The sequence below is a fragment of the Lacerta agilis genome, chromosome 11 (genome assembly GCF_009819535.1).
Source record: "Lacerta agilis isolate rLacAgi1 chromosome 11, rLacAgi1.pri, whole genome shotgun sequence".
NCBI lineage: Eukaryota > Metazoa > Chordata > Lepidosauria > Squamata > Lacertidae > Lacerta > Lacerta agilis.
This window is the reverse complement of record NC_046322.1, coordinates 12,319,557-12,461,604: the sequence shown is the minus strand read 5'-3', so window position 1 is coordinate 12,461,604 and position 142,048 is coordinate 12,319,557. Positions and strand designations below refer to the sequence as shown.

At 45.1% G+C, this 142,048-nt stretch overlaps 5 protein-coding genes across 10 annotated transcripts; 2 read left to right on the top strand and 3 right to left on the bottom strand.

Annotated features, from left to right (window-relative positions):
* Window positions 1–4,907: 4,907 nt before the first annotated feature.
* LOC117055295 lies at window positions 4,908–18,669 on the bottom strand. Its single transcript, XM_033164756.1, has 9 exons — window positions 18,333–18,669; window positions 14,582–14,824; window positions 12,960–13,166; window positions 11,676–11,909; window positions 10,181–10,334; window positions 8,489–8,598; window positions 8,015–8,128; window positions 5,872–6,021; window positions 4,908–5,159 (listed from the first exon to the last, which is right to left on the bottom strand). The coding sequence occupies exons 1-9, from the start codon at window positions 18,414–18,416 to the stop codon at window positions 5,025–5,027; spliced, it is 1,431 nt and encodes a 476-aa protein (XP_033020647.1). The 5' UTR covers window positions 18,417–18,669; the 3' UTR covers window positions 4,908–5,024.
* A 2,382-nt stretch (window positions 18,670–21,051) lies between these two features.
* C11H18orf54 (chromosome 11 C18orf54 homolog) lies at window positions 21,052–35,349 on the bottom strand. Of its 3 annotated transcripts, none has more exons than XM_033164275.1 (8): window positions 35,305–35,349; window positions 32,992–33,322; window positions 30,865–31,623; window positions 29,078–29,228; window positions 27,071–27,176; window positions 26,605–26,742; window positions 24,092–24,165; window positions 21,052–22,096 (listed from the first exon to the last, which is right to left on the bottom strand). In XM_033164275.1, the coding sequence occupies exons 2-8, from the start codon at window positions 33,275–33,277 to the stop codon at window positions 22,036–22,038; spliced, it is 1,575 nt and encodes a 524-aa protein (XP_033020166.1). In that variant the 5' UTR covers window positions 33,278–33,322; window positions 35,305–35,349; the 3' UTR covers window positions 21,052–22,035. The 3 variants fall into 3 exon arrangements, with proteins under 3 accessions (XP_033020166.1, XP_033020167.1, XP_033020168.1); XM_033164276.1 differs by having other exon boundaries at window positions 26,605–26,736; XM_033164277.1 differs by lacking the exon at window positions 24,092–24,165.
* A 105-nt stretch (window positions 35,350–35,454) lies between these two features.
* STARD6 (StAR related lipid transfer domain containing 6) lies at window positions 35,455–45,390 on the top strand. The gene is made up of 7 exons (XM_033164281.1): window positions 35,455–35,639; window positions 37,812–37,905; window positions 38,238–38,287; window positions 39,413–39,539; window positions 41,440–41,557; window positions 42,810–42,903; window positions 45,220–45,390. Exons 2-7 carry the CDS (start codon window positions 37,816–37,818, stop codon window positions 45,374–45,376), a joined length of 636 nt encoding a protein of 211 aa, XP_033020172.1. The 5' UTR covers window positions 35,455–35,639; window positions 37,812–37,815; the 3' UTR covers window positions 45,377–45,390.
* A 1,719-nt stretch (window positions 45,391–47,109) lies between these two features.
* On the bottom strand, window positions 47,110–65,441 carry POLI (DNA polymerase iota). 4 transcript variants are annotated; one of them, XM_033164449.1, is made up of 11 exons: window positions 65,231–65,441; window positions 63,064–63,189; window positions 60,782–60,946; window positions 55,223–55,375; window positions 54,905–55,141; window positions 53,708–53,886; window positions 52,438–52,529; window positions 51,130–51,263; window positions 49,087–49,289; window positions 47,224–48,055; window positions 47,110–47,187 (listed from the first exon to the last, which is right to left on the bottom strand). In XM_033164449.1, exons 1-10 carry the CDS (start codon window positions 65,328–65,330, stop codon window positions 47,246–47,248), a joined length of 2,199 nt encoding a protein of 732 aa, XP_033020340.1. In that variant the 5' UTR covers window positions 65,331–65,441; the 3' UTR covers window positions 47,110–47,187; window positions 47,224–47,245. The 4 variants fall into 4 exon arrangements, with proteins under 4 accessions (XP_033020340.1, XP_033020342.1, XP_033020341.1 ...); XM_033164451.1 differs by lacking the exon at window positions 65,231–65,441 and having other exon boundaries at window positions 63,017–63,076; XM_033164450.1 differs by having other exon boundaries at window positions 47,186–48,055.
* A 4,624-nt stretch (window positions 65,442–70,065) lies between these two features.
* Window positions 70,066–123,812, top strand: MBD2 (methyl-CpG binding domain protein 2). Its single transcript, XM_033164230.1, has 7 exons — window positions 70,066–70,301; window positions 97,087–97,246; window positions 100,312–100,449; window positions 108,371–108,461; window positions 109,906–110,083; window positions 122,280–122,425; window positions 123,659–123,812. The coding sequence occupies exons 1-6, from the start codon at window positions 70,186–70,188 to the stop codon at window positions 122,407–122,409; spliced, it is 813 nt and encodes a 270-aa protein (XP_033020121.1). The 5' UTR covers window positions 70,066–70,185; the 3' UTR covers window positions 122,410–122,425; window positions 123,659–123,812.
* The last annotated feature ends 18,236 nt before the right edge of the window (window positions 123,813–142,048 follow it).

The window sequence follows — 142,048 nt, the reverse complement described above, 5'->3', positions numbered from 1 at the left end:
ACTGATGTACGATGCCACCTGCTGGCTAAACCCCTATAAAATTACCCTGAATTATGGGGATCTGCTGCCTTCTAAGAAACTTGGTCTATCGGTAATAATTCTTGCCTGTCAAGTGAAACCCTTGAATTGCATTGTTCTTGGGAACAGCTGGCTTCTGCAAACACTTAGAATCATAGAATCATAGAGTTGGAAGAGACCACAAGGGCCATCCAGTCCAACCCCCTGCCAAGCAGGAAACACCATCAAAGCATTCCTGACAGATGGCTGTCAAACCTCCGCTTAAAGACCTCCAAAGAAGGAGACTCCACCACACTCCTTGGCAGCAAATTCCACTGCCGAACAGCTCTTACTGTCAGGAAGTTCTTCCTAATGTTTAGGTGGAATCTTCTTTCTTGTAGTTTGAATCCATTGCCCCGACAATGCCCCGTGTCCGCTTCTCTGGAGCAGCAGAAAACAACCTTTCTCCCTCCTCTACATGACATCCTTTTATATATTTGAACATGGCTATCATATCACCCCTTAACCTTCTCTTCTCCAGGCTAAACATACCCAGCTCCCTAAGCCGTTCCTCATAAGGCATCGTTTCCAGGCCTTTGACCATTTTGGTTGCCCTCCTCTGGACACGTTCCAGCTTGTCAGTATCCTTCTTGAAAAACAATATTCTGTGCATGTTACATAAAGTGAAAGAGTTTACTTTTAAGGTCTTAGCCTTCAATATGTTTTGCTGGTGCAAGCTTCATTAAATATGATGATTGGCATATCGGAGGTCAAAATATCAAATTTCAGGAAGGACTTGCTACAGCCCATGCCAGGAAATGCTCCGTGTTCTAAATGTTTGTGTGCTGCAATGCTGCTCATGGCGCAGAGTGCAATCCAGCCAACAGAAAAGAATTGCTAACATCCTATTCCATAGTTTTCAATGGGGAGCAAGGCTCCATCTACACATGCAACACAAAACAAACTAAAGCGGCTTGGAAAGAGACAAGGTCTATTCCAGGTGTGCTGGTTTTCGTTATCTGCAATGAGCTTTCACTACAAAAGCACATTCAAAAATGGGACCTTCCCACCTGGAATCTAAAATGGTACGTTCTGCCTCCTGACCTCCCTACATGTATAGATCGGGTCTAAGCCCAGTGAGGCTGTGACAAACTATATTCTTATGTAGACCGACAGCCCCCTGTTGAGGAACTGCAATTTGGCACCTGTGTGGTGAATCCTGAATAGACAAATATCCCTCTTTATCTTCATTCCACATTCTTGGCTTTAATCCCCCTTTTTACAATAACTTGTCTGGTCGGAAGTGTCTGGCCCTTTTGCAATGTACATGTTCAGAAGCATTAAGAGAAGAAGAAGAGTTTGGATTTGATATCCCGCTTTTCACTACCCGAAGGAGTCTCAAAGCGGCTAACATTCTCCTTTCCCTTCCTCCCCCATAACAAACACTCTGTGAGGTGAGTGGGGCTGAGAGACTTCAAAGAAGTGTGACTAGCCCAAGGTCGCCCAGCAGCTGCATGTGGAGGAGCGGAGACACGAACCCCGTTCCCCAGATTACGAGTCTGCCGCTCTTAACCACTACACCACACTGGCTCTCACTAAGGAGTTTGGAGCAGCCCCTAAGTAAATTTCTGACAGGCCACTTTTACCACTTACATCAGAGAGGAAGTTTTTCTTGCTGTTGGCCCCATTCATCCCTTTAAAAAGGCCTGTTTTTACTGGTCTCAGATTCCTATACACAAGTGAGGCATCACCCTCAGTCTCGGTCTCCTCAAATCTATCCCGGTGAGGTGTCCAAAGGTGTGCTTACGTTCTCTCAGAACCTCTCTTCTGCAAGGAACTCTGCACATGCTCTGAAACCCAGGACTCTGCTCAAGCTTTCTAGCTAAGGTAGGAAAAAAACACAATTATTTTTGTGCGTGCGTGTGAGAGAGAGTGTGTTTATTCCTTTCGCCCACAAATAAAATTCTATAAGCTTTGACACTTGGCTTGATTGGTTTTACTAGGTGTTTCTCGGGGATTTATCTCTAAAGTCTGCATCCACTTGGCTTTGGGAAAGAAAACCGAAAGCCCCGCTTGTTTTACTTTCTTCCAGAGCTGGGCTTGAGAGAGGATACCTTAGAAGCTCCTCAAACACCAGGAGATTCCCAACAAAGACAGAACATTTTTTATGTATGCCACAACAGCTGCTAGGATTTTAATTGCTAAGAGATGGAAAACTGATGAGCTACCAACAGTTGAAGAATGGCAAATGAAGCTGATTGACTATATGGAACTCACAGAACTGACCGCGAAACTCCAAGACCAGAGGGAAGAGAAAGTGCAAGAAGACTGGAAGAAATTTAAAGACTATTTGAAAAAACGTGAAAAGATAGAGATCTGAATTGAAATCAGCTGATATAATAGGCGATAGCAATAAAATGTTAGTTTAAAATAGGATATAAGAAGGTAGAATTGTATTTAAGGATATTTTTGGGTTTAGAATGAATTAATAAATATAAGATAATAGATAAGAAGTAAGATTAGTTGTTAAAGAAGAATTTAAAGTTGTTACAAAGCTACTACAGTACATTCGAAATGAACGCAGAAGAGGGGATGTGAGGAAGTCCACTAAATAAGAGTTGAATAAGTTAAGAATAATTCTTGTTTTAGTTTTTGTTTAGGTAAGTTGTAGTTTTGTAGTTTTGTATTTTTCTTTTTCTTTTCTTTTTTTGCTTTGTTGCTTTGTTTTTGTATTTTTGTATGGTGTATGTTTGTAGTGTTTGTATTTCTTATGTTTTTATTCTAAAATTTATTAGAAGCTCCTCAAACAGGCAGGGCTGTTTCAAGAGGTTCAACCTGGCTGGTGGCAAACTATCATTATTCTTTGGTTTGGCGCTAGACCTTATACAAAAAGGGGTCCTACTAGTGGTGAAAATTCTTCTGCTCCCATGATAAGTCAGAGGCTTATTCCCAAGTAAGGGTGAACTGGGCTGCAGGCTTAGAGCCAAATTTTGTAGTGTCACGCCCCCAGGGCATGAGGAAAAACCCTAATGAGTGACTACTATGTGATCACATCCCACAAATACATTTCGCCATCTGTTAATTCCACATCCCTAAATGAAAACTAATCACCACCTAATTGCAATGTAGTAGAAAGCTACAGTGTTGTTCAAATTACAATAATTGCAGTGCTGTTTCCAAAGTTTGCTTACAGCATTCACTTGAGGATCTGAAAGTGGGGAAAGGACTATATATATTTGAGGGACCCAGGTGGCACTGTGGGTTAAACCACAGAGTCTAGGGCTTGCTGATCAGAAGGTCGGCGGTTCGAATCCCTGCCACGGGGTGAGCTCCCATTGCTCGGTCCCAGCTCCTGCCCACCTAGCAGTTCGAAAGCACATTAAAGTGCAAGTAGATAAATAGGGACCGCTCCAGCGGGAAGGTAAACGGCGTTTCCATGCGCTGCTCTGGTTCGCCAGAAGCAGCTTTGTCATGCTGGCCACATGACCTGGAAGCTGTCTGTGGACAAACGCCGGCTCCCTTGGCCTATAGAGCGAGATGAGCGCCGCAACCCCAGAGTCGGACACGACTGGACCTGATGGTCAGGGGTCCCTTTACCTTTACCTTTATCGCCTCAACACAGGAATGAGCAAATATGTGTCAGTTTCGATTTCTCTCAGTTCTCGTTTTTTCCAATCATAAGTTCAGCTCACCACATTTCCACATCAGTTCAGTTCATGTGTTTTGGGGGGGAAGGGTGCGGATGAGGTAAATTCTCAATTAAATGCAAACAGTTGGATTTCTCCCCCATCCCAACCCCATTATTGAGGAACTTCAGTAGGGAATGATGAAAACAATACGCTGGCTTAGATGCAGAGTTTCTATGATTGGGACTTAACTCATGGAAGGCTCCCAAGGACAGAAGGGGATGGGGCTGAGGCAGATTCTTAAAATGATCCCTACTTCCTCCTATAGTTCCCTGAAAATTTGCTCTGGAGTATAGAGAAGACCCTCCAGGACAGTGTTGGAGGTGGCCCAGCAGGGGGGCGGGAAGCAAAATTTCTCATTCCTCTTCTTTCTACCAACAGGAGTCTCTGCTGGCTTGCAGTCCTTTCTGCAGACGAAATAAGCCCTTTCATGAAAGGAAGGACCATGTAGGATCCAACCTGCTCCCTCACCACAAAAACTTCTCATTTTGTTTTATTTCTGTGATTATTACATTGCATTTGGAACGGATCATAAGTCAAAACACTTCCATTTAGTGCTCTCGTTCATGCTCGCTAAGTTCTAGAAATGTGGTTTTCCTTCACATCTGGCTGAGTACACACTATAATCCTGGTAATGCCAAGACAGTGCCAATGGGTACAAAGTACAGGCGCTTCCTCCACTCTTCTGCCTCAAGATGTGGCCCATGAATCCAAAAATGTTGGCAACCCTTGTGTATGAGATAGGGTCCAGTTAACCATGACAACAGGGTAATGTGTGCACATCTTCTTATAAGTTCCTTTGCCTTACATTGTAGCCTGTCATGTAGAGAATAAGCTGACATTATGAAGGAGCGTCTCCACCCACATCGTTCAACCCGGACACTGAGGTCCAGCGCCAAGGGCGTTCTGGTGGTTCCCTCACTGCGAGAAGTCAGGTTACAGGGAACCAGGAAGAGGGCCTTCTTGGTGGTGGCGCCCGCCTTGTGGAACACCCTCCCATCTGATGTCAAGTAAGTAAACAACTACCTGAATTTTAGAAGACATCTGAAGGTAGCCCTGTTCAGGGAAGTTTTTAATAACTGATGTTTTAATGTATTTTTAATCTTTTGTTGGAAGCCGCCCAGAGTGGCTGGGGAAACCCAGCTGGATGGGCAGGGTATAAATAATAATAATAATAATAATTTTCATCATCATCATCATCAAGAAAATGTGATGTAAGCCCTGACTCCTTTTACTTTATGAAGAAGTAGATAACAACTCGAAAAATTCTTCCAAGGCAGCATAAACATTATTAATAACAAGTGGTTTCATGCGGACTTCTTCGTTGCTGTAGTGAAGCTGCTATGGTAGATTAATTGCCTGATCCTCGTTAAAATGTGGAATCTTCTTAAATTCGTCCTGCTTTTTGAAGAAAAGCTGGGCTAGTATATGGTCTGGCGTGCGGTGGAAATAGTCATCCATGTCAAGGGTTTGCAGCTACAAAAACAAAAACAAACCCACAACAGCATTTGAATTAGGAAGGGGGAGTTTACGCTTGTTTCACAGTAACACACACACATTTTTCATGGAAAACTTTTTAAATTACCATCTTATGTAATATGTACAATCATGTATAATACAGATGGGCAAATTTCAGTTGGTTTCTCTCCTTTTCAATTTTTTCCAGTCTTACGCTCAGTTCTCTACATTTCCACATTGCTTTGCAAATAAATAGATACTGTAAATAAATTGTAAGCATTTTCGTGATAATTTCACCGAATACTCACATCTTTGTATATGCACTTTTACCTTAGATATGTGCTTTTGCAAAGCAGTGTACCTAATATAATGCACTTTCCCATGTTATTTTCATTAATATGTGCATTTTTACATCTACTTTAGTATATGCACATTACTTGGCTGGAGAACTGCATTGCAAAATTCAGAAAAATTCAAATTTTGAAGGATAGATGTTTGGGTTTTTGGTGTATTGCTTCAGAAAGCACAAATTAGGCAGATCTGCCTTTAAATGCAAACTGAGTTAAATTTATTCCCCATCGCTAATGTATGGTATTTTTTTTCTCCCCAATCCCACAAAAGCTTTATAATATTGATTGTGGTTCACAATAACTCACCCCACTGACTTAACTCTGGCTTAACTGTAGCTAGCCCGGCAGTTTACCTAGGAAGTCAAGCACAGATTTCCTACCTGGTTCGCAGTGCTGAATGCCAAAATGAAAAGCAACTCTTCGTCGCATGTGCTCTTGATGTAGTGTTGGGTTCCAACGGGGAAAAACACGACATCTCCAACGCCAATGGTGAAGTCAGTGGTGAGTGATGGTGAAACGATAATGCCCACCTGGAGAGAGAATGCACCAAACAAGGAAATACACCCCAACATCCATCCAACTGAATCTGTGGTTTTCAATGGACTTCATGAAAAATGTCACAAATCCAGGCATCTGTAATGTCTCCCAGAGCCGAAGGTTCAGAAAAGGGAAAAATAGAATGATCCAGAAGCAATTCCCCTATGAAGAAATGCGACCACATCTGGGGCTTTTTAGTTTAGAGAAAAGGTGAGCAAGGGAGGGGCATGATGGAGGACATAATATTCGTGGTGTAGAGCGGGGATGTCAAACCGGACGGCCGCGATCGACAGGTAGATCCCCCGTTGATAATGGTTGATTGCACGACCCTTATCAATCACGGGAATAAAAGAACTGTGGAATGAATTTCTCTGCCCCCTTGCTCTGTCCCTCTGGGCAGAGTTTGGCGCTATCTCTTTGCGATGTTGAATACGTTGTACGGCTTTAGCGCTGTGTGCGGTTTTCCAGGTTAGCAATTTATGTCATACCCCTGTATAGAAGCTGTCCCCCCCAAAAAAAGCTCAACAACTCTTCTCTCCCTCAATGACAATGGGTAGATCACTGGCAGTTTTTTTTATACTGGGAGTAGATTACAGGCTCTTGGTAGGTGGATGGGCCTGGTGTAGAGAAAGCAGATGTAATTATTTTTTCTCCCTCATATACTGTTATAAAGCTGTGTAAGGGGACAGGAGGAACCAGGAGGAGCAATACAATGGATACAGGAGAGTGACCTCCCTTGTAGGACAGGACTTGTAGACAACCTGATGTGCAAGGCTATGAAGCTCCAAGATTTCTTTCCCAACTCTGCCTTTCCCAACTGGAAGGAAGCAGAGCTAAGGACAGTTTGATTCTCCTAGCCCAGCAACAGTCACTGGGTGCCTACCAGATATTGGACTACAACTCCCATCATCCTAGTCATGTTTTCTGTGGCTGATGGGAGTTGTAGTTCACTATCTTGAAGGCAACAAGTTGGCTAACCCTGCTGGTCTCCTTGCCACCAGCCCCAAATGCTGGCATTTCTCCTTTGAAAATATTCATAACCTTTTTTTAAAAAAATAGAAAAGCTTATAGACAGCATACCGTATTTTTCGCTCCATAAGACGCACTTTTTCCCTCCTAAAAAGTAAGGGAAAATATCTGTGCGTCTTATGGAGCGAATGGTGGTCCCTGGAGCTGAATTGTCCAGGGGCCAAAAGCAGATTGTGCTTTTTATTTTACAAAAAGAAAAGGGAGTGTTGAAAGGACCCCGCTCAGCAGCTGATCAGCAAGAGATCGGGAGAGAGATAAGAGTCCCGGCTCCCTTTCAGCCCCGCCCTCTTGCCACGCCCTCCTTTGTTGAATGTGCTGCAGAGGGAGGTTGTTTGTTTCCCCAGGACATGTGACTGGCTGATTAGATTATCTGACTGGAAACAGTAGAAACAGCTCCCTTAAGATTTTTCAGAAATGTGAGTTAAACCCCATAAAAATGGGGCTTTTCCTCTTTGTTTTTCCCCCTTTGCAAAAGGAGCTTTGCTTTTCCCCCTTTGCAAAAAAAAAGCTGCAAAACCTTTAACTGATCCTTTTTAAAAAAAGGCCTTTTGCCTTTGCAAAAACAGCTGCAAAACCTTTAGCTAGTCCTCAAAAAAGCCAGGGCTTTTCCCCTTGCAAAAAAGCTGCAAAACTTTTAGCTGATCCTCAAAAACACACACACACACACACACAAACCCAGGGCTTTTAGAGGAGGAAAACCAGAAAAATATTTTTCTTGTTTCCTCCTCTAAAAATGAGGTGCGCCCTATGGTCCGGTGCGTCCTATGGAGCGAAAAATACGGTAAGCAGAAAAATCCATAACTGACGTACATAATAACATTACCAATAAAACATGATTAAATCAGCAAAACTGTTAAAAAAGCAAATATACATAAAGTAATCACCAATAAAACTCAGATAAAAAGCAGCAAAACTGGGGGGGGGGTTACATCACAGTGGTTTAAGTTAAATAGCTACCTTTCCACACCCACTGATGACGTATCCCATCTCGTTGGCATTGAAATGAAAGTGGGGCTGCCGTAGGCCATTGCTATAGATCCTGAGTGTCCCCAAAGTAAGGGCATCTTCCTTCTGAAAGCAAGGAGAGCAAACAAAAAGCACGTGAGCATGTGAGGTTGTGCAAAATAACAACAGGGTGTCTCAAAATTTGCAAATTTGTTGGACTCCAACTCCCATCATCCCTGACCACTGGCCATGTTGGCTGGGGCTGATGGGAGTTGGAGCATCAGGTGGCTCCATGGGTCAGTGCAACTGGCTGTTAACCAGAAGGTTGGTGGTTTGAGCCTATGCAGAGATGGCTGTGGCCAGGGTTTCTGTACTGCTCCCCAAATGGAACATTTGACTCGGGTCTCCATGGTCTCATCCACTATAACAGGCAGTGCTTTTTATCTCAATACTTAATGAGTGGAGTATTTTTATCTCAATACTTACTGAATGGAGAAACTCGCTGTAAATTCTTTCATTCGTACTCAAGCCTTTTCCATCTTTCACATACCGAGCAAACTGGATTATTCCCCCGGGGAAACGGAACTCAGTTGACCCTGAATGGAGGGCAAACGCAGCATCCTCAACAATCAGAAAAAGCTTGGGAGACCTAGTTTGCGATCATCACAGAATATTTATTAGTTTACATTGCTTGCTAAGCCATCCTTGCTGTTCTGAGAGATTTGCCATTGCTTAGCGGCAGACCGCATGTTCTGGATTCAGAAGTGCCAGGCATACTGTACCTCTGCGGGGGCAGAACTCCATAGCTTAGGGAGAAAGAGAATACACTTTCCCAGCCTTCTTCCACTCCTTCCCAAGTTCCAAGGGTGATGGAACTACTAAGAGAGTCCGGAGTTAGGGTTGCCATTTTTCAAAAAGTGAAAACCTGGACACATAAAAATTGACTATCTGAGGTATTTTTAAGGAAAGTCAGCAAAAACAACACTGGGTTACCATACATCCAGATTTCCCTGGACATTTTGCCAGTTTCCGCCCAGACACTGCTTCCGACTGCAGTATTCCGGGTATGTTCAGATGTATGATAAACCCTACCTGAGTGCCAATCTTACCACTCAAGAGGGTTTCTTTAAAAAAATCAAGGCTTTAAAAAGAAAATATTTGATTCCTCCATAGGCATTTAATTAGGAATACGCTCAGCTGCTTGGTTTTGCAGACAGCAGAGTTTCTGTATCCAGCTTTGCCTATGCTCTGGAATAAACTGTGGAACCAGAAATAGATTTCACCATTGATTCTGGGCAATCCTTTCTTGGCTGGGTCTCTGAGAATGTCTGCAAACATCTAGGGGCTACCTTTGAAGGTGATCTGGAAACTACAACTAATCCAGAATGCGGCAGCTAGACTGGTGACTGGGAGCGGCCGCCGAGACCACATAACACCGGTCTTGAAAGACCTACATTGGCTCCCAGTACGTTTCCGAGCACAATTCAACGTGTTGGTGCTGACCTTTAAAGCCTCGGTCCACTATACCTGAAGGAGCGTCTCCACCCCCATCATTCTGCCTGGACACTGGGGTCCAGCGCCGAGGGCCTTCTGGCGGTTCCCTCGCTGCAAGAAGCCGTTACAGGGAACCATTTGGCCATAGTGTAGTAAACGTTGGAGTAAACGTATGCTTTTTGGTTAAAACTTTAGGCCAGAGTTCTTATTTGGATTCGTTACAGGGAACCAGGCAGAGGGCCTTCTTGGTAGTAGCACCCGCCCTGTGGAACACCCTCCCACCAGATGTCAAAGAGAAAACCAACTACCAGACTTTTAGGAGACATCTGAAAGCAGCCCTGTTTAGGGAAGCTTTTAATGTTTAATATATTATTGTATTTTAACATTCTGTTGGAAGCCGCCCAGAGTTGCTGGGGAAACCCAGCCAGATGGGCGGGGTATAAATAATAAAGTGTTGTTGTTGTTGTTGTTGTTGTTGTTGTTGTTGTTGTTGTTGTTATCTTGGGTAGCAAATGAATGCCACTGGCTCCTTGCTGCATCTGAAGCCCAGGAGAATGTTCCTAAGGTGGTGGTGGGGGTGGTGGTCCTCTATTGCCTCTGCTCCCTTTGCTGAAGTGACCCACATTGCTAACTGTCTGGAAACAAAGGTCCCTGTTAACGCCATCTCAGCTTTCTCTGAAATACCTTTGAGGTCAAAGAAGTACCGCCACACAAACGGGTCTGTGGACTGCTGGTAGTTGGGATTCTGAATGAGCTCTGCTAGGTTTGGAGGAAGGTTGACGGCTTGGTCTTCTGCTTGCTTCTGGAAAGACCTGATGAAGGCCACTCCACCTTGAGGCTAGAAAACATGCACCAAATTTTTAAGAAGAAGTGAAATACTTTAAAGGCATGCATATATATATATTATATATATTATATATATATATATTTTATATATATATATATATATATATATATATATATATATATATATATATATATATATATAATATGATATAATATACACATCCTGCTGTATGGACATGGAGGAAGTCAGTTGTCAGTTTCTTCTAAAGGTGGCTTGGGATCATTCTGGAATGAAAAACACAGTGTTTGCTGTTGCTCTTCACTTATTTAGGGTGCAATGCAAATTCTAGTCCTCTGCTGGCAGGTCTTTTGCAGTGCCGTGGGGCCAAAGCTGCATGTTCAGCCCTGCTGCTTGCAATAGATGGTGAGGGGGATGGATGTAGGAGGTTTGGAGCTCAATCAGGAATAAATTGTTGCATATCCTCCCCATAGTGGTGGTCTTTGGGGTCTCAAACTTCAGTGGAGTCCCGTGCAATGCCAAAAATAGGCATCTCCCGCCTCTCACCTTCCATTCTACAACATAGTTGGGGCACTTCCTGCAGCATCCCTGAGGCTCTGCACCCAGTAAAACCTCTGCTCTCCGCCTTCAGAACTCTGCCTTCAGCAGCTGTCAGGAGACTTGCTCATCCAGGAGACCTGGGCGGAGAGACACCTCTTCCTCTTCCAATCCACCCACCCACCTCGCTTAGCACAAGGAGTGTTTGCACGGCTTGTGGAACCTCTCCAGGCTGGTTCGTTTTATAATTACAGGTGTATTCTGCAACATGTTCTCGACAAAAATAACTGTGCATTAGTGGTGGGTGTATTCTGCTTTATTAGTTGTTCTGAGAAGCTTCCCCAATGATGCCACATAATTGCTTTCTAGAGGGGCTGTAGCACAACAAAAATGGGGCCGGAGAAGAACACCCACACCCCCTGAACAATTTGTGGTAAGAAAAGTTGTAGGATTTCAGTAGGGAATGAACTTTGCTGCTTGGAAATAAAGAGGGGTGCTGCCCAAAAACCTCTGCAGGTGCAATTAGTATGGAAAGTGGAATCTTGTGTGACCACCCCAATAGCACTGTGTATACAAACAATCTTAAATGCATAATTAAAAGGCTATCTGGAGGGCCCCCACCCTACGTCATAGCCCCAACAGGCGCTTAAAGCAACTTACAAAGATTTGCACAATACAGCTGCATTCAAGTGTAGCATCAGGAACAGAAAGAACTCAGGGCTTGTCTGACCACTTTCCCCTGGGAAAACCTGCAGTTTAGTGCTGAATAGGAATGATCAGCAATCAGTGCCCCCCATTTGTTTTGAACTAGCACTAAAGAGTTTATGTTGTACAGACCTTTAGTGACCTTGCTGCTATGTCTTCAGGTGTTAAGAAAAACGTATCATCCAGATCCAGAGTTTGAAGCTCTTCATGGGTTGTGAAGAACAGCAAGAACAGACAGTCTTCTGTACCGACGTTCTTGAGCCAATGCACCGTGTTTCGAGGGAAGAAAATGACCTGGCCCGCTGTGACGTTGTACGTGGTTACGGTATCTCCACCAGCATCGACAACCCCAATCCATGCAGTGCCCTGAAAAACACAGGTGGGGGGAGGACTAGTCATTGCAAATCAAGTTAAGAAGGCAGAAATCCAATGCCATCACTACAACACTACTATGGGCCATTGTAGCAGTGCAGAGAATTAAGCCCCGGTGTTTTATTATGTTTTATGAGTGTTGGAAGCCACCCAGAATGGCTGGGGTAATTATAGACTATTAAAATGTATTGATCAGTCTTCTGCATCAGAATTCTTGATCTGGGACACTGACAATCTATTCACCACCCTGGACTCCTCCTCCTGCCTCCTTCCCAAAGCTGAGTTAGCACTTTCCCCAGCTTTGGGAAGGATGTGGGAAGGCTCTAGGACTCTGCCAGAGCCCTTGTGCCTCCTTACCCTGCCACTGCCGTTGGCTACATTTTATACAGCTATGCATAATCCCTGACCAGTGAGAGATTGCAGGGTTGCTGACACATAATAATGATAATTTTATTATTTATATGCTGCACCAATCTGACTGGGTTGCCCCAGCCATACCTCAGGTTTGGTTTCCTTCAAATGGAGGTCATCGGAGATGGCAATGTCTTTGTGATGTGTGATTTTATTTATATGCCTATACATTACAAGCTCACAGCACCACAACCAAACTGAGTTTGCTTTCCCCGTTAATTTTCTAGTGGGTTTCCCAAAGTCATAGCTCTGGATTCAGCACACAGAGAGCAAGTTAAGCCTCTGTGTTTACTCCACATACGACTCACCCTGGTCTATTATCTCTTAAACCCACCAATGACATAACCTCCAACCAGAGGGAGGAGGGAGGCCTGTCCCGCTTCTGGAAGCATTTAGTAATTTCCATGGCAACTAGTCTCCTTTACTCCTTGGTCATACAAAGAGATACTTAACAGACATGACTTGGGCCATTAACTTAGCGAAAAGACTCTTCTGCAGAATGCAATTTTAGAGATATAAAACCATAAATTTGGAGGGCACCCAAAGACGACATCCTAATCCTATAGCCATTCTCAGGTTCTTTCCACTAGAAAGGTGGAGTAAAAACAATTTTAAGATAACCCCAAAAAGTACCTTTAAGAGGTAGCCATGCTCATTGGCATTGAAATGCCAGTGTGGTGCACGTAGTCCTTTGCTCTTAATCCGTAAAGTTCCAAACGTCATCTTGGAGCGCTGAGCATTGATGCTTCTTCCAAACTCCATCTCTTCCTTGTTTTGGTACTCATTGGCATTTTTCCGGAATCTCGACCACTGAATCGTACCACCCGGGAACTCATGCTTCTGCAAAGCCGTATAAGCTGGGTAATACTTGGGATATCAAGCACTGCATAAAAAGTCTAATATCCTGTGAAGTTATTTGTGGCCCATCCTGCTTCTAGCTATGTGTAAGAATTTGCGTGAAAGAGTGTACACTTGTTACAGGCTCAGGTTCTTATGCTACGTCCCTCCACAGTCCAGGAACACATAATGTGGCTCCTTCTTTCCTTATACAGTAATATAATAATAATAATAATAATAATAATAATAATAATAATAATAATAATTTATACCCCACCCATCTGGTTGAGTTTCCCCAGTCACTCTGGGCAGCTCCCAACAGAATATTAAAAACACAATAAAACATCAAACATTAAAAACTTCCCTAAACAGGACTGCCTTCAGATGTCTTCTAAAAGTCAGATAGTTTTTTATTTCCTTGACATCTGATGGGAGGGTGTTCCACAGGGTGGGCGACACTACCAAGAAGGCCCTCTACCTGGTTCCCTGTAGCTTCACTTCTCGCAGTGAGGGAACCACCAGAAGGCCCTCGGAGCTGGACCTCAGTAGAGCAACAATAGCCAACTTTGTGTCCTCCTTCGGGTAGTGAAAAGCGGGATAGCAAATCCAAACTCTTCTTCTCTAGCTGCTGTTGAACTTCAACACCCCAAAGCCTCAGCCAGTATGGACATTGGTGAGGGATGATGGGAGCTGGAGGCTACTACTTCTTAGCAACCCCAGGGACAAAATAATCATTAAGGCCCTTATTCATAGAATCATAGAGTTGGAAAGGACCCTCAAGGGTCATGCAAGAATCTCAACTAAAGCATCCATAACAGATGACCATCCAACTTCTCCAATGAAGGAGAGTCCACAGCCTCTCATGTGAAATATGTACCGGCTGGGCTTTTAGTATTGTGGTCCCAAGCCTGTGGAGCACATGCCTGATTGAGATCAGAACGGCACCCTACTGGCTGAACTTCAGGCACATGACAAAAAAGACTTTCCCACTCCAGCAGTTATTTGAAGGCAGTGTTCAAGTTTTGCGCAGCTTTTTCATTTTTTCTCTGTGTGGCTCCTTGTTTCTTGTACGCCGCTTAAAAATACTAATGATTAAGAAGAAGAAGAGTTTGGATTTGATATCCCGCTTTATCACTACCTGAAGGAGTCTCAAAGCGGCTAGCATTCTCCTTTCCCTTCCTCCCCCACAACAAACACACTGTGAGGTGTGTGAGGCTGAGAGACTTCAAAGAAGTGTGAGTAGCCCAAGGTCACCCAGCAGCTGCATGTGGAGGAGCAGAGACGCAAACCCGTTTCACCAGATTACAAGTCTACCACTCTTAACCACTACACCACACTGGTTCTCACACTTAAGCAGCGTATAAACACCTTAAATAAATAAATAAATAAAAATAAAACAGGATATGGTCAAATTCTACCTTGGCTTTAGCAAGCTGGTGGAGAAACTGGAACTTGGGGTCCACCTGGGCGGATGTTACTCTTGAAGTTCCCAGGGAAGCAGCTCTATGCTTTGCTGCATTGGCATCGTATTTTGGTTTGAAGCTGGTGTTGGCAGTATAGACCAGAGACAAAACCAGCACCCCTAAGACAGTGGTGATGGCGCAGGCCAAGAGGCAGACCAGAAAGATGTTGAGCAGGGACCAGCGGCTCTTTTTCTCCCCCGATAAACAAAGAAACAAAGAGGAATAATTAGTAGTCATTTTTATAGAACTGGCAAAACAGAACATTGCCTCTCCAGGCCTATGCAAGTTGCTGTACTAGCAACCTTTGGGAGCACGTGACAAGCTTGTGGATAAACACCGTAACTTCAAAATGTAGAAGGTCTGTAGCTCAGTAGTAGAGCAACTGGCTTGCATTCAGAAGACTCCAGATTCAATCCCTGGCTTCTCCAGGTAGGGTCGAGATTGGCTCATGAAGGCTTCTCCAGGGCAGCAAAAACATTGACTATCAATTCTGAAAATTCTCAGTGTTTGGGACATAGATGACCTCCTTGGTCAGTTTTGAGATGAGGCCATTCGGCGAAGCCCTAAAGACGTGTCTCACATCTCGGAGTTGTCAGAAACAATCACTTTGGCTATGAACTACAGTATTAGCTGTTACTGGTCGCTTCATATGGGTCTCAACACATCGCGTGCCTGGCTGCTACATATCTCATAACTCTTGGAGCTATTTCACACACGGTTCAGCACAATCTAAGGTTTCCCACTGGGTGTACAAACAGTAGGGACTTGCCTCCAATGCTGTTTTCCTGGTGGTTGTCAGTGGGGAATGGGGTGGGGGGTCATGCCTCCAAGGTATGTTTGTGTATATGTGTAAAGAGAAGAGATTATATGTGTGTGCATGAAGGGATTATCTGTCTAGTGCAATACACAGAACATCCAACTCCCCATCAGTTCTAAAAGCAACTACTATAGAGACTACGTGTGTTGTGGTCTCTAAAGGCCCACCTCCTCCATTTTTTTTTTTAAGTCTTATGTAACTCTGGGAAATGACAAAGAGTAAGGGAGCTCCTGAGCTGGGGAGGAACCTCCCATAATACCCCATCATTTGCCATTTTCATCTGAGCTTGGTATCTTATCACACGCATACATGATCAATTTATACCTATCTTAGAACAGGTTGCACTAGGGTTGCCACCTTTTTTGTAGCTAGGAACCTGTACCTTTACTAGCTACCTGACTGGTAGAAATTCAGCTTTCCTCTCTCACTGCATTTCCATGCAAGTAAAAGTCTCATCAGTTGAACTTTAGGTTGCTATTTCAGCTCTGGCTATTTTCAAAGCAGAATAGCTCCAACTAGGGGAAAAAGCAATTGATAACTTCAGAAGTGACACAGCTTGTTAATATTGTCATTGTAGCAACTGGCAGTTTTTGCCTTTGATTACTGCAATGCTGAAAGGCTCCGGGGCTTTTTTAGAAGTTTGTGGAGAATAATTTGCTGGTTTTTATATGGTCAGCCAGGAAAACTTCCTCTTTCAACTATTCTTCCCTTACTTCTGCTTAAAAAAAGTTGCCCTAACCAAAGTTGCTTAAGCCATCCGGGAAAATGCCTGAGGAAGTTAAAAAAAACCAATATTGATTAATTCATAATTGTGTAGTAGTTTTGCACAGAGCACCCTGGTTACCTTGGGGGGAGTCACTATTATCCAGCACAACATAACGCAAACACAATTATCACTGCCATATCTAAAAACCAAGAAGTGCTTGTCCTTTTTGTCACATTCCAGCATGAGAAAGACAGATTCAAGGAAGGGGCTATGCAGAAACGGATGAGCTCAGTTCTTGATGCCTCTCTGGGGCAAAGCAAATGTAATGTGGCCTAACCTGACCCCACACAGAGACCTTCAGTAACTAGAGGCATGGCAAATATTATTCCTAAGCATCTCCTTAACAGAGCCTGGAAAGTTCTTTCTTTTTAAAAAAGTTCTAGTTTTTAATTTGTTCTTGTTTTATCACTTGTTTGCTGCCCTGGGCTCGTTTGGGAGGAGAGTTGAGATATAAATTAATAAATAAGTCCTGTTAGGGGGAAAGAGGGATATAAATATGGAATAATCATCATTAAATGGTGAATTGCTTAATTATTTTTTCCAACAATCGTGATATTTAAGCTTAAAGGTCTGAAGACTCTAGGGCAGAGGTTTTCAAGCTTTTTGAGTCCCTTAATCAACTACAATATTTCTGTGGCACCGCTGTGGGGCTCAGGGCCAGTTTTGTCACCCCTTGCCTGCAGAGCTAGCAACCTCTCACCCTTTTTGGAACACCCTCCCTTGTGGAGTGTTCCTTCAGCCTCCTCTCCTCTCCCTTCTTCCTTGGGAGTCCTCCGGGCAGCTGCTGCTGCCGTCACTGGTCTGAGCTGCCCCCCCCCAACAGAGGTGCCTCCCAGAGGCACCATTCACTTGCGGAGCTCATAGCCAGGGCTGCTAAAATAAACAGATGTACAAGCCTTTGGGAGGCAGAGACATGAGAGGGCATCAAAGGAGGGAAGGAAGGAAAGAGGGACAGAAGACAGTGTTGCCTGTTGCACCCCTGACCATCATTCAAGGCGCCTCAGGGTGCCACAGCACACTGGTTGAAAACTACTGCTCTAAGGGTTAAAAAAATGAATGAACTTGAAGAACTTGAAATCATTCAATGTTCTACCCCAAAACAAACTTAATTCTCATTCTGTTCACCCAACAATTATGGGAACTACTTGCAGGTGTAGTTCAGAGATTTTTGAACTAATTCAGTGAAGTTTGTTGAACCAAACTAGTTCATTCCGAGCACTGGTCTTTAATTTCTATCCTTTTCCCCACTTTGAAATAACTAGCAGCCATTTACAAAATGGGCATGTCACTTCTTGTGGACAGATAAGACAACTGTACACATTGTACACTGAAGAGAGCTATAAATCTCCTTGCAATTATTTATTTGTCTTTGCTGTTGGAATGGTCAGTAGCGGACAAAGAGATTGTTACTTAAAGGATAAAAGCACCACTTCTTTTGCTCTCGGCATACTCGACCTGACATATTCCCCCAACGGTCCTCCTTCTGCATGTACCAAATTTGTACCAGATCATATGACCAGGCTTTTTCTTGTTTCTGCACCCAAAGATAGCAACCCTCCACAATGGTCTGACTCGGGATAAGACTGCTTCCTTTGTTCGTATAAGACTGTCCATTCTGACAATGCTGAAAAAGGCACAGAGACAACACGGATTGTTTCTTCTGCCTGCCCCAGAGGCTACAACACAGTGAGAACCCCAAACCATTTTAAGAGCTCATTTTAAGAAACAAAAATCTCCTGCTCTGTGTTTTTAACTCAGCTGTTGTTGCTTTTTAAAAAAACTTTGTTATTAGCAGATTTTTAAAAATGCAGTTCAGGTCCTAGGCAACCTGCTAATACTTACTTGCTTATAGCGAGAGGTGCTGAAGTATGGAAGCACATTCTTAAGATTTTCTATACATTTTCTATACATTTTTTTTTAATTTTATAACTTTATTTAGATTTAACAATTTCACAACAAATTTAAAAACCTTTCGTAGGTACAAATACAAAGGAATAACAACAACCACAAAAGATAAAAACAAACAAACAAACAAAAACAAAAACAACATTTTGTAACAAGTTTCCAGATCTGAGCATATAGCTTCAGATCAGCTCTCTCGTTATTTCACAACAGCAACTTACTGGGTGTTCTTGTTTTTTCCTCTCCATTTTGACTGAGGGACTTTGAGGTGTTTCTTCATGTAGTTCAAATCCTGAGTTATCCATTTCAAGTGAGCGAAGTAGAATTTTGCATGCACCAAAAGTGAAATCCGAAGTTACCGTGGATTTGTGGCCTGAACTTCAGTAGCAGGAGAAAGCATCTGTTTTCCTTTGAATATATACACCGTTATGGACAACTTGAGGAACAGGTTGCAATTCAGGATATCCCCTTTCTTAAACCAAACTTTCTTTACCAGGAAGGCTGTCACCATGACTAATCTACTTCTAATTTCGGTCATAACACTATTCAGTTCCTCAGCATCATATGAACCAAGCAATGTAATATGCCAATGAGAAACAACAGGCTTCTTGGAAATAAAGGCATTAAATTAAGTTTTTTGTCCAGGCAACTGATAATAGAATCAGAGTTGGAAGGAATGCTGGGGATCATCTAGGACCCACTTATAAAGTCTATGGTCCTGATAAATCAAGAGCCTAATTTGTGCTGTCAACTAACAGAGTATAGAGCAAGCCTGTTTAATTTGTGCGGTTTCAGGTACTATTTTATTTATTCATCTAATAAAATATATACACCGCTTGATTGTAAAAAAACAACCCTCAAAGCGGTTTACAAAAAGATGAAAACAAGAAAATATTGGGGAGAGAAAATTGGATACTTTAAAACTTACAAAAATTTAAGATACCAAAGCAGATTAAAATTCACATCACCATTTCTAAGCTTCTGGCTTATTTAATTTGAATGCGTGTGTCTACAGAACAAATAAAAACACAACACATGTCCAAAGTTAGGAACTGGTTCCAGTTACACACTTTCAAATCCATTTCTTCCTTCTGCTTTAAATCATAGCTAATGCAACTTGCCTGACTGACGCTCATGAATCCTCATTTTATGTTAATGGGGCAAAGGGTGTTTCCCATGATTACCACAGGAGGGGGTCCATGCTACTGGCCTGGTCCGGTTTGGTCACATTGAAGGAACTACCCCTGGGGATGTCCACACCTATGTTGAAACCTACACTAATAAAACTAGCATGTGACCAGCTGCAGGAATGTGGGCTGAGCACAAGATCTTGATTCCTGAGCACATGGGCATGCTTGCTGAAATCAAGCTTATCTTGATACTGGCGTCAGCCTAACTGGACATGCAGCTTTTGTTAAATTGCATGCTCTCTCAAAACAATGAAGATTTGGTAATATGCTAATCAAACTGAAGCAAGATGGGTGAAAAGTACATGTACAGGATGGGGGAAACCCTGCAGAAAAAAGTCCCAAGACACTAATGGCCTTTAAATGCAGTGTTGGCCAAACTTGGGTCTCCAGCTGTTTTGGGACTACAATTCCCATCATCCCTGACCACTGGTCCTGTTAGCTAGGGATCATGGGAGTTGTGGTCCAAAAACAGCTGGAGACCCAAGTTTGGCCAACGCTGCTGTAGGGAATGCTGCAGACAGAAACCCAGACAGAAGATTTCTGTTGACACATGGAAACCTCACACTATGCTGCCTGTGGACTGGATCATTGCTTTATGAGTTAGTTTGGTTAATTTGGTATAAGGATTGTTTACACAAATAAAACAAATAAATAAGTACATGTCTGCTGCCATGAATTCCTAATGATTCAGAATTTGAAAAGCACTAACAATTTTTCTGTTTAGACACAGCCTGCATTCTTAATTCATTGCAGAGGGGGAGGTGAAGCAGGGGCACTCCATTGACTATCCTGAGAAACTAACTCCAGCTGGCTCCCGGCTCCCTCTGCTGCCAACAGCCATTCCATCAGGCTGCTGAAGAGGGAGAGATAGGAAGTGAAGCCCACACTATCAGTTCTGTTGAGAGGCCAACTCCATTCATCCATAATGGATTTTAAGATTGCAAACTCGGAGGCAGCAACTGTCTGGGTTTTGCTGAATTTATGTAAATCACTATATGAGCCTTTGTGGCTGAAGGACAAGGTAAAAATACTTTGGCTATATGAATTATATAATTAATATGCTGGCTATGAAAATTAAGACAAAAGGAACTCACTGCATGTAGATTCCCTGTAGATTTTGTGGAAAAACCTTTCCCCCTTGCCTAGTGCTCTATTGGATTAGAGAAAGGATCCATTAATGCAACATACCAGGAAGGCTTCTAAGCCAAGCCTGGTGGTGGAAAAGCAAAACTTTTATTTACCATGTTGAACATCTTACCCATGTGTCTTGTTTTCTCAAAGCCCGCCCGCCCCAGATTTGAAAAAGCACACAAAATATTGTTCAGCTGATGCTCAGGTGTCTGATCCAACTTAAGGAAAATTCATATGCTACTTCAGCATATCAAAGAGCACAGGTTTTTTTTTACTTTCTTTATAAACAGTGAACATTTTTTGTTTGGGAAGCACCTCTTGGCTGCAACCCATAGTATCCATCACCCAAGTATCTCAAAAGTTAGATGAAGAATGTTCTTCATTCATGAGACCAAGAGCTAGAAATTTGGGCATCAGAATTTCAGCACAGGCTAAACTCCACAAGCCCAACAGACCAAGTTCATGATGGTAGACCCTCAGTTAGACAGCAGAACAGGCATGCTTAGGGTTGCACTGAAAGAGAGGCTGAACATTTTTTATTCAAGACTAAGGCTGAACATTTTTTATTCAAGACTAACGATTAGGATGGTAACATTAGCTGAAAATATAGCCAAGTGCCTGACACCAGCAGCATCAATCGTTATATATTTTTAAAAAATATTCCAACAGTCTTGGAGCAACAAATGATATTCCAACCTATGTGGGAAAAGGCACTTTTAAAGATATTTGAGCTACATCATATGGGTATATTTTGTGAGAACTTACATTTTTAACTGCCCTCATTCTCAAGAACAAGAGCTGTAATACACATTTCTATGAAAACTCCTGGATTCCACCATAGTTCCCCAAGCCTATAGCATAGTACTTCCAGGCAGAAAGCGGGAGACATCACAGCTTGACTATTATGGTTTCCCAGAATGTGCCACCCTAGAAACCTCCGGTATATTTTTCACTATGCTGAAATTTAATCCTATGATGCAAAGCATGATTAGAAGTGCAAGGAAAGCAGCTTGTATTCTGAAGATCACCCTCCCACCCTTGTAAACACAGTAAATCGACAAACAAAAAGCAATTTCTGCAATAAGGCTGTTGTGACTTTCTCGTTTGATGATCTTGATTTCCTGCATTCCCAAGGTTAGCTTTGATAGCCTGTGGGTGACACTTAATCCTTTGGATCCTTGTCTCTGTTGTGCTAGAGAACGGTGAAACCTGAGAATTCAAGCAGGGTTTTAGAGTTGGCTTTCGCCAAGCAGCTCATGCTGCACGGAACGCAGGGGGCTTGCAAAGGCTTCTTATGGCGTACAGCATGGATGAAGTCAGTTGCTTGTGGGAGTGGAGAAGAAGAGGGAGCCCCAAGTTCCACTCAGTGCCACCAGCCCATTCAATGAGCTTGTGCAAGTTTTTGAAAAGTCAAAAAAAAAAAAAATCAATAGAGAACATCCATCAAACCACAGTTGAGCTGAAGTGGTAGGCATACGCTCTAGTTTGAGAAGTATTTATCCCACGAATGTCCAGGTCTTGATTAAGAGACTGCCCTAGGAATTTCTCCCAGTTCACAGATTTATGACAATGTATGCTTCATGTCTTGATAACTGTTTTTTGGTTAGTCTTTGCCACTTGTATCATCAACCAGACCTTTAAGTCGAGATAAATGATGTAAAGCCCTATAAACAAAGCAAAACAGATGTATGAGCATCTCTCTCTGTGCACAGTAGTGTTCTTTCTTGGGTTTCTCAAAGCACATCAGATCAGCACATTAACTATGTGTTGAACCAAGGCTTGGGTGATCTGCTGGCTCTCTTTTAATGCATAGGATCCCTGCTATATCAGCCCAAAAGATCTGTCTAGCCCAGCATCCTGCTTCTGGCGGTGGCCAGATGCCTCCATAAAACCTTTAAGCAGGCCATGATAGACCTAAGTTGAGGCTTGAAAGCTTGCTTTCAACCTGTTACGTTATACCATACCCAACCCAGATTTAACAGTATGAAATAAGGAAGCCGATGTATATATGTAAGGAAATGAAGTCCCAGCTCACAACTTTAAAATTCTCCAAGCGGGCAGCCCTATTGCAGCTCATAAGAGCTGCGACAAAAGGCTCAAGCCTGAAGAAACCCAGTGTTCCTTTATTTTCCTTCCTCAAGAAGATGGTGCAGGTGGGGAAGAGAAAACCATGCAAACAGGTTTCCGGTTCCTGTCCCCACACCATGGCAATGGCTCTCTCAACATATGAGAGAGGCACAGGCTGAAAAAAGGGAGTGGAAGGGTTAAACAATCCCTCTATAAGCGTCTCGGGGTATGGGAGGTACTGGCAACCTGCCTCAATGGCTCGCCCCGCACAGATCAGCGCAGGACCGGTGGAGGCGATGGGTACTATGCACTTACCGCCTGATACGAAACCACCCCCCCCATCACCACTGGATGCAGAGATTATCCTGATAGCTGGGTTTTAACTGACATTAAGAATAGGCACGCATCGGAGGAAATCGACATTATAACTGCAAACAATCAGCTGCATGGAACTGAGGTTTGAAATCAGGAGAAGATTCTATCTTGTGCTGGAGGTGGATGGAGGAGAGGGGGACTCTCTGCTATATTTTATGGAAGTTTTTACATTTATGATTCGGCAACCCTCTCCTAATATTGAATTTTAAGATATACAAGCGAGGATGGCTTGATGTACGATGTATCACACGTTTAAAAGAAGACGTAAAGCTGAGTTCGGCTTGAAATGAGTAAAGGTGGGGAGCCTGGTTGCTTTGTTTGGAAGGATGTTGCTGGGAGTTAGAGCCTACCCCCCCCCCAAAAAAAAAGACTGAAAGAGATCATAGAGATGTTGAGATATAACCTTTTTTTTTAAAAAAGCAAAATGCTATGGTAGCAGCGAAAGGAAAGCGGCATGAGGGCTTTGGGGATGGTGGAAGAGGAATGGCAGCACCTTTCCCCTCCCTTCCCAGCAGGAGGAAGAAATGGGGAATCTCTAGAACTTGTTGATTCGGTGCCAGTGGAAGAGGGGGATCTGCTGCTGTCAATTTGGAACTGCTTAAGTATTATGGGAAGGAGCTGAACCGGAGAAAGAAGAGGGTTTAACCTTGAAGTTGCAGCTCTGCCCCAACCAGGCTGGAATACAACAACAGCAGGAGTAAGGAGATAGTCCCAAATGCCGCAGGAGAATGGAAAACATCAGAGAGGCATATAAGGCTTTTGGATGTGGCACACGCAGGATAAAAAGGAAAAAGCTATGGTTCCTCACTTGAAGCTCTTTATTTTGGAAGTTGAATAATATAGTAACACGAATAGAAAGCATTAAGCTGTTAATTATGTGATAATTGTGAAAAATGGAACGTAATAGAAATAAATAAGAATATGAAATGCAGTAATATTAGATCATAAGGATCCATCAAGAATGGTGCACGGGAGCCCTCTTAACAAAAGTGTATTAATTTGGAACTAATTTGTGTAATAGAGTTTATATTGGAAAATCAATAAAAATAATTGGCAAAGAGAGAGCGGGGGGAGAGAGAGAACCATGCAAGAAGGTTCTCCTGGAAATTAGGCACTGGTGTAGGGCTCTGGCTCATATTCCACATGAGTGATTTACCAGAGGGGGGATGTTAAATGTATGATTTGGGGCCAAGATCTGGGGATCTCAGCCTGCTTACCTCTGAAGTGACTTTTTTACAGGGATGATATCATGATCATGCAGTTTAAATTCCACATCTTCATCTACAAAAGTCTGAAAAAGAAGCAAGGTTTGCTTAGCAGCATTGCTCAAGGGCACATTTCTTTCCAAACATCCTTTCTCTCTCTCTTGGGAGGTACAGAGAAAGTTTAAAATTTCCTATGAATAAGCAAATAGGTGTAACTGTTTTATCAGAATATAAGCAGAATCCCAAGAAATATACTGAACACAGGTCCCTCTATCGGAATGCTCACTATTCAAATGAAAAAAATTATACCCAAACGTCGCTACACAAATGGCTGATTCAGATAACTGTGAACAGCCAGTTCCTTTCTTGTGTTTTGCTGGTCAGTGGCAGCCATTTTAGGCAGAAACCATGGACGGAGGATGAGAAATCAGACAAATCAGGGAACAGGTGAGATGAGATATATCAGTTTCCCCTTTGTTTGGCTTTTGCTGATTGGCTGCAGAAATTTCAGGCAGAAATCAGGGAGGGAGGGCAATTGGAGACACCACAGATTAGAAATGCTCCCATAGGAAATAATGGAAATCATTAGCTTGTTAGGCAAACACTTGCCTAGTGAACTATTTTCTGGGAATGTAATATATTCAGGAAGCGGGACCTGCAAGTATATGCCATCACTGGCACAGCACAGAAAAATTAGCTATAAGTTTTAAAAGAAAGATACAGTATCAGCCTTGCCATTGTTGTTTTGGGCTTCCCATAGGCTTCTGGTTGGTCACTGTGAGACCAGGATGTCGAACTGGATGGACCACAAGCCTGATCCAACAGGGCTTTTCCTATCTTTTTACTTAAAACATGCTGTAGTGTTGGTGAAATGTAGTTGCTAACCCTGTGAGCCATGAAGTCCTTGGTTCAAATTGTACCTTGGCAGCAGCAGCACAAACAATGAAAACGGAAGGGAGGGGAACAGCTTCAAGCTGGTTACATGTACTTGGGTATGCATTCAAGGTTCTTTAATCCTGCCTTTCCTACAATCTGTGGCTCGAGGCAGCAAACAACCTGTATTTAAATCATTGTGCAAAATAGCACATAATTTTTAACTGTGAACCTGCAACAGCAACAATTCAGCAGCAAATATTAACAGTTAACAGAAAGAATGGGAGTTGTGCCGAAAGCTGGATTTTGAGAAGTAAGCTGGTGCTGGTGTTTGGAAGCAGCAATTTATTTTGCATGAAGACGCAGGAAGACCTTCTCTCATCGAAATGCACCGGACATTAAGATAAGCAATTTCTGCTTTCAAACTCTGGCTTGCGGCCTGCCCCCCCCCCCTCAAAAAACTTATTTTGGCCATGAACTCACTTGGTGTCTTAGTGCCCACCCATAATAACAAATCACCTCTCTTACTTCAAATCTCTCATTAAATCCAAACTTTTCTGCTTTTACACAATCTCTGTGCTCTGTAAAGAAGTCTAGGAATATGCAACTGAAACAACATGTTTTTTTGTCCCATTTTATCCCTGCTACACTTTCCGCACCTTTCTCCGAATCATATTTTAGACTGTATACGCTTCAGGGCAGATACTTGGATTCTTACTTTTCGTAAAGTGCCACTGAAGATGATGATAATACTGGCCTACTTAAACAGTTTGCTACTTATAGCAAAATATTTCTATTATCTAACTGCTTGGCTCAGGCAAGCAGCATCAAGGGCCACTGTTTAAACTCCCCAGGTTCATGTTACAGGGACAATGGTAGGTTTTTGTGTGTTTTAAAAAAATAAAAATAAAGCTCACATGAAATGGCATTGTATAGTGAGGGGGGAAACTATTTGATCCCCTGATAAATTTGCCCGTTTGCCCTCTGACAAAGAAATGACCAGTCCATCATTTTAATGGTAGGTTATTGTAGCTGTGAGAGACAGAATAACAACAGGGAAAACCCCAGAAACCAAGAAGACAAAAGTCAGAGATTGATGTGCATTTTAATGAGTGAAATAAGTATTTGATCCCCTATCAACCAGCCAGATGTCAGGCTACCTGGTATCTTCGCTGTATGCAACAAGCTGAGATTAGAAGCACCGGCTATAAAGGAGAGGTCTTACCTGTAATCCCAGCTCATTACTGTCGACAGAAGCAGTCAATCCAGCAGATTCCAAAGTAGCCACCATGACCAAGACCAAAGAGCTGTCCAAGGATGTCAGGGACAAGATTGTGGACTGGTCATTTCTTTGTCAGGGGGCAAACAGGCAAATTTAGCAGGGGATCAAATAATTTTTTTCCTCATAGTATATAGCATTTTTAGCACGCCAAGTGCTTTACAATCCTTCTCAGTCATTTAGCAAATTAAGTTTTGCCCTACAATTCTCCATCTCCATCAAAACGGAATCTTCTGCATGTGGTTTTATTTCCAGGTCATTTTGAATTTAGATAGTTATGCCTCAATTTTTCAGTCAGTCTTTTCAAGGGGGGGGGGATTACAGAAAATAATTAAACATCAAGGGGAGTCTCATTCAAAATGGAACAGCTTACTTTCTTCAGTTCCTCTTTTTGTCCAGCAGTTTTGTTCTGGTTAAAGCTGTGCTGAACTGCTTGAAGATTAAACAGCATTAGCTTCAAAGCTTCCACGGGGCCATGATGATTCCCTCCAGAGAATGTGTCCTCCTGGAATTATAGAAATATATTGTAATCAAAGGACATTGAACTCAATACAGCAGCTGAAAAAGTTATCCTCCCCTGTGAAGTTCAGGATTGTGATTTAAGTGGCAATTTTCCACCTTAGCTCGAGATCTATATTAAAAGGATTTCATAAGTTTCTTTAGGAATGTGCTTGGGAGGGCAGTTTTTTCCATTTTAGTACTATATGTTATTGGTTAAAGGTAAAGGACCCCTGGATGGCACACTCCATTTCACTCCACCCCTAGAGGTGCACTCCATTGTCTCTTGAGACAGATGGATGACAACAATGCTCTTCACCCAAGCTTCCCTTTTAACCTACCTGCCCAACATTCTTTAAGCAATCTTCCAAAAATTCATTAACAATGCCTGCTTTGGGGTTTTGTGGAAAGGTCTCCTCCTCACAACACACAGGTACTGGAGTTTTCCTGTAGACAGATATCTGGAGCTTAATGTCTTGTCTGAAATAGTTTTTCATTCATTCTCAAAAATATTTTAGCATAGTTGTATACAAACCAGTGGGAGACTTTTTCAGTCAAAAATAGTCCTGAAAGCCAGAGAGTATAACAACATTGGTATCAATGAGCATTAATATCCTGTGGGTGCTATGATTTGGTGATGTTTCTGTTTCTGTAAGTAGAATAAAATAGCTGATTTTTTTAATGCACTTACCAAAACAGCTTTTCCATAGCATTCCTTTATAAGCAGTTCTCTGGAAATTCTCAAGCATACTGCAAGCGCAATTTCCCTTTTCTCCATTTATTTCAAACCAATCCTTGAAAATCCTGACCACAGTTCGCTCTCGAGTCATAAGCCAGAAACATGGCTGATGTCCTTCTCACACTTTCAAAAGCGTGGCTAAGAGCAATTGAAAATATAGGCCATGCCAACTATAATTCTATTCCATCAGAACCAGATCATGGGCATCATGCCATCTGGCAGAAAGGAAAGCAGTGCCACTTGCAACTAGCCAGGTTCCCATAGCAATATCTCAGCAGCCCTCTCTAGTACAATCGTACCTTGGTTGTCAAACACCTTGGTACTTGTACGTTTCGGCTCCTGAACAATCAAAACCAGGAAGTGAGTGGTTTCTGGATTGCTTCCTGTTTTGATTGTACAGTACAAGAATCCAGGATCATATGAGAAAACTGAAAGATGGGAGACTGAGGACAAACAAAAGGGAGCATTACTTCTTCATACATTGCATCATTAATTTATGGAATTTGCTCCCAAAAGGAAATCAAGATTGCCACTAACCCTGATGGCAACAGACAAATTCATGAAGGTTATGTCTACCAATGGCAACTAGTCAAGACATCTTTTTACTATCTCCAGTGTCTGAGGCAGTAAGTGTCTGAATCAGTGTTAGAAATCCCCCAGGTTCCAGGCACATTTTGCGACTGGCGTGGGTCCAATTGTGACCACATGGAGATCTCTGGATGCCAGGTTGGTGACTGACATCTTCATTTGGCTAGCCCTCTAGCTTGCTTAAGCAGGTAAGAAGAGCTATTTATTGCATTTATATCCCACCTTTTCCTCCAAAGAGTACATGGTTCACCCCCCCTTCTCAGTTAGTCCCTACAACGACCCTGTGAGGTAGGTTAAGAGACTTTGACTGGCTTACGGTCATCCAGTGAGCTTCATGACTGAGTGGGGATTTGAACTCTGCTCTCCCAGGTCCTAGTGTAACACTCTAACCAGTGCAATCCCACTGGCTTCCTAGAATAGTTCTGCTATGGGTCAGCTCTATAAATTAAATAGGTAAATAAATATGAGGAAAGCAAAATGTTACTTAGAGAAGGATCTGGAATATTTTCCTCGAAGCTTGAATTTATTTTATTCTGGATTGTTTTGTGTTTTAATGTGTTGTAAACAGCTTTGAGATTTCCCCCCCTTTAAAATAAAGTGGTTTAGAAATGAAATTAATAATACTTTTTTTATTAAAAAAAAAATCACCGCAGAAAAGGCATCTAGACATTCCATTGTGGCTACCATTACCCAGGTGTAAGGTTCCATTTGGCAATCAGCTTAGATATCTGAGTTTCTAACACTGGTCTGAATATGGCCTTCCTGTAGGCATATAAGTCACTGTGGGAAACTGGATGCCAGGCTAGATGGGCCACTAGCCTGATCCAGCACTTATTATATCCTCTGAAAAATACCGGGAGTTCATTGCAGAAGACTGTCCCTATGTACTGCTCATGCTCGGGCCGCTTGGAGATCTGCTGTACAAACTAAGATGGTGCAGTAACCATGCTCTTGAATGTTAAACTGATATACCCCTGCTATGCTTTCATAACAAAGCTATGTGTATGTCTTGTTTACTCACAAACCAATAGGAACATTATCCCATGATCTTTCTGCTTCTAACACATCAACTGTACAAGGGCTGCCATCATTTTTCAGCGCATTGGTTAATTCGTCAGCAGAAGTCTCCCGAGTCCTCCTTGTCTTCTGAAGTAGTAGATCAGTACCCTCATCTGAAATCATTTATTGAAAGTAGCAATTAAATGCAAGTCACCTTGAATTCACATCTGGTGTATACAGTTGTACCTCGGTTGACGAACGCCTTGCGACTTGAACGTTTTGGCTCCTGAACGCCGCAAACCCGCAAGTGAGTGTTCTGGTTTGCAAGAGTTCTTTGGAACCCAAACATCCATTTCGGCTGTTGGCTTTGTTTCTGGGGCCAATCAGAAGCCGCACCATGGTTTGTGAACGTTTTGGAAGTCAAACGGACTTCTGGAATGGATTCCGTTCATCAACCAAGGTACAACTGTACTGCATGTTAATCAAAAGAAACATGCGTATCTACAGTTATAACAGTTTTGTGTTGAAAAGATCTGCTGCCATAAAAAGTAGTTTACTGCGTTAAAGTAAGTACACAGTCCATTCATAACTATGTCTCTTCAGGAGTAAGTAATATTGATTTAAATGGGGCTTACAAGGAAGCAGGGTTAGGCGTGTGTGTAATGTTATCCTCATATGGCAGACAGAGACAAACACAGGGTAAGAGAGAGAAAATGTAAACAGCAGGACCAAAGGTCATGAAATAAGTGGAATCCAGTATGCCTTTGACAGTTATGCAAAGAATAAATGTATACAAGATCAGGACTGTGACCATTCATAACATCAGTAATTAGTGAGACTGCTGTTATGAATGGTCACTGTTCTTATCTTAGGTCAAATGTATAGAAGATAAGAACAGCGATCATTCGCAGCAGCAGCCATACTAATTACTGCTGTCATGAATGGCTGCTGTTCTTGTATGCATTTAACAGTGGCACAAAAATGTCACAGACCTCAAGACCCCGAATGGTGTTATGAATATACTTAAGAGCCCTTTTTCAATTAGACTGACCCATCTAATTGACAAAGTGAGTGAATCTAGCCACAGCCAATTAGAAAAATACTGGCTGCTCCTCCAATTTCAGAATGGCATGTCAGAATTTGCAATGTTTCTCTCACTGACATATACTGTATCATGCTTTCTGTGATAAAAATCAAATTCTGGACAGCTTATAGATAAAAGTTATAGATCAAATAAGATTAAAAGTACTCCCAACAATAAAAGAAAACAGTCAACAGTAGAAACCCATTCATAAAAAGCATTGCTATTCCATCAAAATGGATTTATTACAGAGTATTTCATTATGAAAAACACGCTAAAACCATGCAGTTTGCCCAAGTTTTTAAATAATGCATAGGTTTTATTAGTTTTTATCATAATCTCTGCTGCCGTTTTAAGTTCTGATTACAGTATTTCTAACCACAGTAAGTCCAAACCAACCACCATTTAGAGATCCACTTAAAATCATGGTTTTAAACTGTGGTTTGGTGCTAACTATGGTTAGTGAAAACACAGGCTTCACCATATGCTAACTGTAGTTAACTGAGATATTATAATGGAAGTCAGAAGGAGTATATGAGCTTACACTACTGACACCCAACCATGGCTAAGGATTGGGCAGTACTGTTTCTGCAACTGGCCAATGGGCATAAGGGTAACAGAAAGTTGTTTTACTCTTTATGAACACATGTAAGAAACAGTCTGGATTCATGATCACCACATACTTCAGAAACATGTTGACCACCAAATGAAGTGCACCTGTGAGTTACCTGTAAATGAATGCCTGTGTTTTAAGCCCTGAGGTGTGAAATAGGCACTTGAAATATCATAGCGGCAGTTTCTCTGAACTTCGTGCTCATGTTCTTGGTCCAACAAATCGTTATGTCCAGAACATCCAGGATGGTTTGACCTTTCCACATCGTTTTGACTCCTCATCAGTGTCTTGCTATTTTCCAAAAATGTGGCACCGTCCTCTCCACCTGGTGCCCAGGTAGAACTTTCATTGCTTGACTCCGGCAAGAGATTATGACTCTTCAGCCAGATTGGATACTTGAAATTGGGAATGCTGCTTATCCCTGAAACACTTAAGTCAGATTTCTGGCTTGTAAGCCACCTTGGATAGTTCTTATGAAATACAGACTCTGAGTTGTCTTCTCCCATGAGGTGGTCCTTCACAGAATGCCCAGAGTCATATCTGTGAAATGTGTGTTGTGTGTTCACATTTCTGCTAGAGCGTTGATATGAAGGGGAACCTGGATTTTCAGGAAAATTTGATACTTTTTCATTGCCAAAGGATGAAGCTTGATGAGCACGGGAAGCAGATGCTGTCAACGACTTCCTGTTCCGGTTGATATTTCGAGGAACAGGTCTTAAGGCAGCAGCATGGATAAAAGGTAAAGAACCATCTGCAGGGAATGCTAGAAGATCATCGGTAGTGAGACTAAGCATATCTGCATCATAGGCATTTTTTCTCCTCAGATGTGGCACAACTGACCCTAATATGGCTTGCTGCTCAAATTTCTCCAAAGCTGAAAAACAAGAAGAGAGAGAGAGAGCACATTAAAAAACTGTAAAAAAAAAACAAAAACAGCAACATAAACACATTTAAAAGATGTTAGAAAGATGCAATTTTACTAGAAATATATTAAGGTTGCTCAATGAACTCTATGGGAATTGCTTATGAGAAGATAAGTACAGGATAGTGCAAATAACTGCACACAAGAGTGATCTACTTGCAAGAGTAACACAATGTAAATTAAAATTCTCACAAAAGTTGGAACGGCTGCTTCTTTGAGGGGCGCATGCAGGAAATGCAGGTATCTTTGCTCATATAAACAGCCACTTCCTATGAAAATGCTTAATCAGACATATTACTCATGTGCAACAAAACTGTTCACTGTTTGTATGATCAGTTCTTCAATAACACTAACTAAAAGCCACATGCCCAAAACTTTCTGGCTACAATTCTAAGCTCTGTGTTGTCACTTCCCCCTCTCCCACCTGAAAGATCATGAAAATCCAGCTGATAGCTGTCCTGGGACTGTAGAGCAGAAGGGAAGAAAACACTGTCTTCTGCCACCAGCGATGCGGCCGAGGGGCACTGGGAGGCTGCCTCCCTGGTATAATATCAAGGAAAGCAAAGAGACCAATCTGGTTCCATCCATCACCACAGAAGGAGCAGCTGCAGAGAGCTTGCTTCCTTCTCCTTGCCTGAAAGCATGTTGCTCTTGAATTGCAGAAACAAGGGGAAAGTACAATCTGACCAACAAGTAATTGCTATTCAAGCAAGAGCACCAGCAAGGGAAAATCAACCCGGCCTGGCCTGGATATAAATGCCCACTTTGTTCTACCCTTGAAGAACTGAGCACCCTCTTCTACCTTTTCCATCCACGCCCCCTTTTTTGTGTGTCTCTCTTTTTAGCTTGTAAGTCTAATGATGACAGCCCCCCTCTTTTATTACTGATGACAGCCACTTTAAAGGGCAATAATTGTATGAAAAGCAGGATAAAAATACATCCATTGCTTAAACCAAAACACTTAAGTTAGTCTTAACTAGTTATATCATCTGCTACATTATTCACATCATCTAACATGAATGTATAAAAGAAATGACTAGTAGCTGCTGTAACAGAAATATGACCACTTTCTTAAGCAATGTTATGAAGTTATTAATATTATTACAATGTCTCACATTTGTGGAGTGTTATATTTCACTTTAATCCTATATACAAACTTGCCACTTATCTCTCACTGGAAGCTGCCTAAGCATCACAAGATAGGAAATGCAAATAAGATCAAAATTATGTAAGCTAAGCAATAAGAAATCTCCAGTGACCCTAACAGGGGCCAAGGTTTTGCCTGACACATACTACACAAATGGAGAAACACTCACTTACCATATCTGCGCTTGAAACTGTCCTCCAAGGACCTTAGGTCTTTACGAGTACTCTGCGTAATGCATATTTTCCCAGGTCTTACTTCTGGCGACGCAAGGCTGAGATCGAAATCTTCAATATAGGCCTCCAATGCTTGAGATGCAGACCTATAGAGCCTGTCCTTGTACTGAATTGAACTGTGGGATTTCAAGGAGCAACTACTATTGCTAAGGCTACAATCTGCCAGAAGACAAGAAACAGTTGATTCCGGAGAGTAGACACTGCCTTTTTTAATCAAGCAAGCCATTACACATTTCACCAAATTGGATTCCTGGAACCGCCAGACATGTTTCTGAAAAATGACAGCAAGTGAGAAAACCAGTGAGTCAGCCATGCTGAGCATTAATAAATGTCGTGGATTCAGAAGCCAGGCCTGCTGGCGGACCGACTCTATGTTACAAAGCGTGTCTGCAAGCGTGACATGAAGGCTGGCAACATTAACCCCGCCATGTGGGAATCCATTACAGGATCGTAGTGCTGGAGACAGACAGCCAAGTTGTGTATCCACAGCAGTGACCAGAGGACCAACGAGCGCAGAGAGAAGTGGTGCATCTGCAGCAGCAGAACAAGATACTTTCATCTGCCCCAGCTGCAGCAAAACATGACTTTCCTGTATCAGTTGCTACAGACACAGCAGGTGCTGCAAGCTTGACCTCACCTGCAAAGGCACACTCCTCCATTGTCTCCCGAGACAAACGGATGTCCAAAAACATGGTTTGGATTCTTACAAGCCGGGTGCTCTGAACTCAATGTTGTTGGAGAAGCAGGATGCAAATACATGTATCAAATCCAATCCAACTGAATCCTCCCAGGTGAATGCCATGCCATTCAAGGAGGTGCTACTGCAAAGGCGGCGGCAGCTGCAGAAAAACCCCAGGCACACCTATGCCAAAGCCTTACTTACTCCCAGGTAAGTAATCCAACCAAAGTTCACCACTTTACAGCTGCGGTCTTATCCTCCCTCCCACCTGGAAGCAACTCGGAATACAGTAGCACCTTGGTTTAAGAACAGCTTAGTTTATAAACTTGGATTAAGAATGCTGCAAACCCGGAAGTAGATGCTTTGGTTTGTGAACTTTGCCTTGGAAGCGGAACATGTTCTGCTTCCTGTTGAGTGTGTTCCATTTGTAAACTGAGTCCCCCACTGCTATGGGAAAGCACACCTTGGTTTAAGAATGCTTTGGTTTAAGAACGGACTTCCGGAACGGATTAAGTTCATAAACCAAGGTACTACTGTACGCAGAAGGGAGGGAAACGAGAAGACGGCAGAGAAGGAGAGGAAGGGAAGCTCTTAGGTGTTTTCTGCTGTGTCCCCTTGGTTTGCCATGGTTTTAATTTTTCTCTTTTTATTCATATTCTTTTTGAACTGTATGTAAAAACGCAAATAAAAACAGGCATGGGCTGGACTGTGCCGTGAATCAGGTCTTCCTTAACGTGTTACAAGAAGCTTGGCTGCTTCTTGTAAGATTTTTCCAATAACTATTTTATTTTATCTATCACATAATTCCAATAACTATTTTATTTATTACATTTTTACTTTCCCCCCAATAACTGTTTATTTTACTTATTTTCATTATACACCTTTAAGTGCCAGGCGAAAACGTTCCTTTTTAACCAGGCCTTTGGTTGATCTGATTTACATCCTATGCCCTTTTAAAATGTGTTGTTGTTTTTTTTCTGGAAGGGGGCGGCGGCTATTGGGTTGTTGTTTTTATTTTTATTATGTATTTTGTGGTTTTACATCTTGTTTTTATTCTGCAAACCGCCCTGAGACCCCCAGGTATAGGGTGGTATATAAATTCAATAAATAAATAATAATAATTTATTTCACTTATTGCATGCAACTATTTTATTTATTACATTTTTACTCCCCCCCCCCCAAAAAATTGCTTATTTTACTTATTTTATTTCATTTATATACGTGCTGCCTTTATCTAACAAGGAGCTCGGGATGGCGCACGTGGTTCTCCTCCTCCCAATGTCACCCTCACAACAGCCCTGTGAGGTAGGCTAGAGGCTAAATTTTGGCCTCCCAGTACGGATTCGGAACCCACACCCATCTCCACGAAATCTCCCTCAACCCTCCTCAGAGAGTCGAAAGCGGAAGCTGCTCGCGCGAGGGACCCAAGATGAGGGCGCGCACGTCTGAACCCGCGACACGCGTGTTTCCGCGGACCGTCGCGTGAAGCCTCCCCGCGTGTGAACCCGCCGCCGGGAACCACACGTGTCTGGCGACTCCCCACCCTCTTTGCCCCGAGGGAGAGAGCCGCTTACCCGCTTCAGTCGGCGCCTCCTCCTCCTCCCGCCCGCAAAACGTTTGAAACGAAAAAAAAAACACAAAACGCCGCCTCTTCCCAAAATGGCGCCGTCGGCGCGCGCCACTGCGCATGCTCCATCGCTGAGGCCGGGCGCCACCGCGCATGCCCGTGAGGCTGCCCGGCGTTCGGAGAGCAAGCGCTCCTGCGAACCACAACTCCCGGCACGCCCCGCGGGCGAACGCATCACAATGCTCCTGAGCCACACCGCCCCCCACCGAGGAGAAATGCGAGTTGCAGCCGGGAAGGAGGAGACTGGAAGCGAAGCGAGCGACAAGACCCAGCAGCGTTCAGGTGAGCGCTTGGTGCGGCTCTGTTGCAGCAGCATCTATACACGCCTCCACGAGGCGGGCCCCGCTCTGAAAGCCGGGAAAGCGACGGGATTTAGCGTGCAGGAGGAACTTAAAGTGATTCATATAATTCAATAGAAGGAACCCTGAGAATCAATGCAGGAAAATGCAGCTGTCCCATAAGGGCAGTGCTGGATTTACTTACTGTATAAGCTAAACAAGCTATAACTTAGAGCCCTCTTGGGGCCCCCCCAAAAAATTAAAGGAAAAAAAACATCTGGATGTACATTTCCGAAATATAAGATAAAAAAACAAATAAAATAAAACATACATACCTATTAGGTCCATCAATTACCATATGGATATAGCATATCTTCAACACAAAAAACAGCGACAATTTGTTGTTGACAAAGGACAGCTGGGCATATAAAGGGCCCCATTACCTTCAGTAGCTTAGGGCCTCATCAAACCTAAATCCCACACTGCATACGGGGATCGAACCTGCTACCTTGGCTTTATTACCACCACACTCTAATCAACCGAGTCTATTTGATTTACTACGTTTCTGTGCCGCTTCTCATCCAAATAATAAAATTATTGTTATTATTATTAGGCAAGAAGACTAAACGTACCCCCTGATTTTCAGCTTTTGAAAATCAAGCATGATCTGACTTGAATAAGTTTCATCCCGAATCCTGTGTCTTTGGACTCTTCTGGATGTCCTGCTTATTGAGCATTCACCCTCCTTTGTTTGCACAAAGTTTGTGGGGAGGTTAGACGACGCCTGGCTATTTGTTCAGCGATCATTCGGATTTGTTTGCAAAGAGCTTTAATGCCGTATCAAGCAAATGTTACCCTTTGTTTCCCAGTTCATTTTCTTTTCACTTTACTTGTTGCAAAAAGCCCAGTCAGGGGAGGGAAGCGGGTTGTGTTGTGCAAACAGAGCCGTCTTTCCCAGAGGGCTTAGTGGCTAGCTGCGCCAGGGCGCTGGCCTCTCAGGGGCACCCCAGCGAATGGGGGAGCTGCGCAGCTTTGCCGGCGGCCTCCCCTTTCCCTGCATGGTGCCAGCTGCGCCCTGCCAACCATCTTTCCTTCCTACCCTCCTCGGCCCACCCCCCCTCTGCGGGCAGGCGCATTGGCGCTGCTGCTCCCACAAGCGCTCTGTGGTGGCGCAGGCTGCAGTGGACGAGGAGCCACTCCTCAACTCTGAGGCGGCGGCCAAGGACAGGCCTCTGCCCTCTCCTCCTCCTCTGCCACTGCCTCCTCTCCCTCGGCTGCGGGAATCCCCTCAGCCGCCACCCGCCGAGCCGCTGTCGCCACTGTCTGAGGAAGCGGTTGTGGGAGCGGCTCCTCCACATCACCGGTGCCCGCCGCCCCACCACCACCACTCCCCAGGGCACAGGCAGCAGTGTGGCAACTGCCTTCTGCTCTTCGGGCCCTTGGGCAGCAGCAAGAGCACTGGCAGCGGGCTGTCGTTGTCAGGCAGCGGAGGAGGAAGCGCCCGGAGCCTCGCAAGCGAGCGTGGGGTTCCAACGGTCTGGCCAGCGGCTCCCGGGGCTATGAGGTGGTCCGCGAGTTGGGCCCCGAGTTCTAAATTCTAGGAAAGGGAGGGGGCACCGGAGGGATCTTTGCACCACGGCGCCGGATATGCTTAAGACGGCCCTGTGTGCAAAAGCTGTAAATCAGCATTAATCGCGCCGCATGAATTTGGCAGCGTGTGATGGAACTGCCAAATTGAGATGCCTGGAACTACCCTGTTTCTCCTAAAATAAGACATAGCCATAAAATAAGCCATAGCAGGATTTCTATGCATTTGCGAAATATAAGCCATTCCCCAAAAATAAGCCATACCCCGAAAATAAGCCATAGTGACGTGGTACCTCCCATTAAAACAGCCTGGAGAGGCGTGGCTATGCAGCGTATTGATGCGACGTGGTTAAAATAAGACATCCCCTGAAAATAAGCCATACTGTGTTTTGTTGAGCAAAAAAAATATATAAGACGGTGTCTTATTTTAGGAGAAACACGGTAGCATATCTATATAGAACAGCCCCATGTTTCTAGTGCTGTCACACCCAGCACAGTTAAGGTGCTCTGTGGAATGAATAAAACGTGCTGTATCTCCATCCCCTGTCCTTGCGACACTTACTTGTCCTTCGCTTTGCCATTTTCACAGATAGATGGACTATAAGAAACTTTCAGAGGGCCTCTCCATAAAAATTTTCTCGTACCTCCATGATCCAGCGGGATGGAAAGTGGTGAAATGTGCAGTAAGAACAATGCAGTTCATCTTGTTTCAACTATTTCTCTCTTGCTGTTAAGCCCCAAACTGTTATTAGCCCATGGCAGGTTTTTCTTTTTTTTAAATCAGCCTGCTGATAAATAATTGCGACTTTAAAAAGAAGAAGGAAACATCCCAAGATTGCCTGGTCAATTTAGAGGCAGCTCTTATTTCTCACAGGCAACCAGAATATTTAGAACCTGATTTAGAAAACAATAGTGGTTTTTTTATATAAAAAATGGGGTTTGTTTGTTTTAAAGTTACAGATATTTCAGAGGCGTTTGATTATTTATTTTTCCTTTCCTTTATTGTCAACCTGAGAAACAAATGTCAGTGTCAGCAAGACCTTCAACAGACTTCCCGGGAACTCTGTAAGTATACAGGGCTTTGCTTCCCGTGTGTTTCCTTCCACGCACTCACTCTGAAAAGCAGCACCAATGGGCAAAATCACAATACAAGGGATTTCCCCATTCCCAGAACTATTGATGATGGATATGTCCATACTGCAGACCTCAAAACTGGTTTAGTAGTCACTCCCCCATCCCAGGGACTCCTGAATTTCTCATGCCAGTCATTTGTCATATTAAATGCTGCATGGATCCAAAAATGCCATAGGTGGAAGCTAACTAATTTTGTTTCATTATTTATTTAAACAGGCCACAATTTTCATAAAAGACACAGCAAGGCAATATATAACATGCAAGATGCTGAGGGCAGGAAAACATCATGTTCCAATGGACTGTCTGAATGACACAGTTTTCAACAGACCCTCTGAAAGTAGGCAGGGATCATTCCTGCAGAACCTCTAGTGGCGGGGAGTTCCACAGGGCAGGACCCTCCATACTAATGGTGTGCTCTCTAGTAAAGGCTGACTGGACCCTCAGGGAATCCCAGCGATCAAGATGGAGCATAAGGAATCCGGAGGCCCTGGAGGTCCCAAATTATTTAAGGCTTGGTGAATTTACACCCAGAGCCTTGAACGTGGAATGGTAGCTTATCGCAACCAGTGTAGCTCTCTCAACAGAGGCGGATGACATGTTACCCGTAGCCTGCTCCTGTAAACAGTCTGGCTGGTGCATTCTTCACTAGCTGTGGCTTCCAAATCATGTAAGATTTAGTTGACCTTCCTGCATTGCAGGGGGTTGGACTAGATGACATTTGTGGTCACTTCCAACTCTACAAGTCTATGATTCTATGAATGAATTATCAGGAACATAGGAAGTTGCCTTGTATCAAGTCAGACCACGAGGCGACCTAGCCCAGTATTGTCCACACTGACTGGCAGCAGCTCTTCAGGGTTTCAGGCAGGAGACAAGCCCCAGCCAAGGCTACCTTAGATGTTCTCTCTTTTTGCTCATGCATCAGTGCCTTCCTTTCTTCCCCACCCGTACTGCTTGGTTCTACTGCCTCATTCTTCTGCATGCGTAGAACTACGCCTCAGTTCCTGATACAAACCAAACACCTCTGAAATACCTCTGTTTCCCTATCTGACCTAGATATCGTGCTGAAGCTCTGGTGGAAGTACCGGCTCCTAAACTCTTCCCCTTCATTTTCCGGGCTGAGTACCGCAGCAAATGGGACAGAGCAGTACAGTCGTACAAACTTATAGATACAATTGACCAGGTGATTCCGTAAGTTAATGGGGTTTTGAAGTTCTGGGGTGTGTTTGTGATTTTTTTTCTTAGCCTAGGCATCACTTTGGCTCTTCTGGCAGAGCTGAAATGTGGGACAAGCAGGTCGGTCTTGTGCCTTTGGAGGATGTATGGACCTCTGGATTTTCATGGGTGCATCTTTGTACATTATTTAGGGTTGCATCTAATGAAGTTGTCTCCATAGTGCAAGGACTTCTGCCTTTGTGGCAGAAGTTCCTCTCACTTCCTCAATGTGTTCCTGGTTTCCCGCCAACCTCCTGGAGCAGATTGGTGGGTACACACAGCGAGAGAAGAGGGAATCCCATTGCAAAAGCAGAAATCATTGCGCTTACAGGATGACTTCATAGGATGCAACCCATAATGCTTAGTGGCATGTAAGGCCATACCTGCCAACTTCTTAAAGACATAGCAGATAAGCTAGATACACTTCAAAAATAACATACCAATTTAGCTACTGTTCAGGAAAGTTAGTGAAAGCAATTCCTTTCTGACTTTAGTATGCTACACACACGGCAATAGCCTACTACTTTGTCCTCAGACATGTGGGCAGAGCTATCCTAACTATGGAAAGCCAGCATTTGTTACCTCTGTTCCAGATTTTGTTAAAGAGGGATTCGGATGAATTTGACTTGAACAATCTTTTCCCCCCTGGTTAAGTTCTGCCGGGTTGCTAGGTCATATGACTGAGCTGAAAAGGGTTTGGAAGAGGTGTAAGTCTCTATCTGGTGTGCTCCCCCACTTCCCCATAATTCTCCCATTTGTGGGGGGATTTATGCTAGCTTAGCCCTGGTTGAGCCAGGGTGAGAGACTTACACTGCTGTTTCGCTAGCTAAGCTGGGAAATCCCTCATCCTGGTGGATCTTTGGTCTGGATTGTACTGTAAGCCACCCCACTCACAGAAAATTTTCTTTTTCAAATTTGTTTTTCCTCAAACAAATTTGTGTCCTTCTGTCCAATTGTTCTGAAACTACTTAGAAAGATTGGGGTAGGGGCAACACTTTTAAAAGCCAGAAAAAAATAAGGAAGAAGTGAATAGGAAGACAGGAACTCTGATGTTTGCAGAAACGGGTTGTCTTTAGTAAGTGTTGGGGACACATAGCACAAGGATGGTTACATGTTTTCAATCCCTATCCATTCCATACAGTAGTCCCTTGGTTCTCAAACTTAATCTGTTCCAAAACCAAAGCGTTCTAAAACCAAGGCGCGCTTTCCCATGGAAAGTAATGCAAAATGGATTAATCCGTTCCAGACTTTAAAAAAACAAACCCTAAAACAGCAATTTAACATGAATTTTACTATCTAACAAGACCATTGATGTATAAAACGAAAGCAATAAGCAATGTACTGCAGTCACACAATCAATCAATCAGTAGCTGAACTGGGTCGCACACAGTCGCAGAAACAGACGATCGACCTCAGCGTAACACTCAAATTGTCAGTGTAACACTCAAAACGGAAGTGTGGCACTCAAAACGGAATGCGTTCGGCTTCCCAAAAAAGTTCGTAAACCGGAACACTTGCTTCCGGGTTTGCAGTGTTTGGGTTCCAAGCTGTTTGAGTACCAAGGTGTTTGAGAACCAAAGTACCACTGTAATTTATTTGGTTGCTCACTCATTTTACTGAAAGGATTTCTATCCACCCTTCTGCCACATCAATGAAAATCAGTGTTTCTATGTTGAACTCTGAGCTGAGAGCATCAGCAGTGCCTGCGTGCTTGGAAACGCCAGCTTTGCTTTTTGCTGGCGAAGCTCAATATCAAGACTCTTCAACTTGTTTTTTTTCTGGTAGGCAGGTGACCCTGATGGAGCCAAGGAAGTTTAGGGCCAATGCTTGAACAATTTGTTTATTTGTTTGTTTTGTATTTACTGCAGGACACTTTCGTTTACCAAAGTATTACACACAGTTACGGCTTGGGACTGGTTACACCGAGGGAATTTGTCTACTTGCTGCATGTTAAGACATATGATGGAGATTTATTGACAACAAACTGTAAGTGATATTACTTGCTGGGAAGGGGTTAAGAAATGGATTCCGCACATAACCATTTTAGAACCCGGTGATTCCCCCTCAGTAGAATACACTAGTGGGCAGGGGTGCCAACTTGAATAAAATATTTGGGGGGGGGCAGGTAAACCCCACCCCGCATAATCAATCACAATATTTTATTTTACTCGTTGGACCAAAGAGACCTCAGTCCCTAGAAGTTGGCTCCTAAGCCACTGGGCTAACCTCTGTACAAAGTGTCTTAAGCTCTCTGGGAGAATAGAACTGTTATAAATACTAACTCAGAAAACAAATAGCTCTGTTATCCTCCTACCTCCTAAAACCCCATTATTATTTTCCTAGAGATCAGAACTATACCCACATCCCTTGAAGTAGGGATGGACAAATCTGTTTCTCATATTTCCAATCTTTATGTCCAGTTCCCCACATTCCTCACATCATTTTGCTCCTTAAAAAAAAAAGCCCTAATGAAAATATATCAACATTTTTACGTGAATTTCTCCTAATAGACACATTCTTTTTAAAGTATTTTTGCCGTATACACTTTAAAAGATTATTTGCATGTTATTTTCACTAATACACACAAGGTATGTCTCTCGCCTGCTTCTTGGGAGAAAAGCAATGACAAACCTAGACAGCATCTTAAAAAGCAAAAACATCACCTTGCCGACAAAGGTCCGTATAGTTAAAGCTATGGTTTTCCCAGTAGTAATGTACGGAAGTGAGAGCTGGACCATCAAGAAGGCTGATCGCCAAAGAATTGATGCTTTTGAATTATGGTGCTGGAGGAGACTCTTGAGAGTCCCATGGACTGCAAGAAGATCAAACCTATCCATTCTCAAAGAAATCAGCACTGAATGCTCACTAGAAGGACAGATCCTGAAGTTGAGGCTCCAGTAACTTTGGCCACCTCATGAGAAGAGAAGACTCCCTAGAAAAGACCCTGATGTTGGGAAAGATGGAGGGCACAAGGAGAAGGGGACGACAGAGGATGAGATTGTTGGACAGTGTTCTCGAAGCTACTAACATGAGTTTGGCCAAACTGCGAGAGGCAGTGGAGGATAGGCGTGCCTGGCGTGCTCTGGTCCATGGGGTCACGAAGAGTCGGACACGACTGAACGACTGAACAACAACAACATGTCTTTCTTTTATTCTTACTGCCAATTGGTGATTTGTTGCTTGGACGTATGTTTGCTGGTGGAGCAGGTTTTAAATTCTGTTTTGTTCTTCCCCATAGCTGTAAGTGTGGACCACCCAGCCTTGCCTCCAACTCCAAAGTATGTGCGTGGAACAAACTACCCTTCTGGCTATGCGTGCTGTCCCATACCAGGGTAAGTGGTTCTCACAGCCTGTTTATTTGCAGGAAAGGGTGAATCATCATGATGTCTTCCAAGCTGGCAGGCAGAAGAGCTCTTTATAACTTGATTACGTCCGTTGTAGTGTAGTTTGGTTACATGAATAGGAGCATAGGAAGATGCCCTAACAAATCATAGAAGCCTAGAATCATAGAAGAGTTGGAAGGTACACCAAGGGTCATCTAGTCCAACCCCCTGCAATGCAGGAATCTCAGCTAAAACATCCATGACAGATGGCCATCCAACCTCTGCTTAAAAACCTCCAAGGCAAGGAAAGTGAGGCCACCACCTCCCTAGGGAGTCTGTTTTTACAAATGTTTAGTCGGGATTTCCTATCATAGAATCATAGAGTTGGAAGAGACCACAAGGGCCATCTAGTCCAACCCCCTGCCAAGCAGGAAACACCATCAAAGCATTCCTGACAGATGGCTGTCAAGCCTCCGCTTAAAGACCTCCAAAGAAGGAGACTCCACCACACTCCTTGGTAGCAAATTCCACTGCCGAACAGCTCTCACTGTCAGGAAGTTCTTCCTAATGTTTAGGTGGAATCTTCTTTCTTGTAGTTTGAATCCATTGCTCCGTGTCCGCTTCTCTGGAGCAGCAGAAAACAACCTTTCACCCTCCTCTATATGACATCCTTTTATAACTTGAAGCCATTGGTTCAAGTCCTACCCTTCGGGGCAGGAGAAAACAAGCCTGTTCCCTCTTCCATGTGACAGCCCTTAAGATGTTTGAAGATGGCTATCATAACTCCTCTCAGTCTCCTCCTTTCCAGGATAAACATACCCAGCTCCTTCAAGCGCTCCTCGTAAGACTTAGTTTCCAGGCCCTTGGTCATCTTGGTTGCCCTCCTCTGCACACGGTTCCAGCTTGTCAACATCCTTCTTAAATTATGGTGCCCAGGAATGGACACAGAATTCCAGGTGTGGTCTGACCAAGGCGGAATAGAGTGGTACTATTACTTCCCTTGATCTGGACACTATACTTCTGTTGATGCAGCCTAGAATAGCATTAGCTTTGTTTGCAGACCGCTTCACACTGTTGACTCAGGGAAAGAACTCTGTTGATGCTACATAGAATAGCGTTGGTCCATCCAGCTCAGTGCCACCTACACTGACTGGCAGAGGCTTTCCAGAGTTCAAGGCAGGGGGGGAATACTCAATCTTAACTGGAGATGCTGGGGATTAAAACCTGGATCTTTCTGCATACAAACCATATTCTTTCCCACTGAGCTGCAGCGACATCCTGAATGAAACCTGTGCGGGTACACTCCTTTTCTCTCCCTACTCAGTTTACCGTATTTTTCCGCTCCATAGGGCGCACCAGACCATAGGGCGCACCTCGTTTTTAGAGGAGGAAACAAGATAAAAAATATTTTTTTTCTGGCTAAAAGTTTTGCAGCTTTTTTTGCAAAGGGAAAAGCCCTATATTTTTTGAGGATCAGCTAAAAGTTTTGCAGCTTTTTTTTTTGCAAAGTGGAAGTAAAGCAAAATGCAAAGGGCAGGGGGTGTGTTAGCCAGGGGCTGCTCGTGTAAATGCCAAATCATAGTTATACAACCCATTGACTAGCAAAGTTATTTGCCTTACCAACCCTATATCCTTTGGGGGTCCCTGTGAGCTAGCTGGCCACAAGCAAGTGGCAGGCACATCCAACTGAGAGCAGTGTGCAGTGAGCGGACCCTGTTCCCCATAACCACTTCTAAACCTCGAGAAAGGAATAGAACATAACACAGTCCTGAACATTTGAAATCCTGCATTAAATTTCCTACATTGTTACCTACACTGGACAGACACGGATGTGACCATCACCCAGAGGTGATGTTGTTGGCGCAAGGCAAAAAAGAAAAATGATTTAAATGTATAGTGAAGGGAAGCTTTTTGCTGAAATTTCCCTCTTTGGTTAAGGTGTTCTGTTCTGTGGGTCCCATCTCTTGCTGAGTTTGTACAGGTACTGTTCAATTCTCACGGTTAAGAGTTTAATTTCCCCCCTCCCACCTTCCGATAATCGGAACTATTTGTTTTTAGGAGGGTATATTTTAATTGTTGTAACTCTTGCTGGGACCTTATGGTGCAGGGTGGATACGAAATCTAATAAAAATAAAGCAATGCTTTGAGGTTATTGTCTCAGGGAGGAAAACTGTCTTGTTTGCTTGGGTTAGTAGAAATAAGTGCCAAACATAATGACGAAGTAGTAATGCCAACTACTGCCAGGTTATAGTGTCATATTTTATTCTTAGAACTGTGTGTAATTTCTGATTTCTTGATGGATAAAAAACAATTCCTCTCTTTCAGCAACCCAGAGCACTCCAAGTTTGTGGCGATTGTCCAGGTGGACTTAGGAGGGAGGTTAATGCCTTCCGTCATAGATTCGGTTATGCCAATGAGCATCATGAACATGATCATGGATTTCAAAGCTGGAATTAAGTCACTGAAGGGAAGCACCCTATAAAAGTCTACCAGAGAGTGGAAAGGAAGGTTCTTTGCAGTTCACATCTGTCGCTGAAGTTTGGTTTAATGTAAAGGCTCAGAGAGTGCTCTTGGTGGGGCTCAGCATGGAACATTTAGAAGTTGCCATGTTGGGTCAGGAGAAGGTCAATCTCATTCAGAGTTGGGTCTCCAGAAGTGGGCAGACACAAGGAAGCTCGCAGGTAGTATGTGATGGAAACAACCAGCCTCTGCATTAAGAACTGGGAAGAAAACATCTACCTACCTTTAATCACCTTAAGTGAATCTTCATGTTATGGCAGGGGTGAGGAGCGTGAGGTCTTCCAAATGTTGTTGAATGGGCTTTTGTCACCTGGCCAACAGAGCTTTGCTGTGACTCCTTCAGAGGTCTGCTGTAACTACCTTGCAAGGCACTTTAGGGACAAAATCACTCAGATCTAGGCAGAGTAGGATGCCACAGTTGGAGCAAGTCCACCCTGGAGGCATCCACTGCACTATCTGCTCCTCCTGGACCACTTTATCTTATTGTGGCCTGAGGATGAGGACAATTTTTTTTGGATAAGTGCAGCTGATCACCTGCCCCCTTGACTAATGCCTACCTTGGCTTCTTATAGCTAGCTGTAGGGTGCTGACTGGGTGGGTCCAGAGAGTGGCCAAGGCTTCACTGGAGAAGGTGGAGGTAGCATCTGTCTTCAAGGAGGTGGTGGTTGTGGTGCATCTCTTCCTTAGCGGACCTCTCTGGACCCAGAAATGTTAGACAACTGTTGCCCAATGGCAAGTGTCCCTTTGGGGCAATGTGCTCGAGAACATGGCAGTTGTCCAGGCATGCTTGGAGGAGACTGAACATGTGGATCCATTTCAGCCTGGTTGATGACATTTGTTAGGGGAGATGTGAGGAGTGCAGTTATGCTCATTCCACTTGCGAGACTCAGCAGCCCCAGAGTATATCCTGATCTCAATGCTGGGGATACATATACATATACAGTATGTATATACTGACCACAACCACTATGGGCATGAGTTACTTGGGTCCATGTGAAGGCTGCACTGACAGAGTCAGCTGTGTTACACACAGTTACTTGAGAGTAAGCCCCCTTGAAAATTATGGCGCTTACTCCTAAATACACATGCACGGAGTACCTTTACAGCATAAATGTTAAAATAGGAACATGTGCACCTGTAAAATTTCTCCCAGCTTCCAAGTTCTTTAAGGAACTCAGTTCCAGGAAGCTGACAGTATTTAGACCTGCTCTACACATAAGTGGGAAGAAGTTGTTTATTTGTCACAAGAATTCAGACTCTTACTCCATGGTTAATAACACACTTTATTGTGTTTATGAACGAAGAATTCTGGTTGTGCTTGTGTCAACTGCTCCCACTTTGAGGATGGAAATGGAAAACCCCGCTTTCTGAATCTCCCTGCCTTACCAGAGGATCTGGGTCCACCAAGTTCCATCTGCTCATGTCTGTCTCTCCTGTTATGTGCTTTCCCTCCCCCATCCCATATTCTCCCCTCTCTTTTCAGAGGTCAGAAACCTCACCACCACAATGTTGCTTGACTGCAAGAGTAGGTGGAGCAATATTTCCTGGGGGGTGTTCCTTTAATCCAACCCCACGTTCCCTTTCTTGTACCCCTTCTCCAGAGTTTAAAGAAATTTACATTTCAGAGAAAAGGGATTTTGGATTAGAGCTCACTTGCACAAATCATCAAAATCACACACACACAGATATATAACTTGAGGGTGCACTAAAACAAACAAAACAAAACAAGCCCTCTTCTCCAGTTGCTGTCAGAAATGGCACCATCCTAGAATTCAGCCATGTGATTTTATTTAGTTTCAACACTGCATTGATAACCCGGTGTATTTGGTGATCATTTGGGTTTAAAATATCTTAATAAACTGTTTGAGTGGGGGGCTGAAGGAAGCCCTTTCTTTTCCCTTTTGAGCCTGCTTTGAGTTTTGCCAGCCCCCAGCTTGGAGGCAGGCTCCTGGCCCTTCCACTCCAACAACAGTTCCTCCTGCATCTCTGTAGGCAGCTCGGAAAACGTTTGGGGATCAATATTCGGAGGGAGGACAAGTTTTGAACCGCCTTTCCAACCTTCGCTGTTGGCTTCTTTGTCTGGGTTTTTCTGCCCCTCTGGAATACAAAGCTGCAGAAATGAAGGCTGAGATGGAGCAGGGGGCGAGCTTTTAACACCCACAGTAGCGTCGGCAATTGATGCATTTTCACCAGTCACTGGAGGGCGGCTGGGAGTACAAGTGTTTACAGCTGGTGGTGGCTTGCCATTGGCGGATGCCATGCCCCCACATGCCAAAGAGCTAACATCCTGCTGGATGCTTCCAGGAATCAAAGACGCATGGCTCGTTTGGTCTTGTGCCTTAACCGGCATTCCTTCTCTCGAGACCAATAATGTTTGTTGCTGTAGAGATGCTGCAGAATCTCCTCCTCTCATTTGGCTAGAAATAATCTCTTCCTTAATGTCTGCTGGAAGCTGGTTAAACACGTTGCAGTCAATGCCACCAGGAAGCAAATGAAGCGGGAAATCAAGAAGGCCAGTATCTTTCGGGAGGTCTGGGGACTCCAGTCGACCTTTTATAGCATCCCTCACCTCTGCTGAAGCTTCACAGCAGTCCAGCTTATCTCCTGCAGTTACTCGTTCTGCACCCATACCTTCTGTTTCCTGCAACACAAATGACACCATTTTTGTGTGCAAGAACATTATTTGCCAACCTGGTGCCCTGAGCAGATGTTTTGGACTACAGCTTCCACCAGCCCTAGCCTGGCTGTCGCAGAGTTAGTAAATAACACAATTTAAAGCTGGGGCTATTAGTGAAGCACGATACTCAAGAGACTTGGCTGGGTTTCGGGCCTAATGAGCACAGCAGCTCATGCGCTGTAGTAGGGCCTACTCCATGAAATAAGTTGCCATGGCTAAAGCTCCCCACCTCCCCCTCTCCAGGTCTTCTTGAAATCAATCGGAGACTGCCCCTGCGTGTGGTCTGTATTTGCTCCTCCCGTTTCATACACCTCCTGGTTCTGTGAGTCAGTGTCAGAGTACTGCTCTGATAAGAAATGGTGGGAGCCTCCTCCTCCCCCTGCTCCTGACCAGGATCCTAGAGCTGATGGGAGTCATAGTCCAAAACATCTGCAGACAGCATCAGCTTGGCAAAGGTAGATTAAGATACCCAACAAGCACCATTCAGTTGACTGTCAATCTCTTCTAATTGCTCCTTGAACCATACTCTTGTAAGTCCAGAAATATTTTTACTAGTCTGCCTGCTCTACACATATGTTACTCATTTATTTAAAAACAAACAAACAACTGCTGTTGAGATCTGTGCCAGAATTCTGATAGGGACCATCTATACCAGGGTTAGCCAATTTGGTGCCCTCCATATGCTGTTGGATTCAACTACCATCAGTCCCAGCCAGCATGGCCAATGGTCAGGAGATGGTGAAGTTGTAATCCAGTGGGCACCAGGTTGGCCACCGCTGATCTATACTGTATTTGTGGTGGCGACACATCCAATAACAAGAGGCTTAATTGGTGTACTAGATGAGATTCTTGTCCACAAAGTATAGGTGAGGAACTCAGCTCTTTTTTGGTGAATTTAAGTAAACATTACTTTGGGACAGAGCAGGCAACAGCTCTCTCTCTCTCTCTCTCTCTATATATATATTTACAAAAAAGAAATACAGTTCTGAACTTACATGAATGACTTTGCTGCAGCTGGAAGAGGGTGGTGAACGGGTTAAATAAAACCCAATAGACTGCTTGGCGGAAGCAGGAGGGGCCTTGAGGCTGGAGAAGCAGACGTTCAGAAGCGTCAGATGAAATGGAACTTGCACGTCTATCATCTTATGAAACAGTTTCATCAGGAGAGCAACCAGGTGGGTCTTGACTTTGGAGTCGCCTGGATGTGAACATTTAAGCAGGAGAAACCCACCCTGAAGTTACACACGTTTTACAGTGCAAAACAAGATCTGCACCAGAATTCCAGTAAAGATCATCTATACCGGGGGAGATGGCATGGTAACCTCTGGATTTTGGGACTCCCAACTCCCATCAACCCCGGCCAGCATAGCCAATGGTCAGGGACCATGAGAGTGGTCATCCAACAACATCTGGAGGACACCAGATTGGCTAATGCCGATTTATACAGTATGTTACTTGTAACAATTATGCTTCCAATACCCGTTGCCAGAGCTGGCACCCAATGCTCAGTTCCACATTTCTATGAGGGAAGGGAAAGTTGTTTGCTTGGGTGGGATACAGGGGTGATCTGAAGCCCAGGATGCAGAGAAGCAAAAAACTGAAAACAATATATAGGGAGCCCGCATGCAAGGCCAACTGATAGGTGGGTGGGTGTTCAGTAGGGAAAGGGTTAGGCAGAGGTTGTTGTGGACACTCCTGGTCACGAGAAGAGAGTCTACTCGGTGGCGACTGAGAGAACCCAAAGCTATCTCTGCCTTACCCCTGCCCCCAAAGTAAACTGAGGAGGGCACCTTGGAGCAGGGAGCATCAGGCTTTTCCCAAAATAATTGTACAGCAGGCTTGCAAAGACCTTGGTCCTTTGCAAGCAGTGACGTCAGACACTTGAAGGCTTGATCTTTTTTGGGGACAGGCAGAGCGATGCTTTCTCATCTCTACTGCAAAGAGCTGAGACAGAGGAGCAAGGAAGGGAGGCTTAAGGAGAAGAGACAGGGCGCTGAGGCAAGGAAGGGCTCATAAGAGAGGACTCTGAAGATACTTCCCAGTCCTTACAGCCAGGAGAGGCTGTATGTTATGACAGAGGGAGGGAGGGAGGGAGGGGTGCTAGGAACAAAGAGACAAGGTGGATAAAAAATGGTTGCTACCTGTAGGCCTGGGATGAAGAAGCTGCGGCCCCCCGAGAAGATACTGAACTTACTCCCAAAGAAACATCATGACTGTAATCCTAACACATTGTCTGTCATGCCTAGGTAACTGCTGCTCTTTGCTATAGGGAGGCTGGATGCTTTTCTCCTTAGCTGGGGTTCCTCCTTCAACCAAGTGGTTTAAATGACCACACTTCATTGCACAATAGTGCTTGATTAGAATGAAATGCAAAATGAACGTTGACCTGGGTCATGTACACTGCTTTCCCCAGCGCAAGGCCAACATGTGAACCACTACACCATCCTTTTCCAGCTCACTGTCGGCTAATACTGGTAAACAGGGTATTGTGCTTTGTGCTGGTGTCTGTGTGTGTGTGTGTATAGGGAGGCATTATGTAACGGATCAAGCTGCAGGCAGTTTTCTGCTCTCCTTGGAGGAATCGCTATGGCTAGTGTGATGAGCTTCTGCACCTCAGTTGTTTAGAAATGTACCCAGCGTTAGCGCTACTCACAGAAGACCCATATAAATTAATGGGCCCAACCAACCTAGCTCCATTAATTTTAATGAGTCTACTCAAAGAACAATTTCGTTGGACGCAATGCTTCCGATTGGTTATTTGCACTTAAAAGCCTTAATGGAATGGTCCCAGGTCAGGATACAAAAATCTCACAACTGCAGCAAGCACAAAATCATAATAAACATCAGAAAATAAAACCACAAAACCAACTGGTAACAAAACCAAACCAGGCAGAACAGAAAAGCTACCCAGCAAGGAGAGAAGGCACCCAACTCAACCGTAGCTCCAAGGAGTGTATCTTGACCAATTGCTGGAAAGTGTGCAATGGTGGGACAAGACACATCTTGAAGGGGAAGTCCCCCCCCCAAAGGCAAGTTACCTGTTCCGATCCTCTGCACCACATGCGATGGAATGGGGCACTGGCGGCTCTCCCGATTAAACCATTTATTGGTAGGGGAAAACTGCCGGATTGTTAATCTTATGGTATGTGGCTTTCTTCCATCCTTGTATAACCTGACCAAAACAAACAAACAAACATGAAGAAGCAGACAGAGGTTGACATGCCCACCGTTTCCCAAATATCTCTGTTTCGCCTGGCTCAAGAAAACTAAACCCTATCAAGCATTTTTACAGCACTGCAGGAATATTCCAAGCACTTCAGCTACGTGGATAGTTGGCTGATATCCCCACCCCATCAAGGGCCACATTGTCTTGTGAGGTAATTTGCTGGGGGCCACAAACTGCCTGTGTGTGTGTGAGAGAGAGAGAGAGCGAGAGACAGACAGACAGAGAGTCAGGGTTGGGGAAGCTTCTTCAGCCAAAGGAGAGAAAGCAACACTTTATCAACACTACTAAACAAAGTGCTTTGGATTATGGCTGAGATTCAAATTTAGGTTCTACTAGCAGGAGCATCTTGTGCAGGCCTTCCTCAACCTCGGCCCTCCAGATGTTTTTGGCCTACAACTCCCATGATCCCTAGCTAGCAGGACCAGTGGTCAGGGATGATGGGAATTGTAGTCTCAAAACATCTGAAGGGCCACGTTTATGAGGAAGCCTGGTCTTGTGAGTGGCTCCTGCTGGCAGAAAGAGGGGTGGGATGACTTTTGCCAATCTCCCTTTCCTCCTGTAGCTCCTTTGCCCCTAGAAAACCTGTTCTGGAGGACTGGGGGACAGCATGAGAGGTCATGCAGAGAAAGCTGCTCAAGGGACATTGGTGAAAATGCCACATCGCCTCTGACTCCAGTGGAAGCCTCCACTGGCCTCCAGTTCCCTCTGTGAATGGAAGCAGCCCGCTCCCTCCTGGGTGACCTTCGGAGGGGGTGTGTCAAGTGCCAGTGGTAGGCGGAGCAACAGAACCGACTCTTGCTTTGACCACACAAAAGCCAATAGCTTCTGCAAAGACACACGCCAATATCACATCTTCCATCCCGGCAGGGAAAAGGCATGATCACAGCACAGGGAGATGCTCCAGCCAGGCAAGAGCATTCAAGGAGGCTGTTGAGAGGCAAGACCTGGGGAGAGGAAGCATGGCCTAGGTAAGAGGCCCAGACAGAGAGGCTTGGGGGGGGGTGGCATTTAGGCCCTGCGCTTGCAGTCCCCCAGCCCTGCTTTATTTGAATGCAACAACCACTGGTAGGACAAATGACACACACGTTTTAAATACATGCATAAGATACAGTAAGGTCACCTGTCCAGAAGACTAGCGAGCAGCTCTTCAATTTTCTTTTTCACTTCGGCTTCGGAAGAGCACTTTCTAAAGGAGTCTTCATCACTGAGAGACTGCAGAACATTAAAAAAAACCATTACTGTAATTGTTAATACCACAGCAACAACAAATGGGGTGGGGGAAAAAATATGAAGGTCTTAACTAGAGGAAACCATGGACCTGTACATTCTGCATGGGCTGATTTTTCACCTATCTTTGTTCTTTAAGATTTTGCACACTGTGAAATCACCTTTGTTTGGGGGAACCAAATAAGTCGAATTTCTCATGAAACTAGTACCAAACGTATTGCTCTGCTTTCCTTTGGACCACATCAGTGAGGCCAAGAGGGGGGTCTTGTCATCTGGGCAGCCCAGGACCTCCAGACATACTTGTGCCCTGAGGAGGTCATTTCGTTGCTGCTAACACAATGGTTTGACTTCACCCCCGATGGCATACTCCATTGTCTCTTGAGACAGACAGATCCCAACAAGAAGAAAACTCAGGCAGGGAGGTATGGAGCTTCACTCTCTCAATATTACCTCTGTCTGGCCCTCAGGACTCTTCTCGGGCCACAACCCTCAACATCCCTACTCAATGTTCCATTTCAAAGCTTTTGGCGGGATAGAAATTATTTGATCTGTGCTAATGCCTCTTGGGGAGAGGTAGGTCTGCATTGAAACTGCTGACATGTGTGTGGCTGGAATAGAACCTATTGTTGACATTCAGAGGGCATCGTATCAAGCCCTCCCCGGTCGAACTGCCGGGCAATCTCCGGTCTCAGGTGCAACATAGATAGTGACTCAGACTTCTCTGTAACCTGAGCACACTCTATTAGTAGAATGTACTGTGCAGACAGAAGCGGCACGAGGGGCTTGTGTGAGCATATTTACAAGCAGATTTATTGAGCATAAATCAGAACAGATAAAGACATGGTGTCTCTCCTTCCGTCTCCTCAGAGACAGAGTCAAAAGCAAAAACTATATCCAACGAAATTTCCCAGCAATCTGTGCTGGTGTGTAAACAGACATGTGACACGTAAAAGCCCCATGTCTGCAACTTAAGGTGGAATGGAATCTTAACATCTATGACACAGAATCTAGATTTGCACCTGTTGTTCTGCCCTCTTTGTTTTGCCTCTGGCCTTTGTCCGCCATGAGGGAATGTGGGCCCTGGACTGAGAAAGTGTTCTCTACCTCCAGTGACTAGGGCATGGCAGAATGTTGAGAACGGAGGCAGAGAAGACCTTGAGCACCTGAGGGAGCCCCGATGGGCTGACTGGGGAATCATCTTCTCCCCAGCTGAGCTTCTGAATATGTTGGGCAACCGAAGATCCCAGCTCTCTCTCTAGGATCGCAGCCGGGCATGTCTGGAGGTCACGCACTGTGGTGAGTCCCAGCGTCGCAAGGCGCTTTGCTGTTTTATAACCGATACCTGCACAAGAGAAATAGTTCACTCTACAAGCACTGGAGCAAACGGGGGATTGCAAATCTCTCAGCGGACTAGCATGAAATGGAATGGAATGCTGGCCTTGAACTTGGAAGTCCTCAATTCAAAGACAGCAGGAGGCTTCAAGCATGCCCACAAGCATATTTATTTATTTGAAAGCAAACCCAGGAAGTCGCCTTAAAACTGGCCCCTTATTTCTGAATGGCCTTATTTACTTCCAGGTTGATAGGTATTCAGCCACTAAGAAAGGTAACAATGTGTGTACAGAATAGGACATGTAAAAGGGTAAAAGAGTATTGGGAAATAATTTATAATGAAAAAAATGTTTAAAAGTACTTTTCAAAAAAAAAAAAAAAACCCCAACAACACCAAAGTCCTTTTTTGGGGGGATAATTCAGACTGAAATTCCCAGGTGTCCAAAAAGGTTATTTATGTATGCCACCATTGCGGCCCGTGTTTTGTTAGCCCCAGAATGGAAAGCAAGCAAGGTCTCAACTAAAGAAGAACGGCAACTTAAACTGATGGAATATGCGCAGCTTGCAGACTTAACATATAGAATAAGAGAAACAAGAAGAACATACATTTAAAGAACATTGGGAAATGTTTATTGAATATATGGGGGGAAATTTTGTATACTTGAAAACGTTGACAGCATTATGACAAATTCAACAGTGTAAAAAAGTTTTGATGGATGTAATAATGGAATACTGAATGGTTTAGTTTATGTAAAATATGCAGGGATTTGTGATATGAAAATGAACCATGGAAAGAGAAGAAAGGAAATCATTGACATTTTGAGGTTGTTTAAATGAATATTTTAAATTGTAAAACAGAAAATTTAATAAAAATTATACACAAAAAAACACACACAATGTGTGTACAGAATAAACCAAGTTAGAATTTCTCTTTCCCCGCCACCCACTCAAAAGAAGAAACCTCTTCCCCAATCCCCCTCCTCTTCAACCTAACCTGGAGCAGAGGAATCTCCCCCTCCCCATCTTACCAGGCACTTTCATGACGTTGTCAAGGCTGTTCATCAGGTCCTGCCGACCCTCCGGCAACAGAACAGTTTGCTGGTTTGGTTTAAAGGTCCCAGATACCAACTTGGAGAGTAATTTGTTAGTTGCCACTCCTGCACAGCCCGTGAGGCCCAGCCTGCTGTGCATGGCTGCTCTCAACTCCGCTGCCACCTGAGACCCCATAGCCAATCGTATGTGCACTGGATCATGTAAATCGACAGCTGAGAAGCAAACAGAGAGAGTTATGAAAAGGTGCATCTAACAGGCCAAGCAACCTCACTTAGGAAGGGCAAGGTACTTACTCTGATTGTTATATACATGGCCTGAGAGAGAGATTTTAGAAAAGGCATCTTTTTTCCACTGTTCCAGCCTTATTTCAACCATCTCAGTGATGTCTACAAAATTTTCATCCAATCCAAGCCTTTCCACCAGGGGAGTAAATTCTTCCAACAATGCTGTAAACAAAACCACAAAGTGTTTAACTGAGCCAGTGGAGGGTTTACAGGGAGACGCGGGTGGCGCTGTGGTCTAAATCACTGAGCCACTTGAGCTTGCTGATCGGAAGGTCGGCAGTTCGAATCCCCGCAATGGGGTGAGCTCCTGTTGCTCTGTCCCAGCTCCTGCCAACCTAGCAGTTTGATAGCATGCCAGTGCAAGTAGATAAATAGGTACCGCTGCGGCGGGAAGACAAACGCCATTTCCATGCACTCTGGCACTCGTCACGGTCCTCCGTGCGCCAGTAGCGGTTTAGTCAAGCTGGCCACATGACCCGGAAAACTGTCTGTGGACAAACGCCGGCTCCCTCAGCCTGAAAGCGAGATAAGCGCCACAACCCCATAGTCGTCTTTGAATGGACTTAACCATCCAGGGGTCCTTTACCTTTACCTTTACCTTACAGGAAGAAGAAAATTAGAGCCTAGGGCGGGGGTCAGCAACCTGCGGCTCCGGAGCCGCATGCGGCTCTCTGACAGGTCTCCCGCGGCTCCGGCATGCCCCCTTTCAATGCCCTTTCAATAATAATTAAATGGTTATCGGCAAAAAAAGGGGGGGCCAAAAAAACCATGAATAATCCGCATCAACGTTGAACAGCTGGGCGGTCTTTCTCAGCCCTCTCGGGGTTCCCGAGGACAGACCCAAGATTGATGTCCACGTTGACCACTCCCAGAGAGAGGAAGCGACTTCTTCACACCAATAAGCGTGTGGGGAGGGCTGAGCTTTTACCACCTCGGCGTGCCGATTGGCAGGACAGATCGCCCACCTTGGTGCATAGGCTCGGAGCCGGGGCCTTACCGCCAAGGTAGCCACTGAGGATGAAGGCGGGAGGCGGGCACGGGAGAGCGATGCTTCGTCCGGCCAATGAGCCGCCGGGATGCCTGTTCCTGTTTGAGGGGAACATGCCAATGAGGGTGGCGTTAGGGCGGGGAGAAGAAGGAGCTGGGCTTTGCGAGTTATCGAGAGAGAGAGAGAGAAAAGAGTCGGGATAATAAAGGCGGCGGGAGGTGGCGGCGGCGATTGGAGCAGCCCCTGTCGGGTGGAATCCTTTTCAAAGCGGCTGCGCAGAGGGCGGAGCAGGCGGGCCAGGCGTCGCCGTGACGGGAGGGCGGCGATGGTCGCCGACAGGATGAAGTAGAGCTGCTTTGGGGCGGCGGCGGCGAAAACGTCCGGGCTGCTTCTGAAACCTCCGCCAACCGGTGCTTCGCCAGCACTCGCTGCGGGCGGTGTACATGCTCAAGACGGCCCCAAGGGCGGCTCGGGGGCCCGGAGCCCTGAGGCCGGCGCGCTGCAGTGCCTGCCGTGATTCCCCCCCCCCAACCTGTTTTTTGCTTTTTGGCTTTTTGCCGTGCTCTCCCACCCCCCTCTCTTTTTCTTCCCCCCCTCCTTTTTTAATCCAAGGGGAGAAATCCCATTTTTTAAACAAACAAACAAACGAAAAACAAACAACCCCCCCCACAGCTGCTGCAGCCACTCTATTTGAATTTTTATTATTACCCTTTTCTCCCTCTATCCCCCCTTTTTCTTTTCTCTTCCCCTTTTGTTTTTGTTTTCAAAAAAAGGAAAAAGAAGAAAAAGATTTTCCCCCTTTATTTTTATTTTTTAAACTACTACATATTTTTAATAGATATTCTCCCCACCCCACCCCACCCCCAATTTATATTTTTCCATCCCACTTTTCCATTCCCACCCCCCCTTTTTCTTTCTTTATTAGTTCGCTTGCCAACCTATCTTAGAGGGGGAAGCCCTCTCTCCCACCCACCACACCCCCCAAAAAACAACTTTGAGCTGAACCCCAAAAAACGGGGGTAGATCACTGCTGAAAGTAGATCACAGTTTCTTGGGAGTTGACCACCCCTGGTATAAGACATGTAACTAGAATAAAAATTTTAAAAAAACCAAGCAAATAATTGTAATAACTACTGTAATAAAGCACTGCTATAATTATATATAATTTCCCTAAAATTTTGGTTTCATTCGCCTTTCCGTGCTGAAATGTCACAACCTGAACGACCATGACTTGGCCCCCCCAGTTTTGATCCTGGGTACGCCCCTGAGTCAATGCAAAAAAGTAATAACTTATTCTTGTTGTTTTTACTAATTATACTTTGCATTGGCTCCTATACGTTATTTATTATTATTGCATTAAGGTAAGAAACAATATATGCAGCGTTATATTTGTTTTAAATGTCTCAATGGTTTTGCGGCTCCCAGTTGTTGTTTTTCCCTTTGGAAACGGGTCCAAGTGGCTCTTTGTGTCTTAAAGGTTGCAGACCCCTGGCCTAGGGCTTGCTGATCAAAAGGTTGGCGGTTCAAATCCGCGCGACGGGGTGAGCTCCCGTTGCTCGGTCCCAGCTCCTGCCCACCTAGCAGTTCGAAAGCACATCAAAGTGCAAGAAGATAAATAGGTGGGTAGGTAAATGGCGTTTCCGTGCACTGCTCTGGTTTGCCAGAAGTGGCTTAGTCATGGTGGCCACATGACCTGGAAGCTGTACGCCGGCTCCCTCAGCCAGTAACTCTGCAACCCCAGAGTCGGACACGACTGGACCTAATGGTCAGGGGTCCCTTTACCTTTACTAGAAAAATCTAAGGCTCATCACAGACTGCTGCCCATAGCCTAGGCCTGACACTTTTTGACAAGGTTGTCTAGTATTTCTGAACTGTTCATTTGAGGAACCCTTAATCCCCTTCTCTTCGAACCAGAATAGAGGCATATGGATCCAAGTCCAGACCTGAAGGATGCACTTTTCAGCTCAGGGTCCCCACAGTCAGCAGCCTGGGTTGGAAGCTAAACATAAGCAGAGTAATGCATTGCTCTGTTGATGTAAGGAAAGTCAGAAGGCCAGCACACCATAATGTCTGACCAATCCACATCAAAATTATTTTTCTAATAAAATAATTATTCTTGTATTTATTTTTCATTCTGCCCATTCTCGCAGCAACCATGTTACCATATTGGCCCGAATATAAGCCGCAATTCCCCCCAAAAATTCCGACCGCAAAAAGTTGAAGTGCGGCTTAAATTTGCGACCTTAGAAAAAAATGGCTTTTACGATTTGCTGCTGAAACAGACATACGACAAAACGGAATGGGTGTGCATGCATGTGGGATTTTAAGGGAGTGGTTTATATTTGGAGATTGTCTTTTTTTCCTTTCCCCCCTTGAATTTTAAAGGTGCAGCTTATTTGCGGGTGCGGCTTATATTCGGGCCAATACGGTATATGGAGCATTTTCGACTGGAAGCAACAGTGAGACAATGCATCTTGCTTAAGGAGACCTGGGGGAGTTGATACCAGTTGGCACTTCCGCCTACAGCTTTCAAGTCCAAAGCCAACGCAATAAACATCTCCTCTGCAAGGCCGATTGAAATGAACAAGTTTTTGGTGGCAGCTGAATGCTCAGGCCCTAATCCCAACCTCACTTACCTGGGAGCAAGCCCCACAGTATTACTTCTGAGTAGACATGGGCAGGTTTGAGCTGCGACTTATTTCCCCAGGCTTTGAGGAGAGGATCGCTGCAATGATTCTGCAGGTTGTATGTTATTCCCTCCCCGCACCCAACCTGTTTTCACTGTGCATCAATTTCAACGTAACCCACTCTGGGATTGCTTCAGCCACATGAAGAGACCAAAAAAAAAAAAAAAAAAAAAAAAAAAATACTTTAAATGCAATAAAAGAAAGAGTTTTGTTAAGTTGCAGGTCCTTTATTATTCCAGTGTGGTGTAGTGGTTAAGAGTGGTGGACTCGTAATCTGGTGAACCGGGTTCGCGTCTCCGCTCTTCCACATGCAGCTGGGTGACCTTGGGCTAGTCACACTTCTCTGAAGTCTCTCAGCCCCACTCACCTCACAGTGTTTGTTGTGGGGGAGGAAGGGAAAGGAGAATGTTAGCCGCTTTGAGACTCCTTCGGGTAGTGAAAAGCGGGATATCAAATCCAAACTCTTCTTCTTCCAAACTCTTCTTCCAACTTTATATTTCAAGGGAGTAAGCTGTCGATGAGGGATGCATCTGTTTCCAGGAGATGCACACATCACAAGGCAACTTTATGACATCACTATACCTTGGGAAGATTCCTCAAGTCCGGAGGCCCCCAGCCAATGTCCACACATTACAACAAAAGTAGGAGGAGCAAGAGGGGAAGTTCTGGAGGTGTGAGACGCAAGCTGTTTCCACAGCTGAAGCCTATGCGCCTCATCTTTTCCCTGCTTGTTTGTGCAGGACTCCTGAAGCACCTTCAGAGCTTGCATCTTTCAAAGTCATTTCCTTATCTGCCCTTGCCTAGTGGGCTTCACATCTCCTGACCACCTTGCTCTCAATACTGTTTGCACCTGCGAAAGCTCTGAGGCCGTCACACTGCTTCGTTTCCAATTGGTACACATTTCATAACTTCCTAGTGGAATCACTCAACTTGCCAGACTACATACAAATCTTCTGGTTTATTTCTCTTGCCCACTTTTGTTGTGCTTTAGCCCCCTCTGGACAGCAACAGCAGGGCATTTCAGAGCAACTAGCAAAGCAGAGTAAATCCAACACTAACGCAACCTTGTGTCCAGAACATGTTACAAAATACACCTGCAATAGAAACCTGGTCTGCAGGGGTCCTATAAAAGGAAGCTATGAAGCTACCCTATGCCAGCTCAGATTATTTGCCCTTATAGCCCAGTATTTTCTACTCTGATTGGGAGTGGCTCTTCAGGGTCTCAGGAAGAGAACATTTTACATCACTTACTATTGGATCTTTTTAACTGGAGAGGCCAAATACTGAGCCTGAGACCTTCTGCAGGTAGAGTGCAGCATTATTATTATTATTATTATTATTATTATTTACACCCCGCCCATCTTGCTGGGTTTCCCCAGCCACTCTGGGTGGCTCCCAACAGAATAAAAGCACAATAAAACACCAAACATTAAAAGCTTCCCAAAACAGGGCTGCCTTCGGATGTCTTCTAAAAGTCAGATAGTTGTTTATTTCCTTGATATGTGACGGGAGGGTGTTCCACAGGGCAGGTGCCACCACCGAGAAGGCCCTCCGCCTGGTTCCCTATAACCTCACTTCTCACATGGAGGGAACCGCCAGAAGGCCCTCGGGGCTGGACCTCAGTGTCCGGGTTGAACGATGGAGGTAGAGACACTCCTTCAGGTATACTGGGCCGAGGCTGTTTTTAGGGCTTAAAACGTCAGCACCAACACTTTGATTTGTGCTTGGAAATGTACTCTCCTAATTGGATATAGTCCCTTCCCCAGCTCATAGAGGTGAGATCTGTACTCGTGACTGGACCCCTGGGATACAGAAGGATATAAATCCAAACCTAGAAAATTAGCACAAAGTTTGCCAATTCCACATTGTTAAAAACTGTCAAGGTGATGATACCTGTAAATTTATAAGACATTTCCCGGTATTTTGTCAGATCCTCTCCATTAACCAGCACCAATTCTGGACACTTTTCTTTGGCTTCTTTCACAGACATGCACTTTTTGACTCCAGCATTCCTGGCTTCATAATTGCAGGTGACCATCAGGTATTTCTGTTGCACACCTGGAAGAGGCAGATATGAAGCAGCTGAAATGAACAACCCGTTTGGAGTTTTCAACATGCCAAAGTATATTTCAGTAACTCGCACGGTACTGCTTTTCTCTTTTTTAAAAAAATTTCCAATATTAATTTCCAACACAAATCAATGCATAGTTAAGCAGAAGCAAGATGCGCTGTGTTCAGTGGGTCTTATTCCCTAGCAAGTGCATTTAGGATTGCAGCCTTTGAGATTGTTGTCAAGGACTGCGTTTTTGGCTTAACTACTGCACAATACAGACCTTTGACATATTTTGAGAAGCTAAAACACAAATATATTAAAAGTCGGTTCGTGAGAAACATTTAGGAAAAACAAAATATTTATTTGGGAAAGTGGCATAAATACAATTTAAAGAAGGACTACTAGAAGACTGGCTGCAGTAGCCCATGCAGCAAAGCCAACAATGAATCTTTAAGGTGCTACAAACCTCTTTATTACTTTAGGAAAGAAATCCAGGAAGAACCTGGATTCTGCTGGCAGAAAACTACAATTAGGCCTCCGACCTAGCAACTTTCAGCACTGCTATTACGAAATAATTCATGTTTTCCCACACTGCTTAGATCAGGGCCAGGCTTCAGACTTGTGGGATCCATTAAGTTTTTGGGCAGAACACTGCAGCCCGTCAGTCAGGCTGAGGGATAAAGTAATGGTGCAAGCAGCTGGACACAGGTATGGTAAGAATTAAGGGAAAGGGTACCTCTGAGCATATACTTGGCCCAGGAATTTGATCAGAAGTTTAGAAGTCTTTCCACACACAAATCCACTGACAGCTGATCCCTACCCTCAGGCATTATTTTTCCAGTAGCCGAATGGGGTGGGGGTGAGCTTTCTAGTAGCTGCTACTCTTAAGACAATCCGGAGTCAGAAACCTTTGCCAAATTATTGCAAATCACCCAGAGATCTACCAGTAAGTATCAGCTTAGCTTCTGTTGACCCACTGCTTAGCTAGTTTGCAGGCCACCGTCAACAGAAAATACTGTACTTGAGATCTCTCTGATGTAGCAATCCATCGCTTACAGTGGCCAAAGACTATTACTTGAATTTAAATGCCTGCTACTAAAGAGAGGCAAATGGGGAGGAAACCACACCAGAAATGATAGTGTTTAGGCCAGGCACCAAAAACCTGTGGCCCTCCAGATTATTATTGGATTATAACTCTCATCAGTAGCTATATGCTGGCTAAGCCTGGTGGGATTTGGAGTCCAACAAGATCTGGAGAGCCACAGGTTCTCTATTTCCAAATTAGATGGAACTAAATAAAAAATGGTCTGAAGCTCAACATAAAAAAACTAAGATCATGGCCACTGGTCCCATCACCTCCTGGCAAATAGAAGGGGAAGAAATGGAGGCAGTGAGAGATTTTACTTTCTTGGGCTTCATGATCACTGCAGATGGTGACAGCAGTCGCGAAATTAAAAGACACCTGCTTCTTGGGAGGAAAGCGATGATAAACCTAGACAGCATCTTAAAAAGCAGAGACATCACCTTGCCAACAAAGGTCTGTATAGTTGAAGCTATGGTTTTCCCAGTAGTGATGTATGGAAGTGAGAGCTGGACCATAAAGAAGACTGATTGCCGAAGAATTGATGCTTCTGAATTCTGGTGCTGGAGGAGACTCTTGAGAGTCCCATGGACTGCAAGAAGATCAAACCTATCCATTCTGAAGAAAATCAGCCCTGAGTGCTCTCTGAAAGGACAGATCCTGAAGCTGAGGCTCCAATACTTTGGCCACCTCCTGAGAAGAGAAGACTCCCTGGAAAAGACCCTGGTGTTGGGAAAGATGGAGGGCACAAGGAGAAGGGGACGACAGAGGACGAGATGGTTGGACAGTGTTCTCGAAGCAACTAACATGAGTTTGACCAAACTGCGGGAGGCAGTGGAAGACAGGAGTGCCTGGCGTGCTCTGGTCCATGGGGTTACGAAGAGTCGGACACGACTAAACGACAACAATAAATCAAAAATACTTAATGCTGGCTTCCATCGGAGCAGAGTTACAAATAATAATTACTTGGGGGAAATGAAAAACGCAGGCATACCCTGATTTTCAACGTGCACACAGAAGAGCAGTCAACTACGAGATTACCTAAAGGTCTGCCTCTTAATTCAGGATTGCAGATCATTTCCACCTGCGCATAAAAACAATCCAGGTCAAGGTGCACAATGATTCGGTGCAGAGAGCTTCCCGCTGATACCACTTTGCCATGGCAAGCTGCAGTGAAAGGTCAAAACAGAGATTAATTCATTTTTCATGTTTTTGCCACCAAGTGCTAAAGTATGTTAACATTTTGCCAGCTGTAACTACAGTTACCAGTGTTTCCATTGGCCCTGCTTCTGCAATTCTAAGAACAGCCTTCTAAACAACAGATATTTGGAAAGGAAGCTTCTCTTACTAAAGGGGCAAGAACATCTTCCTGCTAAATTTTGGGTCCACAAGCTCCTTTTAAAGGGAGCAGCAAGGAGAAAAAGAGTTAATCTGTGATGCAAAGAATTCACAGACATTCAGATTCAAGCAAACTTGTAAACAACAACAATAGTAATAATAACGACAACAACAACTTATACCCCACCCATCTGGCCAGGCCTCCCCAGCCACTCTGGGCAGCTCCCAACAGGATATTAAAAACACAATAAAACATCAGACATTAAAACTTCCCTAAACAGGGCTGCCTTCAGATGTCTTCTAAAAGTCAGATAGTTGTTTATTTCCTTGACATCTGATGGGAAGGTGTTCCACAGGGTGGGCGCCACTACCGAGAAGGCCCTCTGCCTGGTTCCCTGTAACCTCACTTCTCGCAGGGAGGGAACCGCCAGAAGGCCCTCGGTGCTGGACCTCAGTGTCCGGGCTGAATGATGGGGGTGGAGATGCACCTTCAGTTATACTGGGCTGAGGTCAAGGGGTCTCCTCTTTGCATCTCACAGAGGATACAACACCATTGACCATTGACCCTTACTTGCCATTTTTGTAAGGGGGCACATGCTACAACCTGCACACCAATTCTCATAAGAGCACAGCACCATCTTCGCATTGGGGGGAGCACCCAAAGTGGGGTCCAAAGTTCAAGAGAGAGAGAAGGGATGCTGAGGAGGTAACATCCTCCTCCATCCCTAGCCAAGACACATTGATGGGGCAAATGCCTCAATGGTAATATTGTAAGAAGGCTGCTCCCTCCTTTGCCCCAACCAGACTTGGGGGAAGCTTGCAGCCCCCCCCCCCTTATAGCAGTGGTTCTCAAAGGGTGTGGCAGGAGAGGATGACAAGTGTGCTGGGAAGATTCAAGGACAAAGAAACATTTAAACATTTCCTTGAAGTATAGTATAATACCTATATATACAGATATTATTTGCAGACTATGGGTAGATACCTTTTTCAAACTGAGAGCAAAAGCACAAAGTCATACTGAGGGCAATCCTAGTTGTGCTCCTTTTGTTTTCCAATGTATTTCTTACTTTTAAAAAAAAATCAAATCAGTGTGGCATGAGCAATTTTTTATTGTTAAAGTGTGGCCCAGAGGAAAAAAAGTTTAGAGCCTCTCGCTGCCTAATGGCACCTCTCTCTGTGAAGGGATCCAATACGTTTCCTTCTCCACCTCTTTTCCAATGCTGCTCTTGGACGGAGGGTAATAAAATCCAATTAATAATAAACTAAGAATTAGCACTCCAGTCCACAGATCTCTTGCACACAGCAGCAGCTTGCACACATGCATACGCCCCTATGACTGTCCACAACAGTTTGCAAGTGTGCAAAATTACACTGCTGTTAGCAAACCATTAAGTATTCCTTATTCCATTCTCTCATACTGTTCTCAGCCTGCTTCCTCGAAGGTTAGCAGCGACACCCCCCACTCTCACACTTTATTCTCCTCTAGCTATGGCTTTCTCTTTTTGCGATGAACTCCCTGCATTTTTGAGAGGACATAAGAAGAGCCCTGCAGCCGCAGGATCAGGCCAGGAGCCCATCTAGTCCCAGGCGCCTCTCCATCCCCTCGGATCATTTTTCTTTTGCCCTTTTCTGAACCGCTCCCAGTTCTACGATGTCCCGTCTTGGAAGCGAGACGACCACAACTGCTTCCGATTATCCTTGGGAGAGGCAAAAACCTTCCAGCTCCCCCCGGCAGACTAAGAGGAGTGAGTCCGAATTCTGAATCGGAGCGCCCAATTCACTTTCCACGCCGCTTTGCACCGAGCTCGGTAGATGGCGCAGTGGAAGCAAAGCAGCAACCCCCCGCCCCCAATTCTTCGCCCCTGTTTACATGGGACTCTTCCTCCAGCAGCAAGAGAATCTCTCCCAGGGCTGCCGCCGGGCTCCGGCAGAAGCCAATCCGGTTCCTCGTCGTCCCCGGACCCCTCCATTAGATGCGAGGGGCGTCTGCGCGGCCGCGGCAAACGGGTGCCACCTCTGTCCGCGCCCGCGCGCTGCGCATGGCCGGCCAGCTGGGAAGGCGGAGTTACGCGAAGAGACTCCTTCCTTCCTTCCTCGTTCCGGCGTCTGGTCTCTCCGCGCAGAGAGAGCTCTGAGGTCGGCATCGCTTAATCCGGATCTGGTTAAAGTTCAAGATCCTCCCTTTGCCCTGCATCCCTTCATTCCTGTATGTATGGGGGGGCGGAGGAGGGCCAAAACGTTGCGCGCCAAGAGAGAAAGTCCCGATGGATGGAGTGGCGCTGCTTTACTTCCGAGTAAGGCGTGCGTGCAACAATGGATTGCCCATGGATTGCTTCCCAGGGGAAAAAATATAATACCCCGAAGCGATTTCATAGTCAAAACTGCCAGCAAACAAAGCAAGTCCACACGTGAAAACACAATAATATATTTCAAGACAACTTCATATGCACAGCAATTTCAAATCCAATACAGATCAAGTAGGCGCTGCGTGGGAATTCTAATTTATGGTGATCATTAGGGCAAGTGTCAATTCGAAAGTGCCTTGAGTCAGGATCAAGCTTCCTTGCTTTATAGGCCAAAAAAAAAAAAAAGACAATCACGGGAATATCCAAATAACAAGAGAAAATCAACAACATTAAAGATCCCTGTAAGGAGATGAGCGTATATTTATATAGTAATACTTAAATAAACAATGTATACGAGAGCAGAATAGCTCGAAAACACTTTAAAAAGTTATAAACTAATCCAAAGGAAAATAATAACAAACTTAACAAATGACTCCGAATACCAAAAATAACTACCAAAACAACCTTGACGAGTTGCCGGCTAAAAATCTCATTTCACTGTTATGATCCATCAGTTTCCTCAGAAGGGGGGGGGGAAGAAATTATATTTTGTGTAACTCAAGACAGCTTCGTTGCTGTTAAATATAGGGGGAGGATAAGAAACTTCAAACAAAAAGAACACTCCCAGATAGTGAGTGGTGATATTCCAACTCGTGACTCTAATTAAGCTTCATTCCAAAGGTAGAGACCTAAATCTAAGTTCAAAAACAAGCTCCATAGCTTGTAAAAATACATCGACAAAGGGCTATGCAAGCTCCCACGATCTTATTGTTACGAACCTGTTGCAAAGACTGATGCACAATTAAAGCAGGTGACTTCAAAAGAATCCTGGGAACTGTAGTTTGCCCCTCAAGAGAAGGAGAGTTACCGGCACCCTTAACAGGATTCTTGGGAGGGAACATGGTCTCATAGAATCATAAAATCAAAGAGTTGGAAGGGATCGCAAGGGTCATCCATTCTAGACCAACCCCTGCAATGCAATGCAAGTGTATTTAGGATAGCAAGACCTGAGAGCAATTAAGCTTGTGTAACAGGTTGTGAACTTGTTTATGGGGCCTCAAGGTGGATCAGGCACCTCAGCCTTTGCACATTTATATAATCACTTAATTTTTTTTTTAATTTTTTTACAGTAAGGCTGGATCAGACTGGATTGTCTCCAGCTGGAGTCAAGCAAATGCTCCTGGAAACTGTCACATCACATAAAGCAGAGCAAGGTTTAGGCCAGGGTGAAGGTGGTGCCACCCACTTCTGTTTTATTCCCAATACCAGAGACACCTTCCCTTCCTCTCCACCCAAGAGCTCGAAGCCTCCAATTCCCTTAGTAGGCCAAGTTGTGTGGGTTTTGCTTAGAAACAGGATGGCAAATCTTAGAGGAGTCTAGAGGTCATCACAAACAGCTTCTAAGAATGTGCATTTTGTTTCCCCAAATTATAAACCAGGGCCAAGCACAAAATTTTAAAGGTGTGTTTGGAAGGGAATTCCAGAGTTCACTGGCAGGGGAGATAATTCATTTTTAAATTGCCTTGCACTTCTCTCTGACTCCCTGTATATGGAACCACACTGGCTGACCCAGCTGGGTGGGGCTTTCTCAAACCACTCTGTGTGCCTTTTGCTTCAAGCCTTGCAAAAGATTTTCCTCCTGTGTGCCGTGTACCCATTGGGTAAGGGCTGTAGCTCAGTGGCAGAACACATCTGCCTTGGTAGCTCAGTCGGTAGGGCATGACATTCTTAATCTCAGGGTCATGAGTTCAAGCCCCATGTTGGGCAAATGATTCCTGCATTGCAGGGGGTCAGACTAGATGACCCTTGGTATCCCTTCCACCTCCACAATTCTATGCTATGCATGCAAAGGGTGCCAGGTTCAGTCCCTAGCATATCACCCTAGGGCTGGCATTGACCCCTGCCTGATACCCTGGAAAACCACTGCAAGACAGTGAGCTACGTCGTCTGGTGGCACCTGCTTGCTCAATCCTGCTAAGCCTTACGCTCAAATAATAAACAACCTGAGGTCTTGCATGTTTATTCCCAAATACTGTAGCTTTCAATGCACAGGGCTGCAGCCTTAAAGCATTTGCAACGAGGGCGAGCCTTGCAGCCGAAGTACCTTTGCTCGTTTCTGTTTTGCATTCACTGTATGGCAAATAAACCCCGTTGATGCTGTTTTAAGCCTCAGAAGGGCGAAGATGCCCAGCTCTCTCTTGCAGGCATCTACACGTGGCTGAAACAGAAGAAAGCCTCTCTCCTCTCCCCGCCTTGGCTTTTCCACGTAGGCAACGCCCAAGATTTGTACCAGCTCCGCGTCCCCGTCTCCTCCGCGCCCAATTGCAGGCTCAGACCCGGCGGGCTCCGCCCAGGCAGACAATTCTCCGTTTCTAAAATTAAAGATGTCCGGAATCCGGACGGTTCGTTTTCCCGAAAGTTCCCGCTCTCGGAGATGCACGACCTCGCCCACAATTTCCGGTGTGAGATGGATCTGCTCAGGAGCCTGGGGGACGGCGCACTGCACATGCTCAGAAGTATTGTCTGATAGTTAGAACTCTTTCTGTCCTTGAACCTCGCTAGTAAACCCAGAGATTTGGAAACTGGAGCGCCTCAGTAGCTGTGTGTGTTGATGTGTATTTGTGTGTGAAAATCCACTTTACAAAAGTATGCAGACGTCCCATATGGGGATCGAACCGGCAACTTTGGCTTTATCAGCACCACGTTCTAACCAACAGGGGGTTGGGCTAGAATGATCCTTCCAATCCTATGATTCTATACACGTGCTCAGAAGCGCTGCCTAAAAGTTTAAACTTTTACCGAGGAACCTCTCGACCAGATGTTTGGGATTTGTGCCTCTCCATTTGCCACGGGGAAAGCGACCTACGTGCTCCTCTCAAAAATGTTAAACTGTCATTATCCGAGAAAACCCCCACTTTTTAAGTCCAGATGTATGGGATTTGGAGCTCCTCACTTTGCACATGCTCAGGGGGGCTTCCTATAAACTGAAACTTTTTCGAAGTAAGCCCTTACCCCCATACTGAGGGATCTAGCCCTTCGCGGTAGCCACTGGGAAGGCCATTCTGCACATGCTCAAGGGCGCTCTCTAAAATAGTAAAACTCAGTAAAAACCCTCGGCCCGAGATTCGAAATGTGCGAGAACTGGAGCGCCGGCTACAATCCTAAACCAACTCCTTTGGAAATTAGACACACTTGCCTAGGAGGAAAGCTCCATTGGAAACAGCGACGAATATCAGTATTCTTTTATTGCGTACAGTTACATTTTGTATCGTGCGCGCTTTTAGAACTGCAAGTGGCTTTGAGACATTTTTGCAGCACGACACGAATAAATGCAACTAATAATAACGATAATACAAAACCATCGCAGTTCGATCCCGCGTTTCCCTCCGCCTCACATGGTCCCCCCCCCTGCTCACTTCATCCTCACGACAAGCCTGCGAGGTAGGTCTGGCTGACGGGCAGTGACTGTCCCCGGGTCAGCCCCGTGAGCGGGGAATCGAACCCCTTTCTCCCAGGTCAGTGTCATATAGAACCCTATAGAGTCGAAAAGGGGACCACGAGGGTCATCTAGCCCAACCCCGTGCCGTGCAGTACTACTCTAACCACTGCACCGCACCGCACCGCCCTCTAACACACACTAGACCCGCCCCCTAACAACCAGGGGAACTCTGTGCCCCACCAGACGTCGACGTTAACCATTGGTCGCGCTGGCCGGCGCTGATGGGAGTTGGAGGACCCTACCAAGATTTGGGGGGGGGGGTGTTAGAGACGCAGCCCCGCAGCCTCTAGGGATTTGTGCCTCTCCATTTGCCACGGGGAAACCTCGGAGGGCGGCGCTGCGCAGACCATTCGCCTCCTCTCTGCCGTCCGCGGCAGCAAGGGGCGCGCGTAGAGTTGGAGCGCGGTCTTCCGGGCCAAGCCGGGTGCGTGTGCCCGGCTGGCTCGTCTGGGGGGCGGGCGCTTGGCTGGCTGGCTGGCTTGCGTGCCGCCTCCCTCCCCTCCCCGCCTCCTTTGGCTGCGCCGCGCGGGCTCTATGACCCCGAGGTTCCGAGCGCCGATGACACGGATTCCGAGGCTCAGTTACGGAAGCAGCAGCAAGAGGAGGCGGAGAAGCAGGCGCTCCCGCGGCCGCCGCTGTCGCCAGCGCCGCCGCCACCGGGCAAGAGGAGAGCGCTGCGCGCGCAGCAGCCCCAACTCTGCCTCCCAGCTCTGGCCGACGGAGTTCAGCGGCGCAGGGGGAGCAGGAGGAACAGGCGCGGAGCGTCGCCGCCGCTGTTGCCGCTGGACAGGCGCCTCGACGGGCGGCCGCTGAGCGGGTCTCTCCGGCGCCCCTCGCCTGCCCAGCCGCCGGCCGGCCTCCTCCGCCGGCCAAGGGGCCGCCGAACGAGCCGGCCAGGCAGCCGGACAGCAGGCCTCGCGAGCTCCGGAGCAACTCTCTTCTTGGGCTCCGTCGGAGGGGCGCCGCCGCCGAGCCCCGCGCATGGAGAAGCGGGGGAAGCGGGTGGACTGCCCGGCGCTGCCTCCCGGGTGGAAGAAGGAGGAGGTCATCCGAAAATCGGGGCTCAGCGCCGGCAAGAGCGATGTCTACTATTTCAGGTAAAGCCTCTCCCTTCTCCATCGGAAGCGCGAGCCCAGGGCAGCTCGAGTCAGGGCGTGACCCCACAGGCGGCTTCGTCATGCCCGGGTTCAAAACTAGCAGCAGGAGAAGAAGCGCCGCCGCCCTCTGGGCATGTGCAGAGTGAGGGCCTCCCGCGCCGGGCTCCCGGGGAGTTCGAGGGTTCGACACGCCGCGCTTAGGAGTGGCGCTGAAGAGGGCAGGAGGAGTCGTGTGGCCGCTTTCTGGCAGCGCCTCCTGAGCCATGTGTGGAGGGGCTTCCTTCCCCAGGTGTTGTAGATTCCACACACAGGATATTAGGACAGAAAAGGGTGGAACTTCCACGCGGTTCCTCTGAACATAGTGGACTAAGTTCCTCTCCTGCCTCCCAAGTTTCTAAGGGAGCTCCAGGCTCCCTCTTAAGTTTTAGGAGTGATTCCCACCCTTTGTGGTGGCAAATTGTAACTTTATCAGGAATTGGCAACCTCGCGCATTTTAGTTTTTGAAACAAAGTCTGGTCTGCGTAACTTTTGAGTGGCTTTGGGAGATGAGCCAATTCGTGCGTTGGTGTAGAGTAGGATGGCATTCTCTGTCCTCTTTCCTCCCATTTGCTTCCCTGAACCACTCCAGTAAGCCTTCTTTCCCTCTCTTACTTTCTATCAGTGTCACCTGTACTTTTAGCGGGGGGGGGGGGGGAGCCATCTCTTCTTGTTTCCGAACCCACAAAAGGGACTGTTGACTGGTGGAGCCAGGCTAGGGTGTAAACTGGCCTTATGTGGCCTCTGGTGGCCCTGCTTTGTATACTTTGCTATTCTGGTCCAGGGGTCAGCAAACTTTTTCAGCAGGGGGCCAGTCCACTGTCCCTCAGACCTTGTGGGGGGCCGGACTGTATTTTGAAATAAAATATGAACAAATTCCTATACCCCCACAAATAACCCAGAGATGCATTTTAAATAAAAGGACACATTCTACTCATGTAAAAACACGCTGATTCCCGGACCGTCCATGGGCCGGATTTAGAAGGCGATTGGGCCGCATCCGGTCCCTGGGCTTTAGTTTGGGGACCCCTGCTCTGGTCTCTTGGCTTCCCTTTCTGGGGTTCAGAGCAGCAGTTCAGCCTCGGTGCAACCCTGTGAATAAAGCTTCTGCCTGCAGTTTCGCTTGCAAGGGAAAGAGAACTTTTTCTCAAAGTTTCTAGGTAGGAAAAACATGCCTCGCTTCAACAGTAATATCTTTTTTCCCCCCTTTCTCCCCCTTCCGGCTTTGTGCAACACATGGATATCCAGTTACAGGTGGGTAGCCGTGTTGGTCTGCCATAGTCAAAACAAAATCGAAAATTCTTTCTAGTAGCACCTTAGAGACCAACTGAGTTTGTTCCTGGTATGAGCTTTCGTGTGCATGCACACTTCTGAAGAAGTGTGCATGCACACGAAGAAGTGTGCATGCACACGAAAGCTCATACCAGGAACAAACTCAGTTGGTCTCTAAGGTGCTACTAGAAAGAATTTTCGATTTTGTTTTGACATGGATATCCATAATTGCCAGGCGGAAAGCCCGGATCCTGCAGCCTGGCCAGTTGGAAGGGTTCGGTTTGTTTGGCAAGATCCATTTACGTCCTCCAGATTGCTGCCTGGAAAAGTGACCCCCCCCCCGAAAGCAAGGAAGTCTGCTCTCTCTGCCCTGCCCTGGGTGTGTCTGGATAGCAGGGGCGTAGCCAACTTACTGCTTTTCAGATGTTACGGACTACAACACCCACCACTCTTGACCACTGGCCGCATTGGCTGGGCAACATGGGAGCTATAGTCCCAAACATCTGGAGGGCACCACATTGCCTACATCTGCTGTATGGAGTGGCATTGTCAGGGCTGGAGTCAGGCATAGGTCAGCAACAAAAACAACAAATCGCCCGAGGCCAGTGCCTAGTGCTCTCAGAAACTCTTTCTAGGAGGCCTTGTCCTGATGAAGCAGTTGCGAGGACAGCGGAAAGGCTCCACGCAGCGCCCCCCGCCCCCATGCGCGGCTTGTCCCACCCCCAAGTGGCTAGTTACAACACTGCTCTTGACCACTCATTGTCCTCCCACCACCAATCCCCTGAGTCTTCTTCCCCTGGGGGTTCCCTGGCTTGTGCCCCCCACCCATCTGCATCCATCCAGTCCACGACAGACATTTATTTTCCTTCCTGTTGCATGCATGTATCACCCACCCAGGCGACACTTGCTCTTGCTTTGAGAAGTCAGGCGAACACACAGCAAGAGTAAGCGAGTGGGGTTCTGGGGCTCAGCAGGGACCGCTGACCATCCATTGGACTTTAATTTCTCTTGATACGTTCTGTTTGCATGATGTGTTTGGTCTATGGAATTAAACTTTGTGAGATATTATATGTTGAATTGTGTTTGAAATACAGTAGAAGTTACATAGTCAAAAACAGCCTGTTACGTTGTGTGTGTTGTTACTGGGGTCAAGGGCTTTGGCATGTGCCTCACAATACTGACCCCTGGCACCGGCAATGACCTTATATATCTGTGGAATGTTACCTGAGCCATCATCTGGTGGCATCCTGCCTTGCAGAGGAGGCTACACGGACCGGTGTCCGAAATTCACCAGGCGTCAGGCGCATTTTGCAACCAAGTGAAGATGTCTTGTCTCCAGGTTTGGTGACTGGCATCTACACCATCCGGCTGGCGTGCAGAGAAATCTGTGGAGATTTCCTGTCACTGGTTAAAAATATACCCCATTAAAAATAAAGTGGTATAGAAAAGAAAGGAAGAATAAGTACGATAAATATCACTGCAAGGGGGAAAAAAGGTGACTAGACAGTCTGTTGTGGTGACACTAAAAAATAGAGGGAAAAAGGTGAAGGTAAAGGATCCCTGGACAGTTAAGTCCAGTCAAAGGCTTTCAGGCCGAGGGAGCTGGCGTTTGTCCAAAGACAGCTTTCCGGGTCATGTGGCCAGCATGACTAAACCGCTTCTGGCACAACTGAACACTGTGACGGAAACCAGAGCACACGGAAACGCCGTTTATCTTCCTGCTGCAGCGGTACCTATTTATCTACTTGCACAGGCATGCTTTCGAACTGCTAGGTTAGCTGGGACAGAGCTACGGGAGCTCGCCCAGTCGTGGGGATTCGAACTGCCAGCCTTCCGATTGGCAAGCCCAAGAGGCTCAGTGGTTTAGACCACAGCGCCACCTGCGTCCCAGTATGTGGTGACTGTAACCTAGGTTTAAGGTGCTATTTGGCAATTAGCTTATATATCTGAGCTTCTTACCCTGCCACAGAAGCACACCTGCCTGCCCAGTGCAAAAGGACAACTTAGGATGTGGCATTCCAAGAGTAGTTTTACCCACTTATTCCCTGGTTGTAAAGGGCAGAGGGCTTCTTCCTCACGTCCAGTTCTGCACCTCAAAACAGCGAGTACCTTGCACCCTAGTACCTTGCAGCTTTACCCAACCAGTCTGCTGTCCCAGGCAGGGACACAAGCGGCATTGGTGGCCACCAGCTTGCATGGTTTTAAAAGCAGGTTGGACCAAAGCTGTCAGTGGCTGCTAGCCACAGTGTCCATGTTCTCCTGACAGCCGCTGGGAGTGACAGATGGGGACAGGGCTCTTGCGCTCAGGTCCTGCTTGCAGGCTTCCCATGGGCACCTGACTGGCCCCGGTGAGAACAGGATGCTGGGCCAGATGTTCCTTTGGCCTGATCCAGCAGGGCTTTTCTTAAAGTCCTTAGGTTAAGCTGGCGCACTCCAGTTTGGGGCAGCAGTGTTGCGTTTGGAGTTGTCCTCCTCAGGCCTGGCAAAACCAGGCAGCCTGTCTTCTCTCGTTTCCTTCAGGGTCAGAGGGAATGACGCCTGGGTTTCTGTGATTCCCTCGTTGGCTTCTGTGGGCCAGACAGAGACTGGGTAGGCTGTTCCCCCATTTATACTGCCAGCCGGGAAAATGCCCCCAGAGCATCTCCCTTGGAGCAGCAGGATTCCGACTTTCCTTGCATCTTCTTTCCCCTTCCTGTAAGTCACCAGGTGACTTTCATAACCATTCCTGCCACACCCTTTTCTTACTTCTGCTGCAGCAGCAACTTTTCCTTTCTTTCCTGCTATTGTTACTCCTGTTGTTTCTACCACTACTACTACTACTACTACTTGTTACAGCTGCTGCATCATCGGCCTACAGTATGTTTTTAAAACTTAATAATAATAATAATAATAATAATAATAATAATAATAATAATAATAATATTGAGGCTGTGAGTTTATAAGCACCATGCTACAAGTTGCACAGAGCTTCATGTAACTCTTTTCTGGAGTATTATTATTTTTGTAATAAAAGGAAGGTCTTGGAGATTTGGTGGGGAGGAGATGCTTTAACCCTTGTCAGTTGTTCTTTCATCTCTCAGCCCCCCAGTTGCTTTTTCTCCAAAGAGGGAAAAATAAAGCTGGAGCGCCCCCCCCCACATTGTAGGAAAAGCTGCTGATGGGGGCATGGGGGCACCTGATGTTTAGAGCAGGGGTTGGCAATTGTTCATCCATAAGCCAGGGGCAGCCCGTGGTTGTTTGGGTTCCAACCCCTGACCTCTCCTTCAGCCCCTATATAAAAAAACTCACATGCAAATTGGGCCTTTCCCACACTAACTGCTGCACAGTGGGGATTTTCTGCAGGAAGGGAAAAGGGGAGACACAGCATTGGGGAGGGGGAAAGGGAGAGAAAATGGGTGACCCACCACCAGCTCCATCCTGACCCACTTCTGGCTTTTGCCCTGCCTCCTGGAAGGTCTTGTCTCTCTACATTTTATACACACACTTTGCCCTGAAGTATTATTTTTAAAAAATGACTAACTCCGTTTAACATCCAGTTTGGCCAGGGAATCTGTCAGAGTAAGCAGATGGCCAGCTGTGGTCTACTCCAGAGGTGGAGAACATTTTTCTCTTCACGGGCTGCTCCCTCTGGTAGAAACATCAATTATATTATTCCCATTTTACACCTAGAGAAAATGACTTACCAGAGGTCACACGAGGAATCGGTGGTGGAGGCGAAACCTGAACTCAGGTCACCAAATTCAAGTCCATTTCTTGCTGTCTCTCTTGTTCCTCGTTGTCCAGCAGGGGTAGGGAACCTCAGGCCTGGGTGGGTAGGCCAGAAAGCATCCCTCCAGATGTCCCTATTTGCCCTTTGGGAGTTTCCACAGGCCACGCCCCTCACCTTCCTTGCTCCACACCTTCCTTGAGTGTTTTGGGCAGACTGAGATGCATCTCTGAACTCTGATACTGACTTTTGCTTGCTTGCTTGGACGGAGACTAGAGAAGTGCCGTGTGTGTGTGTGTGTGTGTGTGAGAGAGAGAGAGAGAGAGAGAGAGAGAGAGAGAGAAAGCATGCCTAGAAACTAGCCAAAAACATGCAAAGGTAGCATTTACACCCAGTGCTCTGCCAAAAACTGGCCTTTGCTCCCCAGGAGGGACTGTGGTCTACCATTGCTGCACAGTTAGGAAAAGGGGAATGCTTTAATAGGATTCCCCCCCAGCCGAAGTTGCTCTGAAATTCTTTCCTTTCCTTGGTTTAAGCACTAAGCTTATTAGCTGTTTTTGTGTGTTAAACCTCCCCCCCCCCGCTTTGGGCTTTTGCAAATTTTTGGAGTTTATGGCATGCACCTTGGAAATCATCTTAGCACACCAAAAACTGATGGTGGGCGAGGGTTTTCTGCTATTGCTTTTTATTTATTTATTTACTAATTAAAACGGTTCGTTGCTTTATCCTTGGCAAAGGCAGCGGCTTACAAAATCGGCCATACTCTCTTGCCTTACAACCAACCCAACTCCAACCCCTTCCTTGCATTGCAGGAGGTTAGATATAGATGACCCTTGGGGTCCTTTCCAACTCTACGACAATTTGCGACTCTATGCTTCTGCCCTTTCTTTGGGGTCTTGTACTCACTGGTCCCATTCTCTTCTCTGTGTGCACGGGGGGTGGGGGTGGGGTGTAAATGTATCAGGCCACTTTTTATTTTATTCTTAAGAGATGCTTTCAGGCCTGTCGCTTGTCACTAAGAGGAAGCCGTGAAGGCAGGTGATAGCCGCAAGCCCATGCGCCCCCCCCCCGGCTGCTTTGCATGTACAGCAGGCCTATATAGCTGATGTAACGGCAGCTGTCTTTCCTGTGCATGGCAGGATATGACCACTCCAGGTTCAGTACTGGAGTAGTTAGAGTTTCAGCGTAAATAGGTTGCAGTAAATCAGAAAGGACTGTGTGGCAGGAGCTGCTCTGTCCTCCTCGCCTAGACATGGCAGCCAGCTCTGCTAGTGGATCCGATCTTGGTGAAAAGCACCTCAGGGGAGGGCATGCTCTTTATCAAGGACAAGGCCTTTGGAACCACCACTGACATCACCTGTAACTTTTCAAAGTGCAACTTTCCAAACTTGTGCTTGAACTTTGTATTTCCCTCCTCCCTCCCATTACTTTTTCCTTGTGTGCTGCGTCTTCTTAGATTGTAAGTCTGAGGGCAGGAACCATCTAAATACCAGTTTTTTTGGTAAGCCGTTCCAAGAGTCTTGCGATTTGATACTGGGCCGGCGGTGTCAAGGTGTTGCTATTAGTATATAAAGCCCCTAACAACTTGCGACCATTTACCAACGAGATCGCCTTTCCCTACAAAGGCCCACTCGACTGCCTCGATCGGTGTAATTGGCACTACTGCAGGTGCCACATAATACCCGTTCAGCTTTAGTGTGACAGCGCCTGAACTTTGGAACTCCCTGCCTGTTGAGATCAAGCAGGCGCCATCACTGTACCCTTTTCGGTGCCTGCTAAAAACCTTTCTTGTTCAGACAAACCTACCCACGTGCTTAGAAAGTTGAGGTCATTTTAATCCGTTTCAGCATTTTTATTTGGTACGTCTCAAAGTAGGATCGTGAGTTCTTGATTTTATTGTTTTGTCTTTTTGTAAACTGCTTTGAAGTGGTTTTTTTTTAAAATACGGTCACGCGGTGTGTAAATTGTATGATATAAATAAATCCTATAAGTAAACAAACTCTAATTTCAGCCTCTGGACTTAAATGGTCTGATGTGTCTGCTCCCCATCCTTAAGGCAGCAATGTGCCATTAAATTGTTTCAAAGTGTGGCAAGCCAGTCCTGGTGGTCTCTGGCTCAGTCTGGTGAGTGAGATCCTAGACTTCTGCCCTAAAGTACCGCCCAGATGGCACCACTGTCTGGGAATGCAAACTTGTTAGGGCAAAATGCTCTGCACCCCTCTTCTGAGTCAACCACACCTCGATCCTGTTGGTGAGCTGTCCTTACTCATTCATTTTGTTGGTGTTTGAGAATCAGGCTGCACTTATTTACCACATTTTTCGCTCCATAGGATGCACTGGACCATAGGGCGCACCTCATTTTTAGAGGAGGAAACCAGGAAAAAAAAATATTTTCTGGTTTTCCTCCTCTAAAAGCCCTGTTTTTTTTTGAGGATCAGCTAAAAGTTTTGCAGCTTTTTTTTGCAAAGGGAAAAGCCCTGGTTTTTTTGAGGATCAGCTAAAAGTTTTGCAGCTTTTTTGCAAAGGGGGAAAAGCAAAGCTCCTTTTGCAAAGGGGGGAAAGCAAAGAGGAAAAGCCCCATTTTTATGGGGTTCAACTCACATTTCTGAAAAATCTTAAGGAAAGGGAGCAGTTTCTACTGTTTCCAGACAGATAATCTAATTAGCCAGTCACATGTCGCTGGGGAAACCAACAACCTCCCTCTGCAGCACATTCAACAAAGGAGGGCGGGGCTGAAAGGGAGCCGGGACTGTTATCTTTCTCCCGATCTCTTGCTGATCAGCTGCTGAGTGGGGTCCTTTCAACACCCCCCTTTCTCTTTGTAAAATAAAAAGCACAATCTGCTTTTGGGCCCTGGGCAATTCAGCTCCAGGGACCACCATTTGCTCCATAAGACGCACAGGCATTTCCCCTTACATTTTAGGAGGAAAAAAGTGCGTCTTATGGAGCGAAAAATACGGTATTTGTTCGTTTGCTGGAGGTAATAGTTCATGCTCTTTTGAGGATAGGTGTAAAGGATGCACATGACATAGGCAGTGTTAGAACCTCAGATATACAAGCTAGGTGTAAAATAGCTCCTTAAACCAAGGTTACAGTTGACAAAATGTAATGTGTAGTTGCTGTTTTGGGGCAAAACAGCTCTAAAGTCTTCCCCACCCCAACAAAGATGGACTGTCTGTGTTTGATTCACAGTTAAACATCTGGCTAGGTCAAATGACAACCTTGAACTAGGCTAGGAACTTCGAGAACTTAAAGAAGAAAGGTCCCTTGATCCAGGGACATTTCCCATATATATGGGCCTATTCCTACCTCTTTTAAAGGGTGACACTGATCATTCATAATGTAGGAATATTCTTCGCAACTGTGAGCAGGGCAGTGGGGTGGCTCAGTGAAGAAAAGCAACAACAGTTAACTATAACGTCGTTCACTGCTCACACTCAGGCTGCAGAAAAAATAGCATTTTGGTTGCTGAAATTCATTCCGATTGTGCAGATAAAATATAATGGAAGGATTCCGCAGGATGTGGTATTAGTGTGTGAAAACAGTCAAGATCCAAGGATCCCCAGATGGTCAGGTGCCATCTTGGCACCCTGGCATCTTCCACTTGGTTGCAAGAGGCCAGTAGCCAGGTGCAAAATGCGCCTGGCGCCTGGCCAATTTCTAACACTGCACTCAGATTGAACATAGATGTTAGGCAGACCTCTCTCTGTGCCCTTGCCCTTATGTGACCCACAGACTGACAAACAGCACTTGCAGGGGAGTGGTGGAAAAGAGCATCTGGCAAGAGCCGCTCCTGGTTTGCTTTCTGCTGCATGTGTGCAAACGCAGTTTGGGTTCTCATCAAGTTCAAAGCAGGCTATGTTAAAAATCAGATTAGCAGCACTAGAAGCAGTCTCCATATCAGGTGCTTCTGTACCCCAAATTGGTTAATCCTGAACAATTATTTCTGGTTGCTACCCACTAGGATAGGGATGCAGGTGGCGCTGTGGTCTAAACCACTGAGCCTAGGGCTTGGCGATCGGAAGGTCGGTGGTTCGAATCCCTGCGACGGGGTGAGCTCCTGTTGCTCTGTCCCAGCTCCTGCCAACCTAGCAGTTTGAAATCACATCAAAGTGCAAGTAGATAAATAGGTACCGCTCTGGCGGGAAGATAAACGGCGTTTCCGTGCGCTGCTCTGGTTCGCCAGAAGCGGCTTAGTTATGCTGGCCACATGACCCGGAAGCTGTCTGCGGACAAATGGCAGCTCCCTCGGCCTATAGAGTGAGATGAGCGCCACAACCCCAGAGTCAGACACAACTGGACCTGATGGTCAGGGGTCCCTTTACCTTTACCTTTACCGGTGGGAAGGTAAACGGCATTTCTGTGTGCTGCTCTGGTTCGCCAGAAGCGGCTTAGTCATGGTGGCCACATGACCCGGAAGCTATATGCCGGCACCCTCGGCCAATAAAGCAAGATGAGCGCCGCAACCCCAGAGTCATTTGTGACTGGACTTAATTGTCAGGGGTCCTTTACCTTTACCTTTACCCACTAGGATATATGCAGATGCCTTCAGAGGAGGATCCAGTGGCAGGGAAAGCAAGTCCTATGAGGAAATATGTAAAGAACTTGGGATATTTACCTTGGAGGGGGGGGGAAATGCTGAGAGGGGGTGATCATGATAACACACTTGAAATACCTGAAGGGCTGCCTCATCCCACAGAGGAAAGAGCAAAGACTTGTCTCCTCAACTGCTCTAGAGGGCAGGATTAGCCCTCGGGCTGAAGTCGCAGGAGGGTAGGTTTTGACTGAACCTTCTGCAAAACGTGTTAATAGTAAGAGCAGTTTGGCAATGGAATTGGTTGCCTATAAGTGTAGTGGGCTTTTCCCTCCCTGGAGGTCTTCAAGGAGAGCAGGGGGCAGCCACCTGTTTCTGATTTTCTATCTCAGGGGTAGGTGACCTCAGTTTCAGGGGCCAAATGTGGGCCTCTATTCCTCTCTGCCTGGCCCTTGGGACACTAGACCACACCCATTTTCCAGCTAATCCCTTCACCAGTCTGCTTTTGTATGTCCTCAAACTGTGATAAAGCCTCTTGCTTGTCTGATGAGGGATGGTGTGTGTGGATTTATACCGTGGCGTACAAAGGTAGAAGTTGCATCTATTGCTCCAGTGGCGTAGTGCAGGAGTGGGGGCCTCAATGCAGCTGTGCACTTCCATCACTGAGCTTCTCCATGTTAACCAGGAAGTGACCTCTCCAGACAACAGACTCTCCAGAGTTTTCTTTTTAAAAAATATTTGTGGCTGCGATCTCCTGGGTGACTTGGCTGCCATAAAGCAGTTGAATGTGCATGTGTACTGCATCCGTTTCGCTCCCTCCCTCCCACTTCTGTGCAGCCCTGGGCACTGGCAACCCACGCTATGCCACTGCATTGCTCCACCCATAGCCTCTGCTCCCCCCATCATTACATGCCCCCTCACCCAAATTTCCTTGTGAGAGAATGCAGCCCTCTGTACTGAAAAAGATTCCCCATTCCTGCTTCTGCTTTTCTGGAAGTGCAGCCCCAGTCTCCTCCGTTGCACAATTGTAACCACATGATTATAATCAAATGAGGGAGAAATTTGTCCTGGGAAGATGGTAGCTTGTTCCTGGACCCCGAGCGCTTCCCCTCTTAGAAATCAGTGGTTTCCAATATCCCAGGGCCTTTGTACTTCTTGGTTAGAAGAACTTTGACGGCAGGGTGAGGTTCACTTTTCTTGCACCCAACGTTTGTTGCAATCAGTCAGTAAGTTTTCCCTTCTCCATAAGTAAAAAGACTAGACAAATTTTCAGGCTTGGGCTTGAAATTTCCCTGTGGGTGCCAGACACCTCCCCTTCAAATTCACTTCGCCACTGGATCACATTGTCTGTTGTGGCTGTCATGAGGCCTCATGAAGCTCCACTTTTCTTCTTCTTCTGTACATTGAAAAATACACAGTTTCCAAAAGTGTGCATTGCCCATTAAGTCCTTAGGTACCACCTGTTCGAAATGACAGGCAACCGACAGAGTCAGACACATGCTCTTTTTACCCTGCAGAAGCCAAACTTGGGTGGGGAGGGGAGGAGATAACACTGTTTGTATTGCAGAAATGGGTCATGACGCCAGAGGTTCTTACAAATTCTGTGTTGTGGGGGGGGGAAGGAGAGAATGGAAAGCGGTTTTACAACCTTAATGGAAGCTCAGCATTAAATAACTGCGCTGTGAACCCCCCCCTCCCATCTCCCCGTTTCCAGCAGTGATGGAAACACGCCCAAGGGTGCTGCTGTCCAGATCTCTTCTATATGGGTTATTATGTAGCCAAATTTCAGGACTCTGGCCCCAATTCACCCTCCATCTTCTGTAAAAGGGGGGAGGTGGGGGAAAGGAGGAGATAGCATCCTCTAAAATTACAAAGCGGTTTCTATCAGTTCAGTTTCCCTTTATTGCCCAAATTCCTGGGGATCATAATGAGCTGTAGCCAAAAGGCCATCCTCTCACTTTTGTTTACTGTGCGCTGTTTCGAGTGCATTTAACAAGCAAAGGCATTTAGCTCCCTCTCTCTCCCTGTCCCCCCCCCTCTTGGGAGAAGGAATGTTTCATCCTGCTTGCTCTTTCACAACTGTCAGATTGTTTGAAAAGGCGCCTGTGCTGTGGCTGCCGAACAAGAGGGAGCTGACAAATGTCTGTCCAAATGAAGGGGAGGAAAAAAAAAGAGAGAGAAGAAAAGGAACAGGTCTTTTGTCTCTGAACTATGTCTCACCATCAAAGCTCCCTCTTCTCTCTCCGCACCCCCCCCCCCCCCCGTTTCCGGGTTACTGCCTTTGTTCGACCCCGGGTGCCACCGGCCGTATGCAAATGTGCTGGCCGGTCATTGGCCAGCGTTGGGCACCCGCTGTCATCTTTGCCCGTGGTGTGTGGCAGGCTGGCGAGAAAGGCTGCTTCGAAATGGGAGTCCGGAATGATGTCCTAAGCGTGCAGGGATGCTAACGTGCAGCGGTTGGCATGCTTTTATATTCCTAGCGGTCTGTTTAATGGGGAAGTTGGGGGGCTGCAGCCCTCTGTGAGTGCAGTCAAGTACTTATTCCCAAACTGCAGCAAAGGATATTGCGCTCCTAAGCCTCGCTTCATTTCCCACCACCTTGATTTTCCCTCTTCTTTTTCTGTGTTGAAAAGCCTCAAGCCGTATAAGAGTTCCAGAAAGCTCATTTTTTTGGTCTTCAGCAAATGTCTCACTTTAGGGTGGGCATTTCCAGTGCACGTATGATGTGCAAGTATTATTATCATTAATTAAATGGTAAGTGCTTTTTTTTTGGGAGGGACGCAGGGGTACACGTACCCCTAAACATTCTGTGAATCTTTGCACTTTTGTCCATTTACTGTATTTTTTCCCAATGTGAACTATAAAATGGTGATTTTATTGAGTCAAAATGAGAGTACCCCAAAACATTTTATTAGGGGGGAAAAAGTACTGATTAAATTTATATACACCTGCAGGTCTCAACATGAAGTCACAACATAAAATCACAAAATACATAATAAGACCAAAAACAAGAACAACCCATCACATTTTAAAAAGGGCATCAGTGAGGTTACTCTGTGGAATGTGCTAGCGCGCATTTTGTTACACCTGAAGAAGATGCACTGGGTGCTGATAAGCTAAAGGACTAAGTTAACCTGGAAAAGCCCTTAACAACTTGGGACCAGGATACTGGCACAAGGGCCTCTCTCCTTCCTGGCCTGCCTGGGCATTGCACTTGACTGCAGGCAGGGCCGTCTTAAAGGGATCGGCCGCCGTGGCACAACGATCCCTCGGTGCCCCCGGCGTGCCGCCTCTCCGCCCGCCTCTCCGCCCGCCTCCCTCCCGCGCTGGACACCTTCCCAGCGCTCCAGCGGGGGCTCCAGAGGGCGGCCGGCTTGCAGCTCGCCCACCAGTGCGCAAGCGCCCGCCCGCAGGCTCGCGGGGGCGCCCAGCGCCCTGGCGCGCCGCGCCACCCAGCATCTATGACGAGACGGCCCTGACTGCAGGGACCACATGGACATCCATGGGGTGGGCCTCAGGCCCACTGCCACCACCGAAGCGACCCAAGTAAGGGAGCAGCACAGCGTTCCACGGCCCTCACAGCAGAGGAAAACCAGTGGCAAATCTCTCTGGAACGCCTGCGAGTTGGCAAAACTGCGTCACCAGGCGGAAAGCACTGCCGCCCCACCTGGTGAAGTGTTGATGGTTTTCCTTGAGAGGAGGCCCTTTCAGAGCCTCAGGCCCCCAGCTCCCTCATGAAGGAAACAGCAGGGAGTTTTGCCTCAGGTCGCAAAATGTCTTGCACCGCCCCTGGTTGCCCTGAGCGAGTCAAGGTCTACTAGCTTCATTTATGGGGTTGTTGGGTGAAAATTTTGGAAGAAAGGAACAAGTGTGTGTGTGTGTGTGTGTGATTTTTTATTTATTTTCCATTTAATAATATACATTCACATCATTGTTATCCACTTTACCTCCCTGGCTCTTTAGAGCCTATCGACTTCCTTCCCTCCCCCCTCATGGCTTTCAAAATTAACTTTGTATTTTGTGCATTTTCCAATTCTAAGTACACTCATTACAAAATAGCTCAAAATTTAAATAAATATAGAAAGGTAGAAAATTTCTCATTACAAGTCTTCAGACAACCCTGCTGGTGGTGTTACTTGTTTGCAACAATCTTCCAGATATTGTTTAAATTCACTCCAGTCCTTTTTGAATACTTGATCATGCTGGTTTCGGATTTTTCCTGACAGCTTTGTCGGTTCTGCGAAGTCCATCATCTTCATCTGCCACTCTTCTTTCGATGGTTCTTCTTCTTGTTTCCATTTTTTGGGCTAAAAGAATTCTTGCCGCAGTTCTTGCATACATAAACAGCCTTTCCCCTTCCCTTGGTACCCCTTCACCCACTGTACTCAATAAAAAGGCTTCTGCTTTCTTAACAAAAGTATTTTTAAACATTTACTTTAACTCATTATACCATTTCCCAGAAAGCCTTTGCCTCTTTACAAGTCCACCACATGTGATAGATGATACCTCCCCAGAAAGGAACAAGATTTAATTGGGCAAATACGGTATATATCCTGCTCTTCCCCTCTGCCTTTGAGGAGCACAGTTGCATTGTAGTTCCACCCCCTCCCCCATGGTCTCCCATCCCCAAGCTGCTCAGGCCCAGTCTGTTTAGCTTTCTATTCAACAAAATGTGTGCGCGCCATTTGATTGTAATAAAACCTCCAAGCAGTTTACAAAAAAGCTAAAAATAAAAAAGGAGCGTAAAAGAGCCCGTGTCCTATCTGGACCCTCATCCTGTTCACACAGTGGCGAACCTGCTACCTTGGTGGAAACCTGCAAGTACAAAAACTTTTTTTCTTCTATTTCCTTGCTTATTTGCAAATTATTTGGAACAGAGCTCCCAGCTTTCTGACCTTTATTTTTGTTCTCAGCGTCAGCCTTGCACGATAGACCACAGTTATGCCCATTTCAGAGATGGGGAGCTAAGGCTGAGAGGCTGTGACTTGCCCGTGACTGCAGGAAAGATTGCAAGGCGGACGTAAGTCTGTAGCGTTCAGGGCCACACAAACTCAAAAGAAAACAATGCAAGTTTAGTCCTGGTACTAATGCAGCTCTCCCCAGTCTCCTGACTACGCTTAGGATATTGGGAGCATTCATGTCTTCCCTGAGTCGCGGAGATGGGGAGAAGGCAAGTGAAATGGAGGAAGAGGTTTTCAAAACTCTTCAGTTATGAAGGAAATCTTACGCAAGTCCAATAGATACAAGGCAAGTTCACAGTATTATTAGTGTGTTGCAATCTGGACTCATCTGCATTTTGTAATTATTTCTTTTATGCTTGCAGTACTGTACCTACGTTCCCCATTAATATCGCATATGAGTTCGCCGTGTGGATGTGTGTATTAGACTGTGTACCTAATACATCTCTAAGGCGTGTAGCTCAGGAGAAATGGATTTTTCCAGCCTTCAGATATGAAACACTGATTAAGTTTACAATCCCCAAAAGTTGGCTTATCGAAGCCAATGATCTAGACGTGTGGGAATACGTTTTCAGGTGCTCCTGCACCTTGCCACAGTTTGGTAACCTTCCGCGCTATGTATGGAAGGCAAAGGAACAGGCAGAGGTTTGCTGCCTGGATCCCTCCGCGCTAGCAGCACAGTGCGCCAAAATAACGGTCAGAAAGAAGTTTCCCGCCCGGAAACTCACCCAGATACAGTGTTGTGATTGGTTAATGATATGCTATGACTTTCAGTTTACCAATAAATGGCCCCTGCCCTCTGTAGCGGTGTGTAGTGTGCGCGAGACAAGCCAAGAGAGAAAGAAAGCGAAAGAGAAACCAAGCCGCACAGAGTGGTAGTCGGGAGAGCGCAACTCCACCATTGACTGCAGTCTCTTATTTTATTTCATTTCTAAGTTTTATTTGGTCACTTAGTTTTGGCCAGCTCTTTTATCTTTCCTTTTTGGAACCTCAAGTCTTCGTAACTCCAGAGGAGCCTTCGTGACTCCAAAGAAACCTTCAGAAAACTTCGGAACTCCAAACAACAGTCTCACGACCTTCAGCTTCATAACCAACGTAAATTACCCGTTCACAGCCAGTGGGAGCAGGCTCTCCGGAATTACTGGCTGTCCCAGACGTTGGTTATCCCCACAACGACGGTTATTAAAATGTGCAGTACTGCTATACGAAAACTATCTAGGTAGACCTTAGTGCTATAAATATGTGGTGTTCATAGTGCTGAGAGCTTTAATCATTTGACTAATCAGTGAAAACACTGGTTGGTAGGTTGGTTGGTTGGTTGATTAATGGTGCCAATTTTTAGTGTGTCTATATCTATTTTTGTTTGAAGTGTGTTGCAAGAATATGAAGTGTGTTGCAAGACGTATATATATGGTATATGGCCTGTCACTGCCTTCCATTTTTTCATCATTAATTAATTCCACGAAAAGGAGGAGGATTGAGCCAGTAGAGAGCAACGTATAAATGGCAACTTGCTGGTAGTTAGAAAGACAAAGGCAGAGTTGGGAGTTGGGTGTGAACCTCGAAGTGGGAAGCTGCAGGCTGGGAGAGACAGAGCCATGCCTGATTCCTACTTGAAACCAAGGCTGCAGCTATGGGAGAAGCACGGCCCTCTTGGGGTGTTAATGCTTTGAGCCCCTCCATTGTAGGTTTGGGCTGCATATATGTGTAAGTTAAACTCATATCCTAAAGACACTGCAGGCTCTGCTTTGAGCCCCTCATTCCGAGGAAAACGAACCCTCCGTAAGAGCCTGGAAGAGTTTGGGGTGCCATGCAACAATACTCTCTTGCGATTTTATCTTGTGAGGCGCGGTATATAAATGTATGTAATAAATAACAATAACATAATAACAACTCAAGGGACCCAGGTGGTGCTGTGGGTTAAACCACAGAGTCTAGGGCTTGCTGATCAGAAGGTTGGCGGTTCGAATCCCCGCGGCGGGGTGAGCTCCCGTTGCTCGGTCCCAGCTCCTGCCCACCTAGCAGTTCGAAAGCATGTCAAAGTGCAAGTAGATAAATAGGTACCACTCCGGTGGGAAGGTAAAAAGCATTTCCATGCGCTGCTATGGTTCGCGAGAAGCGGCTTTGTCATGCTGGCCACATGACCCGGAAGCTGTCTGCGGACAAACACCGGCTCCCTCAGCCTATAGAGCAAGATGAGCGCCGCAACCCCAGAGTTGGACACGACTGGACCTGATGGTCAGGGGTCCCTTTACCTTTAATAACAACTCAGGTCCAACCTACACAAGCTGCAATATGTGGTTAATATCATCAGCCTACCTGAGAGGGCTACTGTGAGAATAAGATATAAGAAAATCACTTTGAGCACTCAAGAATTGCACTACAACTATCAGGAAGGGGGAAATCTCAGGACCAGAGGGCCAGATGTGGCCCTTGGGTCTCTTCCTAGGCCACTCCTTCTCTGTAAACCACACCCCTCTTCCCAGACCACACCCCTTTCCACTCCCACTTTGTGTCCTCCTTGAGTGCTTCTGCCTGGCTGAAGAATGGAGGGTTGTGTGTATTCAGACACACCCGAACTACGTGACTTCAAGGCTCAGCCCATTCATGTGACTGCAGTCTGTTTTCACTATTTTTAATACTGAATTTTAAATTATTATAACCTGCCCTGGGACTTGCTATAATAAAAATTATAGACTGAACTTGAAACAACAACAATACTCTCTTGCTTGGGAGTAAGAAGGTTGACGGTTCGAATCCCCGCGATGGGGTGAGCTCCCGTTGCTTGGTCCCTGGTCCTGCCAACCTAGCAGTTTGAAAGCACATCAAAGTGCAAATAGATAAATAGGTACCACTCTGGTGGGAAGCTAAACGACGTTTCCGTGTGCTGCTCTGGTTCACCAGAGCGGCTTAGTCATGCTGGCCACATGACTTGGAAGCTGTACGCTGGCTCCCTCGGCCAGTAAAGCGAGATGAGTGCCCTGCAATCCCAGAGTTGTCCACGACTAGACTTAACAGTCAGAGGTCTCTTTACCTTTGAGTAAACGACAGGATTGCACTGTAATACTGCCACCCTGTATGCACTTACTGAGGAGTAAATCTGGTGAAGCTGCGTGGATCGTACTTCAAACTGAATCTGCAGAGGTTTGCGCTTTGAGATCACCACTTCAAACCAGCTTTCTGGGGATTAAGGGCTGTTTTACTTCGGAGTAAATGTGTTTAGGAGTCCCACAGCAAGCTGCCTTGAGAAACTGCTGCTGAGCAGATTCTTAGTGTTCCTCAATAAGGTTGAACATTTCCCATACGAGGAAGCTAATTTGTAGAGCCTCCTAATTTGTAGAGAGAACTTTTGATGTTGGAATTCCACAGGCTATGAGTGGGTTCAATCCCAGGCCCTGAGCAGCGATGGTAGTCTTCTGCCAAAAACAAAACAAAACACCCCCCAAAAAACAAAAAACCCTGAAATGAAATGCAAACTAGACAGCTTGGGGCTTGTCGTTTGATGTGTTCTTCTGTAGACTCCAGCATCTCAAAGCTAAGGTCTTGATCTTGCAAATCATCTCTGTATATATTTAAATGCCAGTTGTGGGATGGTGCCTAGAGAAATATTGTGTGTATGTATAACACAACTGTTTAACTAGATACAAACTGGCATAGACTGTATAGGAATTCACATTATTACCCTTCTCCTTTCATACCTGGAAACCATAGTTAGAAGCCACCTTTAAATATTTTTCTTCTATGAATTATATATAGATTTTCTTTTTTTAAAAAAAAACCCAAAGCCTTAAGCAGACTTTGGCAAAATACATAAAGGAGAGGAAAGGTTAAAAAAAACAAAGATGCCATTTTTTTTTAAAGAGTGTTAAGAGAAGTAGGTATAGAATGAATATGGTAGATTGCATTTCAGGCTCATCTCAAAAGCCTAAAATTGGTGGTGTGCTGAAATCTCTCCTCTAGTTTCTCAAACTGCCTTCTCCCCACAACTAGCCCTGTGAAAGAGGCTTCTATTTTCCAACCTCATTCTCAAGGCTTGTGAGATTTTCTTTAGAACTTTGTTGGATATGGAGTCCTTATTGTTGAGAGGTGGACAAAGGCATGTTTTTATTTCCATTAAGCATTTCTTCAGCAGCCTGCTTGGCTTTCCTGCACTTCCTGAACTGAAAACTCCTCATGGCACAAGACCTCAGGGTGGCTGTGCACACACACTCCTGTTTACTCAGCGTCCAGTGTGCTCCCACTGCTGGTTTGGGAAGCAGTGTGCACGCAGCATCGGCCACGATCTACATACAGTGGTGCCCTGCTAGACGAAAATAATTCGTCCTGCAAAAATTTTCGTCTAGCAGGTTTTTCGTCTAGCGAAGTGGCAATGCAAGCCACGCTTTTGCTAGACGAAAAAAAGATGAAAAATTTTCGTCTTGCGAGGCACCCCATAGACTTTTTCGTCTTGCGTGGCTGCCTTCCGCTAGACGAATGCCTTCGTCTAGCGAGTTTTTCGTCTAGCGAGACACCACTGTATCTTGTTATTTCTTATGAAATACTATGTTTCAATGCATTGTATCCCAAACAGGGGCATGGGTGGCACTGTGGTATGTGATCAGGAGGTTGGCGGTTTGAATTCGCACAATGGTGGTGAGCTCCCGTTGCCCTGTCCCAGCTCCTGCCAACCCAGCAGTTCGAAAGCACACCAGTGCTAGTAGATAAATAGATACCGCTGCGGCAGGAAGGTAAACGGTGTTTCCTGTCAAAACAAAATAAAAAATAAATAATTCCTTCCAGTAGCACATTAGACACCAACTAAGTTTGTTCTTGGTGTTTCCTGTGTGCTCTGGCTTCCGTCACGGTGTTCCATTGCGCCAGAAGCGGTTTAGTCCTGCTGGCCACATGACCTGGAAAGCTGTCTGTGGACAAATGCCAGCTACCTTGGCCTGAAAGCGAGATGAGCGCCGCAACCCCATAGTTGCCTTTGACTGGACTTAACTGTCCAGGGTTCCTTTACCTTTTATCCCAAACCAGCTTTGCTCCGAATTGAGCAAAAGAACAATCTCACACCGTATTAAGCTGGTAATGTATACGCAGCCAATGTCTTTGACTGAGCTTTAATTGAAATTGACGAAACATGCTTAACATGTGCCTGAAATCTGTGTCTTGCTCCAAGTGGGACAATAAACAGCAGTTCCAAATTTCACAGAAGTGGATTTTGCTGAAACATTGCAAGGGGGTGTGGATTGAATGACCTTTGGGGTCCCTTTCTATGTTTCTATGTATGCTTGCTTATTTTGTTCTTAGGGGAAGCTCTTCCCTTTAATCTTTCTGCTACCTTAAACCCACACCTTTACTATAACTGTGAATTTTGCTAGCGTGTGTTACAGTTCTAAGGTGCCATTAGTCTGTAGCAATTAACACTCCCAGTTGCTTGTTACTGAATGCGATTGCTCTGGGCTTTTAATTATATGTGATTTAAAAAATAATAAACTTTGCATAGTGCTATTAAGAGTTCAAAGCACTTCTCATGCATTATCTAGTTGTAACCTTTACAGAAGTGCTCTATTAAGGTCATCTAGGAAGTTCATGGCAGAAGGCGAAATTTAGGAATTGTAATTGTGTGGTATATTCTCCTAAACCACATACCAATTATATGGGATTTGACAGCTGGTCAGCATAGATTGATTATTTGCACCCTCACTCCTTCCAAAATACTGATATTGATTCACTGGAACGATAATACTATGTCCCCCTTTGATTAATGGATAGAAGTTATGACAACTCTTGCAACATATAAACAGATTGCTTTTAGTCAAAGATTGTATATGGAAAAATATAATGATACTTGGAATGTGTTTACAAAAATTATAATGCCTTGTTAATAATTGTACAGTGGTACCTTGGGATTGTTGATCAGAAGGTCGGTGGTTCGAATCCCCGTGATGAAGTGAGCTCCTGTTGCTCGGTCCCTGCTCCTGCCCACCTAGCAGTTCAAAAGCATGTCAGAGTGCAAGTAGATAAATAGGTACCGCTCCGGCGGGAAGGTAAACGGCGTTTCCGTGCGCTGCTCTGGTTCTCCAGAAGCAGCTTAGTCAATCTGGCCACATGACCCGGAAGCTGTCTACGGACAAATGCCGGCTCCCTTGGCTTATAGAGCGAGATGTGTGCCGCAACCCCAGAGTTGTCCGCGACTGGACCTAATGGTCAGGGGTCCCTTTACTTTTACCTTTTACCTTGGTTCTCAAACTTAATCTGTTCCGGAAGTCCATTCCAAAACCAAAGCGTTCCAAAACTAAAGTGCGCTTTCCCATAGAGAGCAATGCAAAACGGATTAATGCGTTCCAGACTTTTAAAAACAACCCCTAAAACAGCAATTTAACATGAATTTTACTATCTAACGAGACCATTGATCCATAAAATGAAAGCAATCAACAATGTACTGCAGTCACACACACACACAATCAATCAATCAATCAATCAGTAGCTGAACTGGGTTCCACAAAGTCACAAAAACAAAACAAAAAGAGCCACAAAAACACAAAATAAATAGCAGAAACAGACAGACCTCAGTGTAACACTCAAAACAGAAGTGTGGCATTCAAATCGGAAGCGTAACAGTCAAAACAGCATATTCGGCTTTCAAAAAAAGTTCGCAAACCACAACACTTCCGGGTTTGCAGTTTTTGGCTTCCAAGTTGTTTGAGAATCAAGGTGTTTGAGAACCAATGTACGGCTGTATACTCATTGGAATAATAACATTACTTATATATATCGTACTTCGTTATAGTACCGTGTTACAGTTTCAAGTACCTTTTTGGTTCCCCCCTTCATTTTTTCCCTTTGTGTCCACTGAAAAGTTTCAATATAATATAATAATAACAAAAAAAGGAATTGTAACTCTGTGAGGGGCAGACATCAGTGCCCAGAATTCCCCCATTTTTTTTGGAGGGGGTGCACTTTGAATGCAGTTTTAGAAACTCAGATACTGTATATAATCTCCTTAAAGTAAGGGTGCAGTCACCAAAACAGAATGTCTAGTTGCCATTTTGGGGCAAGACAGCTCTAAAGTCTTATTTTTCAAATGATGGACTGAGTCTGATTGATTCTCAGTTCAACATCTGGCTAGTTCAGATGACAACCTTGAGCTAGGTCAAGACCTTTGAGAAGAAGAAAAGTCCCTTGATCCAGGGACATATTTCCTGGCCTATTCCAACCTCTTTTTCTTAAAGGTGAAAAGGACCGTTCTTCGCAACTGTGAGCAGGGCAGTGTGGGATAAGTGGAGACAAGCTTCAACAATTAGCTATACCGTTGTTCACTGCTCCTGCTCAAGCTGCACAGAAAAGGCATTTTGATTCCTGATATTCATTCTGATTGTCCGGATAAAATATAACTGATAGAATTCTACAGGATGGGGTATTAGAGTATGAAAACATAAAAGATCCGGCGATCCCCAGGCATGCACCTCCAGATGGTGGAGACGTCGTGCGCCCAGGCATCTTCATGTGGCCGATAGCCCAGTGCAGAATGCTCCTGGCACCTGGCTAGTTTTGAACACTGTTTGAAGGCACTGTAAAGGTAAAGTAATGTACGGAAGTGAGAGCTGGACCATAAAGAAGACTGATCGCCAAAGAATTGATGCTTTTGAATTATGGTGCTGGAGGAGACTCTTGAGAGTCCCATGGACTACAAGAAGATCAAACCTATCCATTCTTAAAGAAATCGGCCCTGAGTGCTCACTAGAAGGACAGATCCTGAAGTTGAGGCTCCAGTACTTTGGCCACCTCATGAGAAGAGAAGACTCCCTGGAAAAGACCCTGATGCTGGGAAAAATGGAGGGCACAAGGAGAAGGGGACAACAGAGGATGAGATGGTTGGACAGTGTTCTCAAAGCTACTAACATGCGTTTGGCCAAACTGCGGGAGGCAGTGAAAGATAGGCGTACCTGGCGTGCTCTGGTCCATGGGGTCACGAAGAGTCGGACACGACTGAACGACTGAACAACAAAGGTAAAGTGTGCACTCAGACCCGGTCTTTTAGCTGCTACACTGCGCCAAACGACACCGCAGCAGCAGCCCACTTTTTTCCTCTCTCTCGGGTGCCCAGATGCAAGAAAATTCAGTGGTTGAACAAAAAACGGGAATTTTTGACAGAGGTCAAAGCAGCTGCTTGCTTGAGCCTCCTTCTTTCCGCAGGGCTGTTAAAAGCAGGAATGTGGAACCATTTTCAGACCGAGGGCCGCATTTCCTTCTGGGCCAGCTTCTGAGGGCCAGAAGCGGGCAGAGCAGTGAATGCACCAGCAAAAGACCAGGGACTTCTAACAGTCGCACCATTGCTAGCCTCAAAACAGTCGGCCGGCACGAGCGCCGTTGTTGCTAGTTGAATGTGATGAGTGCTTTTCATGATCTTTGCAGTGAAAGGTAATCTGAGCTTGCTGCACGGCAGCGGGTGTGTGTTTTGACTCTTAGGTAATGGGGTTTGGCAGTGGGGAAGCAAGCCGTCAAGTGCTGTTGTACTCGAAGTAGTTTCCCTTTCAAGCTTGGTTCCCTCTGACTGAGCAAATCCTTCACTTTTAAGTATTGGGTTGTGCAAAGGCGGCGTCTGGAAACCCTGCTGTCAGTGGCATTGCGGCCAGGGAAATGGATCTGGGAGCTGGTGCCCTACCTGTCCCTTGTCAACAGGCTTGTTTGCCTTCTGACGCAGTTGCGCTGTGCAAACCTGCTTAAAGAGATGAGATTGCAGAGGCGTTGTTTAAGGCGACAGGGTGTGCAGTGGTGGCTTCCTGGTTGTTTGAAAAGCAGCAACTCTTCCATAAATGCCCAGAGGTTCTTTAGAGAGCCTTTTTGCCAACCTGGCACCTTCCAGATGTTTTGGACTACGACTCTCATGAGCCCCAGTGAAAAATGATTGGTGCTGCTGTTGCCGATACAAGGATAGGCAGTGCTGGCACCTCTTGGATAGGTACCATTTTGGACTGGTGCTCCTCCTGCCCACTTCCTGCCTTTACGAACTTCTAAGAAGCCCAAAATGAATATTTCAAGTCGAAACAGAAGCTGGCTGGCATGTGCATGTCTACACTTTTCAAAGATCTGTGACTCCACCTGGCTCCCAGCCGCGATTGGTCAAGCTACAGTGTGGGGCCAATTCATATTTCTTTTTCTTCAATCCTTTTGTGTAGCAGCTGTGGCCTTGGAAGTTTTCCAGCCAGGCCTCTACCATTGCACAAGGGCCATTCTGAGCTGCCCTAGCCACCCACTTGAATCTAAGAGAACGAGGGATGTGGGGTGTGTGTGTGTGATTTTAGCTTAGCTGAATGACGCCCTGTTTGTGGCAGACGGAAGGTTATCTATCTGTGTGTGGTGGAGGAGAGATAATATGACTGGTCTTTCACATTAGGAAATGATGTGTCACCCACATGAATGAGTGGCCCTATTAATTGAGGTTGGTTCCTTGACTAATTACAGTAGTAAGAGCCACCGTGTAATTTTTTTTAAAAGTCCATCTGAACAGAGTATCTCTTTTCAAGTGGTTTTATTGGGTGGACTTCCTCTTCAAGCCTTCTTCTGAAACATTGGTTTTTATAAAGGCAAATAATAGGAACCTGGTTCTTAAAACAGGAATGTAAATTATTATTATTTTTTGGCAGTATTTCTGTCCATGTTTCATCCAGATGTTCTGAATTTTGCTTGATAGTTCTACTTCCTCCACACACACCCCATTCACATCTGCTGTACTTCTGAACCTGTTGCAAATTGTTACCAGATTCCAGCGAGCTGTGCCGTCTGATCTCTGTGCCTGTAGCAGGGGCCTTTGCCCTTCCAAAATGCGTGGAGACGGAAGGAACTTGTAAAAGCATCCAGAGAGCCAGCATGCTGCAAATGGTTAGAAGCAGGTGCGGGGAAAACCTTTGGCCCTCCAGATGTTGCTGAACTACAGTTTGCATCAGCTCTGGCCATTGGCACTGCATGCTCCCCCCCCCCTTTTTATTAATTGCTCCAGGAGGCCTGTGAAACAACAGTGGCTTTAGTCAGCAAAGGAAAACAGGAGGAGAAAACTGCTTTATGGTTTAGTTATGTACTTAAGGAAACGTGTACCAGGAACCTGTAAGCTCAGTTTTAATTTCGAAAAGTCTATTTTAAAAAGGCGCCACTTTCATTCTGACTCTTTTGTGTGAGCTTAGGAATCCTAATGCTCTGCAAAAAAAAAGTCACACCACTTCAGCTGGGCTCCTAGAGCCACGTGGCTTTGTGGAAGCTTCAAAGCCGCATTGCAAAGAGAATACCTGATCTCTGGCCATTAGCCCCGGAGAACAAGCTTCTGAACCGCGTTTGAAAAGGCAGAATCCTTTTGTATGCTGTCAGACACCTGCAATCTTTTTTGAGGACCGTTTTAGCCAAGCTGCAGAGGTGCAAGAGATCTTTGATGAGAATGAGCATGTCCAGTAGCATCTGTAGGCGGGTTCGCACAAGTATTGATCCCTTGTCACTCAGCTGCTTGGCACTTGGGGCTTGATGTACATGCTCATTGTTTGGCAATGGCACCATGTGTGAATGAGCTGTCGTGGATCTTATGCATCAGCTCAATGGCAGTATTCCTCCCCCCCCCCCCAATCAGTGCTTGTATTCAGTTGGCAATTGGCAGGTGGCTGAAAACTGGGTGATGGGCAAGAATGTGTGAATGAGGGCTTGATGAATGTGGAACATGGCAGCTATCTCCATTAGGAAGTATCTCAAATAAACTGTGGGATACCCCCCGAAGGGTCAAACGGCTCCCCCCCCCCAATGAATTGGATTTTTTTTTTTTTGCTATATTTAACTACTGTATCTGGAAAGCGAGCTTAGATGGTGGCTTGCCAGAATCCACCCACCGAGCTGCTTGGTTCAGTAGAAACCAGAACCTGAATTTCTCACGTCCTACTCACGTCCTGTTCACTGCAGAGCAGGGTCGATTGCACATTTCATGGCAGCCAGCTGGCTGCGTTTTTGCCCTGGTGTTTCCTGTGGAGAGCACGCAGAGTGCAAAGGAGTGGTGCATGTTCCCCTAAATGCGCATTAGGCATGTTCCAAGGACACACTGGTAAGTGTGTGTCTCCCTTGCCCTTACTGCAAAGTATTTGGAGATACACAGCTCCTCTTTGTAAACCGTGCGCATGGTCCCCAAACAGAAGCGTAAAAGCAAGTGTGCCTGGTGCTGCAATTGGATTGGCTGCAAAGATGTTGTTTAAACACCTGGTGCAAGCCCAGATGCCCCTTGCATGTTTCTTTTGAAGCAGGCTTGGCCAACACGAATCTCTGCCGAAAAACCAGCAATTTTAGTGGCCTTGTTTCCTTGACAGCTTTAAATTCCAGCTGGTCATTGTAAGACTTCTGTTAATGAAAAAAACGGTCCCCAAGCTTGCTTTCTTCCTCTTCCCTCCCACTCCGCTTTCCTTTGTTGTTGTGACTTCTGGCCCTGCTCCTTGGGTTTACAATCAGTCTTATAGGTGGCGTTTGTAACCTACTCTGCCCCCGTCCTTTTTTGTGCTGAAACGAAGGATGAAAAAGTTGTTGTGTATTTATTCGATTGGTGGTATATGACCTTAGAAACAAGTTGCAAAACACCACTGAGAAAAAAAATAAAAAGCACACTGACAGGCAGCCTAACAGTAAAATAATCACAATCTATTAGTGATATAAATCAATTAGTATGTATCAATTATATATTGTAAATCAATTACTGATCTAGGGACTGGTGTAGGCTCAGTGGTTAGGAATGAATCTGTCGCAAGCTCAGGGAACCTCTTGCCTGCAAGCTGAATGTGGCTATTCAGTTCTATTGCTCCAGCGTTCAGGATTCTTCCCTTCCTTGGCTCAACTTGGTGCCTTCGGTGACTACTTTTGTCTAGCTGCAATGTGTCCTTGAACAAAGGATGGAGATATGTTTAAACCTCTGACCTTTGCATAGCTGGATTGTAACTGCTATGCATAGGAAGGTCATAACTGTTCCTTTGCTGTCCTTTAGACTCTGGCCTGGCTTGTCGTGTCTCCCCACCCCACCCCCAGCGAGAAAAAGGTTGCTTTATAAGCAAATGAGGCCTTTGGGCAGAAAAAGACGTGTGTTAGAAGCTCCACAATGCCAGTTACTGGAAACCGCAGGAGGGGAGAGTGCCCCTGTGTTGGTTCTGGTTTGCAGTTTTTCCTGCAGGCAACTGGTTGGCCACAGGATGCTAGATTTAGGTGGGCTTTTAGCCTGATCCAGCCAGGGGTATTAAGTTCTGAATGAAGCATTTCTCATTCTCCTGTTCTTTATATTTGCAGTCCGAGTGGGAAGAAATTCCGAAGCAAGCCCCAGTTGTCGAGATACTTGGGGAACACTGTTGACCTCAGCAGTTTTGACTTCAGGACAGGGAAGATGATGCCTAGTAAATTACAGAAGAACAAGCAGAGGTTAAGGAACGATTCGCTCAGTCAAAACAAGGTTTGTTCGCAAGCACAATTTATAGATGTGTCAGTTCCATAAACTCTGACATCTCTCTTATTCACACACACACACACACACACAAAATTTAAAGCAACAAGAGTTTTTTTGTTCACAACTCCTATCAGCTTCCCCCTGACATCTTTGCATTTATCTTGATCAGTGGTGGAGGCATTTGCTTGGGTTTTCGTTTTTCATTTCATTTCATTTTTTTGCAATGCTCCGGCAGTGACAAAATAAATAGAAGTAAGCCTGGAACATAACCCTTGAAAATAATTCAACAAAACTTCTGCGTGTATAATCAAAGGTACCAAATGTCGGTGCTTTCCATCTGTATGATGAACAGCGATAAGGCTGACAAAACACTTCCACGGAACATTTTGATGCGACAGGTGATGCCAAGAGATTACCTGGTGCATTTTCACAACGTTGTCAACGCCGTTTGTCACCGGGAGAGCAAAAGTAGGTTTTTTGGGCAGGAAGGCTGTCGCTTGCCGGTGTGTGCATTAAAGGGCATTGCAGGGGCCGATCTTCAGACCAGGATTCCAGTAGTTAAGGGATCAATGATCTGCATCGTTCTCGTCCTCCCTGCAAATGGCAGAAAGGCAATGGGAGGAATTCAAAGCGGTTTGGCATTCAATTGACCCAGTGGCACCGCCATTCTCTCTCTCCTCTCCTCCCCAGATTTTCTTCAGAGGCTCCCATCTCTCCTGGGCCTGATTTAGAGGGTGCACAGGAAAGGGTCTGCAGGGGAAAGGAGTGGGGTAGTTCTCCTCTTGTGCTAGCAGAACAGAAGTAGTAGATTGTTACATTTGCATGGTGGACCAATGTTACTTGGCACAGGAATCTTTTTTTGGTTGCTGATACAGGTCTGTGTCAGAGCAGGGCTTTCAGTGTGGCTGCCCCTGTTCTGCGGAACAGCATTCCTGTCGAGAAATCACTGGAGTGCCCTAGCTGCACTTACAAGGAAGCAGACAGAGAACAATCTTGTTCTGACAAGCTTTTCCAGCTGCGCAAAGAGGCTTCTGCCAACAGGTGTCCGCTTTGTATTGTTTCAGGACACATCTGCCTTGCTAGCTCAGTTGGTAAGAGCCTAAGACTCATAATCTCAGGGCCGTGTGTTCAAGCCCCTGGCTGGGGAAAACATTCCTGCATTGCAGGTGTCCCTTCCGACTCTAAGATTCTGTGACCTCTGTTTTGTTGCTGCTTTGTGACTGTTTTTATTCTGTTTTGTATATTACCTTCAGATATATGTCGAAGGCTGATTGATTGATAATAAATTAAGAATGGAGCCATTACTTCTCTCTTAAAAACATAAGAAGGGCTTGCTGGATCAGGCCAATGGCCCATCAAGTCCAGCATCCTGTTCTCACAATGGCCAACCAGAGGCCTGTGGGAAACCCGCAAACAGGATTCAAACACAAGACCACTCTCCCCTCCTGGGTTTTCCAGCAACTGGTATTCAGATGCATTTCTTTCTCTAACCTTAGGGACCCTAGGCCAGCGCAGGTGGCTCTGTGGGTTAAACCACAGAGCCTAGGGCTTGCCGATCAGAAGGTCGGCGGTTCAAATCCCCGCAACGGGGTGAGCTCACATTGTTCGGTCCCAGCTCCTGCCCACCTAGCAGTTCGAAAGCACGTCAAAGTGCAAGTAGATAAATAGGTACCACTCCAGCGGGAAGGTAAACGCCGTTTCTGTGTGCTGCTCTGGTTCGCCAGAAATGGCCTAGTCATGCTGGCTACATGACCTGGAAGCTGTATGCCAGCTCCCTTGGCCAATAAAGCGAGATGAGCGCCGCAACCCCAGAGTCGTCTGCGACTGGACCTAACGGTCAGGGGTCCCTTTACCTTTAGCTTGGTGTCTGTTTAAGTGCTGTTCTGTCCTCTTTCCCTAACCTTAGTGACCCTAGGCCAGTGGTGTCCAAACTTTTTCCGGAGAGGGCCAGATTTGGTAAAGTGAAGGGGCGTGAGGGCCAACCAAAGAGCCAACCAGTGTTGTTGAGCTTTTTTTTAGGGATGAAGTTGTTGAGGGTTGTGTTTTTTTTAGGATTTTACCGCAGGAAATAAACTGCCACAGGGGCCGGATTACTCAGCATCAAATGCAGTCAGTTCTGTATATCCTGTCAGGTTCAGTGATGTGAAGACGTCACTGAGGTCGAAACAAATCGAAGTGAGGCAATGCTTTCCCGGACTAGTCAGTCACATGGGTGTTCCCTGCCAATTGGATCACTGATTGACCTCACAGGAAATCTGCTTTCCAGGCAGTTACATCCCCCTTCCAATGTGATACTGGAAAACCACTCCAGGAAGGGGATGCTTTTGGCTACTATGGAAAATGTTCTATGTACAGTGGTACCTCGACTTACGAATTACTCGACATATGAATTTTTCGACTTACGAATGAAAAAAGTGCCCGCACGCCTACAAATCTTTCGATATCCGAAGGACATCCATTGGCGGTTTTAGATGGGGTTTACTCGACATACAAATTTTTCATTTCCAATGCATTCCTATGGGGAAATCGCTTTTTTCGACTTACGAATTTTTCGACCTACGAATGTGCATTCAGAACGGATTAAATTCTTAAGTCAAGGTACCACTGTATGTTATTTCAGCTCGGCTTCAGGCGAAAAGCATTCCAGCATCAAAACGTTCCCTCATAAAAACCTTCCTCTTCAGTAACCTTGCATGCAGGCAAGCAAAAGGAATTATCAGAATTCCAACCAGGCAGAAATCTCATGGAGGATGTGAAGCAGGACCACAGAGGGGGTGTGGCTGTGGCTGTGATGTAGTGAGAGTCCTGAGGGCCAGGTAAAAAGTCTTGCAGGGCCACATTTGCCCCACCCTTGCTGTACATGCATAGGTATGCTGGTCCATGAAATTTCCCCAAAGCGTATTTTATCATGGTGACTCCTTTTTTAAAAAACATTTGGTGTTCAGGAGAAAAATACGAGCAAGTTCTTGCATGTCCCGTCGTGATTACCAGCCATATAATAACTTCTCTTGTTTCCCCGTTCTGCTTATCAGCTGTGCGATAACATGTGGTTTTCTCCTGTCTTCGAATAGGGCAAACCAGATTTAAACACAACACTGCCAATCAGACAAACGGCGTCTATTTTTAAACAGCCAGTCACCAAAGTTACCAACCATCCTAACAACAAAGTGAAGTCCGACCCACAGCGAGTGATTGAACAGCCCAGACAGGTAACTAGGGGCAATGGGTGGTTTGGGGCCGATACGGCCCAGAAGGACAGCAACTGGAAACTCTTTTGTCACAGAGGAAATGACGTGAAATATTGGGTCACCTGCCGATTGGCAGTTGCGGTCAAATATCCACCATTCTATTCCATTTTTAATACAGAAATACAAAATCGACACTGTCTGAATATCAGCATGATATTTAATGTGCAAGATGCTTCACATTAATACTTTTAAAATGTAATTTAGACAGAGAAAAATGTAATTTGTGCGAAGGAAAAACAATGCAAAATTATTTAAATGACAGGCTCATCTTAAATGTATAACAAACAAGGCTAGCAAAGTGTTCCAACAACTCAACGAAAGAAATAAGAAAGTTATGAAAGCTATTTTATTTTTATTTATTGCATTTATGACTCACCTTTCCTCCAGGGAAGAGCTCAAGGCTACATGATCCCACCCTCACAATAGCCCTGTGAGGCTCAGAGATGGTGACTAACCCAAGGAGAGACCTGGTCTGAACAAAGACATTGGATTCTTATCTCATTATACATGACAAAGCTATCTTTAGCCACCCCACCCCTTGCTTTTTCCTTTAGGACTAATTGCAGTCGTTAACACCCATTCCCACCACCCTTCTGAGTAATACCCCTCCTCACTCTCTCACTATATATAAGGGTCTGGTGACTTCTGTTTCAGTGTATCTGAAGAAGTGTGCATGCACACGAAAGCTCATACCAAGAACAAACTTAGTTGGTCTCTAAGGTGCTACTGGAAGGAATTTTTTTATTTTTTATTTTGTTTTGACTATGGCAGACCAACACGGCTACCTACCTGTAACCAAGGTCACCCAGTGAGTTTCATAACTGAGTAAGGATTCGAAGCCGCCTCTCCCTTGTTCTAGTCTGATGCTCTAACCACTACACCTCTGCATATTGTATTCTGGGGAACCGTAAAGAGCTTCCCCTCAGAACTGTTTTTATTCAGAAGTTCCACTGGTATTGCTGGGGCTCGAATTTCCCATTAGGATTGCAGCCTTAGGACCCGGTCACAGCTTATTTGTACGTGTGTGAGGATATTGACATTTCACATATCCTGCGAGCCCATACTCTTGGTTCACTGGGAGCTTTTTTTTTTGGTCAGTCAAAGGCTTTTCCTGGATGTCTGTTTCTTCTCTGCCTCCCAGATGCATCAGTTGGAAGTCCTTTTGATCTTCATGGATGATTAAAGGTAAAGGTACCCCTGACCGTTAGGTCCAGTTGCGGACGACTCTGGGGTTGTGGCGCTCATCTCGCTCTATAGGCCGAGGGAGCCGGCGTTTGTCCACAGACAGCTTCCGGGTCATGTGGCCAGCATGACTTAAGCCGCTTCTGGCGAACCAGAGCAGTTCAGTGCACGGAAATGCCGTTTACCTTCCCGCCGGAGTGGTACCTATTTATCTACTTGCACTTTGACGTGCTTTCGAACAGCTAGGTGGGCAGGAGCTGGGACCGAACAACGGGAGCTCACCCTGTCGCGGGGATTCGAACCGCCGACCTTCTGATCGGCAAGCCCTAGGCTCAGTGGTTTAGACCACAGTGCCACCCGCATTGATTAGGATGATTAGGCCCTCCTAAAATAGGTTAACCCTTTGAGATGACTTTGGAGACTTGTGGGAGAAACTCTCTCAGTTCTCTAGCAGAAGGCATGATCTGATCTGTTAGAAAGGATATGTGTGTAATATTGGTTCTGTTATGGGCCTGGCTGTTACCTTTTATATTTCCACAGTGAGAGCTGTTGTTCAATAGCAGAACGAACTCCCTCGGGAGGTGGTGGACTCCCCTTCCTTGGAGGTTTTTAAGCAGAGCTTGGATGTCCACCCGTCAGGGATGCTTTAGTTGAGATGCCTGCTTTGCTGGGGGTTGGACTATAGGTGACCCTCAAGTTCACTTTCAACTCTTCCAGTTCTGTGATTTCTTTCCAAGAAAACATTAGGGTTGTACATAGTGAGTATACAACTTGTGTACACAAATGGATGAGCTGTATGGCAAAATCTCAAGACAGTGTTCTTTCCTGTCACCCTGATAACTGACCCTTTTTACTGGAGATGCTATGAACTGAATCTGGGTCTTTTGGTATGCAAAGCAAATGATGATGATGATGATGATGATAAAAACCGCCCATCTGACTAGGTTTCCCCAAGCCATTCTGGGTGGCTTCCAAAATTTACTGTAGTTTTCCGTGTATAAGACAATTTTTTATTATTATAAAATAAAGTTTAAAATTGGGGGTCGTCTTATAGACGGATATTGCAGGGGACGGGACAGGCGATTGGTTGCAGCCGCGAGCAGGAGATTGTCAGCTGCGATTGGGCGGGTGATTGGCGGCTGTGGCAGGGGCTGCTGTCGATTGGCTGCTTCTGCGTCAAATCGGACGGGTGATTGGTAGCTGCTGCTGCAGCAATTGCGCTGGCGATTGGCGGCTGCTGGGGGCAGGGGGCAGACGATTGGTGGTTTCGGTGACACGTGTGATTGGCAGCGTTGGCCAGGCAGGTGAGTGATTTTCTGCAACCCCTCCAAAAAAGCTCAACAACTCTGGGCATTGTCCCCCCACTTTCTTAATTTGGAGTCCCCCAAAATAGGGGTTGTCTTATACCTGGGGGCGTGTTATACACAGAAAAATATGGTAAACACAGCAAGACATCAGGGCTGCCTTTAGATAGATGCTCTGTCATTGAGCTATAGCCATCTCCCCTTTTCTTGCAAGCCTCCTCTATTTATTTATGTATTTTTGTGCCTTATTGGGTCACTGTCCTTATATTTATTTTAAGTAATAGTAATGATAAAAATAATAATAAATACGGTGATGTAAATATTATTGTATGGTATTTTATCTGACAATTATGGTATCATTTTTTTTGCAAGCTGCATTGTAGATGGAAGGGTGAGGTGCAAATATTTTTTCATAAATACCTACGTTAATGAAGATTTCTGATAAGTTTCCCACGGTGGTAACGCACATCCTGGGCAGCTGCCACATCTCAGATTAAGACCCTGCCACCTTCATTTGTGTGGGGAACTACTTTTTCTTTTTTGAATAAATTTAATTAGAGTTTATAAAGAGAGATACAAAACTGAATACCAAGTATCTTTTTTCATCCAACCTTAATCTAAATAAAATGAAAACGTGGAGGAAAAGAATAAGGAAAGGAGAAAAGACAAGAAGGGGGGGGAAGAAATGAGAGAAAACGACAAGAAGGAGACAGAAAAGAACTTAAAAGAGAGAATAGAAAAGATACAAGTGCAGAAATTAAAGAACTTCGGATTCTTCGCCTGTCCGCTGTATATAAACAACAGCAGTCACTTCATTGGTGTGGAACCTCTGACCCATAGGCTGTTTTGGGTGGGCCACACCCTGCATGGTGACAGAAAAAGGCGTCATATTCAGAAAGCACCTAATTCAAGATGCTGCAGCTGCAGAGGAAGGGATGCATCCATAAGCACACTGTTGATTGTTCCTTTGCAACTGTAGCTTGAATTAGGGAAAGCACTGACATCAAGCCAGGACTGCAAAGGAGAAAATGAGAGCACACTTAAGAGCATGCTCCGGATTCTTCTTTCACAGCCACAGCTTGAAGTCTCAGTCACCTGGCATCCTATGACATCAGGCGAGGGACAGGTGGTTCACCCACCCCACCTGTCGAAAGTGGCCCACACAGGGTTAACTGCTCCTGGATCTGGCCCTAGTAGCGGAGATGGGGGAAGACCTCTCTGCCTGATGAGACCTTGAAGAGTTGGTTCCAGCCAAAGTCGGGATGATTCATTTATGGCAACTTCTCCCTCTCTCTCTCTCTATATATATATTCATAACGTTGGAGACCATTCCATGCACAAAAGAATGAAGAACATTTGTTGTGACTTCTCTCGAGTCCAGCAGCATCCTCCAGACCCTACTTGCCATTTCCCGGTAGCTACAGACCAGTGCTCCCAGCGCAAAATCTCCAACATGGATTTCTTAAGTGTTCTAGAACTGTAAAGGCATTGTTACTGTGCCGGCTCTGCAGAAAAGCTTGCGAAGAAGGCACTGAACTTTGAATCCTAAGCAGCAGTCTAAAAATGCTGAAATGGGAGCAGCTTTAGGCTTCAGGTTAATCAAGTGTCTTTTTCTTTGTTGTACGAATGTGTTGAATAGGGAAGGGGCCCAGTTCAGACATTCAGACCTGTGTTAAAAGCTGTCCACATTAGCAGAGAGCCAGCCTTGAGTGTTTGCATGCTCGGAACCACTCAGACAATATCCTTGTGAGTACAGATGGTTTGTCTGATATAACTGAGGCTTCCTATTTGTCTACGTAGCGCCTCGTTTCATTTTGTGCGGTGCTGAGCTTATCACCAGGAGACCGTGGCTCAACCGTAGGCCGCATGCTTTGCATCCCGAGGTCCTGGTTTCTCAATCCCCAGAACCTTCAGTGAAAACAGAACCGAAAAGATCACATATTGTAGAAGCTGACTAAATACCAGCTCCTTCAACTGTTCCTCATAAGGCCTGGTTTCCAAACCCTTGACCATCAACCCTTCCTCAAGCTTGTTAGTATCCTTCTTAAATTGTGATGCCCAGAACTGGACACAGTATTCCAGGTGTGGTCTGACCAAGGCAAAATAGGGTGGTACTATTACATCCCTTGATCTGGACACTATACTTCTGTTGATGCAGCCTAGAATAGCATTAGCTTTGTTTGCTGATGCATCACACCATTGACTCAGGGAAAGAACTCTGGGGAGCCACTGCTGTGAGCTGAAGGGGCAAATAGTCTGACTTGGTGTAAGGCACCTGGCAGAACCCAAGCCAACAGTAATTCACACTGAGCAAGCTGGAGTTACCTCTTTTTACGCAAAACAGGATCAGCACAGGAATTTCAGGCCTAATGAGCATAGCAACTCAGTTCTTGCTCCCATGAAGTAGTTGCCGAATCTAAAGGTCGCTGCCTCCCCACAGCCAGCTATGTCTCCTCCTCTCCAGGATGTTTCCCAAGCATTCTGAGATTGTGCCTCCGTGCCTGCCTTTGCTCCTCCCGCTTCATGCCTCTCCTGCCTCTTCACAAGCCTGACCCATCTCTGCCTCTTGGCCTCCTCTCCTGCTTCAGCTTCTGCCTCCAATTCTGGACCTCTCTCTTACTAAGCCCTGTTATGTCTTCAGCTTCCAACATGCCATCCTTCCAGTCTTCTCCCTCTGATCACTCATTGCCGTCCCACCACCAGACCCAGGGCTCTGAGCCTTCTTCCTCTTGGGGTTCCCCAACTGGTTCCTCCCACCATTCCTCTGTCCAACCAGTCTATGGCATCATCTTTGTCTGTTTCCATCGCATGATAGATGTTGCTGCAGGCCTAGATGCCTGATACAGACAACTGATTTCTCCTCTCCCTCAACACCTCTGGCATTGATTTTAAAAAGGAGACATCTTGTTCACTGCTGCACCCAAACTGTGGCATATCTTGCCCCGTGAGGCTTGGATGATCCCCTCTCTTTAACCATCTTCCACCTGCTAGGAAAGTCATTTTTGTTCTGGGAGACATTTTGCCCTGTCGAGCAGAGAGTATTTTCCTCCCAGATTTGCTGTGCCTGTTCTGCCTCATACTACTTTCCATGCATGTTCAATCTGTGTACACCATTGCTTGAACTGGTACACCCGGTTATTCAAGTGTGATATACAACGAGTGTACCATCTGTGTACCTGTGTTCACAACAGTTGAGCTGTAGAAATCAACGAGTGTTTGCTCTTTGGATCAGGTACCTTTACGTGTGTAGAGACAGCTTGTGCCTGGGTTCAGTGTAATGTGCAAACATGCTTTTTTTTTTGGTGTTGATGTCTCTATGATGGTGTGGTTTTAACTGATTTAAGCTGATCTGAATACCCATATGCAGTAGTAGGGTAGAGATAGTTATATACATGCATCCATATAAATAAACACACAAGGTAAAGTAGCAAAGGCTGTTGATGATAGTTTGGTGAAGGAAAACAGGAATGAAATAATCGAGTTGTCTTGCAAAATGTGTAAATATGGACTGAAGTTGGTCACTGCTACGATTGTCTTAAAAGTGATCTTAATTGGACAACCAGATATTAATGGCTTGTGTAGAGAGCACTGGAACAAAGCAATTATGTTACGTACAAAACTCATCCATCACATTATCGCTCTGACCAGGGTCTACAGGGATCACCGAACTTATCTGACATAATTGTAACCTAAATTGATTTTTTAAATCAGCTAAATGGGAACATTTTATATTGTTCTTACAGTAATCATGCCAATTGTATCATTTTAGTTCCTATTTAAGTTAAATTAAGTAGACGTTGAAAAAATTGTACTGTCATTTTCATAATGGAAAATTACTTGGGGGGTAACAAAAAAAATGCTCCAATTATTAATTAAGGAGTTGCAATTGAATGCCTTGGTTTTCAGGAAAGGAACACATTTCAAAATAATCTAATTAGGTGCCATATGTAAGATCTCCATTTGCATGATAGATCCACTTGCTTAGGGTGGTATTCAGCTAAGTTTTACTCACAGTAGGCCCATGGAAATTAATGGCAATGTCTTAGACATGTTCATGAATTTCAGTGGGTCTCATGGTAAGCAGCAAGGTGGTAATTCAACTAAGTTTTACTCAAACTTAGTTCAACTACTATTCTTGCCGGTTACTCTTATTTTTTTTTTCATTTTGTCTTTCCTTCAACGTGTACTTCTCTCTCTCTCTCTCTCTCTCTCTCTCTCTCTCTCCTCATCAGTTCTGTGAAGCATATTAGACCGAGATATTGTTAACTGGTCTAAGCTTACCCATGGCTGAGCATGGATTCGAACCTGGGTCTCCTTGGTCTATAGTCTTTGCAGATTTACCTGCATGTGCAAGTTCACAAGCACCTTACCGATGCATGTATTTTCAGGTTATGAACTTAGTCGCCCTGTGCCACAGGGTAAATTACAGTTACACTAGGGCAGAATTAGCAATCAAGACGCCAAATCAAAGTTTAGCTGGTCCCAGTGAGTGATTTCCAACACAGATAGCACCTTTGGAGGAGGACTCTTCTTTATGACAGCTGCAGGAGAGGAGAGGGTTAAATTCTCCTGCCACACCTGCTGTGTTCCTTGTAATTATCCATTGCTCTCCCTGCAGCTGATGCTGTCTGCATTTTTTAAAAAACAGCAACAGCCCCCAACAAAGGTGCCTTCTGCATCCCACTAAGTTTGTTCCTCGTGTGAACATCCTTGAAAGCTTAGCCCCTTTTAAGTTGACCATGCAGCACTAGCATATTGAAAGCAATCAAGGGCTCAAGACGATTGTCCTTAAAACTAAAGGATATTAATGTCAGAACTCTTAACTGGAAAAAGTGTATGTATGCTTGATTGTTGCTTAATTGTTTTTGCATCAGTTTAAAGTAAGCAAGTATAGCCGGCACTCATCTGCATTGGAGCAATCAGGTGTTGGTTTGTCCTGTACATAAGTCCCATTCAGGTGTGTGTGTGGGGGGGAAGCAACTGTGTTAATTGTTCATTTCGCAAGTCTTTGTGCAAGAGAACTTCCCGGAGGATAGTTTCTCTTGAGTAGCAAAGCTCCGCAGGGAACTGGCACCCAGAATCTGCCCTGGAAGTAACCTTAAAAAAGAATAAAATCAAGGGATGTTTGCTTTAGTATCACCGCAAGCTGCTTTTGATTGCATCTAAATAAATGGGGCATAAATATTTGAACTAAACCCGCAAATAAACAAAACGATTCCTTCTGCTTTTTAGTCAAGTTGGCAGCATGCAGAGGCTGTCTGTAAATCTTCCAGCACTGTTGCAGAAGGGATTAAGTTTATGCCTATAAAATGAATATTCCGTCATGGTTGCCCCCCCCCCGTGTTTTTGTTACTTTTCCATTTTAAATTAACCCAGCGATCTTTCAATCTTTTCAGCTTTTCTGGGAGAAGAGGCTGCAAGGCTTGAGCGCATCAGATGTGAGCGAGCAGATCATAAAATCCATGGAGCTGCCGAAAGGCCTTCAAGGTAGTCTTTGCCTCAGCAGTGTTCTCTGCGCTCCTAAGAAATGGGTGGCTCTCAAGCTGCGGTGCAGAGGGACATTTTGTGCATGTGTGGATGCATCTGAAGGGGTGGGGAGGGCCCATATGCTTGACTTTGCCCCCAGTGTCCACATTGTAGCTTCACATCTTGGTACGCTGGCGGAAGTCTAAAGGGTGATAAGAACATACAGTAACAGCAGTGGCCCTGCTGGTTCAGACCGAAGCTTCATTTAGTCCAGATTCTCAGGTGCGCAGCAACTTCCAGGAGGAGGAGAGGAAGTCCTAATCTGTGAGCAAAAGCCTGTTTGGTGTGAGGAGAAATTCCCTTCAAGGTTTCATTACAGAGGCTGTCACCAAATTCCCAGTTTGTCTATTTCGTACTGCATTACAGGACAGAGTCCAGAGAGTCTGCGAGAACTTCCCATTAGAAAACATGGTATATATAGTAAAAGATAGCCACCTTAGGTATTTCCTCCTCTCCCCTATCATCATCTGCCACCCCATTGCCTGTCAGGATGCTTTCAGCGGCTCCCGGCTGGTTGCCCAGGAAAGTATAAAGACAAGGAAAAGTTTCTTACTGTCCATTTTTATTTGAATCTTTACAGAGAGAGGCTATAGTACCCAGGCTCTTGGAAAATGGCGTTGTCCTGAGTGAATCTCCACCCCCCGTATCTCCCACATCCTCATTTGTCATTATCATCATCTCTTCTATGGGTGCCGCCATGTGCCCTCTGTCTTTGAGCTCTTTGCTCTCCTACTTTTAAGGCTCGCCACGTTCTGGGAGATGGAGGGTCTGGAATGCTTTCTAATGACAAGGTGTCAGCTGGGTGTTGTTCCGTCTGTTCCATGATTTCCCAGCTTTTCCTCTCATCTGCCTCTGAGCTGCAACCTCCCTCAAACCACTGTTGTAAATCTATACTGCCTCTTCCTCTTCCCTGGAAGGGTCAGGATGGGGAGGCGGTCTCCACCATTCCTCCTCTGCCCAGTCCCTGAAATTGCCCCACCATCTTTTAATCAAACACAGTCCTTGGAAATGGCATGTGTTAGAACCCCCCTTGTACCATATCTGGAGTTGCTTTGGCGATTAGGTTCCTCCGAAGCTGGTTCTTGCCAGTTTTGTGGTTAGGCTGCCCTCTTGCCTCACAGATAATTGGTTGTCCAGAATTCCTACAGTGTTGAGCAGAGCCCGCTTCAAGCTTTCTCACACTAAGCAGGAAGGTGAACTGAATGGGGCCAGCACGGTGTGGGGTGAGATCCGTGTGTGTGTGTGTGTGTGCGCGCCTCTGCATGCTTCATCTCCCTCCCATGTGCTCTTTTGACTACCTGACTAGGCTGTGGGATGGGAGGTTTGGGATCCTTGCCACCGGATCCTGCCCGTTGAACTCTGCTCTGGTGAACCTTAATGATCAAGTGCTGCGTTTGTGTTCCAGGGGTTGGCCCAGGGAACAACGACGACACCCTCCTGTCCGCTGTCGCCAGCGCACTGCACACGAGTTCTGCCCCCATCACAGGGCAGCTCTCTGCCGCCGTTGAGAAGAACCCAGCCGTGTGGCTGAACACCTCCCAACCTCTCTGCAAAGCCTTCATCGTCACGGACGAAGACATTAGGTAAGTCCTTGCTGCTGTCCTTGCCCCTACTGCCGTTGAAGGGCTTTCCCTCTCACCTCAACCAGCCGCATTCTCTGTGGGGAGGATGGAATTCTCTCCTTTTATCACTACGTGTGTTCACATTGCACACACTTCCTCTCCTTCTCCCGAGTTGATTTCTGGATCTTACCAACTTTTCACACTTCTGACCTTACAGTTTTTCCACACTCTGCTGTTTCGAAGGTCTTCTATGAGCTCGATCTTATCTGTAAGGACGTTCAGTGGTTGCTCATGAGTAAAGCGCCAAACGCAGAACTTCTAAAACTAAGTTCGTTATTGTGCACAGCTATATACAGTGGAGCAAAAGATCAAACGTCCATCTCATCCCTCCGCAGAGTCCGGGAATGAGCTCTTCCTGTTCTTTGTCCAGCAAAAGAGGCGCGGGATTCTGAACCCCCGCCTCCCCCTTCCACGTCCTTCCTGTCTGAGCCCTCGGAGCGTGGGAACCTGACCCCGTTCCCCGCTTTCCCCTCGGTGCTGAGGCTCCGCGATCCTCTCAGAGCCCCTGCACCGCCTTCCTGCCTCTGACTCCCCCTCCCCATTGGAGGAATGGTCGCTTCCGGTGCTTGAGGGGAAGGACGAACTGGTAAACAGTTTCTGGGGTTCTCTATACTGCAGACGCTCCCGCGATCCTACCAGCCGCGGGGAGGGGGGTTTCCTGACATCATCCATTGCACCTCCTCGCAGTTTGTTGAAGAACTGTTGAACTTTTAGGAGTTGGGCTGCACTGGGAAGACTTGTAGCTGGAAGCGCAAGTTGGGCAAGCAGTGGTGCTGTCCTTGCTGGGTTGATCGACTTGTAAAAGATCTTTAAGTGGATGGGATCAAACCTGCAACCTTGGCATTTTCGGCACCACACACTAACCAACTGAGCTATCCAGGCAGACAAGCCTCAGAAAGGACAGGAAGAGAAAAGGATATTGAGCAACTGCAAATAGAATAAAATCAAATCATGCATGCTCCCTTAACGTAATGGAGTTGATGATATATAGAGACCATTTCTGTAGCATGAGAGACTTTTGGTAACTAGAGGTGTAATGACTAGAAAACGATGTCTAAAAAAAGTTAGTAAGAATGATGGTTTGAGCTGATCTGTTTTCTTTGAAGGGCCAGGTTTGCCTTCCCTTTTAGAGCAGTTGGAAGAAGTCTTAAATCGGGTGTTTAGTGTCACCAGCCTCCATGCTGCAGACCACCCTTCCAGCAGAGATTTGTCAGGCACCCCCAAGTGTCTCTTGAGGACCTCTTTGCGCTGACAAGCCTATGTAGTGGTTTAAAATTTTCTCGGGTAGCCATTCGTTTTAATCATCACTCTGTATTGCTTTTATTTTATTTTTTATGTTGTTGTCCAGTGGCCTGATGCTTTTTGAGAGGACTCCTATAAAGTAAATAACAAACCTCCCTCCCCAATGGGAGATTTCTGTCCCCCCCCCCCCGCAAAGCAAGCTCAGGATCATGACACCTGCTGTGTTGGGGCTGAAAACAGCATCCTTGCCTGCCCTCACTTCCCCCAGATTCCTGCATCCTTTCTGCCCATTGAGACTCATTCCTGTTGATGCTTAGAATGTTGCACCTGAAAGCAGGTTGCAGAGATAACTTGGTTTCACGAGGCTGCTCTTTGTGCTTTGTGACTTAAGGAAAGCTGTGCCCTTTCTCTTTCCCGTCCTGTTAGACCCCAGGTTTTGAAGGGCGTGTTCAAAGCTTCTGCCACCTCAGCAGCAATGCAGCGTTCGCAGAGCTTTGTGTGTTTCTGCTGACACAACAGCCCACGGCCGTGCCAGTTCATAAACAAGGAAGTAAATCAAATGGGGCCATGTTTGGCCTGTGCTGGATGAAAAATGAGAGTGGGCACCTTCCCAATAAAAGTTTGCACCGTGGAGTCAAGACTCGATTACGGCTGCCACATGCCTTTCTTTTTAATGCTCTGTTTACATGTGGCTTTTGAGCCTCACAGTGGCCCATTTCCAAATCTTTGTGTGAGGATGTGTCACCGGGGTAGGTTGTCCAAATTGCACGGCTCCTTTCCACCCCCTTGAAAATATACTGAGATACAAGCTTTCAATAACTATTAAATGCTGCCACCTGCCCCATCTAGCTGCAACCAGGTAAATTGGCCAGGTAAATGCACTGTGGGGCACACAGTGTCTGGGCTAAGGATGCTTAAGGAACCTCTGTATTTCCAAATTCCCATTTAACTTGACTTGCTCCTCACCTCCCGGATGTGGATTGAAATGCAGCTATTATGTGGAAGATAGTTCAGGGATGTCAAATGGTCCAAAATGCGGCCATCAGAGGCAGTCATTGTTGATGATATCATTGCTGTAGCAGCTTCACAGTGATTTTCTGGGTCCAATTTAAAGTTCTGTTTTTTAACCTTTAAAGCCTTAAATGGTCTGGACTGAAATTGTTCCTTGGACTTGCTGCACCTGTATAATCCTGCCAGCAAAGGTTTTGCTCAGGTCTTGCTTGTAGGCATCTGGTTGGCCACTGAGAGAGCATTGCCTTCTCCTGCTCCAGAAGGTAGGATTTGAACCATTGGCTTCAAGAAAGGAGATTCCAGCTAAGCATCAGGAAGAACTTTCTGACAGTAAGAGCTGTTTGGCAGTTAGATGGCCATCTTTCATGGAAGCTTTAGCTGAGATTCCTGCATTGCAGGGGGTTGGACTAGATGACCCTTGGGGTGCCTCCCAACTCTACAATTCTATGATTCTACAATGCTGGACTAGTTGGGCCTTTGGCATGATCCAGCAGGAGCTAAGCACCAGAGACCTTTCCTGCAGGTCTGATTCATAGGTTGCTAAGATGGGTGGCCATAAGAGAGTGGTCATTCTCCATGGCAGACCGCCACCTTTGGAAATTCTCCCTTCAGCTCTTGGAAAACGGGGAGGACTTACACCAGACTTTCTCCTGAAGTGCTTCCCTTTTTTGTGCAGGAATTATTTTTAAAAATACAGGGTATTTTTGAGAAATCCAGTCCACTCCTCCCCTGCAGTATGAAGTGACACAGCCTGGGCCCACGTTTACTACAGTGGTACTTTGGTTCTCAAACTTAATCTGGAAGTCCGTTCCAAAACCAAAGCGTTCCAAAACCAAGGCGCACTTTCCCGTAGAAAGTAATGCAAAATAGATTAATCCGTTCCAGACTTTTAAAATCAACCCCTAAAACAGCAATTTAACATGAATTTTACTATCTAACGAGACCACTGATCCATAAAATGAAAGCAATAATCAATGTACTGTACTATAAAATAAGACAGTATTGTAATGATAAAAATTAAAAAATAATAATTCTTACCCGCACTGATGATAGTCATTGTTTGGATGGGGGGCTTTTATCCATTTCTGCAGTCACACAGTCAATCTATCAGTAGCTAACTGGGTCCACAGAGTCACAAAAACAAATTAACCGAAAAAGCTTCAAAAACAAAAATGCAAAACGAATAGCAAAAGCGCCAAGCTTAATCCATTCCGGAGGTCCATTTAACTTCCAAAATGTTCGGAAACCAAGGAAACAACTTCTGATTGGTGCAGGTGCCCCGGAAACAATAGCCAACAGCCGCATCAGACGGTCAGCTTCTGAAAAATGTTCGAAAACTGGAACACATACTTCTGGGTTTTCAGCTTTTGGAAACCAAGGCATTTGTGTACCAAGGCGTTTGAGAAGCAAGGTACCACTGTATGACCTGTGCTTGTGTTCGAATCATACAGTAGTAGAATTGTAAGGCAGCACAGGGGTCAACTATGCTAATCCCTATAATGCAGCAATGTTTTTGCCCAAAGTGGGGCTCGAACCCACAACCCTGGGCTTAAGTGTCTCATGCTCTACGGACAAAGCTATCCCGGCCAGACCTAACGTACAACAATTTTGCAAAATTGTTCTTGCAGCCTTTTGCTTTAGTAGACTTTTCTCACAAAGAATTTAACCAAATAGGCTGGAAGAGTTTGGTGAATATTGAGCAGTCCTGGAAGCTCAGAGATGAACGCAGATCTTTGCTGTCGCAAATCCCTCCCCCACTCCTTTATTTCTCCCTTTGAAAATTAGTTTTGTTCAATAGTCTCTACCATCTTCTTAAAGTTTGGGACTAAGCGTTTTTTCAGCTTCACTGTGTCCCGAACGATGTAATGGAGGCATAAAAAGTTAACACAGCATGGGTTCCCCCCCTCTATTATTTCTGCCGCCAGCAGGAGACAGCTAACACATAAAAAGAAATGTTCCAAAGGGTTTTGGGGTGGGGTTTTTTTGTTTTGTTTTAGCAGTTGAAATCCCAGACTGCTTCCAGCAGAGGGCAATGTTGAACCACAGTTCTCTTAATAGCAATGGAATCCTGATCTGTCAGAAAAATAGTGTTTCCAAGGTTGGTTTTCTTTGAAAAGCCATATCTTTTGTTCCTTCTTTGCCTTTCCTCCACGTCACACTTGCATTAAAAAAATAATAATATTATGTTTGCACGGGCTACCTTTGATTCAGTTGCATATTCAGGGACTTTTGTTTCCAGAGTGCCTTCTCTGCAAATTAGCAACGGAAATCAAGCTGAACGTTTTAATGGGAAAGTAATTTGCTTCAGGCCTGCAGTTCTTACTTAACTTGTAATGATGCGTTTTCACTTAAAGGTAGCTTCCTTCAAGTGACTGCTGAGTCCCTCTCTGGTGATATATGCAGGACAGGGTTAAGCTGTGTTAAGCGCAAGATGTAAGAAAAGGGAAATATTTTGTGATATTTCCCCCAAAGGATCCGTGTTCCCATTCTCCTTTGACAGACGCATGTGCTTTGTCAGGATTATGATGCTGATAGCCAAGCACTCCTCATCCAAACATGGGAAAGGCTTTAGTTCAGTGTTAGAGCATCTGCTTTGCATGCAGAAAGTCCCAGGTAGGGCGGGAGAGAATTTCGATTCAGTTTGCATTCAAAAGACAAAACTACCTAATTCAAACTTTCTGAAGCAGTACAAGAACCGAAACACAGGCGTCCACCAGAATTCACAAAATTCACTGAGTTTTGCAGTGCGGTTCACCAGACAAGAAAGGCATGCAAAATAGCATACACCAGGGTAAAATGTTCATAAGCTACATATATTAGTGGGGAAAAAATGTACAAAAAATGCACTGCATTGGGGGGGGGGGTTGCTTTGGGTATATTAAGGCAAAACTGCCAAATAAAAATGTATAGATTGAGAGAAATTTGTACTAAAATGTTGACAAATTTTCACGTTTTTGTTCCTTTTAAATTGCAAACCAATGTGAAAATGTGGAGAACTGAACTTAAGATTGGAAAAATAAGAAACTGCAAGAAACCTAAAGCAGGGAAAGCGGAGGAGGCTACAGGAAAGGGTGTAAAAGGGGAAATAAAAGTGTGCGATGGAATGAGCGGAGAGCAGCCTGGCTGAGAGATGCACTTGGCTGGTGTTGACATATTGATATGGAAAACCTGCCAAGTCTTTGGCTGCAGCGGTCCTCTCGTATGTGCAAAAGGCAAGGGACCCCAGCTCAATGGTAGAGCTTGAGCTTTGCATGCAAAGGGTCTCAAGTTTGATCCCTGGAGCACCCAGTTTTTGATAAGGGCACAGGTAGCAGAAAAGCCATTTTTGCCATAAATCTGGGGAACGTCCTGTCAAGCAGAGTTTCCCCCCCTGTGTATAAGACAGGACTCCAAATTAAGAAAATGGGGGAAGATTGCCCATAGTTGTTGAGCTTTTTGGGGGAGCCTTGCCCAGAGTTGTTGAGATTTTTTTTAGAAGGGATTGCCGAAAATCGCTCACACACCAGAACTACACTATTAACGCCCGCCCAATTGATGCAGCGACAGCCAATCAACACAAAACCCTTGCTGCAGCAACAAATAACACACCCAATAGCCACTGAGAATCCCTGGCTTGCAGCAGCAACCAATCACACATCCCCCCCAATGCACTATCCGTGTATAAGATGCCCCCCAGTTTTAAACATAAATTTTAAACTAACCTAGTCTTATACTGTCGTACCTCCGCTTACGTAAACTTTGGGATACATAAGTGGCAAACCCGGAAGTATATTTCCGGGTTTTTGCCACTCGTGCATGCGCAGAAGCATTCTACTGCCACATGCGCAGAAGCCGTCCCTCCGGTTGTGGAAACTTCGGGATCCGACCGGAGCTCCAGAACGGATCCCATCCGCAACTGGAGGTACCACTGTACACGGAAAAGTATGGTAATTCCAGGCTCCCATATACATTGCATAAGCTTTTAATATACAGTGGTACCCCATGTTACATACGCGATCCGTTCCAGATCGCGTAACGTAACCCGGGCGTACGTAACGCGAATGAACAAAAGAGAAAAAAACCCAGAAGTTTGCGGGCTTTTGCGCATGCGCGAAGTGCGCAGAACGCTTCTGTGCACCCGCACGTGCTCTGAGGAGGACTTCTGGGTCGCGGAGGTGCGTAACTCCAACGTACGCAACACTGAGCATACGCAACACAAGGTATGACTGTACGTTGCTTTTCACTGCCAACTTCCCACTCTCCCCAAAGTGATCCTCAGTTGTGATTTGTATGCAGGCCACAAGATACCTTGTGCAAATACGCATACGTTAGTGCCTTCCATCCATTTACTTTACTCTCGCTCTCTAAATGCCGCTGGATGATTTGGTGACACGTTCTCTTGTCTTCCACCTTTTAAAACAACCTCAGCTCTAGAATCTGGGACTCCCACCTCCACCAGCTCTTCTGCATGCGCAGGGCGCCTCTTTTGAGCTCCCTGACCTGTGCTTTTGCAGAGTTATCCTTACATCGCCTGTGTGTTGCTCAAAAATAAATCTCATTCATCAGCCTTGACATTACTGCCCCCCAACACTACTAAAGCCTGACCCAGCGCGATGTACTGAATGGAAAGATAAAGTAAAAGATCTGTAAACAGCAGCATAAAGCATCTTTATTATTTAGTGAGATGCTTTTTATGAGGCACATTTGCAGTCTCGGCGTCAGCTTGATCCAAGAGTTTTGAAATAAACAAAGAAAGTGCGACCGCTTCCTATCTGTGACATAAGGGCAGGGGCTTTAAAGGTATTAGAAACGGAGAATTTTAGAGCTCAGAAGGACAGGGCAGGAACTAAAATTTAAGACTCAGTCACATCATCCCAGGGCTTTATTTGCACTAAAGCCAAATCACTGTCTTTTTGAAAAATGCTTTTGGCCAGCAGGGAGGGGTGTGAGAATTTATAGCACTGGTGGGATTATTTTCAGGTGGCGCTGAAAATTTTCGGGTGGCGCTGTGGTCTAAACCACTGAGCCTAGCGCTTGCTGATCAGAAGGTCGGAGGTTCGAATCCCTGCGATGGGGTGAGCTCCCGTTGTTCCGTCCCATCCTAGCAGTTCGAAAGCATGTCAAAGTAGATAAATAGGTACCGCTCTGGCAGGAAGGTAAATGGCGTTTCCATGTGCTGCTCTGCTTTTGGTGTTCCATTGCACCAGAAGCGGCTTGGTCACGCTGGCCACATGACCCGGGAAAACTGTCTGCGGACAAACGCCGGCTCCTTCGGCCTGTAAAGCGAGATGAGCACCGCAACCACAGAGTCGTCTGTGACTGGACTTAACTGTCAGGGGTCCTTTACCTTTTTACTATATATCAGTTATTTGTATGTTACTGTTAGTGTATGTCACATAACTATCAGGCTTTTAGATGATCATCTCCTGATGTTTTTCTCTCATATGTTTGTCCAAAATTCCACCAGTCAATTGGCTCAGTGTCTTTTTCTTGCTGGTCAAATGCCAAGCCCTGCAGAAAAACAACAATGTTAAATGGATTCATTATTTCTCTTATTGCCTTGAGTAGTGCAAGTACTGATTTTTTTAAAAACAGAAATGTCCCCCCCCAAAGAACACACATAGAACAACACATGAACCACTTTGCTTTAGAATATCAAATCAAATTCTTACAATTCACTCCAGAAAACCTTTCCACATATAACCATGAGGTGTCAGGGGGTCATAAACACAATTTCCTTGATGCATATAATCCAAAAACGGTTGCCACACATTACAGGAAAAAACAGGGATTAGAATTCCTTTTACTTTTCAGCCAGGGCAATTGCCCATGCTCTGGAGTATCATGCTTCAATGTTCAAGTCCAAGGAAGTGTCACATGACTATTTTCATACATGTTGCCATGTATGGAAATTGGCTAATGTCTGGAAAAACCCAGGCGTATGGCAGTCCATATCAGAAGTGTTGATTTTGGGGGGATTTTCCTAAAAACTAGCTAAAGAACTTTGTGTGTGTGTGTGTGTGTGTGTGTGTGTGTGTGTGTGTGTGTGTGTGTGTTTTAGGGAAAAACAAAAAGAGAGCTCAACAGCTTTGGCCAAACAAACAAATAACTCGCTCAACAACTTTTGTGTCCAGATTTTCACTTTTAGAAATATGGCAACCCTCATAATATGGCCAAATTCTACCTCAGTTAATACTTTGTATATAGAAAATATTTCATACCCTTTGATGTAGAAGGAATGTTGACCATAAGTTGCTCAAAACCAGCAAACTCTTGGGCTGCCTGAAAAAAAACAATGGATTAAAATCAAACCTCGACCATGTTACACTGGGAGTTTTAGCCAAAATCTGTTCTTTACGTAAGGAGGAACCATTTACATAAAAATCCCTAAGGTTATATAGACCTGCTTGCTCCCAGCCTTCCCTGTCCACTATATCTCCTGCTACACAAAACATGGAATGGCATCTAAGAGGTACCAGGAGGGAGATCAGGGAAGTGCCTTTTTTAAATAAAAAATACTATTTATTAAACATTTTTTTAACACAAAAAATACACACGCATCTACAATTACATAAAAATAAACAAAACAAACATAATAACATACATATCTATCTTATATCTAATATTCCTTCCTCACATTGTATTGGACTTCCTCCTATCTCCTCTTCCTGCGTTCCTTGTCAATCATCTTTAGTAACTTCTAAACATCTTACCAAATTTATTTTATACCAAAACTTCTGTAAATATCTAGTCTTATCTATTTTTCTTAACTTATAATCATCTATCTTAACCACTTATCCTTACTTACATCTACAGCCTAACTTTCTCCTAGTTATATCTAATTGTCAATCATACAATAATTATTTAAAATACAGTTTAAATTTCTTCCAATCTTCTTCCACTGCGTCCTCCCTCTGGTCACGGAGTTTCCCGGTCATCTCTGCAAGCTCCATATAGTCCATCATTTTCATCTGCCATTCTTCTATCGATGGTAATTCTTCTGTTTTCCAGTTTTTAGCTATCAAAATTCTAGCTGCTGTTGTGGCATACATAAATACAGTTCTATCACCTTTCGGAATTTCTTGGCCTAGGATGCCCAGTAAAAAGGCTTCTGGCTTCTTTTTAAAAGTGTTTTTCAACACTTTTTTCATTTCACAGGGAAGTGCCTTTCTTATGTATTGTTCTCCAAACACTTAATGTACTGAGTAAAAATGGGTTTCCCACCTTGCGAAATAATTTTGGAGTAATAGTAAGAAGTACTGATATCGCTTCTAATAATATATTTTTTGTGAAGCAGGAATGGCGATGATGATTTATTCAACTTATTTCCCATTCGTACCCCAAAGAAGTCCAGAGCTTGCCAGAGGGGCTCTGCCCCATAGTTTTTAGTGGGTTGGGTTTGAAAACCTGGCATGCTTGTTTTAATTACTTGAGTTAGGAGTGAGGAATCTGGGGCCCTCTCAATGATGTTGGACTCCATTTACTGCCAGCTCCAACCAGCATGACTAGATGGGATTAATCTAGCAACAGGTTCCTTATCCTTGTCTGAAGGCAGCTAGAATAATCAATTTTGAGTTTGCTTTGAGCATCCTGCTTTTCAAACGTGGCTTCTGGGATTGTGAAATGTTACAGAAGAGTGCTTGAAGATGGGAGCTCTCTGCTCCTTTCGGTTATCCAGTGTTCATTGTGCTCATTCCTTTAAAATAAGAAAAAAAGCTCTGGTGCATAGTAAGAAAAAGTAACATTTGGAAAAGTTTTGGGGATTTGCGTTCAGCTTCTCCATCTAGGTTTATTAAAGCCATACAGGTCTTCGTAGCTGCAAGCTTTTCATCGCTCCCCAACAATGGAAGTGTGGCAGAGAATCCCAAGAGATTTTTCTACCCTGACATCACATTCAGTGCTGGCTTTCAGCGTTCCCCCAGTGACTTATTCTTCCTGAATTCAATAGTTCCATGTTTATGTTAATTCTTCTTCCAGAAAAAAAGATGGTGGATAGGTTTTCTTTTCAGCCTTAAAGTCAATGACCTCCAAACTGGTATATATATTTGGCTCAGTTTAGCTGATAAGCTTCCTTCTCAACTGCTGCGTCAGAGTTCAGAAGTGAAATCAGTGAATGTTGATGAGATTAGTGGTGGCTCCGTATTAAGCTACCTATGAAGAGTTTCATTAAAAGAATCACATAATTTGCCTCAGTGGGGAGCATGGATTTTAATTTGTAGCAAAAAATACTGTATGTAGATAGTTTTCACATTGGCCACAGCAGGTGTTTTTCTTGATGTGGAAACTCTCCTCATTGACTTGGATATTTGTACAGTACTTTAGATGGATGTGAATTTGGGCTTCTCTTATGAAATCTACCTGATCCCCAGTAAAAGGTATCCATCTACCTGATCTACAGGTAGATCCTGAGATCTATGGGTATAGGGCAGTATATAACAACAACAACAACAACAACAACAACAACAACAACAACAACAACAACCTACACAAGCAGTGTGTCAGGAAACCCCCCTCCCCACGGCTGGTGGAGTCGCGGGAGCGTTTGCAGTATAGAGAACCTCCTTGGCTATTTACCAGCTCGTCCTCCCCCTCCTCAGCCGGAAGCGACCATTCCTCTAGTGGGGAGGGAGAGCCAGAGGCAGGAAGGCGGTGCAGGGGCTCTGACAGGATTGCAGAGCCTCAGCACCGAGTGGATAGCGGGGAACGGGGTCAGGTTCTCACGCTCCGAGGGCGCAGGCAGGAAGGACGTGGAAGGGGAAGGCGGGGGTTCAGAATCCCGCGCCTCTTTTGCTGGACAAAGAACAGGAAGAGCTCATTCCTGGACTCTGCGGAGGGATGAGATGGACGTTTGATCTTTTGCTCTACTGTATATAGCTGTGCACAATAAAGAACTTAGTTTTAGAAGTTCTGCGTTTGGCGCTTTACTCATGAGCAACCACTGAAAGTCCTTACACAGTGTTTAGAGCATCTCATTTGTCAATTATTATTTTTTTCAGTTTGTCAGTTATGGCTCTCCAAGTAGCTCAGTTGATACTAGCTTGAGACCCTTAATCTCAGAGTCATGGGTTCAAGCTGCAAGTCAGCCAAGTTTCCTGCATTGCAGGGGGTTGGACTAGATGACTCTCATGGTCCCTTCCAAGTCAACAATTCTGTGGTTCTGTGGGAATGCCTTCTTTTAGATCAGGCCTGGGGATCCTGTGGCCCTCCAGATGTTGTTGGACTCCAACTCCCATCATCCTTGGCCCAGGGATCATCCCAGGGATGATGACATTTGCAGCTTCAGAGGGCCACAGGTTCCATCAGGGACTCACTTTCATGTATAAAGATAGACAGAAGACCTTTAGGACAGTAGAAGAAGCAGGAAGTTTCTGGAGGAAGTACTGCAAAGATCTAGGTAGAGAGAGACTTCAAGAGCTAGAAGAGACAAGACAGGAATAAAGTGGAAAAGTTGCTTTTATAGTTATTTCTTGAATCTGGTAAGGTAACGTGAATACAATAAATCTGTATGTCATTAAAGTGTATCTCATGTAATAGTAAACTCAAAAGAAACAAAATAGAACATGTGTTAAGGAGGAAAAAAACAGGATATTATATGTCTACAAGAGACTCTTGTCTCCAGTAATCACACAAGAGTTTTACAAAATGGGAAATTAGGGATGGAATTTATTGCATCAGGGATGGAAAAGAAAAGGGGGGTGTAATCTACACAAAACCTAGTTTGGACCTGAAGTTGTTGTTCAGAGATGAGGAAGGAGGAACTATAGGGATAGAGATTAAATTTGATAATAGAGGGTCACAGGCTGCCCACCTGCCCACCTTCAATCCCTGATTTATAGAGATAGCATTGGCCTTCTGATTGACTTCTCTTTCCACTTGCGGAGATAATATTTCAGTGATGTTTTTTCTCCTCCGGGTTATTCCACAGGAAACAAGAAGAGCGAGTACAGCAGGTACGAAAAAAGCTGGAGGAGGCACTAATGGCAGACATCTTGTCGCGAGCTGCAGATACAGCTGACTTGGACGAGGTTGAGATGGACGATGGCGAAGAAGCATAAGAGGCAAAAGCTTCAGGTACAGCCACGGGTTCCTTGTGGAGCGACAACGCTGCGTGTTTGAGTGTCTCCCTTAGTTACTGTGATTGCTGCTTTGCTGTTAAACATGAAAAGCCTGCAATTTGTTAAGTGCTTCACAGTGCACAGAGGTGGCCTGGCTCTCCTCTCCAGGCCTGCCAAACTGATTGGCTAAAGGTGAAGAGACAGAATAGATCTTTGATGAAAGGTGCCAGGAAAGGGCCATTTCTCAGCAGCAGAGCCCCTGCTTTTGCATGCAAAAGGTTCAGTTCCTGGCACCTCCAGCTAGGGCAGCAAATGCTGAGTTGGTGAAAGGCAGCTTCCTATGCCCCTGTGTCCTTCCTAAGGCCTTCAAGGTAGTCCCTTCTTCTTAAATGTTTGATTTAAACTACATTCTGAATAGATACAGTGGTCGCCGTCTTGCCCTCCCCTGTTCTTTTATAAAATGAGTAAGATCTCCCCATAACTGAATACCTCAACATAGTGGTGTGTATATAGCATGAGCGGGAAACCTATAGGAAAATCTTGACCCACCAGGGAGCCCAGTGGCCCGAAAGGGTATTTCCCACAAACCATGCCATCAGCTGGTATCACTGGACATTATATTTTAGAGCTGGTTCAAGCAAGAGCTGCTGAAAAAGCCTCCATGTGGTCAGAAGCCTCCAGGTGACAGTAGCTGTCATAACTTCTAACAGTTCCGGTAGCCCACTGTGGAGGCCCTCTTCCAACACGTCCTTAGTGCATCCCATCTGCTCAACCTCAGGCAGTGCCTCATTTCTTGCAGCAGAGTTGAACAAGGAAGCTGCAACGTTTCCTGGTTCTTTTTGTTTGCTGTAAGTAGTTGTTGGAGGGTGAGTGTCCGACAGCTCAATTCTATATATTATCCAGAAGTTAGCTCCATTGACTGTACCAGGGCTGGTAGTTGGATACTGAGTGTGCCAGTGTAGTTGGTTATTGAGTGTACTTGTGAGTAAGCAGCCCTGAGTGAAGACTAGAATATGTCTCTTCCCGGGAACCTGTAGCATCTGTCAGGACCAATAAAACTGCTACAGGCAATTTGAGGCTTCTGATTATGTGGAAGCTTTGTTTTAGAGCTCCTGTATGAACCTGTGGTATAGATCTTCACCCTTAGAATAAAACAATGTCTAACCATTGTCATTCTTCTCTCTCCATCTCTTCTCCCCCCCCCTCTCGAAAACCTGTTTCATACCTGTTCTCTACATTCTGCATACAGGTACTTAAAACAGAATTATCCTCAGAAGCAATTCCTGGAAGCCGAAGGCGCTTTTGTTTTTGTTTTGTTTTCCGTTGGTCTTTTATGAAAAGAAGAAAAGGACCTGTGCACATTTATATAGCTTTCTAATAGCATTAAAAACCAATGCCTTTTTTTGGCTCTTTTTTATGTATATATCTTATTTGGAGGGAGGGGGGGGGAGAGAAGGAAACAGAGAGGCTAAGAAAGAAAAAGGAAAACCCACTTTTAAGATGTTTGTGTCTTAACAACTTCAAAAGTCTTGTTTTTTATTTTTTTAATTTTTTTTGCTATGTCAGACAATTCCCTAAACCCAAAGCTGAGCTTTCAATGCTAGGCTGCAATCTGGAACTGTATGACTAGCACTAATTATTTAGGGTTTCACCCCCTTCTTCTCTCTCTCTCTCTCTCTCTTCCTTTTGTGTGGATGTATGTGTGCTGGTAACAATGGATCAGGCAAACGGAATGTTCGCTCCCGATTTAAAAAGAAAGAAAGAAGTTTATTGTGATATGTATTGTACATACAATGTATAAAAGATTTTTTATATATATATACCAGAGTTGAGTGGAAACATCTGTAAATTGACCCATCGCCATCCCTTCTCTAAAAGAGAAATAAATAATTATATTTGGAGCAATTAAATTTGTAGACTGTGATGCGCTATAATTAAGTTGAAATTATAGGCACCGGTGCCCAGATCGCCACATGGATCGGTGGGCAGAGAGATAAGGGCGTTAAGTGAGTGGACTGTATCCAAGACACCCGGGTTCAAGTCGCTGACTTTGATTTGCACTTCTTATGGGCCCAAATGGGGATTTGGCATCCCCAGCCGAGGCAACTATCCTAAGTTCAGCGGGAACCTGGATGAGCACTGTGATGCGAGTATGAATGCACACACCTGCCGAGTGTGTGCGGATCAGCCTCAGTTCTCCATTTGTGAAATGGGAATGAGTGACCTACCTCACAGGGTTGTTGTGAGGATGAACCTAATAAAGATTGTAAAGCACTTTTCAAATGAAATGGTTTGCGCAAATGTTGTAGCAGCCGGTCAGCGCGAGGAGAGAAAAAGCAACTAGTGGTATGGGGGGGGGAGGGAGGCCACGGCTTGGTGGGAGTGGGGTGCCTGCTGCTGCTTTTGTGGAACAGATGTGGGGAACCTGTGGTCCTCCAGATGTTGGTGGACTACAGATCCCATCACCCCTGGCCATTGGCCATGCCGGCTGAGGCTGATGGGAGTGGCAGTACAACAGCGTCTAGAGGTCTCTATTTTCTCCATCCCTGGTGTCGTGGTTGGAGCAGTGTGCTTGACAAATTTGACCCTCATGAACTCTGAACTGAAATGCCCTAATCTGCACCTTCAGGGCTGATGCATGGCTCAAAACCGAGCTATCTTTCCGATGTTGCATTTTTCAGAAAGCTGCGACACATTTCTCTGCTGAAAATAGGCATTTTCCAGTGTTGAAAGAAAATATAGTTAGAGTGCTATTTTTGAGAGATGACACATTTGGGAACATGTACTTAAATGTATATTCTTTTTGCAGGTTTTTGTGTTTTTTTTTAATTGTAGATCAGTGTGGAAATTGATCAGAGCAGACTTCGGAGTGAACACGTGTGAAAGCAGCACCCCCCCCCCAAATAGGTTGATGAGCCCCAACCCTTAGTTCAGAGCAGGGTGTTCATTGCCCTATCCTGATTCCTGCCCTCCATTCACGACATTGTATTGTGTTCCCCTACAAAATGCTGCCCTGGGGTCCCCACCAATTACAATCAAGCTTGTCGGTAGCTAAAATGAGAGGAATACTGATTGCTGAAAGCCAGTCCACAGGAAGACATCCATCTAGCAGAGTCCGAATCTGATGAGCCTTTCAAGGCTTCTTGGTAGCAGGGAAGATAATGCTTGTTGCGTAGCGATTTTTCATAAAAGTCGCCCCATAGACACCGCAGTGAATAGAATCTAGTGGCTTTATAATAATGTGCATTGAACTTCTGCAGCCGGAGCCATTTATCTTGGACTTTGCCGTTTCCAGTAGTCTCTCCTGGCCTAAGTTGTTTCCAAATAAACCATTGATCATGGGACTCCTCAAAGCCCTGCAAAGCAACCTGCTCTGCGGGTTTTCCTCCCTTGATACTGATGGGTAATTTATTCTTGTTAAAAGATGGAACTGGAAGCCTGTTAAACATGCATTGAACAGTGACATTAAACTTGGGATCTTTTGCAGAGGAATGGACTGCTGTGATGCATAGAAATGGTCTGCTGTGACAGGCTGCAGTTTTCAATTAATGAAAAAAAAGCCTGTTAAATCTGAATTAACTAATTGGACAGCATGCTTATTAAAAAATAAAAATACATTGAAATCTAGGTGGCAAGCGCCATTTGAAAAGAGGCACCCCTCTTTCATTTGCTATGGGGGAGTGCCTCTTACCTTAGGGGAGAATGCCTCTTCTTTGCATGTGTGATGGTACCAAGTTGTCTAAAAACAAAGGAAACATTTCTTCAGAACTATCATCAATTCACCCATAGATTAAAGGGTCTTCAATGAAGTTGCAGCCCTAATGTATTATTATTAATTATATTTCTATTCCATCTTTTCCTCGAGGGAGCTCAAGGTGGCGTTGATGGTTCTTCCCCCTCCCCATTTAATTCCCACAACAACCCTGGAAAAGAGGAGACCGAGAAGAGCTACGAAGGAACCCAAGGGTCATCCAGTCCAACCCCTTGCAATACAGGAATCTTAGCAAAAGCATCCAAGACAGTTGGCTAACCAACCTCTGCTTAAAAAACCTCAGAGGAAGGAGAGTCCCGAGAGAGTTTGTTCCACTGTCGAAAGTTCATCCTGACGTTTAGTCGGAATCTCCTTCCTTGTTACTTGAAGCCATGGGTTCAAGTCCTACTCTCAGGAAGGTAACTTTAGGAAGTACTATAGGAGTTACCTTCCTGACAGTACTTACCTGAAAGTAAGTACTACCCTTGCCCACAAAGGAGCCCAGGGCGCCAAACAGAAAGTAGCAAAGCAGTTCAATAAAAATAAAAATATTTAAAACTGCCACATATGCTCACGGTGGAGAATAATTTCAAGGTTGCTAGGAACAGCATCTTTCAGCCGCCAGATGCCCACGGAGCGTTTTGTACCAGCCAGCTTTGGGATAAAATACAAGGAAAGCCCCACATGGACTGCACTGCAGGAATCCAACCTTGAAATTACCTGAACTACTGTAATGAACTCCTGCAAGTCAGGGCAGAGCCCGACAGCATGATCCCCATCCGCTCCCCTCCCCTGCCATGTACAGGTGAAACTCGAAAAATTAGAATATCGTGGGAAAGTCCATTTATGTAAGCAGTTGTTTTCATTAGCTACTGGAGTTTAATATACGAGCTAGACTCATGACATGCAAAGCGAGATATGTCAAGCCTTTGCTTGTTATAATTGTGATGATTATGGCGTACAGCTGATGAAAACCCCAAAGTTGAAATTGTTAATTTGGGGTTCTCGTCAGCTGTAAGCCATAATCATCACAATTATAACAAACAAAGGCTTGACATATCTCGCTTTGCATGTCATGAGTCTATCTCATATATTAGTTTCACCATTTAAGTTGAATTACTGAAAGAAATGAACCTTACCATGATATTCCAATTTTTCGAGTTTCACCTGTATGTTGAAAGGAACCTTAATGATTGCATCAAACTGCAGAGCTTTGACAGCCCTGCATTTGAGCCCTTTGCCACAGTTGCTACTTTAGCAGATAAGGCTGCTTCCTGTCCTGTATATATCTATTTAGTAACTGGATTTCCAGCCCTACAGCATTTTTTTTAATCCTATACGAAGCTGACAGTTGGTTCTGGATGGGCAAAATGTTGTATCCGCACATCGTGCACTGGATTTATGGAACTTGCTGCCGCGAACTGTGGCAAATGGACATAGGCTTAGGTGGCTTTGAAAGGGGATTAGACAAATCCATAGAGACCTGTCAATGGCTGTTAACCATGCTGGGTATATGGAGCCTTCGGGGTCAGAGGTGGAATATATGCCACTGGATATCGGCTGCTAGGGAACAATGGGAAAAGGTGGTGGCTGCCTTTGCAACATGCTGGCTAGTTTGCCGGAGACCTCTTCTTGACTGCTATGGGAAGCAAGGTGCTGCCCCAGATAAGACATTTGATTGCACCCCCAAGCTGTTCTTCTCTTAAGGGAGAGCTTGAGTCTCACCCTTTGGTGACCTGCCCAATAGCAAAGGTATAAGGCTCTCCAAAGGTGGGGAGATGTTGCACCCTGCACAATTGTGGATGGCTGTCTGCAGTCATAAACAGAGTTTGCATGTTTCACCAGTGCTTCCGTCGTTTTATATTGGTGCTCTAAACAATGAATTTTGAGTATCGGTTTCTCTCTCTCTCCCCCCCCCCCCCGAGAGAGAGAGAAAGAAATCATAATGCTGTGCTGAAACTCTTGACTTACCTCTCATGATCCCTGGGCCCTCAGTGAGATCAGTGAAGATTGACCAGGAAGGATTACCATCCACCTGGAGAAAATAACATTTGAGTTATTTTTGCTACCAGGTTTAATATTGTAATGCATGCATGGATACTGAAGTGGTAAGTGCATAATGTTTGTATGCCTGCATTTGTGATGTGGTCTTAGCGTGTGTGCTGTTTATCTGGCCTCAAGATGAAAAGCAAAGTCAAGAGGGTCAAATCACTCCAAAATGCTTGGGAGTTGTTTTGAAACACAATCTTAGAAGCTCAACTGAAGTGTGTACAGCAGATCGGGAGAAGTCCCACGGGGGTCAAGAGAATGTCAGCATCATCCTCTAACAGCAGAATCAAAGAAACTATTAGAGGCAAGAAGGCTTCCTTCACAAATGAAATGAAATAAAATAAGCCTGGTCCAAATAAGGACAAAAAGGAACCCGAGCTTTGGCAAAATGAATGCAAACAGACAGTAAGAGATTCTTAAAATAGGATTTGTGGAGCACGTCAAAGTAACAATAAAGATAACCAACAACAATGTTCAAATTCATTCGTAGCAGAAGAACAGTTAGGGCGGCTGTTGGGCCCTTGGATGACAAGGGAGATGACAAGGGATGACAAGGAAGTGCTAACCAAGCATATAGAACAAGCCTTGCTGAAGCAAAACCAGCATGGTTAGGTCCTGTCTCAGTTGGTTTGGGATAGCTCAGTTTTGGTAGAGCATGAGATCTCAGGGTCGTGGGTTCGAGCTCCACATTGGGCAAAAGATTCCTGCATTCCAGGGTGTTGGATTAGAATGATGATCCTTAGAGTCCCTTCCAACTGCAATTCTGTGATTCTTGCTTTTTTATTTTTGTTCTATTTTTTCTTTCTAATTTATGGTAGGGATTTTAAATTATCTTTGTTGTTGTTATGCTGTTTTTTTTAATTGAGAAACAGGATGTGGCACTGATAAGTACCTGTTGGATCTCCTGCCTGTGACAGCAACAGATTATTGTGAAATAATGCTTGATAGGGAAAAACACCCCCCTATTGTAAGTTGTGGTACATGATTTTGATGTTGCTTTTTGTGACTCGGGAAATATGACTTGTTCATCCTCTCCAAATGATGAGATAAGATAATTAAGTGATAATGGTCCCTTTTCCCCCCTTAGGGAAAGATAAATGGCTCAACAATAAATAACAGGGGCACAGACTGAGTGTTTATTCACAAACAGTTTACCTGCTAGCTCAAAAACCTAATGATCTGTTATACTTCAGCAGCAATACTAATTATTATTACAGCTGTTTATGTAATTGCTGACATCCCCGGCTGTAGGAACTAAAAAGATCTAATAGGTCATCTCATCGCTTCCTAATGCCAATGCTGGATAATTTCCTGCTGTGTTATAATTTTCAATGAAAGTCGGGTCTTTAATATGCAGATTCTACATAATCACACTTAAATGGCTTCCTCTGAAGCTGGTGGGATGCCTTTGGCCAGTCCCAGCCTCTGTGATGTCACATTTTGTTATTCTGTGCCCCCAAGCTCTTGTTTTCTGACACCTTAGTTGGTTATATGGCTGGGAGGTGAGTGCTGTATTTGCCTTGAAGAACCTAGCGAAGGAAGCTAACTGGGCTTTGTGGGAAACAAAAAGCAGGGGTGGGAAACATTAGGACCAGGGACTTAATGTGGCCCTCCAAGACTTTCTATCAGGCCCTCAGGCTAAGCTAAACCACTTCCTTTTTTTTATAAAAGATTTTTATTATTTTATACTATACTACACAAAAAATCAAACATACATTCATATATATTTTCCAATTTTGGCTAACATAGCCGTGACGTCCCTCAGACCTTCCACATGGCTTTCAGAATTATATCTTAATATTATACTTCTTTACTCTACCATTGCTTACATTATCATAAATCTCATACATACTCTAACTATCATACTTACAATAATATTTCTACACATTAACTACAAAACTTCTTGAAGTCCTATTAGTGTATTCAACTGCAAATTGTCTTTCAAATAATTCGTAAACTTAAACCAGTCTTTGATGAATTTCTGGTCCCGCTGTTCCCGGATTCTTCCCGTCATTTTATCCAGTTCTGCATATTCCATCAATTTCACTGTCCATTCTTCTTTCGTCGGTATTTCTTCTTGTTTCCATCTTTGTGCTAGCAAAATCCTAGCTGTGGTCACTGCGTATTGGAAAAGTTTAATGTCAAGCTAAACCACGTCCAGAGACCACAGCTTTCAGTGGACTTGTTCTGTGTCCTCCTCAAGGGCTTTTGCTTGACTGGAATGTGTTCTTGTTCTTGAACTGTGGTGATGGCTCTTTCTTGCCTGGGTGGAAGGATGGAAAGGCTTGTGCGTGGCTGGAATGTAGCCAAGTGCAAAGGTAGGCATCACAACTGGCCCTGCCCACCATTGGCATGGAAGGTTCCCCATGAGGGAATGTTGCTTTCTGGCTGAAAAAGATTCCTTCAGAAGATCTGCTTCCTTGCGCATGCTCAAAGTTCTATACTGGAACAAGGGTTTAAACAGGACAGCCTTGATCAATCAACTGTGGGCTATTCCCACACACGAAACCTCAACGGAAACATTAACAAAAAAATAAATAAATGTTTGTCTTCTGAGGATTGTTGCACATTCACAGCATTGACCTGTGTCACAAAACATGAACAAGAGACTCTGAGATATTTCCTTGGAATGCTTTGCAGAATATCACAGAATTTTGGTGTACCAGAGTTCACCAGAAGTTTGGAGATCATCTAGCTCAGGTGTGGGAAACCTCAGTCCCATGGGCCCACCAAGGAGTTCAATTTGGCCCACGGGCCATTCCACCCAAACCACACCCACTTGCCAATCAAGTGTCACTGGGTGCTATCAGCTGATGGGCGGGGTTCTATTCTGTATTGGTTGTGTTTGCTAGTTCCCCACAGGGAACTGGGTGGCACAACATTCCTCATCTCTGGGTTAGATGGATGAATAATCTACCCTGGTGGAATACATCTTCCTATGTTCACATCTTCCATATTCATTTATTATACTGATGGCCCACCTTTTCCCCATAATGAAATCCACACGTAGAGTTTTGAACCAGTCATCCTATCCAGGCCCTTAGCAGACCTGTGTAGCTTCAAACAGGTTGCTACATTGTGGGGTTTCAGACTATGCCCTTAAGAGATCTTTGGGACATAGCTAAAACCTGAAGTATTTCAGTGTGCCTTTTTATATCCCAACAAACATTATAGGATGTTGTTTTGCAAAAGCAAAATGGAAGAAATTGTGGGCAGAAAATTACTGACGACAGTTACCAGAAAACCCATGCTGCTCCAAGCTCCATCATCTCTAGACATCTGGAGATGCCAGGGAGATCACCTCATCCTGTCTCCAATTTAACTCAGAATTAACTTGGCTCAGGGTGTGTGTGTGTGGATTGTGTGTCTAAGAAAAAGTTCTAAGAAAGCTACATAGAGGACAGCTATTTGTGACCATCTCTTGCTGAGCAGTCGGCTAGAAAAATGCCAGCATTATGTCCTGTTCGACAATTTCTTTTTAACAAGAGGAACTTTGAAAAGGTCCTCTGTTAGTTGAGTGATTCCTCATCGGGGATGCGAGGAGGACAGCAGAAAATACTGGCCTGATGGATTATGATGGAACTTCCAATTTCACCTTTAAGAAGAACAGGAGATGAGTAAACGGTCTGCTGCTTTTACAAAAATATCTTTCCTAGCACCAATAAAGTTCATCGCAAAGTATAAACGTGGGAAGCAGCCTTATGCTGAGTCCAACTAGGATCGGGATGTGTGGCCTCCAGATACTGCTAGACTACAACTTCCATTATCCCTGGCCATATTTACACCATACATTTGAAGTGCTATGATTGAAGCAGCCATGGCTATCCCCAAAGAATTCTGGGAGCTGTAGTTTGTTAAGGGTGCTTAGAGTTGTTAGGAGGCTCCTTTTCCCCTCAGGGTGGTTTAACAATCAACCCCTCATCAACTCTGGGAATTGTAGCTCTGTGAGAAGAATAGGGGTCTCCTAACCACTCTCGGCACCCTGAGCAAACTATAGCTGCCAGAATTCTTTGGAGGAAGCCATGGCTGTTGAAAGTGGTATCATGCTTTAAAGTGCTCTAAATGCATTGTGTGAATGTGGCCCCTATGCTGCCGGGAACACAATGTTGGCTCCTCCAGGTTAAGAAAAGGCCACAGTACTTCTGAAAAATGGAGTTCTGTGTACCAGTTCTTGGTGTTGCGCTTTAAGGAGAAAGACAAACTGAAATGCGTTCAGAGGAAGGCCATGAAGATGGCCAATGGTTTGCAGAACCAAGTCCTATGAAGAAAGGTTTAAGGTGTTGCTTCTGGGCCAGCTCTGTGATGAGGCAGAGGGAGGCAGATGCTGAGAGGCAGGGAGGGGAAAGAGCCATGAGTGTCATGGGCTCTGCAGTTGCACACTTTGGGCTTCAAAAATCTGGTGTGTGAGGATTGTGGTCAGATTGGCGCTGGCAAGCCACGTCAATTCTGCAAAGGTTGGAAAAGGTTGGAAAAGCAGCGCTGGCAAGCCACGCTGATGGGGGCGCCAGGTTGGGAAACATGTGTTTAGACAGGGACAGGAGAACAAAGAGGATGGTTGTAATAGTGCTGGAGTGGCTGGAAAAGTACTGGAAAGTCACAAGGTGAGCAGCGGGAGGGGCGTATGTGAGAGAGGCATGGAGGAAGAGCACGTACGCAATGGAGATCATAGAATCATAGTATCATAGAATCATAGAGTTGGAAGAGACCACAAGGGCCATTCAGTCCAACCCCCTGCCAAGCAGGAAACACCATCAAAGCATTCCTGACAGATGGCTGTCAAGCCTCTGCTTAAAGATCTCCAAAGAAGGAGACTCCACCACACTCCTTGGTAGCAAATTCCACTGCTGAACAGCTCTCACTGTCAGGAAGTTATTCCTAATGTTTAGGTGGAATCTTCTTTCTTGTAGTTTGAATCCATTGCTCTGTATCCGCTTCTCTGGAGCAGCAGAAAACAACCTTTCACCCTCCTCTATATGACATCCTTTTATATATTTGAACATGGCTATCATATCACCCCTTAACCTTCTCTTCTCCCATGTCATGGGAGGAGTCTGGGGGTGTGACCTAAGGAGCCCAGGGCAGGAGCATTGCCTTGTATGGTATGAGTGTCCCACTTTGGGTGGGGTTTTTCCTTTTTTGGTTCGTGAAACTGTGCCTGAAGGTTAATCTTTAACTACTATGGAAAATCATCAATAAAAGGGAGCCCGCGGGTGCTGCTCGTGGTTGCCTTCCCATTGAAAACATCCTGTCCATCACGTCATTCTTTTGCCAGCGCAACACAGGTGCCCTCACCTATTGCCTTCCATTGTACATCATTGTTGCAACGCCCCCTGTGGCACCCTTTTGGCTCGGTGCCCAGTGTGGACAAACTGGTTGTGCTCTCCTAAAAGCATCTCTGCTGCCATTAACCCGCTATGCTAGCTGGCTGCCCTCAAATAGTGGAATATACTTTCCTTTCACCAGTATTGGAGGAAGATTCCACTGCCTGCCTGACTAGCTTCTGCATGTGCCTTGGAGAAGGGTACCATCTTGTCCTCACCTCAGGCAGCAAAATGTATTGAGCTGGCCCTGGCCTACCTACTTACTTACAACCAGTCCAGGGTGTGTCACCAGCTATTATTCTCCTTAGTCTCAGGGTTGCCTTTGTAGAATCTGGCAGGGAGGAGGATGGGGACAAAACCAGAATTAGTTTTCTTTTTATTACTGGTTCTGCCTTCACCTGCCATTGGCTCAGGGGTACCACCTACTGTCTTCCTCCTGGTCTTCTGCCTTACTAATCCCAGTAATACCAGTCTTCAAGGAGGTTAGAAACAGGAGAATCTTATATTGTTGTATTAAGATGCCTGGCATGCTCTGGTCCATGGGGTCACAAAGAGTCGGACACGACTGAACGACTGAACAACAACAACAAAATTAAGATGTTTATGTGCTAGAATGTGTTTCTTATATCGAGTTAAGGTATACCCATTACTTTGTTGTTGTTGTTGTTTAGTTGCTTAGTCGTGTCCGACTCTTCGTGACCCCATGGACCAGAACACGCCAGGCACTCCTGTCTTCCACTGCCTCCCACACTTTGGTCAGACTCATGTTGGTAGCTTTGAGAACACTGTCCTCTGTCGTCCCCTTCTCCTTGTGCCCTCCATCTTTCCCAACATCAGGGTCTTTTCCAGGGAATCTTCTCTTCACATGAGGTGGCCAAAGTATTGGAGCCTCAGCTTCAGGATCTGTCCTTCCAGTGAGCACTCAGGGCTGATTTCCTTCAGAATGGATAGGGTTGATCTTCTTGCAGTCCATGGGACTCTCAAGAGTCTCCTCCAGCACCAGAATTCAAAAGCATCAATTCTTCGGCGATCAGCCTTCTTTATGGTCCAGCTCTCACTTCCATACATTTTGATGTTGTTGTTGTTGTTCAGTCGTTCAGTCGTGTCCGACTCTTTGTGACCCCATGGACCAGAGCATGCCAGGCATGCCTATCCTTCACTGCCTCTCACAGTTTGGCCAAACTCATGTTAGTAGTTTTGAGAACACTGTCCAACCATCTCATCCTCTGTCGTCCCCTTCTCCTTGTGCCCTCCATCTTTCCCAACATCAGGGTCTTTTCTAGGTAGTCTTCTCTTCTCATGAGGTGGCCAAAGTACTGGAGCCTCAGCTTCAGGATCTGTCCTTCTAGTCAGCACTCAGGGCTGATTTCTTTAAGAATGGATAGGTTTGATCTTCTTGCAGTCCATGGGAATCTCAAGAGTCTCCTCCAGCACCAGAATTCAAAAGCATCAATTCTTCGGCGATCAGCCTTCTTTATAGTCCAGCTCTCACTTCCATACATTACTACCGGGAAAACCATAGCTTTAACTAAATGGACCTTTGTCGGCAAGGTGACGTCTCTGCTTTTTAAGATGCTGTCTAGGTTTGTCATTGCTTTTCTCCCAAGAAGCAGGCATCTTCTAATTTCGTGACTGCTGTCACCATCTGCAGTGATCATGCAGCGCAAGAAAGTAAAATCTCTTACTGCCTCCATTTCTTCCCCTTCTATTTGCCAGAAAGTGGTGGGACCAGTGGCCATGATCTTAGTTTTTTTAATGTTGAGCTTCAGACCATATTTTGCACTCTCCTCTTTCACCCTCATTAAAAGGTTCTTTAATTCCTCCTCACTTTCTGCCATCAATGTTGTGTCATCAGCATATCTGAGGTTGTTGATATTTCTTCTGGCAATCTTAATTCCGGCTTGGGATTCATTCAGTCCAGCCTTCTGCATGATGAATTCTGCAAAATGTTAAATAAGCAGGGAGACAATATACAGCCTTGTCGTACTCCTTTCCCAATTTTGAACCAATCAGTTATTCCATATCCAGTTCTAACTGTAGCTTCTTGTCCCACATGCAGATTTCTCAGGAGATGGATGAGATGATCAGGCACTCCCATTTCTTTAAGAACTTGTCATAGTTTGCTGTGGTCGACACAGTCAAAAGCTTTTGCATAGTCAATGAAGCAGAAGTAAATGTTTTTTCTGGAACTCTCAATTACTTTAAATACATTTTATTGATTTTCAAATATAAGAAAACAACAACACAGCATTACTTTATAATAAACAATCCTTAACAACAACATCATCGTTTAGGTCAGAATTCTTGGGTCAAAAACCGCAGCACTTAAAGAAAAGACTATTTGAATTAGCCTCTAGAGGTCACTGCAACTTAAACAATAGGTAGCACTTGAGTCTCAACAGCTATTCAGGATTTCAATCATGCATTTATTCTTCTCCTTTTGTCCTAATGAGAATGTAGACACTTTCCCTCACAACTCCTTGCGATAAGGCCTCTCCCTTCCTCACTTTATGGCAGCATTTTGCATAAATTTGAAACGTTTGGAATCAAAGGATGATCTAATTTCAGATTAAGTGATTCTTATAGGCGTATATCAAAAATGCTCCTTGTCAGTTTCCCCCCTGCTTGGATGTATAGATCATGCTTTCCTGCATGTGATCTTGTGTCCTCTTAGGTTCTCCACATAGCAATTGACATTCTGAAATTCGCTGTTACTTCTTTTTTGTCCTATTTTCAATTAGTGCTGGGGGTGCTCTGGTTCCTAGGAGCTTGTTTTCTCTGCAAACGTGGGGAGAACAGTCCTTGGAAAAAAGCTTTTAATATTACCCTTGGTATGGATGTTCACAACTATTGATAGCTATCAATCATCCCCTTTGCTGCTCCTTAGTTGTCTTTCCCCTCCATTCAATACCCACCCAACATGATCCCAGCCAATAAGGGATGCAGCATTACATCTCAATATCATGTAGTCAATTAGCTTTAGTTATGTGCTCATGGTATGATTATGGGCAAATGAAGCTTTTCAGAGTGAAGCCACAGTTCCAGTAATGGATACATATTATTATTAAATATGGCTGCAGGCAAACCCTATCTCTGAGCACTGGGAGATTCCAGGGGTTCATGTTTCCTTTGGAAATGAGGCAAAGCGGAGACTGTGGTGTCTTTATGTTATATGGTTTATTTACACATGGAGGGACTCACAGCACTGACACTCCAAGAGGTTCTTGCTTCTCCCACTCAAACAGAATGTTTCTGCCTCCCAACTCTCTACAATTCTCTGATTCCATAAGTCTACTGAGTACTGTGGCCAAGTCATCTCAAGTCATCATCACACAAGTGATCCTAGCCAATCAGGGACCTCTTCATGAACTAAACAGGTTACCAACCTTTCTTAATGAATGCTGAATTGCCAAAACAGAAGGTATCTTTGCATCCTGATGAAGCTTTTTGTGAAACTGCCTCCTCTGTCCCTCACAGTTTGGTTCAGCGCTACCACATGTTAGCCATCACCATGGGACTGCCATCCTTGTGCTGACTTTCCTATCCTTCAGCTAAAACATTTACAACCACCAGTCATGTGGAGAGGTGGTGTCGGCTCACCATCAATAGCAGCTATTAAGGAGCAATGATACCCATCTGGAAGCATGTTACATGCTTGCACTTACAAATGTTGTGGTTAGGGTTGTGCAAAGCCTGTACTTCCCCTCCATTTATTTTCACAGAATGTACCCCTCACTGCCATGCCCCCGTCTCAGATTATGCAAGAAAAATGAACTTTTGGTCTCCTACTTTGTTTGCAGTTCTGCTGAGCAACGGATGCAATATGAGGGTTTGTCTTATTGAGGTTCAGCAAGAAGAAGACTATGACAGAGCAAAAGGTGGTGTGTTTTCCCACAGAGAGTAAATTACAGCTCACAGAGAGAAAAGCACAACACTCAGCGAAAGGGTTTTTGTTTGTTTGTTTTGCAGAGAAAAATAAAGCAGCTTTCAGAATTACAGGTAGGCAGCTGTGTTGGTCTGTCATAGTAGAAACAAAATAAAAGAATAATAAAAATTCCTTCCAGTAGCACCTTAGAGACCAACTAAGTTTGTTCTTGGTATGAGCTTTCGTGTGCATACACACTTCTTCAGATACCTTTCAGATACCTTCTTCAGATAGCTTTCAGAAGTTTCAATAATTCAGCCCACAAGTGATTTTTTTTTAAAAAAAGTTAAAGATATTAATACAAAGAAATGAAATGAAAAGCCCCCAGTTTCAAAATACTAGGGGGCTTACTTCAAACTGGGACATTCATATTGATGTTGCTCGTTGCTGGAGAAAGATAATAGCCAACAGCATAGGGCTGGATCCTTTCATGATAACCACACCATGTCCCCTCACTGCCATGCCCCCCGTCTCAGATTAAGCATTGTATGTCCAACAAGTGTAAGATTAGATAATTCAAATGTGTAGGGACTGATACATTCTGGGTGCAGGTAATTCCTATACAGCACTTTGAAGCACTGTTTGAAGCACTTCTCTGGAAAATGGACAGAAAAAAAGAGTTTTCAGGAAGCCTAGAACGTCCTTAGCAATGCCCTTAACAATGAACATTCTGGCATGAAATCAAAAAGCTGCCCGAGGGGAAAGAAACTTTGAGTGCTGTTGGTTAATTCTTAAGTGACCTAGAAGGCAATTAGCACCAGAACCTTGCAGTGACAAGGCGTAAGTCAATCCAATTCACCAGTTTTTTTAAAGTGGGGTTGGTTGGTTGACAGGATGCTGAGATAGGGACCCTACAGGAGCCCTGCTCCCACAAACTTAACCGGTCCATACCCCCACATCACCCCGGATGACTACACTCCTAGTAGAGCTTCTGTTTGGCATGCAGAAGATCCCAGGTTCAATCTGAAACATCTCTAGGGCTGGGAGAAAGCCCAATTTGAAATCCTGGTTAGCTGCTCTAAGTCAATGAGTAGATATTACTGAGCACAATGAACCAATGGTCTGATGGCCCTCCTGTGTTCTTCCTATGGATTTGCATCCAGTCGCATGTTCAGATGCACATTCAAATGTTGCTTCTGCCCTTTCCTCTCAATGGCAAGCACGTATAGATGCCCAACGAAATGGAGCTGGTGCCCCATGCCTTTAATGGGATGTGCATCCAAACAAAAGTTCCCATTCTTAAACCTCTGGATCTCCAGCAAGATATACTTTTTTTGTTTTCCTAATGGAAAGTAAATTAGGTACAATTGCCGGCAGCAGCAAAATTACAATATCCATGTTGAAAATCAAGCCTGCTGGATTACTGTGCCAGTTCCTGGGGTGACTATAATGTATGTGTTAACATTTTTTTTTTAAAAAGGGTTTGAGCTCTTGTTTGCTTGTAGAGATGCTTGTTGATCACACAACAGAGATCAGGTTCAACCCCTGCCATCTCCAGTTAAAAGAATCAGGCAGTTGGTGGTGAGAATTGTCTGAGACCTTAGAGTGCCTCTGTCCATCAGTGCGGACCAGTCTTCAGAAGCTTTGCTCCATCCAAATGTTTTGGACTACAACTCTCATCATCCCTGACCACTGGTTGAGCTGATGAGACCTATGGTCCGAAACATCTCAAAGACACCAGGTAGGGGAAGTAAAAGGCTAGATGGACAAATGATCTGACCACACAGAAGGCAGCTTTCTATATTACAAAGAGAAGAATTGTCTTGCTGAATTGGACAAAGGGTTATTCTAGCCTGGTACACTCTGTGTCAGCAATGACCAGGCATTCGCTCTTGGGAAGCTCACAAGCTTGGCGTGAAATTCATTTGGGATTGTCAACATTAACCAAATCACGGACATTTACTGGATTGTATTATCTAATACCTTCCAGAAGTGAGGACTGTTCTTTTTGAAATTGGTAGGTTCTAGAGGAAAAAGTGGGCACACTGGGAAATAGGAAGAGCCCTGCTGGGCCAGGCCAAAAGCTCATCTAGTCCAGCATCAAAGTCTTACAGTTGCCAACCAGGTGTCCATGGGAAGCTTGAAAGCAGGACTTGAGCACATTAACAATCTCCCTACCTGTGATCACCGGCAACTGCCTTTCAGAGGCCTCTGAAGGTCGAGCATAGCCAGCATGGCTAGTAGCTACTGATTGCACAGGGGAGCTTGCATAGGGACTAGAAACATGACTGGTTTTAGCAATCCATCTTTTCTCACAAAGCCATATGAAGCAAACAGGTTCCCTGGCCTACTTAACACATCAAGTGAAGGTGCATTATGTAGGTTCGTTCCCCGCACATGAATCCCCATCACCAGCATTTAAAAAATAATATAATTCCCCCTCGAATCAGTGCTAGTGATATTTCATCTCCTGCTGAGGACACAAACCGCCAGAGGCGAATGACAGCAGCGATAAACACATCTTAGTAATTATCTTAATTTTTCTCATTATTATGGTCAAACTCGAATAATAAAAGTGCAGTAATTACTATTCCTGTGCATGGACTGATAGTATAAAATTGTGATGACTGGTACTTTGAATTACTAATGAAAATGATACACGATTGGTGGAGTTCGTGCTGGGTCCATTGGCACAATCTGCTTTGCTCTCCAGTACATGTTGATCCCACTTCAAAAATGTTCATCCTGGCTTAGCTGAGACATGCTTGGCAAGTGTCTTTAGGACCTAATTTAAGAGTGCATTAGCTTCTGTTACAAACTATATCCTAGACATAGTTGGTGATATTCAAAATGAACCCCAAATATGTGTGTGTGTGTGTGACTGGGCTTCCTGTATGGCATTACACCTTCCCAAATTCTGTCATTTTACTACCACAATTTTCTGGGGTTGCAAAGGCTGCCCACTTCCCAATATTGTGCATGACTGGTGGTAATTTCTGTGTTATTTGATTCCCAGACCATGCACAACATTACATTAGTTTTCTGCAAGTGGCTTTTATGTTATGCGGAAGCTCAAATAAAATGCAGAAATTAATAGCCAGGGAAACATTAGGGAAATGGAATAAACTGCTGTGTGAATGTAGCCAATGTCTGTTCAATGAGTTTACGGCTGAGATTTCTTTGAGATGGGGACTTCTGATAAACACTACATTAATATTGGCCCAGCATGGTACAGTGGTTAGAGCAGCCTTCCTGAACCTGGTGCCCCCCCCAGATGTTGTAAACCACAATTCCCACCATCTCAGACTATTGACCATGCTATCTAGGGCTTATGGGAAATGTAGTACCCCAGCAGTCCTCATCTTTTTCAGACCCAGGAGCCCCTTGTAACCCAAATGTATATTTGGGTGCCCACTTCCCAATCTTTTACCCTGTATTTTCATGGTGGTGGTGCTCCTTGGATCAGGCCATGACCCCTTTCGGATCCCAACCCACCGGTTGGAGACCAGTGCTGTAGCCCACAACATTTGGAGGGCACCAGGTTGAGGAAGGCTGGGCTAAGGAACTGACCTCGGACATTGGAGATCAGCATTAAAGCTCACTGAACAATCTAAGGCATGCCTCCACCTCTCTGCTTGGCCTACCCTACAAAGTTGTTGTGAGGCCAAAATGAGTGAGGGCTGGTTGTTGCCCTCTGTTCCTTGGAGGAAGGACAGGATAAAAAATGAAGTAAAATAAAGAACAATTGGAATAGAATAAATATAATAGATACCAGAATGGGATACTCAGTTTCCTGTTCATGAATCCCAGCTGATTTTGCCCTAAATATTAGTGCTTTGCAGTCAAGGGAAGGGAAAACAACAACAACATTTCACATTGAGTTATGTCTTATTTTCCCCCTTCCGAACACATCACGGGACTCATTTCTTCGTTCTCGTGCTTTACCAAGAGAAAATGAGAAATGGCCTCTCCTTAATATCAGGATAATGAAGCAACTGTCTCCCACAGATCTTTGTGCGAGGTGTCGGAAAAATATTTATGAAATATTTTGCCACTCAGGCAGCTGACAAATGATAAACTGTTAATATCCAATCTTTTCCCCCCAGCTCCTTCCAACATTGCAGCTGCCCCTCCGGAATGAGGCTTAAAAGAGAAGTATTGATTCCTGCTTCAGACGGGACAGATTTGTTCTTGAACTGTATTGTATTGACAGATATGAATCTCAGGAGAACTTTTGGCTGTTAAGAGTAACCACTTAACTTCTCCTTTCAAGTGTGACCCTCTCCTAAATCAGATATCTTCTGTGCTCAGGATTTCCTAAGGAAAAGAGTTCATGTCCACTACTGAAAGGTGAAGATGTATGTAAGATCATCTCATGCCTAGCTGATCATGAGGCTCTGCAGGAGAAGATCTTGTTGATATTGTCCCATTAGGAGGCCTGTTCCACTAGATGTCTTAACACTAGAACTTCAGGAAAGGCAATTAAGGAGAAGGAGAAGAAGAAGAAGAAGAAGAAGAAGAAGAAGAAGAAGAAGAGTTTGGATTTGATATACCGCTTTTCACTACCCGAAGGAGTCTCAAAGCGGCTAACATTCTCCTTTCCCTTCCTCCCCCACAACAAACACTCTGTGAGGTGAGTGGGGCTGAGAGACT

Excerpts from the sequence above, each read along its gene's own strand:
- LOC117055295 (XM_033164756.1), bottom strand. The coding sequence starts at position 18,416 with ATGGATAACTCAGGATTTGAACTACATGAAGAAACACCTCAAAGTCCC. Across the intron at positions 10,335-11,675 it reads TAGCAGCAAGGTCACTAAAG|CCTCAAGGTGGAGTGGCCTT; the intron begins GTCTGTACAACA and ends CATGTTTTCTAG. Across the intron at positions 8,599-10,180 it reads GTACTTCTTTGACCTCAAAG|GGTCAACTGAGTTCCGTTTC; the intron begins GTATTTCAGAGA and ends CCCTCCATTCAG.
- POLI (XM_033164449.1), bottom strand. The coding sequence starts at position 65,330 with ATGGAGGGGTCCGGGGACGACGAGGAACCGGATTGGCTTCTGCCGGAG. Across the intron at positions 60,947-63,063 it reads ATTAAGAGGCAGACCTTTAG|GTGTGCAACAGAAATACCTG; the intron begins GTAATCTCGTAG and ends TGCCTCTTCCAG. Across the intron at positions 55,142-55,222 it reads CCATGTATATAACAATCAGA|CTGTCGATTTACATGATCCA; the intron begins GTAAGTACCTTG and ends TTTGCTTCTCAG.
- MBD2 (XM_033164230.1), top strand. The coding sequence starts at position 70,186 with ATGGAGAAGCGGGGGAAGCGGGTGGACTGCCCGGCGCTGCCTCCCGGG. Across the intron at positions 70,302-97,086 it reads AGCGATGTCTACTATTTCAG|TCCGAGTGGGAAGAAATTCC; the intron begins GTAAAGCCTCTC and ends TTATATTTGCAG. Across the intron at positions 100,450-108,370 it reads TGATTGAACAGCCCAGACAG|CTTTTCTGGGAGAAGAGGCT; the intron begins GTAACTAGGGGC and ends CAATCTTTTCAG.
- STARD6 (XM_033164281.1), top strand. The coding sequence starts at position 37,816 with ATGGACTATAAGAAACTTTCAGAGGGCCTCTCCATAAAAATTTTCTCG. Across the intron at positions 38,288-39,412 it reads ACAGACTTCCCGGGAACTCT|ATATCGTGCTGAAGCTCTGG; the intron begins GTAAGTATACAG and ends TATCTGACCTAG. Across the intron at positions 41,558-42,809 it reads AGATTTATTGACAACAAACT|CTGTAAGTGTGGACCACCCA; the intron begins GTAAGTGATATT and ends TCTTCCCCATAG.
- C11H18orf54 (XM_033164275.1), bottom strand. The coding sequence starts at position 33,277 with ATGGCTTGCTTGATTAAAAAAGGCAGTGTCTACTCTCCGGAATCAACT. Across the intron at positions 31,624-32,991 it reads CAGTTTCAAGCGCAGATATG|CTTTGGAGAAATTTGAGCAG; the intron begins GTAAGTGAGTGT and ends CTTGTTTTTCAG. Across the intron at positions 26,743-27,070 it reads GCTTAAAGAATGTTGGGCAG|TTCCAGGAGGACACATTCTC; the intron begins GTAGGTTAAAAG and ends ATATTTCTATAA.